The sequence below is a fragment of the Oryctolagus cuniculus genome, chromosome 19 (assembly GCF_051225735.1).
Source record: "Oryctolagus cuniculus isolate XC-2025 breed Fujian yellow rabbit chromosome 19, ASM5122573v1, whole genome shotgun sequence".
NCBI classification, from domain to species: domain Eukaryota; kingdom Metazoa; phylum Chordata; class Mammalia; order Lagomorpha; family Leporidae; genus Oryctolagus; species Oryctolagus cuniculus.
In genome coordinates this window covers 9085958-9209929 of record NC_142885.1, presented here as the reverse complement: position 1 = coordinate 9209929, position 123972 = coordinate 9085958, and the positions used below count along the sequence as shown (strand labels likewise).

At 42.5% G+C, this 123972-nt stretch overlaps 4 protein-coding genes across 9 annotated transcripts; 3 read left to right on the top strand and 1 right to left on the bottom strand.

Moving 5' to 3' along the window:
* The first annotated feature begins 11339 nt into the window (after positions 1-11339).
* LOC100349542 (gap junction gamma-3 protein) lies at positions 11340-20967 on the top strand. Of its 3 annotated transcripts, XM_017337863.4 has the most exons (4): positions 11340-11536; positions 12312-12593; positions 19612-20396; positions 20665-20967. In XM_017337863.4, exons 3-4 carry the CDS (start codon positions 19613-19615, stop codon positions 20670-20672), a joined length of 792 nt encoding a protein of 263 aa, XP_017193352.1. In that variant the 5' UTR covers positions 11340-11536; positions 12312-12593; position 19612; the 3' UTR covers positions 20673-20967. The 3 variants fall into 3 exon arrangements, with proteins under 3 accessions (XP_017193352.1, XP_089177079.1, XP_089177078.1); XM_089320953.1 differs by lacking the exons at positions 11340-11536; positions 12312-12593 and adding an exon at positions 18731-18847; XM_089320952.1 differs by lacking the exons at positions 11340-11536; positions 12312-12593 and adding an exon at positions 18906-19048.
* Positions 20968-23764: 2797 nt separating this feature from the next.
* Positions 23765-78793, top strand: TRIM4 (tripartite motif containing 4). 4 transcript variants are annotated; one of them, XM_089320951.1, is made up of 6 exons: positions 23765-24336; positions 28590-28685; positions 29344-29574; positions 31298-31320; positions 31590-31690; positions 78744-78793. In XM_089320951.1, the coding sequence occupies exons 1-6, from the start codon at positions 23944-23946 to the stop codon at positions 78776-78778; spliced, it is 879 nt and encodes a 292-aa protein (XP_089177077.1). In that variant the 5' UTR covers positions 23765-23943; the 3' UTR covers positions 78779-78793. The 4 variants fall into 4 exon arrangements, with proteins under 4 accessions (XP_089177077.1, XP_002721922.1, XP_051703895.1 ...); XM_002721876.6 differs by lacking the exon at positions 78744-78793 and adding an exon at positions 37329-39307; XM_051847935.3 differs by lacking the exon at positions 78744-78793 and adding an exon at positions 37169-39307.
* OR2AE1 (olfactory receptor family 2 subfamily AE member 1) lies at positions 54058-55044 on the top strand. Its single transcript, XM_002721877.5, has one exon. The coding sequence runs from the start codon at positions 54106-54108 to the stop codon at positions 55042-55044; it is 939 nt and encodes a 312-aa protein (XP_002721923.2). The 5' UTR covers positions 54058-54105.
* An 836-nt stretch (positions 78794-79629) lies between the features above and the next one.
* On the bottom strand, positions 79630-82820 carry LOC100350298 (olfactory receptor 2AE1-like). The gene has a single exon (XM_089321954.1). It carries the CDS (start codon positions 80554-80556, stop codon positions 79630-79632), a length of 927 nt encoding a protein of 308 aa, XP_089178080.1. The 5' UTR covers positions 80557-82820.
* Between the last annotated feature and the right edge of the window lie 41152 nt (positions 82821-123972).

Below are 123972 nucleotides of genomic sequence, written 5' to 3'. Positions count from 1 at the left end.
AAGATTTCTGCCTGTTTCTCTCTCTCTCTCTCTCTCTCTGTAACTCTGCCTTTCAAATAAAATAGCTATTTTTAAAAAGTTTATTTGAATGTCAGAGTGACAGAGACAGAGATCTTCCATCTGCTGGTTCACTCCCCAAATGGCTGAAATGGTTAGAGTTGGGCCAGACTAAAGCCAGGAGCCAGGAACTCCATCTGGGTCTCCCACATGGGTGGCAAGGGGTCCAAGCACTTGGGCCATCTTCTGCTGCATTCCCAGGCACATTAGCAGAGAGCTAGATTGGAAGTGGATCAGCTAGGACTCAAAACGGCACTCAGATATGGGAGGCTGGCATTGCAGGCAGCAGCTTAACCTTCTGAGCTACCGGGCCAACCCTGGGAGTGTGATTTTTGACAGCATCTCCTGCCTAATTCAGAGCATGGGTTCTCCAGGCTCTCTGTGGACTCTGCAGATAACTAATAATTAGCTACTAACTAATCATTAACTTTATTTTCTACTTAAAGTCAGAATTGGATTCTGTTTCTAGCGATGAAGAATGATACTGACTGACACAGAAATTGGTCCAAGGATCATTTCCAGATGATAGATGTTCAGGGGAATGGAAGGATGGGAACCTGAGATTGTTTCTGGGGCCGGAATCCAGTGCAAACACAATGGTCTTTGGGAATCCATGCAGGCCTGGTATGCAGGAGTGGGTAGAACAGTGACTGGTTATCTCTTGTGGACGTCTGGAAGGAGTGCTGTTGAAGGGAACATTTCTAGTCCCAAGTGGCTGATCCCACAGGGGAGTGTGAGGGATATGAGGGATTCAAGGACCAAGGACCAGAAGTCTGAGTCCAAGAGTGGCAGAAAGCTTAAAGCTAAAGAGAATAAACTCAAACACAGAAGTGATTGGCCCAAAGCACAGTCTGAAAATCAGGCATCTTCTATGATAGTGCAGTTGCAAGGATGAAACAGACAAAATCCTAATAATGCCTAATTGTTAAAACCTAACAATGAAAAAGTAGGTTTTATGCCCGGCACCGCGGCTCAATAGGCTAATCCTCTGCCTGCAGTGCTGGCACCCCAGGTTCTAGTCCCGGTTGGGGCGCCGGATTCTGTCCCGGGTGCTCCTCTTCCAGTCCAGCTCTCTGCTGTGGCCCAGAAGTGCAATGGAGGATGGCCCAAGTGCTTGGGCCCTGCACCGCATGGGAAACCAGGATAAGCACCTGGCTCCTGGCTTCGGATCTGCGTGGTGCACCGGCCGCAGCGCACCAGCCGCAGCGGCCATTGGAGGGTGAACCAACGGTAAAGGAAGACCTTTCTCTCTGTCTCTACCTCTCTCACTGTCCACTCTGCCTGTCCAAAAAAAAAAAAATAGGTTTTATATCTTAATTACTCAAAACTAGTATTTTTAATAACAAAATATGATCCAGGCATTCCTTCCAATTTTACAAGGTTGATACCGATGGGCAGTACTAATAAGAGCATCATTGGAGAGAAACTCAGGAAGGTAGCTGTTGGGTGTGAACACAACACTGGTCACGGGTAGAATTTCTGTTGACAGAGACGGGGCAAATTTCATAAGGATGGGGTGGTGTCTATCATGTTCTTTTGTCTGTCACTAGTGCTTAGCCCAGTGATTGACAAAAGACAGACAATAAGCACTTATAAAAATAGGCCAACAGGGGCTGGCGTTGTGGAGCAGTGGGTTAAGCTGCAGCTTATAATGCCTGCATCCTGTATCAGAGTCCCGGCTGCTCCACTTCTGATCCAGCTCTCTGCTAATGCACCTGGGAAAGAAGCAGGTGATGGCCCAAGTTCTTAGGTCCTTGCCACCCATGTGGGAGACATAGATGGAGTTCTAAGCTCCTGGCTTGGGCCTGGCTCAGTCCTGGCTGTTGTGACCATTTGGGGAGTGAACCAGTGGATGAAAGATATACCTCTCTCTCTCTCTCTCTCTCTCTGTTCCCACCTCTTTATCTCTGTCACTCTGCCTTTCAAATAAAATAAATATAAATAAATCCTTTTAAAAAAGGCCAACAGATATAGGAACAAAGACAAAGAGAATGAACACCTCAGGGTTATCAAGACCAATCTGGTGGGGACAGAATTCATGAAGATGATTGAGGAGTTGGATTGTCTGGGATGGTTAAGTGCAAAAGTGAGGTTGGAATCAGATTTCGGAGAGACCCAATCAAAGACATGATGCATCTGACGTCTTCCAATGAGTGAGGAGCTCCATGGTGTCTTCCCACACAGCCTGTGTTCTCTGGTCAGCAGTTTTCAAACTTTTTGTGCCATCTTCTCCTTTGCCAGTCGTTCTCAAGGTAATTTTTAGTGCATAAAATAAAAGTAAAGCTGTATGGGCAGGGTGTTAGGCTCTTCTGAAGTGACTGAAGAATTATTTAAGAAGGAAATAATGTGGTCGGCGCCGCGGCTCACTAGGCTAATCCTCTGCCTTGTGGCACCAGCACACCGGGTTCTAGTCCCGGTCAGGGCGCTGGATTCTGTCCCGGTCGCCCCTCTTCCAGGCCAGCTCTCTGCTGTGGCCCGGGAGTGCAGTGGAGGATGGCCCAAGTGCTTGGGCCCTGCACCCCATGGGAGACCAGGAGGAAGCACCTGGCTCCTGCCATCGGATCAGCGCCGTGCACCGACCACAGTGGCCATTGGAGGGTGAACCAATGGCAAAAGGAAAACCTTTCTCTTTGTCTCTCTCTCTCTCACTATCCACTCTGCCTGTCAAAAAAAAAAAAAAATGTGGCAATGAGACCCTCCTGGGGTTGGGCCTTCATGTGGTTTGTATTTAGTTCAACTGCCCTCCAAGGCTTCACGTGCTGAAATTTAATCTCCACAGTGAAATATGGGGCAGGCTGGAACTTAGCCCAAATGTGGGGTTTAGAGCTGGAGTCTTTGGGCCAAGACTAGGTTACATAAGGTCAGTGGAATGGAGCCACCAAATTGAATTCTGGTTTTATAAGAAGAGGGAGCAAGATCCGAAGACGTGCACATACACAGGTGCTCTCCCTGCCCCTGCCATGGGATGCCCTGCTCTCCCTCAGGACTCTACAAGAGTCCTGACCAAAGGCCTGACCATGGCCTTTGAACTCAGAGCTGTGAGCAAAAACCTCCTCTTTTCTTTGTATGCTTTTTATAAAAGATTTATTTATTTATTTGAGAGGTAGAGTTACAGAAGTGAGAGGAAGAGACAGAGAGAAAAGTCTTCCATCCGCTTGTTCACTCCCTAAATGGCTACAACAGCTGGAGCTGAGCTGATCTGAAGCCAGAAGCCAGGAGCTTCTTTCGGGTCTCCCACGCAGGTGCAGGGGCCCAAGGATTTGGGCCATCTACTACTGCTTTCCTAGGCCATAGCAGAGAGCTGGATCAGAAGTAGAGCAGCCAGGACTCGAACCGGAGCCCATATGGGATGCTGGCACTGCAGGCGGAGGGTTAACCTACTGTGCCACAGCACCAGCCCCTCTTTTCTTTGTAAAGTTTTTTTTTTTTTTTGACAGGAATAGTGGACAATGAGAGAGGTAGAGACAGAGAGAAAGGTCTTCATTTTTTTCCATTGGTTCACCCTCCAATGGCCGCTGCAGCTGGTGCGCTGCGGCCGGCGCACCGTGCTGATCCGAAGCCAGGAGCCAGGTGCTTCTCCTGGTCTCTCATGCAGGTGCAGGGCCCAAGGACTTGGGCCATCCTCCATTGCACTCCCGGGCCACAGCAGAGAGCTGGACTGGAAGAGGAGAAACCAGGACAGAATCCGGCACCCTAACCTGGACTAGAACCTGGTGTGCTGGCGCCACAGGCAGAGGATTAGCCTATTGAGCCGTGGTGCTGGCCTTTGTAAAGTTTCAGATATTTCATTGCAGTAATGAAAAAATAGACTAATATGGCCCTCCTCAGTTGGCACTTGACGTTGTCCCACCTACAGGAGAATCTGTTGGTGTTCTTTGCTGGGTAGGCAGGAGCTGATTGGAGACCACTGTTTCCTCCCTGGTTTGCTCCATTGATGCTTAACACTCACTCCTAGGTTACCTGTCTTGTTGGGCCTGTGTGAGCTTCTGGTCTCAACCATTTTACACCCAACTGATTAGGAACAACCTTTTGACCTCTTCTTGGCAAGCTGTCGTAAGCCTCCTGAAATCAGACTCCCTGCAGGTGTCTTGGTAGCTTTGGGGCCCTATCTTCCTGCTGTACACCTGACTGGGACTTGGGTCTCTTGGGTCTTCTAGATTTCCTCTTTTACCCACCTGTCCTGCCATAGGTGGGGCCAGATCTCACATTCCAAACGGCCTTGGCCCTGCCCTGTTCATGTGAACTTTGCTTTGGTTTCCTCATTGGTTTAACATGTTTATTCTGTCATGCTATTTTTCATTTGTTCAAAGTATCAGAAGCTGGTTTGAAATATCATCAGCTGGGTTGTTCCTTCTGAGTTGTTGGGGCTTTCTTCCTTGACTAAATTGAATAGACATGTCAAGGACAGCATTTCCGCGTATTGTCCATCCAGTACTGTGTAAGAAAAAAACCACTCATGTGTAAGAGAAATACAGACCAGGGGCCCATCCACGCCAATTTCTCCCTGAAAGAGTTTGAGATAAGGCACAGTCAGGACTCTGCAGGTCTCAGGAGTGGGCAAACAGTGCCCTTCCTCATCACCGTCCCTGCCTGAATCTGGAGCTTTTGAGAGTACTTTTAGTGGGTTAAGTGGGATTCTGAGGAAAACCACTATGAGTCCCTAAGTCTACCTGTTTGCCTCCCATTGGGTCATCTATCCTCTTATGTCCCCCTCCTCAAGGTTCCTTGGTCCTTGTCTTCCTCCCCACTGATGAGCAGACACAGATATCAGCTTTTCCTTCAGCATCATTTAAGATACTCCTCTTCCAGGCAGGCCTCCGCCCACTTCTCTTTGTTTCTCACTTCTTCTTGGGGTCCAAGGTTTTGGATCCAAAGGGACTCAGGCTGGGACTCCTTCCTTGAATTCAGTGAAGTCCCATCCACCATAGGCATCCCTCCAGAATGCTACCTTGCCTTGTGCTTCCACTCCCAAGCTCCCAAGCCAGCACCCTAAGGCCAGGAGACCTGAAGCCTCTTGAACCCTACATTCAGCCAGTTTGCTTAGCTTCACAGCACGCCTCACTCATGGCATTGATTCCATCTCAGTTCAAAATTCTCTGTCAGCATCTCGCTTTATTTATTTATTTATTTGTATTTAATTTTATTTATTTTAAAAATTTATTTTATTTAAATATTTGAAAGAGTTACAGAGAAAAGTGGAGACAGAGAGAGAAGTCTTCCATCTGCTGGTTCACTCCCCAGATGGCCACAACGGCCGGAGCTGCGCCGATCTGAAGCCAGGAGCCAGGAGCCAGGAGCTTCTTCTGGTCTCCCACGTGGGTGCTGGGGCCCAAGGATTTGGGACGTCTTCTATTGCTTTCCCAGGCCATAGCAGAGAGCTGGGTCGGAAGAGAAGCAGCCAGGACTAGAACTGGTGCCCACATGGGATGCTGGCACTTCAGTTCAGGGCTTTAATCCACTGCACCACAGTGCCAGCCCCATAATTATTTATTTTATCCTATAAAACCTTTAAAATGGTTGAGGTTTGACTGAAACTTCTGTGTTCAATTCATTTCTACATTATTCCATGTTTTTGCAATTTTTCTCCTTTTTCATTCCCCACCTCTTCTTCCTCTCCTTTGTCAATGATTTCCTGGTGAAAAGCCTTTTCCTAACACAACAAATGAGGGTGCTGACCATGGTCACGTTCATTCCCAAGCCCAAGCTGGGGTGGGGCTGGCATTGTGGTGCAGTGGGTTAAACTGACACCTGTGATACCAGCATCCCATGTCCAAGTGCTGGTTCAAGTCCCAACTTCTCTACTTCTTCTTTTTTTTTTTTTTTTGACAGGCAGAGTGGACAGTGAGAGAGAGAGACAGAGAGAAAGGTCTTCCTTTTGCCGTTGGTTCACCCTCCAATGGCCGCCGCGGCTGGCGCGCCGCGGCCAGCGCACCGCGCTGATCCGATGGCAGGAGCCAGGAGCCAGGTGCTTTTCCTGGTCTCCCATGGGGTGCAGGGCCCAAGCACCTGGGCCATCCTCCACTGCACTCCCTGGCCACAGCAGAGAGCTGGCCTGGAAGAGGGGCAACCGGGACAGAATCCGGCGCCCCAACCGGGACTAGAACCCGGTGTGCCGGCGCCGCTAGGCGGAGGATTAGCCTAGTGAGCCACGGCGCCAGCCCCCAACTTCTCTACTTCTGATCCACCTCCCAGATAACTGGCTGGGAAAGCAGCAGAAGACAGGCCAAGTACTTGGGCCTCTGCCACCCACCTGGGAGACCTGGATCAAATTCTGGGCTACGGGCTTCAGACTGGCCCAGTTCCAGCCATTGTGGCCATTTGGAGAGTGAGACAGCAGATGCAGACAGAATATAGCTCCCTTTCTCTCTGTTACTCTGCCTTTCAAAAAATTAAAGAAATCCTTTTAAAAAAAAGTCCAACTAGGGACTTAGGTAAGCTGCTTGTGAGTACAATAATTAAGTGACTTGTTCCCTGTCAAATAGTGATTGGCAGGCTACCATATGAAGATGTCTGACACCTACAAAGTAGGACTGAGGTGAGGTTTTGGTACAGTAGTTGAGATGCCAGTTTGGACACCTGCATCAGAGTGCTTGGGTTTGAGTTCTGGCTGTGCTCCCAATTCCAGCTTCCTAACAGTGCGGACCCTGGGAGGCAGCAGGTGATGGCTCAAGTAGTTGAGTCCCTGCTTCCCACATAGGAGGCCTAGATTGGGTTCCTGGCTCCCAGCTTTGACCTGGTCCAGTCCTGGCCATTAAGGTTATTTGGGGAGTGAATGAAAGGATGATGCTCTCTCTGTCTCTCCAATAAGTAATGAATGAAAAGTTGCAGCATACCCAGATAGATAAAGACATGGAGGAGAGAGGTCAGAAGTACCTTGAGGGGCCGGCGCCGTGGCTCACTTGGTTAATCCTCCACCTGAAGCACTGGCATCCCATGTGGGTGCTGGGTTCTAGTCCCGGTTGCTCCTCTTCCAGGCCAGCTCTCTGCTGTGGCCCAGGAGGGCAGTGGAGGATGGCCCAAGTGCTTGGGCCCTGCACTGGCATGGGAGAGCAGGAGAAGCACCTGGCTCCTGGCTTCAGATCAGTGCAGTGGCGGCCATTTGGGGAGTGAACCAACAGAAGGAAGGCCTTTCTCTCTGTCTCTCTCTCACACTGTCTGTAACTCTACCTGTCAAAAAAAAATACCTTGAGAAGAAATGACTCTGACCTCACTTCCTGTGTGAGCTGAGTCCCTGGAGTAAGGGTGGAGGAAGCAAGGGGGGAGGAGGAAGCAGGAGTTGGGGGGCCATGCAGATATGTCTGTGCATTTCTATTTTTGTTTTTTTCTTCCCCCTTCTTTAGGGCTCTGATCTTTCCTCCTGCTGACTTCCATTATCACAGCTGCCTGAGGGCTGTACCATGAGCCACAATCCTCTCAGTCCACTGGCCTTCTGTGTCCTTGGATCCCTTCCACCCATTCCAGCAATCTGGATTGAGTTCCCAGTGGGCATTTGGGGGGTGGGTGACCAGCAGACTGAAGCTCTGTCTGTCTCTGTCTCTTACACAAAAATAAGTTCACAGAAAAAACACTTTATACGAAAACTATGTGTGCATTTCAAAGGTTTTTTTTTTTTTTTTTTGCACCAAAACAAACTTATCTTGTAATTCCATTTTTTTCCCTGAACATTTTGCAGTCACCTTGTAGAGGAAGAAGGCTGATTTGTTGAGGTGACAGCGACCTGATATGCAAGGAGAATTTCACTGGACTTGGACAATCTGGTGTAGAGAAAGTCACAGAGTAAGGACTTCAAAAAAGTGTGAAAGTGGAGAGGACTTTGAGGCATGGGAGTCAGCTGTGGAATCGCACAGTAGGGCAGCAAGGGGTCAAGAAGTAAGACCTGGTCTTTGGGGTCAACAGCTGCCCATGCTCTTTCTTCTTGTCAGCCCCTAGCACTGCATTCTCACATGGGCAGAAAGACTTGCTATTGGATGGTAAAAAGTGGAGGAAGGAGAATTTACCAGAAAATTCAAGCAATGAGTCAGAAGAGATCCGCATGAAATCCAACTGGGACATTGCCTCTACATCACCGATTCTTTAAGTCTAACTAGTTGCTAAGCTGATGTCTTGCCATAGTGGTGAGAAATGCATTTGCTGACTATTCGAAAAGTTAACATATTTTAAACCTGCACAACCTTAAGTAAGAAGTCAGTGGAGGTGTAGTTTTGCTTTTTTTGGGTGTCTGTGTGATGATGAGTCGAGGACTAGTTGAGCTACTTTGTAGTTCAGTTGGTTTCCCAGGTCCAGCTCTGTCGGGAGAGATTTTCCTCCTAGTTCTGACTCTTTCCTTCTGCTGGTAACCTTTGCTGCTCGTGTTTCTTACTCTCTTCGAAACCAGCTAGTTACACTTGTCATTCTCAGGATGCAGAGATACTAGACTGTCACGCTTCTTTCTACTGCCGACTCCTGGGTGGTGCCTGCCGCCATGCTGTGCCAGGTCCTGGCACATGTCGTCCACATATGGCTGTGGGAGGAGGCTGGTCTCATCTGGTGGGAAGAGAAGAGACAAGGAGGGCATTGTTGATGGAATAAAGCAGCGGAATGAGAGCCCCATTTACCCTTGGGGGCTTCTTTTCTGGCACCAGTCCTCAGAAAAGTATTGTGAAAGAGAAGTTTGTCTTGATGCTTTAGGGTCCTGATAGAAGCTCAGACATAATTAAGCATATCCCCTCCCCCCAACCTCTTAGCATTAACCTTAGCCTCCTCCCCTAATACCCACACTAACCCGGGCTGTGAACATTTATAAATGGAGCCATTATGGAATCAGGAGAAATTTATGCAACTTTGAAAATGTTCTTATTCCCCAAGCTCTGTGCGTCTCCCCCCTTTCCACGCCCACTTCAGACGTTTAGACAAGGACTTTGGTCACTGTGACCGGACCATCTGTGTAGCCTTGAGTGGTGGGGTCACGGCTCTTGGTTCTCAAGAATATGATCACATGCCAGCAGCAAAAATGCGCTAAACTCACCTGACTCAGTGGCTCCACTTCCCACTGAGGTGAGCTAGCAAATGTGGAAAAGTCTGACTTCAGAACCATCCTTGGTGCCCGTTCTGCCTTTCCCACTCACTGCCTGAGCTACGACCTTTGCAAGTAATCTAACCTCTCCACACCTTCATTTCCTCACCCATCTAGAACACAAGGATACAATTACTGCCTACATCATAGGATTGTAATGAGGATGGAATGAGTTAGTATTAGATAAGGGTTGGCTCACAGTGAGTTCTGTGTATCTTACCTTCTTTTCCTTCCTGCCATAAACTGTTAATAACAGAGTAGACATTTCAAGTACTTAAAACTAGAAGGGGGCCGGTGCTGTGGTGCAGAGGGTTTAAGCCCTGGCCTGAAGCGTCGGCACCCCATATGGGTGCTGGTTCTAGTCCTGGCTGCTCCACTTCCGATCCAGCTCTCTGGTATGGCCTGGAAAAGCAGTAGAATATGGCCCAAGTCCTTGGGCCCCTGCACCTGCGTGGGAGACCTGGAAGAAGCTCCTGGCTCCTGGTTTCAGATCGGTGCAGCTCCAGCCGTTGCGGCTATCTGGGGAGTGAACCAGAGGATGGAAGCCCTCTCTCTGTCTATCTCTCTCTGTAACTCTGTCTTTCAAATAAATAAATAAATCTTTTTAAAAAAACTAGATGGAAATAGAATTCTCTCTCATGCAAATTTTTTAAAAGATTTTATTTATTTGAGAGGTAGTGTTACAGACAGTGAGAGGAAGAGACAAAGGTCTTCCTTCTATTGGTTCACTCCCCAAATGGCTGCAATGGCCTGAGCTGTGGCGATCTGGAGCCAGGAGCCAGGTGCTTCTTCCCAGTCTCCCACATGGGTGCAGGGGCCCAAGGACTTGGGTCATCTTCTACTGCTTTCCCAGGCCACAGCAGAGAGCTGGATTGGAAGTGGAGCAGCCGGGACTAGAACCGGCGCCATATGGGATGCCAGCGCTGCAGGCAGAGGATTAACCTACTGTGCCACAGAGCCGGCCCTCTCATGCAAATTAAGTTCAGAGGTAAGCAGTCCAGAGCTGGTGGACCATCCTGTTATCAGCAAGGCCCCAGAAACCTTCGATTGTGGCTTCCATCTTCAAGGCTCATGGTCTAAGATGTGTTTTCTGGAAGTTCTACTGAACAACTTTAGCTGACACCTAATTGGCCACCTCTAACTGCAGTGAATGTTGGGACATGTTTTCTTTTAACCAAGCACATTGAACAACATCAGGTTTTCCTTACTAAGGAAAAAGAGAGGAGTGGATGCTTGGTAGGCAGGTTGTGGTCTGGGACATGGCAGGTAACAGAAGTGTTTCATTGCCATGTTGCCGTGTCTTAGCCTGTTTCCTGTTGCTGTAACTGAACATCACAGGCTAGGTGACTTATTAAAGATAGGTGTTTATTTAGCCTACTGGTGTGGAGGCTGGGAAGGCCAAGAACATGGTGCTGACCTCTGCTCAGCATCTGGCAGGGGCCTTCCTGCTGGGCTGTGGCATGGTCCAGGACATCACATGGGGAGCCTGAGCGAGTGAGTCAGAGAGAGCTCACTTTTATAACCAAGCCACTCCCACAGTAGCCCATTCAATATTGATCTGTGAATGCACTGAGCCACTCAAGAGGCCGAGCCCATCCCTCCAAGAGGTCTCCCTGCTCAACACTGCTGCAAGGGAACCAAGTTCCCAAAACACGAAACCATAGCACACTGAATAGCTCTGATTCCTACTGCGCCTGGAAATGTACAGGCTCCGAATTTCCTGTTCTATGAGAGATCCTTTCACATCCTTGCCAAGTTTCTATATTGCTGCCCTTAGAGTCTTCTTAAAATGTGTTCTCTGTATAATTTTTTTAAAGATTTATTTATTTATTTGAAAGGCAGAGCTACAAAGAGGCAGATGCAGAAAGAGAGAGAGAGGTCCTTCATCTGCTGGTTCACTCCCCAGATGGCTACAATGGCTGGAGCTGCACTGATCTGAAACCAGGAGCCAGGAGCTTCTTCCAGGTCTCCCATGTGGGTGCAGGGACCCAAGAACTTGGGCCATCTTCTACTGCTTTCCCAGGCCATAGCAGAGAGCTGGACTGGAAGAGGAGCATCCAGGACTCCAACCGGTGCCCATACAGGATGCCAGCGCTGCAGACAGTGGCCTTACCAGCTACGCCATAGCACTGGCCCCTCTATGTATAATTTTAGCAAGATACTCTGATGTGATCTTGTGTGTGTGTGTGTGTGTGTGTGTGTGTGTTTTTTTTTACTTGGTTTCTTTTAGAATACCTGGCAGGCTGTTCTCTTCTGGATGTGAAAGGAGACACATACCGACCCCGGGGGCATGGACAGCCTTTAGGATGCTGGCTGGAAATTTTTCAAGATTGCATCCTTGAACCTCTGGAAAGCAGCAGAGAACTAACAGTTTATTTCCTGCAGAGAGCCATATGATCTATTGGCGGTAGCAGGGTCCTGGATGGGGTAAGGGGGAAGGGAGGCCATCAGGGAATAGGGTTGTGGGTGGGATGTCTGCCTCAGAAGGATGCTTTGTGCCCAAGAGGTGTCTGTGCTCGTGAACAGAGAGTTGTGCTGTGACGGAACATCTCGCCGGAGCCAGGCGCAGTATCGAGAACCCTGGTTTCCTCCAGCTCTGCTCCACGAAATGTCCAGGGCTGACCCCAGGAGTTGTCTTAGAGTAGACCCAACCCTCCCTCCTCAGCCTCAGGAGTTATGCTCCCAGCCCCACCCCAACCTGCACTCCTCCCCTGCTTAGCCCACCTTTCTCCTTCCCATTCTTGGCCATATCTCTGGAGGGGGTCCTGGCTGCAGCAGTGGGGGTGGGGTTGGAGATGGTGTGGAGGCAGGTATCCCAGGGCCCAAAGGGTCTGCTGGAGGGGGTGTGTGTCACAGAGCAGATTCCCATGGTGCTGTGAGGGGGAGTGGGCTGTGCAATTTCTTTTAGCCAAGAGAGGAGGAGGTCACCATGAGCCCTGGTTGAGGGCTGTCTGAGGAAATGACACACACACACACACACACACACACGCAGGCACTTAGGTGCTCACATGCGAACCCACACTGATATGTGCAAGCACACACCCCCACACTCTCTTGCTCTCTCCTGTTGGTCAACCTGTACTTTGGGTGTTCTGGGCAGGAGAGAGGGGTTTAGTAGGGATTCGGTCTTACGGATATGCTCTGTGTTGTTGCCTGTAAGCCCCCTATTGGTAACACACCTACGCCATTGCTTTCCCTTCAGATCTGAAAACCTCCCTCTGTTCACTTGGAATACATACGCCTCACCCTCCAAGACAGAGTTTTCTCCAGAGCCTGTTGTCCCTGCACAGCAGGGCTCCTGCTCCTGCAGCCGCAATTCCTTCACCCTCCAAGAAGGCTGCCAGGAATGACGAGGGGAGGGGGAAGCCGTGGGCGGTGGCAAAAGGCAGGGCCAGGGAAGAGCCCGGACCCTGCGGCTCCAGCCTGAGGACTCCTCTCTCTGCTCCTTCCCCCTGCTGTTGGTGCTGCTGCTCAAAGCTGCCAGGTGAGTGCAGGTGAATGTGTGGGTGGAGAGCAGCTGGGCTGCCTCAGGGTCTGGTTAAGTTGTGTGAGTGTGTGTGTGTGTGTGTGTGGGTACCCTGGGGTCTAGAGAGGCTTCTCCAGCTGTGATGCGCACACAAATCACCTGGGGATTTTATTACGATTCAGATGTGGTTTAGGAAGTGTGGAGTGTGGGCCTGAGATCCTGTATTCCTGGTGATGCCAGTGTTGCTGCTCCATGGCCATGTTTTCAGTAAAAGATTCTAGAATGTTTTCCAGCCCAGGTGGGGCAAGATAGGATTGATGAGCCTGGGTCTGCACTGCCAGGTCCCACCATCATCACTGGACATCACCTGCCTTATACCTGAACCCCCAGCCACCAAGGGAATCCTGAACATTGTATCCAAAAGAACTAGAGATGCTTAGAAAAACTCTTATCAAAAGCATGATGGAATTTCAAAACAATCTGTTTAGATATTTGAAAATCTACTCAAACTCTGCATTTTCCTTTTCTCTGACATCTCTTGAACTAATCAGTGTTGCTTCTCTGACTAAAATAATTTTTTTAAAGAAGATTTACTTCTTTAATTGAAAGGCATAGTGTCAAGGAAAGGGTGAGGGAAAGAAGGAGGTTGGGAGGCGGAAAGTGGAGGTAGGTAGATGTCGGGGGAGAGAGATAGATATCTTCCATCCCCTGGTTCTCTCCCCAAGTGGCTGCAATATCAGGGCTGGGCCAGGCAGAAGCCAGGAGCTTGGAACTCTATCCAGGTTCCCCACGTGGGTGGCAGGGCACCAAGTACTTGGGCCATCATCTGTTGCTTTTCCAGATGTATTAGCAGGGAGCTGGATGGAAAGCAGAGGAGCCAGGACTAGCACTGGTATCCTGAGATCCCTGCAGCAGCCTAACCCACTATGCCACAAGGCCTACCCCTGACCAAAATCTTTTTTTAAAAGATTTATTTATTTATCTGCAATTCAGAGTCACACACAGAGAGGAGAGGCAGAGAGAGAGAGAGAGAGGTCTTTCATCCACTGGTTCACTCCCCAGTTGGCGGCAATGGCGGAGCTGTGCCGATCTGAAGCCAGGGGCCAGGAGCTTTTTTGGGTCCCCCATGCGGGTGCAGGGACCCAAGGACTTGGGCCATCTTCTACTGTTTTCCCAGGCCACAGCAGAGAGCTGGATCAGAAGTGGAGCAGCTGGGACTAGAACTGGCGCCAATATGGGATGCCGGCACTGCAGGAGGAGGCTTTACCCACTACACCACAATGCCAGCTGCAGACTTATGATACATGTGGGCTGGGGACAGCTGGATCACATTGGGGGAGACTACAGGGTCCCAGGAAAGCAGGAGATGAGGGAGGAGGGAGGGCGGGAGTAAGGGAGACTCCCTTTGCTCTGTAGACTTTGGGAGATGGGGCATAATTTTGTTTGAACCCTCCAGGAGGTCCCCAATCTGTGTGGAAGACATGTGATTTTGGTGATAACAACCTCACCAGGAAGGACAAGGAAGGGTGTCTAGGGTTAGATATGGGGGCTCCAGCCCAAGGGAGTCTCAGGGAAATCTTATTCGCTTTTGTCCCCCTCCCCCTTCCAACCCCCAGAGCTCTGTGGGGAGCTCTGGAGACCTCAGCTGAGTTCTGAGAAGACATTTGGTGTGGGTGTCCAATAAAGGGACTGAATGTATAAGAGCTAGAGGAGGGGGGGGGGAGGGAGAGAGAGAGACAGAGAGTGACGCAAAAGACCCTGGAAACCACTTGAATTTCTGACACCTGGAATATGCCCTGCATTCAACTATTAAATTCCAGGCATGCAGGGAATGTGCTGGACATGTATTCTAGAGGGTGCTGGGCTTGCATTTTCAAATAAGATGAGGCTGGGAGCAAGACTTGAGAATTGACCCAATTGGTGTTTAGTCTGACAACTCTTCAACAGAGCCTGGGCAGAACCCTCAAATCCAGGGACCCAGGGCCTATTTCAGGAGGAGGGTGCAGGCACCCCATCAATGGGGCTGGTTGAGTCCCATCCTGGCAGCCAGCCAAGATGCTCTGGTACTCTCTTGCTTTACAGAGCTGGTGCCTGAGGCCAACAGTGGATAAACAATGAAGCAGTGCGTCTCAACCAGAGGTGATTTGCCCCAAGGACATTCAGCAACATCTGGAGATTTTTTTTTTGTTTGTTTTGTTATGAAGTGGGTGGGAAGGGAGAGGTGTGCTTCTGGCATTTAGTGGGAAGAGATCAGGAATGCTGCTCGATGTTCTACAAGGCACAGGACTTAAAGAATTGCCAGGCTCCCAATGTTGGTAGTGCCAAGGTTGAGACACTTAGTACTAGCACAGGGACACTGGAGACTTTGTTTTGGTCCTTTGTGGAGCTCAAATCAGCCCAAATAAAACTCAGAGTCAAACACGGTGCATGTGTTTAGTGCAGTGGTTAAGATACTGCTCAGGATGCCTGCATACCATATCAGACTGCCTGGATTGAAGTCTGGGCTCTGCTTCACCTTCCAGCTTCCTGCTAATGCACACCTGGGGAGACAGCCATGCTGCCTCAAGTACTTGAGTTTCTGCAGCCTGTGTGGGAGATCTGGGGTCCTGGCTTCAGCCTGGCCTACTCCCAGTTGTTGTAGGCATTTGAGAAGTGAACCAGCAGATGGGAGATTCTCTCTCTCTCTGTCTCTCTCATCTATCAATCATATCTGTCCATCATCTGACTTTTCAGATAAATAAAATGCAAACACTTATTGAGAAACCACTTTTTTCCCCCAGGTACTTCACTAGGTACTCTCCCCTCTAAGGAAGTGACAGGCCTAGTATCCCTGTCTGAAATGCTTGGGACAAGAAGTGTTTTTTGATTTTGGATACTTTTGGATTTTAGAATATTTGTACATACATGGTTAGATCTTGGGGATGAGATCCAATTCTAAACACAAAATTAATTTATGTCTCATGTATACCTATACACCTAGCTTGAAGGTAATTTTATTAACATTTTGATGCACCTGGGTTTTGACTGCCACCCAATCCATGAGGTCAGGCACAGGATTTTCCTCTTGTGGCAGCAGAGCAACACTCAGAAAGTTTTGGATTTTGGAGCATTCAGATTTTGAATTTTCAGCTCAGGGATGCTCAGCTGATAGTGATTTTGTTTTCTTCTTGTCTTGATTTTCAAATTAGGACACAAGCTTTGTTCCTGTATCTATCTAACTTTGTTTACTTTCAATCGTTCATTTCTTCCTCTCAATTCTAGAAGAGTATGTCCCAATTGTGTTTTTCAGTATCCCAATCAGGTTTTCTGCAGAATCTGTCCTACTGCCTTCAAGGTAACTGTCTTATTGGTGATCCTTTTCCTACTCTATTGGTAGTAAGCTGATATATTTGAAAATACATTTGTTCGGCCGGCGCCGCGGCTCACTAGGCTAATCCTCCGCCTTGCGGTGCCGGCACACCAGATTCTAGTCCCGGTTGGGGCGCTGGATTCTGTCCCGGTTGCCCCTCTTCCAGGCCAGCTCTCTGCTGTGGCCAGGGAGTGCAGTGGAGGATGGCCCAAGTGTTTGGGCCCTGCACCCCATGGGAGACCAGGAGAAGTACCTGGCTCCTGCCATCGGATCTGCGTGGTGTGCCGGCCACAGCGCGCCGGCCACAGCGGCCATTGGAGGGTGAACCAACGGCAAAGGAAGACCTTTCTGTCTCTCTCTCTCTCACTGTCCACTCTGCCTGGAAAAAAAAATTTTTTTTTGTTCTCATTTTTGAGAAGTCTGGGGAACAAGGGATAACTGTCATCTTTAGTCATGAGACCACTTTTGCATATTTCTAGGGATTAAATATTTATTGTTTTTAATTACTTTCAAAGATTTATTTCAAAGGCAAAGTGACAGAGAGAATGAGAAAAAGAGATAAGGAGATTTTTCCATTTGCTGGTTCACTCCCCAAATGGCCCTGATGGGACTGGGCCAGGCTGAAACCAGGAGCCAGGAACTCCATCCAGGTCTACATGTGGGAGCAGGGGTCATGGTACTTGGGCCATCTTCTACTCCCTTCCCCAGGACATTAGCAGGGAGCTAGATTGGAAGCAGAGCAGTTGGGACTCTAATGGTCCCTCTGATATGGGATGCCAGCAACGCAGGCAGTGGCTCAACCAATTGAGTCACAATGCTGGCTCCACTTCTAAAATATTTTTAACCTATTTTTGTAGAAAAGAATTTTCAATGGCCTCTGATACATGCACTGTATTCATGGTCTATGATGGAAGTAAAACAGTGGGGACAAGGGGCAGGCAGACATTCAAACTCTGGCTCCTAGAGGCTCAGAACAGTTTTCTCACAGTTGGTAGATGGCGACACACTTTTCTGGTCGGCTGAGACCCTTAGGTTGGTCCCTTGGAAGCATCTCACTCTGTCTCTTCTGACTGCATAAAGATGTCTGTTCTGCCTAATCTGTGGCATGTGCCTTGTTCTTATAGGGGTAAGAAAACAATCTGTAGAAATTTAAATCAGTTTATTTTGTTACAAAAATTATTTGAATTTCAAGCATAGTTTTTTGGTAATACGCATTTCCATGAAATTTTAAAGACCTCTCCTACATGTAGTTTATAAAATTTAATACCCACTTAAAATAGTTTTGTGCATACTCTTGAGTGTTATAAGCTGATATGAGACAGCTTAGGCATGTTTCCTATGCTGCCATGCTAACTTAGAGACACAGGTTATTGTTATATAAAGGGTGATGCCTAAGCAGATTCACTGTTGGGGAGGAAACAGGGTGCTCCGAGTTATGGGAAAAATAACATGAGGATCAAATCATTGAAGAAGCGGAAAAGGAGATATCATAGGACACAGATTTGGATGAGTAGCCTTGGACAGATGTAGGTGCATTTTGAATCTCTAAGATACTAGACAAGGAAGAAAACAGGAGGGTAAGAGACAGTAGTAGTTGTGCATTGTCACATGAAATAATCTCCATTCTCTTTTTTGGCATAAGAGGTTTGCACGATGCTTTGCTCTGTTTGGGTTGCTATAACAAGATATCTCCATCTGGGTAATTTATAAACAACAGAAACTTATGTTTTTCAGATCTGGAGGCCAAGAAGTCCAAGCTCAAGGCACCAGCAGATTCTATGGCTGGTGAAGGCCTGTTCTTCATAGATGGTGCACCCCTCACAGGGTGGAGGGGCCAGAGGGCTCTCACAAACCTTTTTTTTTTATTATTTATTTTGAAATTCAGAGTTACAGAGAGACATACATATATATATATATATTTAGAGTTACAGAGAGATGCATATATATACATACATACACACACATATATATATGAAGATAGAGAGAGAGAGAGAGAGAGAGTATCTTCCATCTGCTAGTTCACTCCCTAGATGGCCACAACAACTGAAGCCAGGAGCTTCAGCTAGGAGCTTCATTTGGGTCTCCCATGTGGGTGGCAGTTACCCACATACTTGGGGCCATCTTCTGCTTTTTCCAGACGCATTAGCAGGGAGCTGGATTGGAAATGGAGCAACTGGAACACAAAGCAGTGCCCATATGGGATGCTGGCATTGCAGGTGGCATCTTTACCTGCTATGCCACAATGCCAGCCCCTACAAACCTCTTTTATAAGGATACTAATCCCATTCAAGAGGGTTTACCTTTCATTATCTAAGGGCTGCTCCTCTTAATATTCTCACTTTGGGTATTAGGTCCCATCATACGCGTTTTGTGGAGCACACTAGCACTCAGACTATGGAACACGGTTTCTGAGAGTGAGGGTTTAGGGTAAATACGAATGATTGAGAACAGCTGCTTGGCACTGAGAAAGGCTGCTGATTAGGCCAAAGATAAAGATGGCAAACTCAGGCTTGTATCATGATGCTGTTTTGGCCAGGGAACTGAAGAATTTCTGAAACCTGTCCTTAACCATGGTTGCCTCTCGCCAAGAATGAGATAAACCTGAAGAACAACCAAGAAGGAGCCAAACTTTGAATTCTTTTCCCATAAGCTCTGCCTTTGCCCCCAAACCCTATGGCGTTTAACTCTGGTAAACTCTTCTGGGTTATCCTCAAAATATTTTCTTTGCTAAACTGGTAAGGTCTAAAGAGCATCAGACTAGAGGAAGCCTTGACATTTGCTTTGTTCATTGCATCTCATCTGTAAGCAGCTCTCTAACCTAATTGCATTTCAGTCGTACCATGTAATGGGAGCAGAGGCTGCCCAAACATACCTGTACACACCTGAGGGCATGGCAGCTGAGGAAGGTGGAGAACAAGAGAATGTAAGTTTGAAGCCAGTGTCAGCGCTGATTTAGTTAAGATGATGTGTTCATAGTATCAGACCTACCCGCCATCACCTGTGTAAGCAGCCATTTTCAAAGGGCAAGCAATCAAAACCACCACCCTGGTCTCTTACTTTTAGCCTTTGGGAAACAATGAATGAGGAAGAGAAAGACCGTAGGGCTGGCATTGTGGCGTAGCAGGTAAAGCCCCTGAAACAATGACATCCCATATGGGCGCTGGTTCAAGTCTCAGCTGCTCCACTTCTGATCCAGCTCCCTGCTAATGGCCTGAGAAAAGCAGCAGGAGATGGCCCAAATACTTGGGCCCCTGCCACCCACATGGGAAACCCAGATGAAGCTCCTGGCTTCAGCTTGGCCCAGCCCTGGCTGTTGCAGCCATCTTGGGGAGTGAACCAGCAGATGGAAGATCTTTCTATCTCTCCCTCTCTCTGTAACTCTGACTTTCAAATGAATTAAAAAAAAAATTTTTTTTTAAAAGACAGACTCTGGTTTCTCCCCACCCTGAGAGCTCCTCTCCATTCCAGCAGCACAGCAGGGGAGGGAAAAGAGAGAGAACAGCCACACACAATTATTTTACATAGGCCACTCAGTTAACTAATAAATAAGTACAACCAAATCCTTGGAGAACTAAAAGGCTTCCTAAAGCTATCCTTGGGTTAGGAGTGATGTAGTGGCCTGCAGCTCCCTCTAGTGGAGAGGGAGCAGTACACGCGCTCTGATCATTGTTCTCTGCCCTGTAACAGGATGTGTGGCCCATTCCTGAGGCGACTGTTACGTGAGGAGAGCCAGCACTCCACCCCTGTGGGGCGCCTCCTGCTTCCTGTGCTCCTGGGATTCCGCCTCGTGCTGTTGGCTGCCGGTGGGCCTGGTGTCTATGGCGATGAACAAAGTGAATTTGTGTGTCACACACAGCAGCCAGGCTGCAAGTCGGCCTGCTATGACGCCTTCCACCCCCTCTCTCCACTGCGCTTCTGGGCCTTCCATGTCACCTTAGTGACTGTACCCAGTGCCCTCTACATGGGTTTCATCCTGTATCATGTGATCTGGCATTGGGAAGAATCAGGAAAGCTGAAGAAGGAGGAGGAGGCCCTGGTCCCTGAAGGGGAGAGCAGTAAGGATGCCTCAGGGACTGGGAACTTGAGGCTCCTCTGGGCCTATGTGGCACAACTGGGGACTCGACTGGTCCTTGAAGGAGCAGCCCTTGGGGGGCAGTACCATCTATATGGGTTCAAAATGCCCAGTTCCTTTGCATGCCGTCGAGAGCCTTGCCTTGGTAGTATAACCTGTAATCTTTCCCGCCCCTCTGAGAAGACCATCTTCCTAAAGACCATGTTTGGGGTCAGTGGGGTCTGTCTCTTCTTTACTCTTTTGGAGCTTGTGCTTCTGGGATTGGGGAGATGGTGGAGGAGCCGGAAGCACCAATCCTCCTCTTCTAACTACTTCCCAACTTCAGAGAGCACTAGAAGTCACAAAGAACCAACCAATACCTTCCCAGTGATGGAAACAAAACAGCAGTTTCGGGAAGCAGGTGAGGAGGACACCAATGACCCTGTTTCTTCCTGCCCCAGTTGTCTGTCCTGATTATCTCCCCCCAGAGCAAAAGTTACAAAGTAGATATCCCAATTCCAGGCCGAGTGTTCTGACAATAGCTCCCAACCCATCTCCCAGTGCTCACTCTCATCAGTTGGATGATACCTTCCAGTGAGCCAGGGGAAGAGTTCTAGTCCATAGTAGCCCTTCCATGAAATCTCTTCCCTCTTAGGAAAAGTCTCACCTTCTCCTTAATTACTTTGCAGCATTATGAAGGCATCTGACTCACCTGAAGGAAACCCTATGATGGGATCTTCTCAATAGCCAGTGAGTGGGGATTCATGTTCATGACAAATTAGAGGCTGTTGAAGCATCTCTAAGGATAAAGGATCTAAGGATGAGCCATGCTGTCTAAAGCATTTCCCGGAAGAGTTCCTGCTTGTGCCTTCTCACCAGAATTCTCTGGGGTCAGCCCCAGAATTTTCAAAGAGTTGGTTCAAGAGTCAGCCAGAAGCCTCTATAAACTGTGCCTCTCCGCTGCCCAGCTCAATAAACGTTGATGACTGTTATGGGCATTCCTGTTGCTGGAGACAACACTCCTTCCTGATTCAGTGACTCCACTTAGCTCTCTTCTGTTCCGAATTCTCTACTACTCCCAACTCCAAAGTCCATGGCCCTAGCCTAGCAGCATATATTACAACCAGAAACTTTGACGTTTCAAACATATAAAACACAGTGTCCCTTAAGAGCTACTTGAGATTTATTCAAACACACAGCCACATCTTTTGGAAAAGTTACTGTAAATTAAGGAGCTTGTGTCCTTAGACCTATGATTGCTCTGATTTTTGCTTACTTTTTATTCTCCACTTCATGCATTGCAGCTGTTTCATGGCCTGTAGCATAGCTGCAACTCATGTGAGAACAAGTCTCCGTTTTTAAACTCAGCCTTCAAACCAGACAGCAAAGCAGTAGGGTTTCCCTGCCGACTCAGGAGTAATAGCAAAAGAGTTCTACATCACAGTGCGATTCAGTAGATAATTTAAACCTGAACATCAGGTGTCTTTGAGTCTCTCAGTCATTCTGTTGGAGAGTGTTTAACCTACCACTTTTTTTTTTTCTCACAAAGATAAGTTACCTGGTTTTGTTTTCTTTTTCAGAATCCAAGATATCCCAAAGCAAGTTAGGAAGGTTCATTTCTTTTTTTATTTGAAAGAGTTACAAAGAGAAGGAGAGGGAGGGGGAAGGGGGAGGGAGAGGAGGTGAGAGAGGGAGGAGGAATGGTGGGAGGTGGAGGAGGAGGGTGGGAGGTGGAGGAGGTGGGGGAAGGAGAGGGAGAAGGAGGAGGAGAGGGAGAGGGAGGGAGAGAGGGAGGAGGAAGGGGAGGGGGAGGGAGAGGGGAGGGGAAGGAGAGGGACAAACACTACATCTGGATCTCTCACATGGGCAGCAGGGACCCAAGTACTTGAGCCATCTTCTGCTGCCTTCCCAGGTGCATTAGCAGAAGCAGAGCAGCCAGGACGTGGACTGGCACTGTGATAAGAGATGCTGGCGTCACAAGTGGGGCTCAACTCACTATGCTACAATGCTGGCTCCCCTGTGTACCAGCTTTTTATGGATATGTTTACAATCCTTTTGGGAAATGTCTAGAAGGCTTATGGTAACTCTGTGCTTAGCTTTGGGAGAAACTGCCAAATTGATTTCCAAGGCAACTTTTATATTCCCACCAGCAATATGTAAGGGTTCCAATTTAGCTACATCCTCACCAACATTTGTTGTTCCATTAAAAAAAAAATTAGGGGCTAGCGCTGTGGCATAGTGGGTAAAACTGCTGCCTGCAGTGCTGGCATCCCATATAGGCCCCAGTTTGGGTCCTGGCTGCTCCACTTCTGATCCAGCTCTCTGCTATGGCCTGGGAAAGCAGTGGAAGATAGCCCAAGTCCTTGGGCTCCTGCACTTGTGTGGGAGACGTGGAAGAAGCTCCTGGCTCCTGGCTTCGGATTGGCGCAGCTCTGGCTATTGTGGGGAGTAAACCAACAGACGGAAGACCTGTCTCTTTAACTCTGCCTTTCAAGTAAAAATAAAATAAAATATTAAAAAAATTCTAGCAGTCCTAGTTGGTGTGAGGTGATATCTTATTATGTTTTTGATTTGCATTTCCCTAATGACTAATGAAGTTGAGCAGCTTACCGTGTTTATTGGCCACTTGTATATCTTCTTTGGAAAAATATCTATGCAAATTCTGCATCGATTTTAAAGTTGGCTTACTTGTATTTTTGTTGTTGCATTGTAAGAGCTCTTTACATATTCTGAATTTTAGATATTTATCATATATATGATTTGTAAATGTTTTCTCCCATTCTGTGGGCTTTCAACTTTCTGAGAGTATTCTTTGATGCACAAAAGATTTTCATTTTGATGAAGCCTACTTTACCCATTTTTCTTTTGAAACTTGTTATTGTGGTATCACATTTAAAGTCATTGCCTAATCCCCATGCTGTGAGAATTTACACCCATGTTTCTATCTATGAATTATATAGTTTTAGTTTTAACATTTATGTCTCTAATTGGTTTTGAGTTCATTTTTTTGTGGTGTGAAGTAAGGGTAAACTTCATTCTTCACCATGTAAATATATTGTTACCGCAGCACTATTTCTTGAAAGGTTATTTTTTTCCCTCCTTGAATGTTCTTGCCACCCTGGTTGAAAATCAATTGAAGAAATATGGAGTTATTTTTAAAGTCTCAATTCAATTCCATTGATTTATATGTTTTTCCTTACATGAGCTGAACCACCTGCAATACTAATGGGAAGTCTCTAATCTAGGGAAGACCACCGAAACCCACATTGGCTTTTCTTAAGCATTAGAACCTCTACCTGCACTGGGTGGGCGCGCCCCATGCTTTCTCTACCAGATGGCTGTCTCCTCTGCTGGGAAAGAAGGCAGTCAGGGGTGCAGGTGATCAGCTCCCAGCAGCTTGTGGGGCTAGACACTCCCATTCCTGCTCGCAGTCCTCAAACCCCAGCAGAGCTGGGCCTCGGTGGGAGCAACAGGAAATCCTTCCGTTCTAGAAACTCAACTAGATTGTCAAGACCGGGTTCCTCTTCCTGGAGAGTGAGGCTGAACCAAACAGGAGCGGCACAGGTGGCGGCTCGCAGACCCCTGCGGCCTTCTAGGCTCTGACAGCTCGGTCAGAACGCCCCTTTGGGCTGGCGGGCCTCCAGAATTCCAGGATTTAAACGGGTCCGAGCCGAGGACGGACGCAGAATTCACCCTCCAAAGTGATGTATCTAGGTTTCCCGCGGGAAATGCCTGCAGCTGTGCGGAGGACCCGCCCACAGTCCCGTCATGCTTCGCGCTCAGGCCCGCGACGTCTCGTGCGTCCTCCGGGCGCCGGAACCCGGAAGCCGCTGAGGCGACCGGGCTGGGCGGCGGCTTAGTTCGCCTCTCGCTGGGTCCCGGGCCTCTGAGGCGAGACTTAAACGTTTTCCGCTCGGGGTTGCGAGCGCGAGTGGCTCCTCCCGCCGTAACCGGCTGAGAGCAGCGACATGGAAGCCGAGGACTTCCAAGACGAGCTGACCTGCTCCATCTGCCTGGATTATTTTGAGGACCCAGTGTCCATCGAGTGCGGGCACAACTTCTGCCGCCGCTGCCTGAGCCGCAGCTGGACGCCGAGTGGCGGCTGCTTCCTCTGTCCCGAGTGCCGGCAGCCGTCAGCGCCCGGCGCGATGCGGCCAAACTGGGCCCTGGCCAGGATGACGGAAAAGAGGCGGCGCCGGCACCAGGGCCCAGCGCCTCAGAACCTGTGCAGCCGCCACCGGGAACCGCTGCGGCTCTTCTGCGAGGTCGACCAGCGGCCTGTGTGCTTGGTCTGCAGGGAGTCCCGGGAGCACCGGGCCCACGCCATGGCTCCCATCGACGAGGCCTTTCAGAACTACCGGGTGAGCCGGCTGTCGCAGTGACCGTTACGGGGCCGCCAGTATTGCCCACGAACGTTCACTTAAACAAACAAACAAACAAAAAAACCCCTCATGGAGTAGCTGTAATTCCCATTTCAGAATGAAAAGCCCCAAAACCCCAAAATGATACATGAGTCTCAGAGATGCGGTTAAAACTAGCATTGGGGGAGGGGCAGTGCAAGCTTCAGCCGTCATTGTATAGGTTTTTCAAGGCATGCCCCTGGGGACCCCTCCTTAAGCTGAAAACCTGCCAAGAGCCTGCGTACCAGTGCTGTCCGGTAGAAACAAGGTGAACCGCCTGTGTATCTTAGAACGCCTAGTAGTGCTAAGCCACAGGTGACGTTAACTTTACGTTATTTAACCCAATTATCCAAAATACTGTTAATTAACGTTTAGGTGAAACTTATCAGGTATTTTACACTTTTTTTCTACAGGTCTTTGAAATCCTTGTGCATTTTACACTTAAAGCATATATCAACTCTGCATTTCACGTGCTTGAATGGTTAATGGATGCTTTACTTGACAGGTCTATACCAATAGATGACATAGAAAACTCACTTAGGAAAAGCCTGACTTGGAGTGATAAGGCTGGTTTTTGTTACTAGTTTCCTTCATCGATTGGGGAAATTACTTAATATTTGGGAATTATCTATCCTTTCTATTTCTCCAGTTAAGAGACAAGTGGAATGTCAGTTGACCTTACTTTGCTCCAGCCACACTTTCTTGCTTTCATTTCAAGTCTGTTCTCTTTCTCTCCCCCTATCCTCAATTCTTCAGATCCTTTTAGCTTCTAGACTGAAGACCTTCCCTGATCATCCTTTCCAGAGTAGCCCTACCCCCTTCCATTACCACCAGTGTAACTCTAATGGTCTCCAACAGAATTGATACTCAGTAAGTACATGAACATACAGATTTAGTGATACAGTGAAAATGTTTTTGTAAAATGTTGTACAGTCTTATCAGCTGACTACAAACAAGAAACATGCAAAGCTGATCTTCGTTTAGTAACCTCTTTGATGCTTAGTATGTGCCAAGCATTGTTCCAGGATCTGGTGCTAAACGGATGAAAAAGACTTGAATTTTGTCTTGTAAGGGATGTAAGCACATAGACCATTAACTTAGGTGTGTGTGAGAGTGAAGGCCTGAGGTCAGACTCATTCTGGGAAGTCCTCCCAGAAAAGTAAACTTTTATCAGTTCTTGAAGGGTGAGTATAATAAAGCAGAGGAGAGAGTATTTCAGCAGATTCAGAATGTGCTGCCATAGAGTAGCATGTGAAATGTGAGAGGGTACTCAGTACTTCAGAGATGTGGAGTAGGAGTTGAGGTTGAAGAAAGGCAAAGGCCATGTCATCAAAGGTCTGTTCACTATACCAAAATGGCAGAGCTTTCTCTTTCTGGCAGTAGGAAGTCAAAAGATTTTAAAGCAGGAATGTTATGATTGTTTGTTTTAGAAAGATTACTTTGGAACCCACATGCATGGATAGAAAAAAAAGACCAATTGGGCTATGTTTGTATCATTTTAAGCAAGAGGTAATAAATAATTAGTGCAGGGCACGAGTGATGAAGAAGAGGCAGTGGATTAATTATGAGCTGGAATGACTTGGTGACCAATTAATTGGTCTTGATAGGTGAGAGAGAGGAAGTTAGGATAGTAGTCCAGATTTCTGGTTTAGGTGTCAAATAGATATTAGGGGTTAATGGTGCCAAAGTATGTAGGAAAAAGAGTGGGCTTTAGGACAGAAGATCCCATGCTCATTTTGGAACATATTAAGTGTAAAGTCACTGATGGGAAGTCTAACAAAGAGGGACAGAAGGTGGTGGGGATAGGAAAAGGGCTCTATGAAGCTAGGGACAGAATATTCTAGAATTGTCATCCTGTCTCTGTCATGGTAGAAGTAAGCAGAGTCTCCCAGGGGGCCACATAGAGAGTAAGATGGGTATGAAGAGAAGGGCCATTTTCTGCTTTCCCAGGCATTAGCAAGGAGCTGGATTGGAACTCAAATTGGCACCCATATGATGCAGGTGTTGCATGTATCAGCTTAACCCACTGTGCCACAATGCTGGCCCGCCCCATATTTCTTAATTTGGTAACTAACTTGCAGTCCGTCTAATTATTCAACCCAGAATCCATGGGCTAAGTCTGGACTCCCTTCTTCTAAAGCTGTTTGATCATCAATTCCTGTTGGTTTTCCGCTGCATGTTTCTCCAGCCTTTTTCTGTCTGAGGTCATGTCTGACATTTGTTAATGTTGATTAAGTTTTATTTCTTACTAGCACAGATGATAAAAATGGCATATATTTCTTGTAGAAATTCAAACAAAAGTTAATAAAAAATTTTTAGATTTCCTTTCCTCAAGCTTACAAGTTATTTTCTAGAAAAAGCGAATGTTAATATTTAGGTATATACCCTTTCAGATTTTGCTTCTATTTACATATAAATAAATGTACATAAACACACATGCGTACAAGTGCACATATATTTTCTTTTTTTTTTTTTTTTTTTTTTTATATTTTTGACAGGCAGAGTGGACAGAGAGAGACAGAGAGAGAAAGGTCTTCCTTTTGCCGTTGGTTCACCCTCCAATGGCCGCCGCTGCAGCCGGCGCACCGCGCTGATCCGATGGCAGGAGCCAGGATCCAGGTGCTTTTTCCTGGTCTCCCATGGGGTGCAGGGCCCAAGCACCTGGGCCATCCTCCACTGCACTCCCTGGCCATAGCAGAGAGCTGGCCTGGAAGAGGGGCAACCGGGACAGAATCCGGCACCCCGACCGGGACTAGAACCCGGTGTGCCGGCGCCGCAAGGTGGAGGATTAGCCTATTGAGCCACGGCGCCGGCTAACATATATTTTCAAAATAGAATTATACAAAGCCTATATTAATTTGGTTTTAACTTAATATAACATGTCAGCATATAGGGAGATACATGAAATTGATACAAAGTATTACTATACCATAAGTAATTTAATAATTTCCCATTAGTAGATTTTGAGTAATTTTTCAGTGAACAGTCTCTTCATATGATTATTTTTGCTAGTATTGGATAGATTATTAGAAGTGGGATTGGGGCCGGTGCTGTGGCATAGCAGATAAAGCTGCTGCCTGCAGTGCCGGCATCCCATATGGGCGCAGTTCGAGACCTGGCTGCTCCACTTTCAATCCAGCTCTCTGCTATGGCATGGGAAGGCACTGGAGGATGGCTCAAGTCCTTGGGCCCCTGCACCCACATGGGAGACCTGGAAGAAGCTCCTGGCTTCGAGTCGGCGCAGCTCCAGCTGTTGCGGCCAATTGGGGAGTAAACCTGTGTGTGGAAGACCATTCTCTCTCTCTCTGCCTCTCCTCTCTCTGTGTAATTCTGACTTTCAAATAAATAAATTTTTTTTAAAAAAGCTGGATTCTACACATCTTAAATTTGTTAAATCCTGCCAATTGCTCTTCGAAAAGGTGGCATCTTTTTAATCTTTATGCTGTCAGAGGTCTTCTCCCATTTCAATACTATATATTTTAATACAATTTAAGACCTTTTAAAATTTCTTTTTGAAAGAGTTGCAGAGAGAGGAGGAGAGATTGAGTGAGCAAGTGAGCTTCCATCAACTGGTTTACTCCCCAAATGGCTGCAGTGGCCAGGGCTGAGCCAGGCCAAAACCAGGAACCAGGAACTTCTTCCAGGTCTCCCATGGGTATGCAGGGATTCAAGCACTTGAGCCATCTTCTGTTTTCCCAGCATTAGCAGGGAGCTGAATGGGAAGTAGAGCAACTGGGTCTCTAACTGGCACCTATATGGGATGCTGGCATTGCAGGCAGAGGCTTAACCTACTAGGCCACAATGCTGGCCCATAGATTATTTTTTTTTGACAGAGTTATAGACAGACAGAAAGGTCTTCCTTCCATTGGTTCACCCCCAGATGGCTGCCACGGCCGGAGCTGCTCCAATCCAAAGCCAGGAGCCAGATGCTTCTTCCTCGACTCCTATGTGGGTGCAGGGGACCAAGCACTGCCCATAGCTATTTTTTAATTTTCTAACAAAAATTTTTAGTTTTTGCCACCTTGTTAGGCACTTTTTATGTAGTACTGTAATTTCAGACCAGAATAGTTTTTATGATAGTATGTGACTGTCTTCAATATTTTTTCGGTCTCATTCTCTATTTAGATTAAATGATTTTTATCTCCTAAGCAAGGAATATGCTTGGAGAGAGATGATTTTTTTTTTTTTTAACCTTTGTGTGTTTCTGCTGGCAGGAGAAACTTCGTAGTTCTGAATGTAGTCTTACAGTCAAGATGAAGACAATTGTGCGGTTACAGGAAACAGAACTGAAGAATGCTACAAAGTGGAAGGTAATAGAAGGATTTGCACATTTCTTGTTTCTGAAGCTCTTTCAATCTGGGGTTGTTCAGAGGGTTTTGAAGGGAAGAACTTGCAGAGTAATCATCAGTTGTGCACTGCTTGCAGGTAAGGTGATAGAACAGCAAGTGTCTGTCCCTGCTGGCCTGTGACTTTGGGCAGTGTGAACTCTACACACTTCATCCCCATATCTCTAATTTAATGTGTTCCCTGGGTTGGAGTTCGTTTGGGTGTTTGGTATTATGGAAAGAAACACAGGAATGAACTTTGCTTTTAGGGAAGCCAATGTGGTTGGACGGTATCATGTGCTGCATGGTCCTAAAGATTTAACAGAACCAAACAGCAGATTTTCTGAGGGCTAAACTAAATAATATATGTGAAAGTACATTTTAATTAGAAAAAGTATATCAGCAAGTCATCACTCTTACTGGTAGAGATTCAGATGTCACAAAGAATAAGTGAATACTATGATAACTACAGGGATATCAAGTGCAAATAAAAGTAATGGAAATTTGTAGGGGGTGAGCAGGAGATTTTCTGGAGCAGTTGATTAGGATTGAAAGGACTATGAGTTGTTGGGGGGTCATGTTCAAGAAATGAAGAGCAAGGGCCAGGCAAAACAAGCACTGAGCAAATCTCATGTGATCCTAGGAAAAGATAAAGAATCAGCAAATGAGAATCAGCACGGAATTTTCAAAGCTACACCACTTCCTGGCTGATGAAGAGCAACTGATTCTTCAGAGGCTGAGAGAAGAAGAAGAAGAAACACAGAAGAAAATGAATGAGAACATGTTAATGCTCAATCAAATGATCACTTCCATGAAGAAGCTCATCTTAGAAGTGGGAGAGAAAAGCCAGGCCTCCAGCCTGGAACTGCTCCAGGTGAGATGGATGTGGAAGGGGGAATCTCTATCTTTACATAGGTGTTAGTTAACATCACGAATGGAACACACTCTTGTCTGTAGAGCTGAATGTACTTCCTGGTGAATGGTTTAATAGACGACATGTCATATTTGTTAATTGTGTTCCTTCTATTATACAATTAAGAGTCAAACATTCACCATTCAGAGGAAATTAGTGTAAAATGTAGGTATGCCTGCTCAGGTAATGTGAGATTTATGAGATATTTATTTATGTGGTCTGGTAGTTTATATAGGATCTGAAGTACATCTAAGAAAAAGTCTTATTCATCTCATTTATACATTTATAATTCTTTTTTTTTAAAGATTTATTTATTTATTTGAAAATCAGAGATACACAGAGGAAAGGCAGAGAGAGAGAGAGAGAGAGGTCTTCCATCCGATGGTTCACTCCCCAGATGGCCACAATGGCTGGAGCTGCGCCGATCTGAAGCCAGGAGCCAGGAGCTTCTTCCAGGTCTCCCACATGGGTGCAGGGGCCCAAGGACTTGGGCCATCTTCTATTGCTATCCAAGGCTATAGCAGAGAGCTGGATTGGAAGTGGGGTAGCCAGGACTAGAATCGGCCCATATGGGATGCTGGCACTTCAGGCCAGGGTGTTAATCTGCTGCGCCACAGCCGGCCCCATACATTTATAATTCTTTATTAAAATAATAAAGCATTAAACCACAAACCACATAATTATATCAACAGTTAAGAGAAATTTATTTATTTTTAAAGATTTATTTATTTATTTATTTGAAAGTGAGTGAGAGAAGGAGAGGCAGAGAGGGGTCTTCAATCTACTGGGTCACTTCCCAGCTCACTGCAATGGCCAGATCTTTGCCAATCCAAAGCCAGGAGCCTCTTTCAGGTCTCCCATATGGGTGCAGAGGCCCAAGGACTTGGGCCATCTTCTACTGCTTTCCCAGGCTATAGCAGAGAGCTGGATTGGAAGTGGAGCAGCTGAGACTTGAACCGGCGTCCATATGGGATGCCGGCACTGCATGTGGCTGCTTTACCCGCTATGCCACAGTGTGGGCCCCAGAGAAATTTATATGTTTTTGCTGATTATTGATCATTACAATCACAGTTTGAGATAGCTTTGTTCTTGTCCTCAGATTTTTACTGACATATTCATTTAAGTATTTTCTAATATTCAGCAACTTTGGAAAGATAATTCTGACTCAGTACTTAAATTTGAGTCTTTAGCTCATTTGTTATCAAGACTCTTTCCTTTGAGTTTTTATTTTATTTTTTTAATTAATTTATTTATTTGAAAGGCAGGGTTACAGAGAGAGGTATAGGCAGAGAGAGAGGTCTTCCATCCACTGGTTCACTCCCCAGATAGCTGCAATGGCTTGAGCTGGGTTGATCTGGAGTCACAAGCTTCTTCTGGGTCTCCCATGCAGATGCAGGGGCCCAAGCATTCATGCCATCTTTACTGCTTTCCCAGACCATAGCAGAAAGCTGGATAGGAAGTGGAGCAGCTGGGACTCGAACTGGTACCCATACGGGATGCCAGCATTTTAGCAGCTTTACCCCCTACACCATAGTGCTGGACCCTGAGTTTATCTATATATCCTCTGAAGGTAAAATGTCCTTATGTCTTTAAGTTTTTAGATAAGGTCCTACATTTGTGACTATTCCTACTTTTTCTTTTGGCAGAAATAATTCATATTGGGTCTTCTTTCTTTTCTTTACAGAATCCAAAAGATGTGCTGATCAGGTATATGCTCTTACTCTTTTATGGGGGCCTGAATGGAATGCTAAAGGTATTGGATGAACAGAGCAGAAACAAGGTCTGGGGTCCATAGGTCAATCTGGGTATTCCCTGAAGGGTCTGTGGAGGAGGAATTGTGTTGTTCACTTTTGCAAGGAGTAGTAGGAGCGAAAATGATCTCAGCTTTGGGTTTGGAAACTTCTGATGGGAAGTGGGGATTTTGGCTGCTCTAGTTGTCTCGTAAGAGACAAGATAGCTTTCTGTACTTTTCTTAGGTGTGAAAACCAAGGAGATGTGAACTATTCCCCTGAAGTTCTAAATGTGAAGACTGTGTGCCAGATACCAATGATGAAGGAAATGCTCAAGAGATTCCAAGGTGAGCAGAATTTCTAGGACTTAGGGTTCTCTAGAAATCTTTCAAATAATAGAATAAACAGTGAGAGAAGTATGGAAAGGAAAGAGAAAGAATAAGAAGCTAAAAGGAGTGTTAGGAGAAATGTAGTGGTTACTTAGAAATAAATGGATATACTCTTCATTAAGCAATGTTTACTTAACACATACTGTATTACAGTTACAAAAAGAAAGAGACCTATTCTCACCTTTCTAAGAGTTAATAAGCCAATAGAAGAGACATATCATTTAATGTAATGTTGTAGGAGCCACTGTTTATCAATGGTAGAACAAAATTACAGAACAGAGGGAGGGGTCTGTTGGGAGTACATTGGGCAAGTTTTCAAAGCAGAAGTGAGTGACAGTTGTGTTTCCAAATGGAAAATGGAGGTGTACTTTTCCAAGCAGAATCAGCAGCATGAGCTAAGATATGGAAGAAGGGTATCCAATGTGACAAAATGATAGGGTGCATTGTTGGGAAAGGCAGCAGCTGAGGTTGAGAAGAAGAGGGTAGGATGGAGAGAAAATAACTTCATTGGATCTCCACATGTCATACAAGTCATGCAGTTAATTATCAGTCTCTGATTAAGGAACATATAGTGGATATTCACATCCAACCATATTGGAGTAACAAGGACTGAATTTACTCAACTGTATGAAGCAACTTAAAAAAGTCAAAAGACATGAAACAACAGTTTTCATAATACTGGATGTTAGGCAGTGAAGGACAGTAATCCCTAAAAAGTGTGAAACAAATGAGGTGAGTTGCTTGAGAGAAAATTGAAGTAGAGTCATGTGGACTGGTTGGGTTGAATAATGGAGGTGAGAGTCCAAGGAGAACTGCACAGTGAGAGTTTGCAAAGTTCTGGCAGACTGCAGAAAGGAGAGCTGCATTGAGAGAGGATCCATAGAGGGATTCTCTGAATATTCATTAGAGTATTGATCAGCACATGCCTGTAAAAAACTACCTAAAAGTGAAGAAGTGCTGGTGTTCACCAGTTCCTCAGCCAGATTGGAAAACTCTGAATTCATGAGACACTGAGCAGAGTAATCAGGAAAATGTTGCCTCATTAATAGAGAATATCTAGTCCTAGAGTAAGTACTATTTCATACCAGCCATATGAATCATGAAAGTAGGACCTAAAAAGAAGTTTCCAAGTAACTGCATCCCAGCACAAAGCTCAAGAAAATTGTGAACTCAACCTTGTGAATTCATAATGTCTGATATTTGGTTAGGCATTATCAGGTAAGTAAAATAGTAGGAAAGCAATGAGAGTATTCAATTGAAATTTACTCAAATGTATGCATAGGAGGACATTAAAACATTTATTTTAATGGTTCTGTAATGAATATATAAAGACATGGAAGATATAAAAAAGATTCAGGTTAAGTTTATAGAGATTAAAAACTATAGTGACTGAGGTGAAGAATACACTGGATGAGATTAATAGTTGGTTAGACATTGTAAAAGAAAAGATTAGTGAAATTAGAGCAATGGAAACTGCAGAATGAACAGAAAAAGAATGTAAAGAAAATAAGAGCATCAGTGACCCGTGGAACAACTTCATGCAGCCTTATCTATGGTGACTAGATTCCCTGAAGGAGAGGAGTGGAAAAGGGGCTGGGACAACAGAAATATCTGGAAAAGTATTTCACATTTGATGAAAACTCTTGAGTCTACAGGGCCAAGAAACTCAACAAACCTTAAGCACAGAAATATGAGGAAAAATACACCAAAGCGCATCATAAACATTATTTGCTGAAAATCAGCAATAGAAAGAAAATCTTAAATGCAGCCACAGCAAAAATACATGTTATTCACAGTGAAAAAGATGACTTTCCATTTATGTTTGGAAAGAATGCAAGTGAACAAAATACCAGGGTGTCCAAATGTTTTATTTAAAATTCCGGCATTTCTGTGAGGATATTTTTGGACAAAGTTAACATTTAAATCAGTAGACTTGAGTACAACAGATTGCCCTCCATAAATGTAGATGGGTTTTATCCAATCAAATGAAGGTCTGACTAGAATAGACAAAAGCAAAAGGGCTTTCTCCATAGACTACTTTGGACTTGATTCACATTTGCTCTTCTTGCATAATGGCCTTCAAATGAGAACGCTGACTCTGGGTCTCAAGTATACTGTTCCACATAGTAGATTTGGTCCAGTTACCATAATCACATGAATCAGTTCCTTATAATAAATCACACACATGTATACACACATGCGTATACATACAAGTACATATATATCCTATTGATTTTGTTTGTTTTGGAGAATCTTGACTAATACAGTAACTGACCAAACAGCAGAGTCTTATGAAGTTTGTAACATATTTATCAGTAAAATGCATGATAACAACAGCTTGAAGATTTGAAGGGGAGAAATGGGAGTATATTATATTTTTACATATAAAGTGTTACAGTATTATTGAAGGTAGGCTGATAAATTAAAAGTGTGTCTAGTAAACTTTAAAACAACCATTAAAAGTTATAGCCAATAAAGTGGAATCATAAAAAATACATAGTTAATCAAAAAGAACATAGAAAAAGAGGGAAAAACAGAAAACAAATAGCAAGATAATAGAAACCTAATGTATTAATAATATTTATTTTTTAAAGATTTATTTATCTGAAATGCGTAGTTGCAGAGGCAAAGGCAGAGAGAGAGAGAAGACTTCCACCTACTGGTTTACTCTCCAGTTGGCCGCAATGGCTGGAGCTAGGCCAATCCAGAGCCAGGAGCTTCTTCTGGGTCTCCCATGCAAGTGCAGGGGCCCAAGGACTTGAGCCATCTTCCACTGCTTTCCCAGGCCATTGCAGACAGCTGGATTGGAAGTGGTCCTGGGACCAGAACCAGCACCCATGTGGCATGTTGGCACTACAGGCCGTGGCCCCCAAAGATTTATTTTTTTGAAAGAGTTATAGAGAGGGAGAGAGAAAGACCTTCTACCTGCTGGTTCATTCCCCAGAGGGCCACAACAGCCAGGGTTGGGCCAGGGTGAAGCCAAACTTGGAGCCTGGAACTCCATCATGGTCTTCCACATGGGTGGCAGGGTCCCAAACATTTGTGCCATCATCTGCTGCTTTCCTGGGAGTATTAGGAAGTTGGATTGGAAGTGGAGTATCTGGGATTCAGACTGGCGCTCCTATGTGGGATGCCAGCATCAAATGTGGTGGCTTAACTTGCTGTACCACAATGCTGGCCCCAATAACCACATAAAATATAAATGATCTGATTAACCTAATCAAAAGGCAGAGGTTGGCTAGATTGGGTAAAAATAAAAGTAAGATCCAACTATATGCTGCAAGAAACAAGTTAACTCTAAAGATCCATTTATTTTTAAAAGAATGGGCAGATAGGTCCTTTTTTTTTTTTTTTTTTTTTTTTTTTTTTTTTTTTTTGACAGGCAGAGTGGACAGTGAGAGAGAGAGACAGAGAGAAAGGTCTTCCTTTTGCCGTTGGTTCACCCTCCAATGGCTGTGGCGGCCTGTCAAAAAATAAAAAATAAAAATAAAAAAAGAAAAAAAGAATACTAGTCAAAAGAAATCTGGTGGGGCCGGTGCTGTGGCACAGCGGGTTAACACCCTGGTCTGAAGTGCCAGCATCCCATAAGGGTGCCAGTTCTAGTCCTGGCTGCTCCACTTCTGATCCAGCTCTCTGCTATGGCCTGGGAAAGCAGGAGAAGATGGCCCAAGTCCTTGGGCCCCTGTACTCATGTGGGAGACTCAGAGAAAGCTCCTGGCTCCTGTCTTCGGATCAGCACAGCTCTGCCCGTTGCAGCCATTTGGGGAGTGAATCAGTGGATGGAAGACCTCTCTCTTTGTCTCGCCCTCTCTGTAACTCGGTCTTTCGAATAAATAAAAATCTTTAAAAAAAAATCTGGTGCAGCTAAGTTATTAACAGTAGGTTTTAGAGCAAAGAATAAAACCAGAGGTAAAGGAGGTTATCTCCCAATGATGAAGTGATCAATTTATCAAGAGTACATAATGCCTTTAGACATTTGTGTACCTAACAATGGTTTCAAAATACATTAGTTAAAAATTGATAGAAATGCAAGATGTAGGTAACTACAGTTATAGTTGGAGTTTTTCAATAATTTTTAAGAACAAATTAGAAAGGAGATATTAGACTTGAATAATGTCATTCAGCTTGACCTCATTTATAGAACCTTCCAACAAGAGCAGAATGCACATTATTTTTAAGTGTATGTGGAACGTTTTCTAAGATCAAGGTGGGCCATGGAACAAGTCTCAATAACTTAAAAAAGATTCAAGTCATACAAAGTATATTCTCTGACTAAAATGGAATTTTTAGAAATCAGTAGTGAAAAATATTCTAGGAAAATCCCCAAAAGTTAGGAAACTAAATAACACACTTCACAATAAACCATGAATTAAAGAAGTCAAAAGAGAAATTAGAAAGCACTTTGAACTGGATGAAAAGGAAAACACAACTTACCAGAATCTGTGGGATACAGCTAAAACAGTGCTTAATAGAAACTGGTAGCACTACAACGTATTTCAGAAGACAGTTCTCAAGTTAATGACTTTAGCTTCCACTTTAATATACTGGAAAAAGAACAAATAAGGCCAAATTGAACAGAAGAGAGTGGGAATAGAAGTTAGCAGAAATTGTTACAGTAGAACGGAGGAAAACAACAGGAAAAAATTGATGAAAAACTGGTGCTTTGAGACTGTTAATAAAATTGCTAAACCTTTCACCCAAATGAACAGAAAAAAGGACATACATTACTAACATCAGAAATGAGAGAGGTGACATCATTAAAGTCTTCAGATATTGAAAAGAGAATATGTGCAACTTTACACAGATAAATTCAACAACAGATGAAATGGACAAAGTCCAGTGTTAATATTTTATAAAATATTTTTGTTAAAAAACTTTTATCAATGCTTACAAAAAATACAAATTACCAAAACTGGCTCATGAAAAAATAGATAACTGAAACAGTTTTATATCTCTTAAAGAAATTGGTATTACAGTTAAAAACTTCCCTAAGTGGTTTCACTGGTGAATTCCCCCAAATATTTGAGAAAGAAATATCAGTTTTATATAAACTCTTAAAAAACTTGAAGAAGAGTGAATATTTCCCAATTCTTTTCATAAGGCCAACTTTACCATGATCCTAGTATCAAAGATATACCAAAGAATTAACAATGAGTTTCTTATTAATGTAGATCCAGAAATTTTAGAAAAAATTTTTAGCAAATTGAATTTTTCAACGTATTAAGGGATAATAATGTAATAATCATACCCAAGTAGACTTATCCCAGAAAAGCAGAACTGATCTAATTTAATATATTAATATCTCCAAATGTTATGTGGATTGTGAAGATTTGAAGCCATGAAGTAATGAGCTTCCCATTTTCTAGGTCGTAGTCTTTTATAGCAGAGAGGACATGAGGATTTCACATAGCTAAAAGTCTTACCATGGTCTGCTAGGCCCAGCTGAGAAGCAGTTGGGAGACTGTGAAGAGTGTCATCTCTAAGTACTCGTCAAGAGGAGAAAGATGAAATTGAAGCTGTAAAAGGTGGGCATTTTTGGAGGAGTGCTGGTGATCAGCTGTAGCATTATTTATCTCGGCTTCCATTTTCTCTGCAGTGGCTGTAAGCCTAGCTGAAGACACAGCTCATCCCAAACTTATCATCTCCCAGGAAGGGAGATATGTGAAAAATGGAGCACCAGCCAGTTATCGGCCAGTATTTTCTACAGCATGGAGCTACTTTACTGGATGGAGGACTCCTCAGAACAACACACAATTTGCGGAGAGATTTCAACACTTGCCTTGTGTTCTGGGAAAAAACGTTTTCACTTCAGGGAAACATTACTGGGAAGTGGAGAGTAAAGATAGCCTAGAGATAGCCGTGGGAGTGTGTCGGGAAGATGTCATGGGGATTACTGATAATTCAGAATTATCCCCCCATATGGGAATCTGGGTCATTTACTGGAATTCAGATGGCTATCGGCCTCTAACAAGCCTTCCTATCATTCCTGTCAAACAAGAATCATCTCTTCACCGGGTGGGAGTTTACCTAGATCATGGGGCTGGGAATGTTTCATTCTATAGTGCTGTGGATGGGGTGCACCTACACACTTTTTCTTTTCCTTTCGTTTCTCGCCTCCGGCCATTTTTTTGGTTGAGTCCATTAGCATCTTTAGTCATCCCAGTGACTGATGGGAAATAAGGCTGTCCTTTCCCTGCCAAAAAAGTCCCTCTTTATACCCCAGCATAGGGACACATATCCTTTAGCCCTCTCTTACTTCATATGTTTTCATATATCCTGGGTAGTCCATCAATAACATCCTTTCAGATTCTGACTTCATGTTCTGTTGGCCTTGTGCATACACCTGTGTGGCATATCTGATCAGTTGCCTTTCCAGTTTCCATTCCCCTAGTTCTTACCTTCTCTTCTGAGTCTAATTGAATTTTTTTTTGTATTTATCCTCCATGTGCTTCAGAGGAGACAATTCCATGTAAAGTAGTTGTAGCCAATGAGATGGAATGGGAAATTTTCCAAGGTGCTCCTGGGGAGTGTTTTTGTAGCTTTTAAAAAAGGTGTTTGGGGAAACAACAGTCCTGCTTCAACATTAGCAGCTGTATTGGAACTTAGGAGATCACAGGGCAGGCAGAAGAAATGTGGTCTTTGTGTTATTAGATTATTGAAATTTTCCTAATCCCACAATTCTTGTTAAATGAAATAATTATGCCTTTCTTATATAAGACAATTTTAGTTGCATTTGTTTTTTTGTAGCCCGAAGTACCATAACTTTTATTAAGGGCACATAGCATTATTAAGGGCACATAGCATGGCCATCCCATAGTCTTACCTCACTTTTTTGAAATTTGGAAAATTTGTGGAATCACCTTCTATCCAGTCATGCAATGCCTCTTTGCAGTCAGTACTGGTATCCCAACTTTTTGTATTAGGAAGTTAAGGGAATTTTCCTTTATTGTACCCATACTGCTTTTCCTGTTTTCCCAACCATGTCTCTGCCCTCAAATATTCACTATGCTGTGCATCTGTTCAAATTCACAGATTGAATATACAGTTATTAATGTCATAATCAAATGTTGAGAAACACGTATTATATTTACATTGTACTAGCATCTTTATAAAATAGGAAACTAAACTTCCATTTGCACAAATGAGAAAACAAACCTTTAGAGTCTTAGCTCATTGCTCAGCAGGCCAATGAGTGTTGGGATCAAAACCAAGGTTTGTCTGAGGTGAAAACTCACACTCTTTTTTCTACTCTGTAAGCATTTGTTGACTGCTGATTGTGGGCCACCATCATTTTTGTTTTGGGTTTCAATTTTGTTATGTGGTTTTATCCTGTATGTATTTTCTTCACTTTACCTTTATGCTTTAGATTGTACATAGTGATGATTGTAACATTTACTGGGTAGTTATTTTTAAAAATAATGTGTATTTCTCTTGGATTACCAAAGTTATAAGTATTTACTGTAGAAAATTTGAAACACAAAAAAGTGTAAAAAATAAAGTTCTCCATAATCGTACTACTACCAATATTTTAATGTATTTCCCTCCATACTTTCAATAAAAATTTTCTGGCAGTGATTGAATGAGGCTTCTCTAAAACTTTAAGCATTCTCCCAGGCTTCTCTTCCTCACCCTATGTCCCAGTCTGCCCCCCCCCCCTTTTTCTTCTCCCCTTCCCTCCCCTTTCCCCTCCCCTTTCCCTCTCCCCTCCCCCCCTTCCCTCCCCTCCCCTCTCCTCCCCTTCCCTCCCCCCTCTCCTCCCCTTCCCTCCCCCCTCTCCTCCCCTTCCCTCCCCCCTCTCCTCCTCTCCCCTTCCCTCCCTCCTCTCCCCTTCCCTCCCCCCTCCCCTCCCCTTCCCTCTCCTCTTCCCTTCCCTTCCCTCTCCTCTCCCCTTCCCTTCCCTCTCCCCTTCTTTCTCTCTTTCTTTCTCTCCTTCTCTCTTTCTTTCTCTCCTTTCTTTCTTTCTTTCTTTCTCTCCTTCTTTCTGTTTCCCAGGCCATAGCAGAGAGCTGTATCAGAAGAGGAGCAGCCGGGACATGCACTGGCGCCCATATGGGATGCCTGCACTGCAGGCAGCGGCTTTACCCGCTATGCCACAGCACCGGCCCCATTTTTTCTTTCTGTTCAGCCTTCATTATTCCTTTTATTTAACAGTTTCTGTTGAATTCCCCTTAACTTTCCAGGATACGCGCTGTTATGGTTTAACTGTGTTCTCCCCAAAGACATTGAAGTCTTACCTGTGACCTTATTTTGAGGTCATTTGAGTGGACCCTATTCTGTGTGTCTTTATGAGAGAAATGTGTACACACATATATACACACATGCTTTGTAAAGATGCAGAGAGTCAATGGCTATGGGAGATCTAGGAAGAACCAAGTTAAACTGCCATAAAGCCCAGGAACTCCTGTGGCTACCAGAAGCTGGGTGAAGCCAGGAAGAAGCCTCTCCAGAAGCTTTAGAGAGAGGGTGGTCTGTCAACAACTTTATTTCTGACATCTAGCCTGTGAAACTTAGACAAGACATTTCTGTTTAAGCCACTCAGATTGTGGTGCTTTGTCATGGCAGCCCTAGCAGACACATACACTTGACTTCTTCCAGTGCCTGCCTTGCTAATTTTCCATCTGGGAAGCTCATCAGTACCTTTACTCCACTCTTCCTTCTGTGTTCTTACAAGGTTGATTGCTTCTGCTACAAATTATTGCTCTTTGCAAGTGAGCTTGGTAAACTAATCTTTCATTCATCTCTTCAATCTTTAAATCTTTGGTGGAAATTCTTCCAAACCTTGTCCTCTTTTGGTAAACCTTCATGAGTTCCCATTCACAGTACTTACTTTTTTAAATTTTTTTTTAATTTTTTTGACAGGCAGAGTGGACCGTGAGAGAGACAGACAGAGAGGAAGGTCTTCCTTTGCCGTTGGTTCACCCTCCAATGGCCGCTGTGGCTGGTGCGCTGCGGCCAGCGCACCGCGCTGATCCGATGGCAGGAGCCAGGTACTTATCCTGGTCTCCCATGGGGTGCAGGGCCCAAGTACTTGGGCCATCCTCCACTGCACTCCCTGGCCACAGCAGAGAGCTGGCCTGGAAGAGGGGCAACTGGGACAGAATCCAGTGCCCCGACCGGGACTAGAACCTGGTGTGCCGGCGCCGCAAGGCAGAGGATTAGCCTAGTGAGCCGTGGCGCTGGCCAGTACTTACTCTTGAGAACTTGTATCTTCAGCTGAGAAATTTTTTTCTCTTCTCTTCACCTATCTTATTCTTTACACTTCTTCTGTATCTTGTCACCTTAGTTATGGGATAGGGCCCAAGTGTACAAAATTATTTTAAAAAAAAACCCCACACACAACTGTCTTCCATGCTTCTGATGTGCAAACAAGATTGAGGTTAAAACTATCAGCTTTCAGCTGGCGCCGTGGCTCACTAGGCTAATCCTCCGCCTTGCGGCACCAGCACACTGGGTTCTAGGCCCGGTCGGGACACCAGATTCTGTCCCGGTTGCCCCTTTTCCAGGCCAGCTCTCTGCTGTGGCCAGGGAGTGCAGTGGAGGATGGCCCAAGTGCTTGGGCCCTGCACCCCATGGGAGACCAGGAGAAGCACCTGGCTCCTGCCATCGGATCAGCGTGGTGCGCCGGCCGCAGCGCGCCAGCTGTGGCGGCCATTGGAGGGTGAACCAATGGCAAAAGGAAGACCTTTCTCTCTGTCTCTCTCTCTCACTGTCCACTCTGTCAAAAAAAAAAAAAAAAAGTATCAGCTTTCCATTTTACTTAGGGACTTCTCTGGGTCTTTTCTGTGCTAATGTTAGTTTGACTGCTTAGGAGGAGTAGTAAGCATTTTTCAATGTATTCAACCACAGGAGGTTTTATTCCAAGAATAATTAGGGCTGCCTAGAAGACATTCTATACTGTTGCAGGCTTGACCTTGGATTTCAACTCTTCATACCCAGATTATTGAGATTCAGACTCATGTCCCCGACCCTTGAGAGTTGATGGTGTCCTTGCATTGTCACTGACTCTGCTCTGAGCCTGGACTCCCCTTGGTTGCCCTCCATCATCTAACTTGTGGAAAGGGGATCTTTGGCTGGTGGGGATGAGGGCAGAGGGATGTAACTTGTGGCTAAAAAGGCAGATTGATCTGTTTTTTTGGCCCACTCTCAAAGGGCAGGCAAGGTAGGTTCCCAGGGCACCATTGACTCTGGAGACCTCTGGGAGTCCCAGAAAGGGAGATGGGAAGTGTCTGCCAGATGGATCCTGGAACTAGCTGAGACATGGGTGTGGGTAGTGAGTAACCTGGAGACTATGGCCTTTTCATGGTGATGTTAGTCTCCATTACTTGGTTAAGGGATTGTTAGCCACATTTCTTCTCTGTAGCTACTATTCCTCCTTGTATATTAAAAGCTGGTGACCAAGTACAGGCTACAATCAAGGGATTGGAGAAGAGGAAGGAGGATTAAACTCCACCTTTGGAGGTGGAGTAGTATGTACTATATCTTGGGATGTTTCTATGTGGAAGACTTTCCCCTTTTCTCCATTTGTTTATTCAATCATCTATATTGAACTGGGCTCATAGAAACGTATTTCATCATTTGGGATGTAATGCAATGCCATATCACTTGTTTTGTTGCTCAGATTACTCCAGCATTTGCCATTAGGGACTCTTTTTAAAAATTTTTCTATTTATTTTTCCTTGCCGCTCTGTCTTTTTTAAAAATTTTATTTAAAGTATATAAACTTCATGCATTTCATATATACAAATTTAGGAACATAGTGATTCTTCTCACCCTACCCTCCCTCCTGCCCACACTTCTACCCCTCTTCCTACTACTCCTCCTGTCCCCACTCTTAATTTTTCAAAGATCTATTTTCAGTTTCCTTTATACTCATCAGATTAACTGTACACTAAATAAAGAGTTCAACAGATAGTAGGAGGAAAAAAAACCCAGTATTCCTCAACAGTAGAAACAAGGGCTGTAAACAATCATTGAATATCAAATGTCAACTTCACTCCCGTACATTACATTTTAGATACTCTATTAGTTACCACAGATCAGAGCAAACATGGTATTTGTCTTTTTGGGACTAGCTAATTTCACTAAGTATAATGGTTTCCAGTTGCATCACTTTGTTGAAAAAGACAGGATTTAATTTTTTTAACTGCTAAGTAGTATTCCATAGTGTATGTATACCATAATTTCTTTATCCAGTTATCAGTTAATGTACATATGGGTTGATTACATGTCTTAGCTTTTGTGAATTGAGCTGCAATAAACATGGTGGTACAGATCACTATTCCTTATGCTGATTTCTTTTCATTTGGGTAAATTCCCAGGAGTGGGATGGCTGGTAGTAGATCTATTTTGAGATTTCTGAAGTATCTCCATATTATCTTCCACAGTGGCTGCACCAGTTTGCATTCCCACCAACAGTGGATTAGGGTATCTTTTCCCCCCACATCCTCACCAGCATTTGTTGTTTGTTGATTTCTATATGAGAGCCATTCTAACTTGGGTGAGGTGAAACCTCATTGTGGTTTTGATTTGCATTTCCTTGATGACTAGTGAGCCTGAGCATTTTTTCATGTGTCTGTTGGCCATTTGAACTTCACCTTTTGAAAAATGCTTGTTCAAGTTCTTTGCCCATATCTTAACTGGATTATTTTGTTGTTGAGGTTCTAGAGCTCTTTATACATTGTGGATATTAATTAATCCCTTATCAGTTTCATGGTTTGCAAATATTTTCTCCCATTCTGTCAGCTGCCTCTTCACTTTGATGAAAGTTTCTTTTGCAGTGCAGAAGCTTCTGAGCTTGATGTAATCCCATCTGTCAATTTTGGCTTTGATTGCCTATGCTTCTGGGGTCTTTTCCAAGACCAATGTCTTGTAGGGTTTCTCAGAGGTTCTCTAGTAATTTGATGGTATTGGGTTGTAGATTTAGGTCTTTGATCCATTTTGAGTGGATTTTGTGTAAGGTGTAATGTATGGGTCTTGCTTCATACTTATGCTTGTGGAGAACCAGTTTTCCCAGTACCATTTGTTGAAGAGACTCCTTGCTCCAGGGATTGATTTTAGTTCCTTTGTCAAAGAGATTGCTTTAGCTGTTTGAGTTCTCATGTTTCCATATGAATTTTGGCATCATTTTTCTAGATATGAAAGGGGTGCTGTTGTTATTTTGATTGGGATTGCATTGAATCTGTAAATTACTTTCGGTAGTATGAACATTTTGATATTCTTCTAATCCATGAACATGGAAGATTTTTCCATTTTTTTGTGTCTTCTATTTCTTATAATGTTTTGTAATTTTCGTCATAGAGATAGTTGACCTCCTTGGTTAAGTTTATTCTAAGATATTTAATTTTTTTTTGTAGATATTGTGAATGGAATTGATCTTAGAAGTTTTTTCTCAGCCTTGGCGTTGTCTGTATATACAAAGGCTATTGATTCTTGTGTTAATTTTATATCCTGTTCACTTTTCCGAATTCTTTTATGAGTTCCAATAATCTCTTAGTGGAGTCTTCTGGTTCCCTTATCTATAGAATCATGTCATCTGCAAATAGGAATAGTTTGACTCATTTCTTTCATATTTGTATCCCTTTGATTTCTTTTTCTTCCCTAATAGCTCTGGCTAAAACTTCCAGAACTATACTGAATATCAATGATGATAGCGGGCATCCTGTGTGGTTCCAGATCTTAGTGGGAATGTTTCCAATTTTTCCCCATTCAGTAAGATGCTGGTCACGTGTTTGTCATAAATTGCCTTGATTGTGTTAAGGAATGTTCCTTCTGTATCCAGTTTGCTTAAGTTTTCATCATGAAAGGATGTGTAAGATACATTTATAAAATGCTTTCTCTGCATCTATTGAGATGATAATGTGGTTTTTGTTCTTTAGTTTGTTAATGTGATGTCTCACATTTATTGATTTGTGAATGTTGAACCATCCCTGCATACCAGGGATAAATCCTACTTGGTCTGGGTGAATGATCTTTCTGATGTGTTAGATTTGATTATCTAGTATTTTGTTGAGGATTTTTGCATCTATGTTCATCAGGGATACTGGTCTATAGTTTTCTTTCTTTCTTGTGTCTTTTCTGGTTTAGAAATTAAGGTGATGCTGGCTTCTTAGATTTTGGGAGGATTCTTTCCCTTTCAATTGTTTTGAATAGCTTGAGAAGAATCAAAATTTGTTCTTCTTTAAATGTCTGATAGAATTCAGCAGTGAAGTCATCCAGTACTGGGCTTTTCTTTGGAAGGTGTTTATTACTGATTCAGTCTCCATCTTGGTTATTTGCCTGTTTAGATTTTCTGTCTTCATAACTTAATTTTATAGATTGTATGTGTCCAGGAATCTGCCATTTCTTCGAGATTTTCCAATTTGTTGGTGTATAGTTCTTTGTAGTAATTCCTGATTATTCATTTTATTTCTTTGATATCTGTTGTTAAATTTCCTTTTTCATCTCTGAGTCTAATGAATTGGGTCTTATCCCTCTTCTTTCTTTCTTTCTTTCTTTCTTTCTTTCTTTCTTTCTTTGGACAGGCAGAGTGAGAGAGAGAGAGAGAGAGAGAGGTCTTCCTTTTTCCATTAGCTCACCCCCTAAATGGCCGCTACGGCTGGTGCATAGTGCAATTCGAAGCCAGGAGCCAGGTGTTTCCTCCTGGTCTCCCATGCGGGTGCAGGGCCCAAGGACTTGGGCCATCCTCCACTGCCTTCCCGGGCCACAGCAGAGAGCTGGACTGGAAGAGGAGCAACCGGGACAGAATCCGGCGCCCCAACTGAGACTAGAACCCGGGGTGCTGGCGCCATAGGTGGAGGATTAGCCAAGTGAGCCATGGTGCTGGCCTATTTTTCCTTTGGGTTAGTTGGGCCAATGGTATGTCAGTTTTGTTTATTTTTTCAAAAAACCAGCTCTTCATTTCATTGATCTTTTGTATGTTTTTTGGTTTTAATTTTTATACAATATATAGTGTTTATTTTTATTATACTTGGTACTATTATAGTGTTTATATTTGGTACAATATATAGTGTTTATTTTTGTTATATTTGGTGCTATTACTGAACCATTATATTACAAAGAAAAATGCACAGTGTTTAAAGATGGATTTTTATTTTGTTTTATTTGCCTGTTATAGAATTAAAAAAGAGAAGGAATATTGTGTCACAAAGTTTCATGACAATTTTCATGGTTAGAAGAATTAGAAATTAAGAGAGAATGACTATCATGGGAATAAATATCTACCAACAGCAATTCTATTTTCATCTGAATTCAGAAAATAAAAATCTGCACTGAGAGAGAAGTAGCATGTCCAAATGGATCATCCAGCTGACTTGGCTGCTTGTGATTCTATTTTCTTTAAATCAACAAAAGAAAACAATACTACTATCTTGTTCTTAAATAAGAGGAAAGATCCCAGGGACTTAGGTCATTTTCTGTTGCTTTCCCAGGCACATCAACAGGGAGCTGGATTGGAAGTGGAGCAGCCGGGACTCTAGCTGGCACCCGTGAGATGCTGGCGCTACAGCGCTGGCCCCAGTTTCATGTCTTATATTTAGGTCTTTAATACATTTTGAGTTGATTTTGTGTGTGTGTGTATCAGATAGGGGTTTAGTTTCATTCTTCATATAGATACGTAATTTCCTAGTATTATTATTGAAAAGAATGTCCTTTCTCCAGTGTCCTTAGAGTGTCCTTAGCACCTTTGTTGAAAATCAGTTGGCCAGGGGCCAATGCTGTGGCATATTGCATAAAACAACTGTCTGTGGTGCTGGCATCCCATATGGGCCCTTGTTTGCGTTCTGGCTGCTCTACTTCCAATCCAGCTCCCAGCTAATGCACCTGGGAAAGCAACAGAAGCTGGCCCAAATCCTTGGGCCTCTACACCCAGGTGGGAGACCTGGATGAAGCTGCAGGCCATTTGGAGAGTGAACCAGCAGATAAAGTTTCTCTCTCTCTCTATCTCTATCTCTCTCTCTCCCCCCTTTTCCCTCGCTGTAACTTTGCCTTTCAAATAAATAAATAAACCTTTTTTAAAAAGGAGGAAAATCAGTTGGCCCTATGAGTGTGAGTTTCTAGGCTTACTAGTTAATTATTTATTTAATTTATTAATTAGTGTATGCATCTGATTTTATGCCACTATCATGCTGTTTCAATTCCTGTAGCTTTGTAGTGTATTTTGAAGTCAGGCAATGTAATGCCTTATGCTTTGTTCCCTTTACTAAAGATTTTTTTTTTTTTTTTGACAGGCAGAGTGGACAGTGAGAGAGAGAGAGACAGAGAGAAAGGTCTTCCTTTGCCGTTGGTTCACCCTCCAATGGCCGTTGTGCTGCGGCCGGCGCACCGCGCTGATCCGATGGCAGGAGCCAGGAGCCAGGTACTTTTCCTGGTCTCCCATGGGGTGCAGGGCCCAAGCACTTGGGCCATCCTCCTCTGCACTCCCTGGCCACAGCAGAGAGCTGGCCTGGAAGAGGGGCAACCGGGACAGAATCCGGCGCCCCGACCGGGACTAGAACCCGATGTGCCGGCACCGCTAGGCGGAGGATTAGCCTAGTGAGCCGCGGCGCCGGCCTTTACTAAAGATTTCTTTCAGAGTTTTCCTGGTTCTGTATGAACTTTAGAATTGTTTTTGTCTAGTTCTGTGAAGAATGTGTTGGTATTTTGATAGGAATTGCATTGAACCTGTATTTTGCTTTGGGTAGTAGGGATATTTTATCAATATTGATTGTTTCAGTCCATGAACATGGGAGACTTTTTCATTTCTTTTTGTTCTCTTCAATTTCTTTCATAAATGTTGGTAGTTTTCATTGTCAGGCTCTCCCACCTTTTTGGATTAATTTATTCACAGGTGTTCTTTCTTTGGTAGCTATTGGAAGTGGAATTGTCTTCTTGAATTATTGTCCAGATAATTTCTTATTGGTATATAGCAATAATGCTGATTTTTGTATATCAATTTTGTATTCTGCAACTTTGCTGAATTTGTTTATTCTAATAGTTTTTGCTGGAACCTTTTGGGTTTTCTGTATCCAAGATCATGTCATCTGCAAGCAGTTATAATTTGACTCTCTCCTTTCTAATTTGCATACCCTCTATTTCTTTGTCTTGCCTAGTTTCTCTGGCTAAGAATTCCAGTACTGTGTTGAATAAAATTAGTGAAAGTGGGCATCCTTGTGTTGTTCCAGATCTCAGAAAACCTTCAGCTTTCTCTCATTAAGTATGATGTCAATTATTGGCTTATATGTGGTCTTTATTATGTTGAAGTATGTTCCTCCTATAACTAATTTGTTCAAAGTTTCTATCCTGAAATAATGTTGAATTTTATCTAATGCCTTTAGGTTTCTGTGCTTCGTTCTGTTGATTTGGTATATGTTGACTTGAGGATGTTGAATCCTCTAGCATTCCTGGGATGAATCCCATTTGGCCAAGGTGATTGATAACCTGTTGGGCCACAGTGCCAGCATTGTCTGCAGTCTTTTGACCAGTTATATTCATGGGTCCTGTAAAATTGGTCAATGATAAACACTAGGACCTCAATTTTCTGCCTGCTTTTATGAATTCTTTTATATTATATGGTGTCTGGAAAACTCTTAAAAGGATCCTGTGGGCACAAAAGGCTGGATCTGGCTAAGACTGTCTCTCAGAAAGAGTAGATGGAAAGGGGCTTTAGAGATCAGAGCTCCAAAATGAAAAACAAGCAGAAACTCTAGGAATTATTACTCACTGTAGTTAATTGGCCCCTGGGGGAGAATATTTTCCCTGTTCTTTTCAGAGTGACACTCCCCAAAATATCTCACTCCCCTAACTTTTACAGACAACTCTGAGAAAGCCCTCAGGGGATGCTTATTTGCAATGCACATGGCACAGGCTAATTGGCATCTTAGGTAATAGTCTTCACAAGAAATCCAGGGTGTGTCCTGAGGGTGGGAGTCCCTTAAGCCATCTATTTGGGATCATCAGTTTGCTGTAGATGCCGTCATAAGGTCCTCTGTGCTAAGGAGATGTTTCATATCTCACAGGTGGTGCTCTTCCCTCATAATGGCTTATGCCAGTCCAAATGTGTTCTCTCTCTAACTCCTTTGATTACTATTGAGGTTACATTTATGCAGTCAAGAAGAGCTTCCTGAATGCAATAGCCAGATTTGTATTTTGTTAAGTAGGGAAGGAGGTATAAAGTTGGGAAGAGCATGCTATAGTATCTGAAACAGTAGAAAAATCCAAAAACATGTTTTCTTTTGACTCTGAATGCGTTGATGAGTAAGCTGTTTTTGCTGCTGTTGCTTCTTCTTAAATATTTATTTATTTGAAAGGTAGAGTTACAGGGAGAGAGAAGAAGTGGGGGCGAGGGGGAAAGAGAGAGAATCTTCCATTTGCTAGTTCATTCCCCAAATGGCCACAGTGGCCAGGTCTGGGCCAGGCTGAAGCCAGGAGCCAGAACTTCATCCGTGTCTTCCATGTGGGTGCAGGGGCCCGGGACTCGGCAGCATCTTCTGCTGCTTTCCCAGGCACATCAGCAGGGGGCTGGATTGGAATTGGAGTGACTGGAATTCAAACCTATGCCCATACGGGATGCTAGCACTTCAGGCAGTAGCTTAACTTGCTGTGCCATAGCACCGGCCCCTGTTTTACCTTCTTAATCAGATAACATTAATGACATTCCTATTGCCAAAGCTCTCATATTGGGTTGGAGAGGTGGATCAAATATTTATATTAAGAGCCAGAGGAAACATCTTCATAATTCAAAGGCCCAACTATCAGAAATTAAAGAAGTTCAGATACTTAATCTCTTAATGATATGCTGATGGAGCTCAAAATCTGAGCATAGACTATGAGTATTACAGAATCACATGTATTGTTGCTCCTGGTAATGTCCTGTCATCTGGAGTAATTATTGCAACTATGATTACTTTATTGGGGAAAATATTCTCTGAGTCATTCTACCAGTAAGTGCAGATTTTTAGGTTTAGAGAAGGAAGTCTGGGTGAGAGTCTCAGGAAAGACTATAAAGAGAGACTATAAAAGATCTATAGCCAATGTGTAGGTCATTGTGGACTATCCTGCCCTCTCCTTTTCACTTTATACTTGTGCTGCCCACAAGTCTCTGCAGAAAAAATTCCAGGTAAGATAATGTTGGATGGAGCTCAAGACATTCAGGAAACCTTTATTAGAAATTAGCATATTGTCAGCTTAGCCCTAAGTCTGCAGGTAGTATTTGCAGTCAATGAAGAAAGCTTCCTGAGACAGTGGAAAAAAATATCATGTGATAGACACAAATTAGAATAGGGAATTACTAGGAGAGTTGCCTGAGACAGGAAGAGAGACATGAGTCTGATTATGAAAATCTTGCACTGTGGTGATTTATCAAGAAATATGGACACTAATGAGGAAAGAGATGTATATGGGATATTTAAGTAAAAGAAGAGTGTATGGATTTGCTGACTGGATTGGAGTGATCAGGAGTATGGGGGAGGTTGGGTTCTTAGTCCATAGATGCTTTATCATGAAATAATAGTATGAGGTGACAGCCAGAAAGATGAGACCCTTGGCTGTTTTAATTGGCATCAATAATAAATGACCAATATAGTAACTTATTTATTTGCCTGTTGGTCCAGTTTTATGAGGATCTTGAAGATACAGGGTGATCACCTCAACTGTCTGTAAGTGGAATCATTGTTTTGTCATCCAGTGGAAGAATTTCTCCCTTTGGAAATAAGATCTCTAAACCATTGGAGCCTAAAACTGCAGGGACAGGAAGCCAAAATGTTGCTGGTGTATCATAGTTATTAGAAGTTATTGTGAGAGTACTCATTCCCATTTTTAGCCATGAAATACTCATTCTATGAGTCCTGGTCATGGGAGAAACAGCATCACAGATTGGATTCATTCAGAGCATATCCTCGGGGATACACCCCTTGCACTAAAAGAGAATTTCAACTAGCTGTTGTTTAACTTTGAGTCTTTAAAAAGCCATTCCTCTGTTCTATCAGACCAGTTTTTTCAGTATGAGAGTCATATAACAAGAATTTCATTATCATGATCTTATATACATACTTCATTTTCTGTGAAATGGTTCCTTGGTCAGGAATAAATCTTCATGGAACACTATTATGGTGAATAAAGCATTCTATGAGTCCATAGGTGGTAGGTTTGGCAGAAGCACTCCTGGCAAAGAAAGCAAAACCATATCCAGTGTTTATCACAGGAAGAACAAAGCCCCGTCCATTCCCTGTTGAAAGTGATTCAGGGCCGGCGCCGCAGCTCACTAGGCTAATCCTCTGCCTTGCGGTGCTGGCACACCGGGTTCTAGTCCCGGTCGGGGCGCTGGATTCTGTCCCAGTTGCCCCTCTTCCAGGCCAGCTCTCTGCTGTGGCCAGGGAGTGCAGTGGAGGATGGCCCAAGTGCTTGGGCCCTGCACCCCATGGGAGACCAGGATAAGTACCTGGCTCCTGCCATCGGATCAGCGCGGTGTGCCGGCCGCAGCACGCCGGCCGCGGCGGCCATTGGAGGGTGAACCAATGGCAAAGGAAGACCTTTCTCTCTGTCTCTCTCACTGTCTACTCTGCCTGTCAAAAAAAAAAAAAAAAAAAAAAAGTGATTCAGTATAATCAGCCTGTTACCCAAGTAGCTGACTGATAATCCTGGGTGATACTGGGGACTCATGTTGGTTTTGGCTTTGGGCAGATTGGGCTGTCATCAGTGGCTGCAACCAGGTTGGCTCTATTGAGTAATCAAGTCCGTGTTGCTGACCCCACATAATCTTTATCCCTGCCCTCATGTCTGCTTTGTTTATGGGCCCATTGGGCAATGACAGTGTAACTGAGGAAAAGGAAGCTGACATTCAAAAGTGGGGTAGCACTTTGATAGTGGTAATAGTATTTCTTGTTTTTATGTGATAATTTTGCATATATATTAACTGAATATTTGCCCAATATCCTACAATATAAAAAAGAGAGTATGAATCAGGAGAAAAATGATTATCACTCCAACACACAAGGAACTTTGTATTTTCTTGTGGGAAAGGGTTAACATGTGTTTTCCTTTTTAAAATTTTATTTATTTTTTGACAGGCTGAGTTAGACACACACAGAGAGACAGAGAGAAAGGTCTTCGTTTTTCCATTGGTTCACCCCCCAAGTGGCCGCTACGGTGGCGTGTTGTGACTGGCACGCTGCACCGATCCGAAGCCAGGAGCCAGGTGCTTCCTCCTGGTTTCCCATGCGGGTGCAGGGCCCAAGGATCTGGGCCATCCTCCACTGCACTCCTGGGCCACAGCAGAGAGCTGGACTGGAAGAGGAGCAACCGGGACAGAACCTGGGGTGCTGGTGCCGCAGGCGGAGGATTAGCCTAGTGAGCTGCAGCGCCGGCCAACATGTGTTTTCATGTATTCCTAATGACTGTATCATGTTCAGCAGATGATTGTGGTACTTTTTTGTAGATTAAGCATGACTTAAGGAGATGCATATGTGTGCTAATTTGACAGAAGATGGACTCTGGTAGCTTTGTGATATATCAAGTTGACTAGGATAAATAACATTTTCTAGATTCTCTGGTTAAGGTAGATCATAGAAGTGTTTCTTGGGAGATTTACATGGGAGAAGCGGGACAGCCAATGTGTAATTGACATTCATTACTGATAATCTTACTTATAGCATTGAAATGAAGCACTAGCTGGGCTCATACCCACTCTGTCTTCCTTCTGGGTTCTTCTTTAGCTTCTCTGACTTCCCTGTCTGGCTCCTTTAAGAAGCATCCTATCTTCTGCAAGATACCCACACGACAAATTCTAGATGCAGAAATAACTGATATGGGGTTTAATGTGCTCTTGTGTGGTTACAGCTCATGTTTGTGGATTCCAGCCTGCTCTTTATCTGCCACTCTTTTTTTTTTTTTTAAAGATTTATTTCTTTGAGAGGCAAAGTTGCAGAGAGAGAGAGAGAGAGAGAGAGAGAGAGAGAAACTGAGTGATCTTTCATCTGCTGGTTCACTCCTCAAATGGCTGCAATGGCCAGGGCTGGGCCAGGCCAAAGCCAGCAGCCAGAAGCTTAATCCAGTTCTCCCACATGGGTGCAGGGGCCCAAGCACTTGGGTCATTTTCTGTTTTCTCAGGCCATCAGCAAGGGGCAGGATCAGAGGTGGAGGATCTGGGATTCAAACTGGCACCCATATGGGATGCCAGTGCCTCAGACAGAGGCTTAACCTACTATGCCAGAGCACTGGCTCCTTGCATAGACTTTTTTTTTAAAAGAATTATTTTATGGGGCTGGTGCTGTGGTATAGCAGGTAAAACCACCATCTGTAGTGCTGGCATACCATATGGGTGCCAGTGCATGTCTCGGCTGCTCCACTTCCACTCCAGCTCTCTGCTGTGGCCTGGGAAAGCAGTGGAAGATGGCCCAAGTCCTTGGGCCCCTGTACCCACATGGGAGACCCAGAAGAAGCTCCTGGCTCCTGGCTTCAGATCGGCTCAGCTCTGGCCATTGTGGCCAATTGGAGAGTGAACCAGCAGATGAAAGACCTCTTTCTCTCTCTGCCTCTCCTCCTCTCTCCATGTGACTCTGACTTTCAAGTAAAAAAAGAATTATTTTATTTATTTGAAAATCAGAGTTACACAGAGAAGGAGAGGCAGAGAGAAGGAGAGGTCCTCCATTTCGCTGGTTCACTCCCCAAAATGACCTCAATGGCCAGAGCTGAGCTGATCAGAAGCCAGCAGCCAGGAACTTCTTCCAGGTCTCCCACGTGGGTGCAGGGGCCCAAGGAGTTGGGCCATCTTCTATTGCTTTCCCAGGCCATAGCAGAGAGCTGGATCGGAAGAAGAGCAGCCAGGACTTGAAATGGCACCCATATGGGTTGCCGGTGCTGCAGGCTGGGACTTTAACCCGCTGCACCACTCACCAGCCCTTTGCATAGACTTTTAAATCAGTTTGGGCAATTGTGTAAGGCCAGCATTCTGTCACAAAGTCCATTACATGTGTTTGTGTTTATAGAAATTTCTTAGTGGTTCAGCTTCTCTGGTTAAACTCAGGCTGATACCATAAGCAAGCAAATAAATAATCCCTTTAAGATCTAAATATAGATATCTATGCTGATCTCTTTCTGTCTGTATATCTCTATTACTGTCTAAATCAATTCTCTTAATGAGAAAAGGCTTTTCTTGAAGTTGTCAGTTAATGGGGTCTAGATATTTTGGAATTTCAGCGTGAGAATGTTTATGAATACAGCTTCTAACTTATCTATTTAAAAACTCACTTCAATTATTGGACCTGTTGAATAATTAGAAATAGAAATCTCTTCAAGCATTCTTCAATCAAAAGGTGATTTTCTTCAGGTATGCTGGATCCTAGTATTTCTGGTATCACACTTCATCTCCACTCCCTGTTTCCCCAGGGTTTGTGAAAGGGGACATGTGGCAGAGGAATCAGACCTCCCTGGCAGACTTCATCCTTGAAGGGCTCTTTGATGACTCCCTCACCCACTTTTTTCTTTTCTCCTTGACCATGGTGGTCTTCTTCATTGCAGTGAGTGGCAACACCCTAACCATTCTCCTCATCTGTGTGGATCCCCGGCTTCATACACCAATGTACTTCCTGCTCAGACAGCTCTCCCTCATGGACTTGATGCATGTTTCCACAACCATCCCCAAGATGGCTGCCAACTACCTATCTGGCAAGAAGTCCATCTCCTTTGTGGGCTGTGCAATCCAGCACTTCCTCTATTTGTCTCTAGGTGGTGCTGAATGTCTTCTCCTAGCTCTCATGTCCTATGACCGCTATGTTGCCATCTGTCACCCCCTACGTTATTCTGTGCTCATGAACAGAATGGTGGGACTGATGATGGCTGGCATATCATGGCTGGGGGCAAGCATAAACTCCCTAATCCACACAATGATTTTGATGTACTCCCCTTTCTGTGGGCCTCGGAAGATCCACCACTTCTACTGTGAGTTTCCAGCTGTTGTGAAGTTGGTCTGTGGTGACATCACTGTTTATGAGACCACAGTGTATATCAGCACCGTCCTGCTTCTCCTCCTCCCCATCATCCTGGTTTCCACATCTTACATCTTCATCCTCCACAGTGTCATTCAGATGCGTTCAGCTGCAAGTAAGAGAAATGCCTTTGCCACTTGTAGCTCTCACTTCACCGTGGTTTCCCTGTGGTTTGGGGCATGCATCTTTTCATACATGAGGCCCAGATCCCAGCGCACTCCACTGCAAGACAAAGTTGGATCTGTCTTCAGTAGTATCATCACTCCCACGCTGAATCCTCTGATTTATACTCTTCGGAATAAGGATGTAGCCAAGGCTCTGAGGAGAGTACTGAGGAGAGATGTTCCCACCCTCTAATTGTAATTGTAGTTGCCTTGAGTGCAGAGTGAATGGGATAAGCTCCATATGTTGATCTGGGTGAACCTCTAAGATTTTTCCTTGTGCTCTTTAACTACTGTGGGAATGGCACAGGACTCCACTATTCTAACTTGATATCATGCTTTCTAGCCCTGTGGAATACCTTTAGTAATGCTTTAGAGATGTAGGGAAAAATAAAAGAAACATTTTAAATTAAGACATATAGGGGCCACACTGTGGCATGGCAGGTAAAGCCGTTGCCTGCAATGCCAGCATCCCGTATGAGTACTGGTTCGAGTCCCAGCTGCTCCTCTTCTGATCCAGCTCTCAGCTATGGCCTGGGAAAGCAGTGGAAGATGGCCTAAGTCCTTGGGCCCCTGCACCCGCGTGGGAGACCAAGAAGAAGCTCCTGGCTTCAGATTGGCTCACCTCTGGCTGTTGTGGCCATTTGGGGAGTGAATCAGCGAATGGAAGGCATTCTCTCTCTGTCTCTCTCTCTCTCCTCTCCTCTCTTTCTCTCTGCCTTTCAAATAAATAAATCAATCTTAAAAAAAAAAGACAGTAAAGGCCAGTTCTTCTTCAAAAAGATAAGAGAAAGACATAAGAACTATTTCCCATTATTATTTCAACAAAATTATATGAAGTATACCACTAGGGATGGGTGTTTGACTCAGTGTTTAGATTTCTGGTTGGGATTCCTGCATAACATATTGCAATATCTGGGTTCCATTCCTAGTTTCTGTTCCCAGCTCCCTGCCAATACAGACTCTGAGAGACAGCAGCTTATGCCTCAAGTACATGGGTCTCTGCCACCTATGTGGAAGCCTTGGCTTGAGTTTCTGGCTCCTGGCTCTTTACTGACCTTGTCCTGATCATTTGGACATTTGGGGAGTGACAAATGAATGGGAGATGTGTCTGTCTTTCTGTCTCAAATTATAAAAAAAAAAAAACAAAAACCAAAACCTAGCACCAGAGTATTTCTAGAGCATAAATTTGGAGTGTGTTGCTTGATTTTCTAAGCATGGGAAGTAAGGGGTGTTTGAAGACTGCTTTGAAAGGAGGTATGGATGATACAAAGTTATATTTACATGAACCTTTACTATTCATTAAGACACAGAATTCAGAAGGGAAGGAATAATACATTTTGCATACATCCATAATTTTTACTCTTGTGAAATTTAGCATTCTTAAAGCATATACTTGGGATTTCTTTGGTCTTTGTTGGACCTGTCATATGAGATATGGATGTGAACTTTGAGTATATCACATTATGAAAATTATTTTCTACTTTTTTAGTGTTTCTAGCTTTGTGATTAAAAACCAGGATTTACATTAGAATCTCTCAGTTGCCAACCATGTGACCCATGGTGAATTACTTCACCTCTCCAGGCCTCAGTAATCTCATATGTTTAATGAGAAATGTAGGGTTATCAGCAATTCTGTGTTCATTGTGGAAGTTGGTTCTGAGCAACAGAATCAGATTCTGAGCGACATTACCAGAAAGTAATTTTATTGAATGGATTCAGGAAGATTTCAGAATCAGTTGGAACTCTAAAGAGCAGGACTTGGAGACCATGGTTCCCGTATATACTTCCTGCCAAATTGTCCTACAGAACAGGTCCAAGCAGAAGCCAAAAGAATTTATCTGGCAGGGATAAGGTCATTTGGGTTAACATTATGAAGAAAGGCTAACACAATCTATCATAACTAGTTTGTAAGGATCTCCCAATCTTTCCCACTTGTGCACTGAATCCTAAGGATCTTATTCTTGAAATTATTCCTTCTCTACCATGACTCATCAGTTTCTCCACGCATGATAAATCCCATCAGCCTACAGACATCATTTTATAGCTCTCAACTGAAAATGGAATCTTCCCTCAGCCTTTTGAAGTTTGAACAGTTTTTTTAATAGAAAACTTTTATTTAATAAATATAATTTTTGAAAAATACAACTTTTGGATTATAGTGTTTCTTCCCCCATAACCACTCTCGCACCTGCAAACCATCACATCTCCTACTCCCTCTCCCATCCCATTCTTCATTAAGATTCATTTTTAATTATCTTTATATACCGGAGGTCAACTCTATACTAATATTTCAGCAGTTGTACTCACACAGACACACAAAGTATAAAGTACTGTTTGAAGACTATTTTTACCATTAATTCTCACAGTACAACACATTAACGACAGAGGTTCTACATGGGGAGCAAGTGCACAGTGACTCCTATTGTTGATTTAACAATTGACACTCTTATTTTTTATGTCAGTGATCACCCGAGGCTCTTGTCATGAGCTCATATCCCATAATTTCTTTAGCCAGTCATCTTTTGATGGCATTTAGGTTGATTCCATGTCTTTGCTATTGTGAATTGAGATGCAATAAACATTGAGGTGCAGACAGCTCTTTTATTTGCCAATTTAATAATCCTTGGGTAAATGCCAAGCAGTGGGATGGCTGGGTCGTGTGGTAGGGCTATATTCAAATTTATGAGTTATCTCTAAACTGTCTTCCATAGTGGCTTTACTAGTTTGCATTCCCACCAACAGTGGGTTAATATGCCATTTTTCCTACATCCTCTCCAGCATCTGTTGTTAGTTGATTTCTGTATGTGAGCCATTCTATACGGGGTGAGGTGAAACCTCATTGTGGTTTTGATTTGCATTTCCCTTATGGCTAGTGATCCTGAACATCTTTTCATGTGTCTGTTGGCCATTTGGATTTCCTCTTTTGTAAACTGTCTATTTAGGTTCTTGGTCCATCTCTTAAGTGGGTTGTTTGTTTTGTTGTTGTGAAGTTTCTTGATCTCTTTGTATATTCTGGTTATTAATCCTATATCAGTTGCATAATTTGCAAATATTTTTTCCCATTCTGTCAGTTGCCTCTTCACTTTCCTGTTTCTTTTACAGTCCAGAAACTTCTCAATTTGATGCAATCCCAGTTGTTAATTTTGGCTTTGGCTGTCTGTGCCTCTGGGGTCTTTTCCAAGAAGTCTTTGCCTGTGCCTATATATTGCAGGGTTTCTCTGATGTTTCTAATAATTGATTGTGTTGGGTCATAGATTTAGATCTTTAATCCATTGCTGCTCGTCACGGGGCAGCAGGTCCGATAGAGCTCCTCAGGGCCAGCCTGGGGAGCTCAGGGGCCGAGTGGGACGATGAGTATTGGCAGCAAAGGAACCACACCAGAGCTGGGAGATCAGTCAATGCCCGGGGCGCAGCTGGGTTCTTGACTTTATTGGGAGGGGAAGAGCTTTTATAGACACAGAAACGGGGCTGTCCAGGGCACAAGGGAACCGAGCCAACCAGCTGATAGGTAAGGCAGGACACGAGCCGGGCACACCCTCAAGGGCCTATCACAGCCGAGGACACATACTGTTCATGAATACGAAAGTCTCCTGTCAGGCTAGGTACCTCCCCCAGGGGCCATCCTGGATTGTTGGAAACGCTGAGTCACTGGGATGCAGAAGTGCAGCAAACTCGAGCAAAGGCTTAGCAGCCTTGTTGAGCGAAGGCTTAGCAACTTTGTTTCCTTTTCGATTGGAGCCCCCTACATCTCCCCCTTTTATTTTGAGGATAACTGTGCCTGTCTTAGGTTGTCCCCCTGTCAGGAATCGGAAGTTGCCCGTCATCAGAGAAGCCAGGGTCGAGAGCCTGACCCTCCTGTCTTAGGTTGACCATTCCTGGAGGATCTTACCCGTCATTGGCCACCAGTCCATTATTTAGGAGATGAGGGGGTGAGCGGAGAGGTTTGGCTAGTAACCCAGGGGGGTATCCTGTTGACTAACAAGGGTCTGGTACCTAACTCCCACTGGTTGACATGGATTGAATGAAGCTGTTTTCTAACAAAGGAACCTAAGGCATTAACCACACAGGGACCTATGAGCAGAAGTGCAGTTATGGCAGTGATTGGACCAAACAACGGCAGGAGGTAGGGCAGCCACCCTCCCCACATCCTTCCCCAGCCATTATAAGAGTCCATTAGGCGTTGCTAGCGAATTTCAAGGCTGTCTTGGAGTTGTTTAATTGGATCCTGGATGACTCCAGATTGGTTAACAAAAAAGCAGCACTCCTCCTTGAGGAAGACACAAAGGCCTCCCTCCTTTACCGTTAGTGAATCCAGTCCTCTTCTATTTTGAAGGACTACTGAGGCCAGGGAGGAGATCTGTTCCTGTAAGACTCTAAGCAATTGCGTTACTTCTCGCAGGTCCCCGACAACCTGAGAATGTAATCGGTTGTTGAGATAAAAAGCGGAGGAGATCCCAGCTACACTGATACCCACCCCAGTGGAAACACCCAACCCTACAAGCAAGGGGATAAGGGCCGGTGCCCGGGCTATCCGGGCTCTTCCGGTGAGGGGAATCAGAAGGGGCTCAGTAGCCAAGGCAATTTCAACCTGTGGAAGCAACAAGACAGGGGAGCAGGTTTGATCACCTCTCATGGTCAGGTTAATAGATGCTGGCATAGGAAGGAAGCATTTCCGGGTGCGCAATAAGACTGATTAGGCAGTAGAGTTGTATTATCTATCTTTGAGATGTTTGTTGACGTGCCCCCTGCCCAAGGGACAGGGGATTTGTCAGGGGGGCATGGGACAAGAGAGCTAGCATGTAGCTCCATGCCAACGAGTATAATAGGGGGTCTCCTTTGGTGAGGTACACATAGCCAACAGCCTTGCTGGACAGGTAACGTGGAGGTGTTAAGCAGCTGGTATGTAAGGCTAAGTGTCTCTAGTAAGGTCAAAAGGTTATTGACTGATATGGGCTATTTTCCTTTTCCATGTTACTGATTGACTGGGATGTATTTTTCGCTTGTTGAAGCACTTCCTCGATGGGGGAGGAAGTAGGAGCGGGGATCCATACCTTTATTATTCTAATGAGGCCGTATGGGTCTCTTCCTTTCCTGTCCACTTGAATTCCTGCATCCTCTCCTGAGAGCCACTTAGGATCATCAGAATTTCTTATCTTATACTTTACTGGGTTGCAAGCTCATCTTTTACAGGAGCTCCCCTTTGGGCGGAGTAGCTCCAAAGGAGTCTTAAGCGACCCTGTGTGTGAATGTGGGCAGTTCCAGTAGGGGCAATACCCTTCCTGGCTATTCACACAGTTTCCCTTTTGTAGTGTTTTGCAGCATATGTATTTATGGTTAGTTGCATAAGTTTTTTCCCAATCTGCACAGGACTCCCACCCAGTGGTGGGTTGGCAAGCATCAAAGTAAAGCTCAACTTCCTTTGAGGTACATTTGGAAGTGTTGAGGACTACTGGAGGATCGAACCCGATAGCCAAGACCCGAAATTCCCGGTGTCCCCCGCCGGATGACGTCTCACCAGGGGACAGTTCCAATAGCAGGGCTGGGAGGACCGCCCCTGCAACAGGTAGCCACAGGTGTCTCATCATTCCTGTGAAAGAGAGAGAGACAAGGCCTCAAGAGGGTTGGGCTCTTGGGTTAAGGTCATTAAGGTCAGTGGGGGGAAGGTGTTTTGAGGTCTCTGGCCGGGACCCAGATGGGCTTGTCTTCATTTTGGAGGAAGACGCATCCAAAGCCTCTGCGTGCCGTTAGGAGGGGATCAGGGCCACTCCAGGCCCCCATGAGGGAGTCTCTCCATCGGACCTTAACAGTAGAGTACTTAAGAGTAGTTGTCCAGTGTCACTGCAAAGGAGTGAGGTTGTCAGTTTTTGAAAAATTTAAAATATTTAAAGTGCATAATGCCATCTTTAGCTGGTCATGAGGGGGTGCTGCTCCCCCTTTTTGTTTTAAAAGTTGGGCCTTTAATGTTTTGTTTTGTCTTTCAATGATTGCCTGGCCCAAAGGGTTATAGGGGATAACCAGTGACATGTTTAATTTCCCAATGCTTTAGAAAGGTAGCAAATGAGGCGCTGGTGAAACAAGGTCCATTATCAGTTTTAATTTGTTTAGGACTGTAAAGCATTGTGATAAATGATTGTTAGTGTGTTTAGCCTTTTCACCTGTGTAAGCTGTAGCCCAGCAGGCGTGAGAAAAGGTGTCAACAAGTTACAAAAATATACTTAAGCTTTCCAAAAGAAGTGAAATGGGTGACATCACTTTGCCAGAGATGGTTGGGTGCTAGTCCACGAGGGTTGACCCCCGGCTCCTGTAAGGGAGGTAGCTGTAAGAATGGTGAGCAGGACTTAGAAAAGTTCGGACGATTTTCTTTAATTTTTAATTGGGTCATGGGGGTATCGATGTTGTAACCCCCTCTAATTGACATGAGTAAGGTCATGAAAGGAGATAGCCTCATCTTGTGCAAGGTAGCACTGGGATGAATGAATGAATCGGTAATGGCATTACCTTGAGACAAAATGCCTGGGAGATGTTGATGTCCCCAGAGGTATTGTAAAAATATAAGCTTAGTCCTTGACTTTAGAAAGTTTCTGGTTTGAATCATTAAAGGAGTGATAGGGTTATCATCAAGTTTAATGTGTGACCAAGGGAGGTTGGGGAGCAGATTGGCCACATAAAGACTGTCAGAAAACAGGTTAAAGGGTCCCTGTATTGTTTTCAAGGCCAGGACAATGGCATAAAGTTCCTTGAATTGGGCCGACCCTTGAACATTATGAACTACAGTTTTTGGCACTTCTTGTCCCTGCATATGGGGCAGAAAGATGGCAATTGCTGCTCCTATTTTTCCCCCCGTCAGTGATTGTTTTCTAGATCTGAGAAGAATGTCTTTGGTATTTTTATGGGTTTCGCATTGAATCTGTAAACTGCTTTTGGAAGAATGGATATTTTGATGATATTGATTCTTCTAATCCATGAACATGGAAAATTTTTCCATTTTTTGGGTATCATTTTCTATTTTTTTCTTTTAGATTTTGTAATTCTTGGCCAGTTCCACGGCTCACTAGGCTAATCCTTCACCTGCGGCTCTGGCACCCCGGGTTCTAGTCCTGGTTGGGGTGCTAGTTTTGTTCCGGTTGCTCCTCTTCCAGTCCAGCTCTCTGCTGTGGCCGGGAGTGCAGTGGAGGATGGCCCAGGTCCTTGGACCCTGCACCGCATGGGAGACCAGGAGGAGGCACCTGGCTCCTGGCTTCGGATTTGCACAGCGCACCAGCCATGGCAGCCATTTGGGGGGTGAACCAACGGAAGGAAGACATTTCTCTCTGTCTCTCTCTCACTGTCTAACTCTGCCTGTCAAAAAAAAAAAAAAAAAAAGGTTTTGTAATTCTCATTGTAGAGATCTTTGACATCCTTGGTTAAGTTTATTCCAAGGTATTTGATTGTTTTTTAGCTCTTGTGAATGTGATTGATCTTAGAACTTCTTTCTCCGCCATGGCATTGTCTGTGTATACAAAGGCTGTTGTTTTTGTGTATTGATTTTATATCCTGCTACTTTACCAAACTCTTCTATACATTCCAATAGTCTCTAGTGGAGTCTTTGGATCCCCTAAATAAAGAATCATTTCTGTTAGCTTGTATTATCATTCTGTAGAAACGATTAATATGAATTGCACTACATTTGGAGGCAGTATGACCTCTATACTGCCAAATCCAATGGTCAATTTCAGTTCACCCAATGCCCTTGACAAAGTTATTATGCTTTCCTTTTGTAACACTTTCTTTGCTGAAATCTTTACTCAGTTTAACGCTACATTCACTGGCTCTTCATTTTCAATTTCCTTTGCTTAATCTATTGATCATTTTGACTTTTTAAAGATTTATTTATTTATTTGAAAGTCAGAGCTACACAGAGGGAGAAGGAGAGGCAGAGACAGAGAGAGAGAGAGGTCTTCCATCCACTGGTTCATTCCCCAATTGGCTGCAATGGCCAGAGCTGCGCTGATCCAAAGCCAGGAACTAGGAGCTTCTTCTGGATCTTCCATGCGGGTGCAGGGGCCCAAGGACTTGGGCCATCTTCTACTGCTTTCCCAGGCCACAACACAGAGCTGGATCGGAAGAAGAGCAGCCAGGACATAAAGATATATTTAAGCTTGCCAAGTGGTGCATAGTGTGTAACATCAGTTTGCCATAGTATGTTGGGCGTTAGTCCTCTAGGATATACTCCAGGTGTTTGGAGAGGTGGGACTTGTAACAGGGGAAGACATGATTTGCAGGTTTTTATAATCTGTTTCTTTAATGAGAACGGAAGGAACTCTATGATGTAACCCTCTCCAATGTAGATGTGTAAGGTAATGAAGACCTTGAGTGAGCTGTAAGTCAGGAATGGTTTGAATTGGGGCCATCAAGACCCCATGCGTAGCCAATTGATCTGCCATTTTATTGCCTTGTGACAAGAAACCTGGCTAATTTTGATGTCCTCTGAAATGTTGTACAAAGAGAGGTTGACTCTTTGTCTCAATAAGAACCTTACCTGGATCATTAATGGGGTGATGGGATTGTTATCTAACCTAATATGGGACAAAATTAGAGTGGGCAGGAGATTGACCACATAGAGACTATCCGAGAATAGATTTAGTGGCTCTCTAATATAGCACATAGCCATGGCTACAGCACACACAGTTCCTTAAATTGGGCAGATCCCTCCACAGACTCAAAATATAATTGAGGCAACTTTTATAGGGTACTTGATATAGGAGGGTAAACTACTAGTGCAGAACCAGCTTGTCCCCCATCCATAAACACATTGACGGCCTCCTTTAGGAGCTTTGTAGAGAAGAGGGTAGGAGGTATACATGGCAGGTGGGAAAAGGAAGTTACCCACCTAGTTGGACCATAATGGCAGTCAATTTTCCCTAGAAAACCCTCTAGAGCTAAAGACACCCTAGGATTGTTTCTCTGTATCCATTCAAAGTCTGAGAAGTGGTAGGGGACACCAAGAATCTCAAAATCTTTGCCATAATGTCTAACAGAGGTGTCCTTCCGTTTAGTGATGAGGTTTGCCAATTGGTCAAGATGTGAATGCACTCTAAGGGCTCCTGCAATGGAGGTGTGTATCCATTAGAGAGGATTTCCTTTTTGGGTGATTACAGCCATGAGCAGTTTGGCTCCTGAAAGGATCCAAAGGCTCCTGGGACACTTAGGGTTGTATCTAGCTAGTTGGACATTATCAAGGGCCGACTGGACCTATTTTGAGGTGTGTTTCATTTAAACTGATAGTCTCAGTAAGGTCCTTGTCTTTTAATAAGTCAAAGAGAGGGAGGAGATCCTCAGTAGAAATATGGAGCCAGGGCCTCAGCCAATTTAGCTCTCCCAGCAGTTTTTGTAGTTCCACTAACGAATAATTTGGGCTGTATTGATAGCTGAGGTTTAAGGGGGAGACAGTCCATATTGAGATGCGTCCCCAAGATTTTGAATGGGGGGATGGTCTGGACCTTATTGCTGGAAATATGGAGACCAGCTTGAGCTAGGAGTTTTTGTAACTGTCTGAAAGTGGACCCTAATTGTTCTGGGTTAGCAGATCCAATATAATGTCATCCATGTATCTATCTATACCTATATCTATATCTATATCTATATCTATCTATATCTATATATCTATATCTATATCTATATCTATATCTATATCTATATCTATATCTATATAAGTGTGATCCCTTCCTGTTGTAAGGGGTGCAAAACCCAGGAGACAAAATATTGGCAAAAGGCAGGACTATTGGCCATTCCTTGGGGAAGAACTACCCATTCATATCTTTCATCTAGACCCTGAAAGTTTGTGGAGGGTATGGAGAAGGCAAATTTTTCACAATCATTAGGATTTAAAGGTATAGAAAAGAAGCAATCTTTGATGTCTACTGCTGTAAGTGTCAAATTGGAGGGTATAGAAGGGATCCAAGGCAGCCGTCCAAGGGGAGTTCCCACCTGGGTTATGCGGTCATTGATCTTTCTAAGGTCTTGTAGCATTCTCCATTTTCCAGAAGCCTTTTGAATAACAAAACCAGGGCTATTCCATGGACTCATAGAGGGCCTATATATGTCCCAGTTGTAATTGTTCTGATATGATTTCTTTTAATATTGACAACTTGTTTCAAGGCAGCGGCCACTGTTCCACCCATATAGATGGCCCCGGGAGCCATTGAATTGCAGGGACCAATGGAACAGTGGCCTCTAGGATTGGGGGTGAGGTCTGACCTGGGGAGCTGGAACACCAGTCCAAGAAGCCCCGAAGAATGAAATTGTACAGTACTTATCTTTCTGTGCCTGGCTTATTTCACTTAATCCAGTGACTACAGATTTCATCCACATTGGTATGTATGTCACATTTTCTTTATACATTTATCACTTGATGGATATTTAGGTTATTTCCATTTCTTGGCTGTTATGAATAGTGTTTCAAGATCAGACGAGATCGGGCGCATTCAAGGTGGTATGGCTGTAAACATGAATAGTGTTGCAATACATATAGAAGTGCAGATGTCTCTATGACAGACTCACTTCATTTCCTTTGGATATTTTAGTAGTGGGGTTGCTGGATCATATGTTAATTCTATCTTTAGTTTCAAAGAAACTCCACGGTGTTTTCCATAATGGTTGTACTCAATTATACTTCTACGAACATAGTGTGAGAGTTCCCTTTTATCCACATCCTTGCCAACTCTTTTGCCTTCAAAAATTTTTTTATTTATATAAAAATAGCAAATTTCATGTATTTCATAGATACAGTTTTTTTTTTGACAGGCAGAGTTAGACAGTGAGAGAGAGAGAGAGAGAGAAATGTCTTCCTTTTTCTGTTGGTTCACCCCCCAATGGCCGCTGCGGCCAGAGCGTTGTGGCCAGAGCACCGCGCTGATCTGAAGCCAGGAGCCAGGTGCTTCTCCTGGTCTCCCATGTGGGTGCAGGGCCCAAGCACCTGGGCCATCCTCCACTGCACTCCCGGGCCACAGCAGAGAGCTGGACTGGAAGAGGAGCAACCAGGATAGAATCCAGTGCCCCGAAGGGGACTAGAACCCAGTGTGCCAGCGTTGCAGGCAGAGGATTAGCCTATTGAGCCATGGCGCCGGCCTCATAGATACAGTTTTAAGAGCCTAGTTATACTTCTTTCGTGCTCTCCTTCACACCCATCTTTTCTTTTTTTAGTTTCTTATTTTTCTTTTAATTTTTGCTGTGACATACTTTGAATTAACTTTATAACCACAAGCTTAACTCTCCATTAAATGAAGAATTCAACAAGTAAGTAGAAAAACCACTGTTCCTCAGGAGTATAGGCAAAGTCTATAAGCAGTAATTAAATCTCAAAATGTCAATTTCACTCATATATTTTTGTACTCTATGTTAACTACCATGAATCAGAAAAAGCATGATATTTATCTTTTTGGGACTGGCTTATTTCATTTATTTATTTATTTGACAGAGTTAGATAGTGAGAGAGAGAGACAGAGAGAAAGGTTTCCTTCTGTTGGTTCACCCTCCCAAATGGCTGCTACGGCTGGAGCTATGCCAATCCGAAGCCAGGAGCCAGGTGCTTCCGCTTGGTCTCCCATGTGGGTACAGGGGCCCAAGGACTTGGGCCATCCTGCACTGCCTTCCTGGGCCACAGCAGGGAGATGGAGTGGAAGAGGAGCAACTGGGCCTAGAACCCAGTGCCATGTGGGATGCCGGCACCACAGGTGGAGGATTAACCAAGTAAGCCACGACGCTGGCCCCTGGCTTATTTCATTTAAGCATAATTTTCTCCAATTGTATCTATTTTGTTGTAAAAGACAGGATTTCATTCTTTTTACCACTGAGTAGTATTCCATCCTGTGTATATACCAGTCATGCTAATTGGAGTGAAGTTATGTATCATTGTGGTTTTTGTTTGCATTTCTCTAGTTATTGGTGATGTTGAGCATATTTTTCATGTACCTGTTGACCTTTTGTATGTCTGTTTTTGAGATGTATCTCTTTAGATATACTGCCCATTTAAAAATTTGTGTATTTATTTATTTATTTTTGCTCTTGAGTTCCTTTGCATTCTGATTATTAGCTGCAGGTCAGATATAGAGTTGCCAAATATTTTTTTTGATTCTGGAGGTTGGCTCTTCACTGTTGATTGTCTCCTTTGGTGTTTAGATGCTTTTCAGTTGAATGAAATCATGTTTGTATGTCCTGCACTTTTGGAGTCATATCCAAAAAAATCTTTGCCCCTTACCAATTCCCATGTTCTAGAGCATTTCACCTCTGTTTTCTTCTAGGGGTTTCATAGTTTCAGGTTTTACATTTAGACCTTTAATCTCTTTTGAGTAGATCTTTGTATGTATATGATGAGATATACAGGTCTAGTTTCATTCTTTTTCACGTGGACATCTAATTTTGCAAGTACCACTATTGCAAATACTGTCCTTTCTCCAGTGTGTATCCTTAGCACTTTTGTTGAAGATAAGTAACCATCAGTAAGCATGCGCTTACTTCTAGGTTCACTATTCTGTTCAATTGGTCTCTGGTTCTGTTTTTATATCAGTATGGTGTCATTTCAATGACTAAAGCTTTGGGGGCTGGCACTGTGGCTTAGCGGGTAAAGCCACCACCTGTAGTGCTGGCATCCCATATAGGCGCCAGTTTGAGTTCTAGCTGTTCCACTTCTGATCCAGCTCCCTGCTATGGCCTGGAAAAGCAGTAGAAGGTGGCTCAAGTTGGCCTCTGCATCCACATGGGAGACCTGGAAGAAGCTCCAGGCTCCTGGCTTTGGATCGGCCCAGCTCCGGCCATTTGGGGAGTAAACCAGTGAATGGAAGACCTCTGTCTCTCTCTCTCTCTCTCTCTCTCTCTCTCTCTCTCTTGCTGCCGCCGCCGCCGCCACCTTTCTGTAACTTTGCCTTTCAAATAAATAAAATGAATCTTTAAAATAATCTTAAAAAATGTTACTATAGCTTTGTAGTATATTTCGAAGTCAGATAGTGGTATGTCTCATGCTTTGGTCCTTTTATCGACTATTTCTTTATTTATTTCCATGGCTGGCACCACAGCTCACTAGGCTAATCCTCTGCCTGCGGTGCTGGCACCCTGGGTTCTAGTCCCGGTCAGGGTGCCGGAGTCTGTCCTGGTTGCTCCTCTTCCAGTCCAGCTCTCTGCTGTGGCCTGGGAGTGCAGTGGAGGATGGGCCAGGTCCTTGGGCCCTGCACCCACATGGGAGACCAGGAGGAAGCACCTGGCTCCTGGCTTCGGATCGGCGCAGCACTGGCTGTGGCGGCCACTTGGGAGGTGAACCAATGGAAAAAGGAAGACCTTTCTCTCTCTCTCTCTCTCTCTCACTGTCTAACTCTGCCTGTCAAAACAAAATATCATTCTAACTACTGTGTAGAGGAAAACAGTAGGAAGAGTAGTAACAGGGTTTGTTGTACTAGTTCAGGAAAGATTTTATAGTTAAAATGTTTTGTATAGTCAATATCTTAGTTCAGGCTGCTAATCAAAAAGTAGCATAGACTATGGGCCAACACTGTGGTGTAGCGAGTAAAGCCACCACCAGCAGTGCCAGCATTCCATATGGGCACCAGTTCAAGTCCTGGCTGTTCCACTTCCAATCCAGCTCTCTGCTATGGCCTGGGAAAGCAGGGGCAGAAGTCCCAAATAATTGGGCCCTTGCACCCAAGTGGGAGATCTGGAGGAAGCTCTTGGCTCCTGGGTTCAGACTGACCTGAGCCCTGGCTGTTGCAGCCATTTGAGGAGTAAACCAGCAGATGGAATCTCTCTCTCCCTCCCTCCCTCCCTCCCTCCTTCCCTCCCTCCCTCTCTCTCTCTCCCTCTCTCTCCCTCAAATAAATAAATTTTTTTTTAAAAAATAGCATAGCCTTATGATTTAACCAACAAATATATATTTCCCACAGTTTCTGAGGCAGAAAAGCACAAGATCAAGGTGCTGGCAGATTTGGTGCCTGCTGGGGGCTGCTTTCTGGCTCTAGATGGCCATCTTCTCACCCTGAGTAAGAGAGCTCTAGCAGGAAGGAGCAAGAGATTGGAGACTTTTCTATAGGGGTGATAATCCCATATGAGGACTTCACTTCATGACCTTCACTTCTCAAAGGCCCCACCCCCTTATATCACAATGTTGGGGGTTAGAATTTCAACACTAATTTGGGAGGACACAAGCATAGCACTCATATTTGGAGTATATTTTGATAAAACCAACAGGATGTGGTAGGTGAGAGGAAAGAGTGCAAATTATATCAAGGTTTCTTGCTTAATAGATGGAACTATTTTGGCACCATTTACTTAAACGGGAAAGACTAGGAGGTATAAGCATGTGTAGTGGTGAGTTTTGGGTTTGATCTATTGAGTTTGATTTATTTATCAGATGGTCAAGTGGAAATGTGTTATAAATTTAATATATAAGAAATTTAGAGGAAAGGTAAAAATGGAAACATAAACTTAAATACACAAGATTATTTGGCAAATGAGTGAAAACAGTGAAGGAAGTCTTAGGACTAAGTATGAGGCAATCCAACATCAAAGAGGTCAAAATGACGAAAAGATTTAAGCAAAGAAAACTCTAAGTGAAGAGTCAAGGAATGTGGAGCTACACTGAGTGAAATGTTCAGTAAATAAAGTTTTTCCAAAGGGGAAACATAATGGTATAAAACTTTGTCCAAAGGTTTTGAATGAATTGAAAATTGACCATTGGGTATTGGAGTATGGAGCCTTTTGTAACATTCATATTAATGGTTTCAAAAGAATGATGACAATTCAAGCCAAGAGAAATGAGCTCAGGATAGAAGGATGAAAAAGTGGAAATATCCAAGAAAGAAAACAGTTTCAAGAGTTTTTTGTAAAACTGTAAAAGCAGGCTTTGAAGAGTTGACAGAAGATTCCTTTTTGTGTTAAGAGCTATAACATGATGTCTGATTGGATTTATCAGAAGTAGGGATACTGACAATGAGGGGAGAGAAGGAATAATTTCCAGAACAAGATCCTCAAGATCTGTGGTGGCGCTGTGGCAAAATGGGTAAAGCCACTATCTGTAGTGCCACATGCCATATGGGTGCAGTCGAGTCCCTGCTGCTCCACTTCTGAACCAGCTCTCTGCTATGGCCTGAGAAAGTAGAAGATGGCCCAAGTCCTTAGGCTCCTGCAGCCATGTGGGAGACCTGGAAAACACTCCTGGCTCCTGACTTCAGATCAGCGCAGCTGCAGCCATTTTGGCCAACTGGGGAGTGAACCAGCAGATGGAAGACCTCTCTCTGCCTCTCCTTCTCACTCTCTGTAACTCTTTCAAATAAATAAATAAATCTTTAAAAAAGAAAAAAAAGAAGTAAGTCCATAAGCATGTATGCAGAACTGTAGAGCTCTGTGTTATGGCCTGGGAAAGCAGAAGATGGCCCATGCCCTTGGGTCCCTGCACACATGAGGGAGACCAGGAAGAAACTCCTGGCTACTGGCTTCAGATCAATGCAACTCTGACCGTTGCAGTCATTTAGGGAGTGAAGCAGCGAATGGAAGACCTCTCTCTCGCTCTCTCTCTCGCTCTTTCTGCCTCTGCCTCTGTCTCTGTCTTTCTGTAAATCTACCTTTCAAATAAATAAATAAATCTTTAAAAGAAAAGATCCGTAAGATCTGGTGTACAAGTGAGAAAGATGGAGAGATCCCAGCAGATCAGAAGGTTATGACAGTGTTAGCCCTTCTTCAAGTCATTAACCCAAATAATCTTACCCCACTGCATAATTCTATTGATCTCTGCTTGGACCTGTTCTACAGGACAATTTGGCACAAAATAGATATGGGGATCATAGTCTCCTTCCTACTGATTCTGTCACCTTCCTTATATCCCTTCAATAACACACTTTCTGATTATGTCACTCAGAGTCTGATTATGATGCTCAGAACTATATATCCATGATGAACATGTAACTGCAGGTAAACCTACTCTTCTTATTAAACACATGGGATCACTGAGGCCTAGAGAGGTTAAGCAACTTACCAGAGGTCACACTGTTAGCAAGTGAGAGATTCTAATCAGATCATCCTGATTTCTAATCACAAAGCTAAAAACTCTCATAATCAAAATATTTTCATCCTGTGAAATACTGGTAGTTCACATCCCTACCTGCTATGGCAGGTTTAATATAGACAAAAGAAATCCCAACTGTATGCTTTAAGACTGGTCCATTTCACAAAGGTAGGCTATGAACTCTTAGCTTAGCCTAGATCATAGTAATATGTAACACATATTACAAGAATCACATTATATATATATATATATAATCATTATGAATGTATACAAAATGCATTATTTCTGTCCTTCTGAATTCTTACATACTATGACATAAGGAACTCTAAGGATCTATGAATACAACTTTTACATCATCCATCATTACTTTCAAAGCAGCTTTGAACCACCCTGTAATTCCTTATTTCCAAAAATAAACTCCAATTTTATAGTACAGAAATACTCTCCAGTGGTGTGGGTGTTTCTTTCTTTGTTTTAAAATTTTATTTTAGAGGTAGGCCAGTGCTGAGGCATAGTGAGTAAAGCCACCGGCTGCAGTGCCAGCATCCCATTTGGGTGCTGGTTCAAGTCCCAGCAGATCCACTTCTTTTTTTTTTTTTGCTAGCATATTCATTTTTTTTAACTTTTATTTAATGAATATAAATTTCCAAAGTACAGCTTATGGATTACAATGGCTTCCCCCTCATACCGTCCCTCCCACCCACAACCCTCCCCTTTCCCACTCCCTCTCCCCTTCCATTCACATCAAGATTCATTTTCGATTCTCTTAATATACAGAAGATAAGTTTAGCATACATTAAGTAAAGATTTCAACAGTTTGCTCCCACACAGAAACATAAAGTGAAAAATAATAGATGATTTTTTAAATGATGATTAAATCAGATCAGACCTATTGTCATGTTTAATCCTAGTGAGAGTCAAGTTGGGAATTGATAATTTCTTTTTTCTTTTTCTTTTCTTTTTTTTTTTTACAGAAGATCAGTTTAGTATACATTAAGTAAAGATTTCAACCGTTTGCACCCCCATAGAAACACAAAGTGAAATATACTGTTTGAGTACTCGTTATAGCATTAAGCCTCAATGTACAGCACATTAAGGACAGAGATCCTACATGAGGAGTAAGTGCACAGTGACTCCTGTTGTTGACTTTACAAATTGACACTCCTGTTTATGGCATCAGTAATCTCCCTATGCTCCAGTCATGAGTTTCCAAGGCTATGGAAGCCTTTTGAGTTCTCCGACTCTTATCTTGTTTAGACAAGGTCATAGTCAAAGTGGAGGTTCTCTCCTCCCTTCAGAGAAAGGTACCTCCTTCTTTGAAGACCTGTTCTTTCCACTGGGATCTCACTCGCAGAGATCTTTCATTTAAGTCTTTTTTTTTTTTTTGCCAGAGTGTCTTGGCTTTCCATGCCTGAAATACTCTCATGGGCTTTTCAGCCAGATCCGAATGCCTTTAGGGCTGATTCTGAGGCCAGAGTGCTGTTTAGGACATCTGCCATTCTATGAGTCTGCTGAGTATCTCGCTTCCCATGTTGGATCACTCTCCCCTTTATTTATTCTATCGGTTAGTATTAGCAGGTACTAGACTTGTTTATGTGCTCCCTTTGACTCTTAGTCCTTTCATTATAATCAATTGTGAACTGAAATTGATCACTTGGACTAGTGAGATGGCATTGGTACATGCCACATTTATGGGATTGAATTGGAATTCCCTGGTATGTTTCTAACTCTACCATTTGGGGCAAGTCAGCTTGAGCATGTCCCAAATTATACATCTCTTCCCTCTCTTATTCCCACTCTTATGTTTAACAGGGATCACATTTCAGTTAAATTTCAACACTTAAGAATAACTGTGTATTAATTACAGAATTAAACCAGTCATATTAAGTAGAGCAGACAAAAAAAACTACTAAGAGGGATAATGTATTAAGTTGTTCATTAAAAGTCAGGGCTATGCTGATCAAGTCACCGTTTCTCATAGTGTCCATTTCACTTCAGCAGGTTTCCTTTTTGGTGTTCAGTCAGTTGTCACCGATCAGGGAGAACATGTGGTATTTGTCCCTTTGGGACTGGCTTATTTCACTCAGCATGATGTGTTCCAGATTCCTCCATTTTGTTGCAAATGACTGGATTTCGTTGTTTCTTACTGCGGTATAGTATTCTGAAGAGTACATATCCCATAATTTCTTTATCCAGTCTACCGTTGATGGGCATTTAGGTTGATTCCAGGTCTTGGCTATTGTGAATTGTGCTGCAATAAACATTAGGGTGCAGACTGCTTTTTTGTTTGCCAATTTAAATTCCTTTGGGTAAATTCCAAGGAGTGGGATGGCTGGGTCGAATGGTAGGTTTATTTTCAGGTTTCTGAGGAATCTCCAGACTGACTTCCATAGTGGCTTCACCAGTTTGCATTCCCACCAACAGTGGGTTAGTGTCCCTTTTTCCCCACATCCTCGCCAGCATCTCTTGTTGGTAGATTTCTGTATGTGAGCCATTCTAACCAGGGTGAGGTGAAACCTCATTGTGGTTTTGATTTGCATTTCCCTGATTGCTAGTGACCTTGAACATTTTTTCATGTGCCTGTTGGCCATTTGGATTTCCTCTTTTGAAAAATGTCTATTGAGGTCCTTGGCCCATCACTTAAGTGGGTTGTTGGTTTTGTTGTTGTGGAGTTTCTTGATCTCTTTGTAGATTCTGGTTATCAACCCTTTATCAGTTGCATAGTTTGCAAATATATTTTCCCATTCTGTCGGTTGTCTCTTCACTTTCCTGACTGTTTCTTTTGCAGTACAGAAACTTCTCAATTTGATGCAATCCCAATAGTTGATTTTGGCTTTGACTGCCTGTGCCTCCCGGTCTTTTCCAGAAATTCATTGCCTGTGCCAATATATTGAAGGGTTTCTCCAATGTTCTCTAATAACTTGATGGTGTCAGGTCGTAGATTTAGGTCTTTAATCCATGTTGAGTGGATTTTTGTGTAAGGTGTAAGGTAGGGGTCTTGCTTCATGCTTCTGCACGTGGAAATCCAGTTTTCCCAGCACCATTTATTGAATAGACTGTCCTTGCTCCAGGAATTGGTTTTAGATCCTTGATCAAATATAAGTTGGCTGTAGATGTTTGGGTTGATTTCCGGTGTTTCAATTCTGTTCCATTGGTCTATCCATCTGTTTCTGTACCAGTACCATGCTGTTTTGATTACAACTGCCCTGTAGTATGTCCTGAAATCTGGTATTGTGATGCCTCCGGCTTTGTTTTTGTTGTACAAGATTGCTTTAGCTATTCGAGGTCTCTTGTGCCTCTTCAGCATCATTTTTTCTAGATCTGAGAAGAATGTCTTTGGTATCCTGATTGGAATTGCATTGAATCTATAAATTGCTTTTGGGAGAATGGACTTTTTGATGATGTTGATTCTTCCAATCCATGAGCATGGAAGATAATTCCATTTTTTGGTATCCTCTTCTATTTCTTTCTTTAAGATTTTGTAATTCTCATCGTAGAGATCTTTAACGTCCTTGGTTAAGTTTATTCCAAGGTATTTGATTGTTTTTGTAGCTATTGTGAATGGGATTGATCTTAGCAGTTCTTTCTCAGCCATGGCATTGCCTGTGTATACAAAGGCTGTTGATTTTTGTGCATTGATTTTATATCCTGCCACTTTGCCAAACTCCTCTATGAGTTCCAATAGTCTCTCAGTAGAGTTCTTTGGATCCTCTAAGTAAAGAATCATATCGTCTGCAAAGAGGGATAGTTTGACTTCTTCCTTCTCAATTTGTATTCCTTTAATTTCTTTTTCTTGTCTGATGGCTCTGGCTAAAAGTTCCAGAACTATGTTAAATAGCAGTGGTGAGAGTAGGCATCCCTGTCTGGTGCCAGATCTCAGTGGAAATGCTTCCAACTTTTCCCCATCCAATAGGGTGCTGGCCATGGGTTTTTCATAAATTGCTTTGATTATATTGAGGAATGTTCCTCCTATACCCAATTTGCTTAGAGTTTTCATCATGAAAGAGTGTTGAACTTTATCAAATGCTTTCTCTGCATCTATTGAGATAATCATATGGTTTTTCTTCTGCAGTCTGTTAATGTGGTGAATCACATTGATTGATTTGTGAATGGTGAACCATCCCTGCATACCAGGGATAAATCCCACTTGGTCTAGGTGGATGATTTTTCTGATGTGTTGTTGTATTCTATTGGCCAGAATTTTGAGGATTTTTGCATCTATGTTCATCAGGGATATTGGTCTGTAATTTTCTTTCAGTGTTGCATCTTTCTCTGGCTTAGGGATTAAGGTGATGTTGGCTTCATAGAAAGAATTTGGGAGGATTCCCTCTTTTTCGATTGTTCTGAATAGTTTGAGAAGAAATGGGATTAGTTCTTCTTTAAATGTCTGGTAGAATTCAGCAGTGAATCCATCTGGTCCTGAGCTTTTCTTTTTTGGGAGGGCCTTTATTACTGTTTCAATTTCTGTTTCAGTTACGGGTGTATTTAGGTTTTCTGTGTCTTCATGGTTCAATTTGGTAGATTACATGTTTCCAGGAATCTATCCATTTCTGATAGATTTTCCTGTTGCTGGCATACAGGTCCTTGTAGTAATTTCTGATGATTCTTTTTATTTCTGTGGTGTCTGTTGTTACGTTTCCTTTTTCATCTCTGATTTTATTGATTTGGGTCTTTTCTCTTCTTTTTTTAGTTAGTTGGGCCAATGGGGTGTCAATTTTGTTTATTTTTTCAAAAAACCAGCTTCTCGCTTGGCTGATTTTTTGTAGTTTTTTTTTTTTTTTGATTCAATCCTATTGATTTCTTCTCTGGTTTTAATTATTTCTCTTCTCCTACTAGATTTTGGTTTGGTTTGCTGCAGTTTTTCTAGGTCCTTGAGATGCGCTGAAAGCTAATTTATTTGGTGTCTTTCCAATTTCTTGATATAGGCACCTATTGCTATAAATTTGCCTCTCAATACTGCTTTTGCTGTATCCCGTAAGTTTTGATATGTTGTGTTGTTGTCTTCATTTACTTCCAGAAAGTTTTTGATTTCTCTTTTGATTTCTTGAATTACCCAGTGTCATTCAGGAGCATGTTGTTCAGTCTCCATGTGTTTGCATACTTTCTAGGGTTTCCTGAGTTGCTAATTTCCAGCTTCATTCCGCTGTGGTCTGTGAAGCTGCATGGTATGATTCTAACTCTTTTAAATTTGCTGAGACTTGCTTTATGACCTAGTATGTGATCAATCCTAGAGAAGGTTCCATGCACTGCTGAGAAGAATGTGAAGTCTGTAGATGTAGGGTTGAAAGTTCTGTAGATATCTGTCAGATCCATTTGGGCAATAGTGTCGATTAAATCTGCTGTTTCCTTGTTGATCTTCTGTCCGGATGATCTGTCTATTTCTGAGAGTGGAGAATTGAAGTCCCCCAGTACTATTGTATTGGAATCTAAATCTCCCTTTAAGTCCCTTAACATATCTTTTAAATAGACCGGTGCCCTGTAATTAGGTGCATATACATTTATAATAGTTACATCTTCCTGTTGAATTGAACCCTTAATCATTATATAGTGCCCCTCTTTGTCTCTTTTGACAGTTTTTGTGTTAAAGTTTATTTTGTCTGATATTAATATGGCTACACCTGCTTTTTTTTTTGGTTTCTGTTGGCATGGAATATCTTTTTCCAACCTTTCACTTTCAGTCTGCATGCCTCTTTGTTAGAGAGATGTGTTTTTTGTAGGCAACAAATAGTTGGGTTGTGTTCCTTGAGACAATCAGCCAATCGGTGTCTTTTAACTGAAGAGTTAGGACCATTAATGTTTAATGTGACTATTGATATGTAGTGACTTTGCCCTGCCATTTTCCCGGAGATATTTTCTAGTATATGCTTGGAGCTTCCCATGCTCTTTTACTGGTAGGTTTTCTTCATTTACCTTCTTTCATATTGATGGCCGTGTTTCTGTGTTTCTGAGTGTAGCACATCTTTAAGTATCTTTTGCAGGGCCGGACGAGTGGCCACAAAGTCTTTCAATTTCTGTTTGCTATGAAAGGTCTTTACTTCACCTTCATTCACAAATGATAGCTTAGCAGGATATAATATTCTGGGCTGGCAATTTTTCTCTCTTAGCACCTGTGCTATGTCTTGCCATTCCCTTCTAGCCTGTAGTGTTTCTGATGAGAAGTCAGCTGTGAGTCTGATTGGAGATCCTCTGAGAGTAATCTGACGTTTCTCTCTTGCACATTTTAGGATCTTTTCTTTATGTTTCACTGTGGTGCGTTTGATTACAACGTGCCGTGGTGAGGATCTCTTTTGGTCATGTTTATTGGGGGTTCTGTGAGCTTCCTGTACTAGGATTTCTCTGTCCTTCTCCAAGCCCGGAAAGTTCTCTGCTAGTATCTCACTAAAAAGGCTTTCTAATCCTTTCTGTCTCTCCATGCCTTCAGGAACTCCTAGAACTCGAATATTGTTTTTTTTTAATAGTATCCTGTAGATTCCCAACAATATTTTTTAGATTTCTAAATTCCTCTTCTTTTCTTTGGTTTAAGTGTATGTTTTCCTGTGCTCTATCTTCTAAGTCCGATATTCTCTCTTCTGCTTCACCCATTCTGTTTTTAAGGCTTTCTAATGTGTTTGTCATTTGATCTATTGAGCTCTTCATTTCATTTTGATTTCTCTTCACTATCACACTTTCCTGTTCTACTAGTTTCTGCGTTTCATTTTGATTCTTCCTTAAAATTTCATTTTCACAAGAGAGATTTTCAATCCTGTCCAATAAGGATTTCTGTAGTTCAAGGATTTGCTTTTGAAAACTTCTAAATGTTCTTATCATAAATTTTTTGAAATCCGTATCTTGCATTTCTTCTATCTCATCATCTTCATAATCTTGGCTTGGGGTGTTTTGTTTATTTGGAGGCATCATAGTGTCATTGTTGATCTTGTTCCCTCGATTTCTGTGTTTGTTGCTTGGCATAGTTAATTCTTCTTTTGTCACTGTGCGTTTTTTAAAAAAATTTTTTTTATTTTATACTATGTCTGTGTTAAGTGGACTGCCTGCTGTTGGAGGAGCCTTGGAGGCTTGAGATGGGTGTGGCCTGAGAGCTCTGCTTGGTTCTTCCGGGTTATGGGTGTGCAAAGGTGCCACCCTCAGGTTATGCGTGGTAAATCTCTATTTATTTATTTATTCAGGGGGTAAGAAATACCACAAGGCACGGCTGTGCAGAATTGATGGTGTTTAGCTTCCGATCTCTGGCTTCTACCCAAAGAGTCTGTGCTGGCTCTGTTTCTCCTCCGGACTCCCACTGGGTTGCCTAGGCTACTGAATTGTAGTGACTCAGTTCCTTAGCTCTCCCCTGTTGTTATGTAAATCCAGAGAGGGGGCCTGCTCTTTGTCTCTTGCAAACGCTTGCAAACTCTTGCAAGCCTTGCAGCCTTGCAACCTTTGCAAGGTTGTCGGAGAGAGAAACCCCCCACCTTTTTTTCCTTCTCTCCGGTAGTGAGTCTGGTGCACTTTCCGGCTCCCCTCTAGATTCTGACCGCCGTTTCCCCGCCAATGTCTCGGGTTATTGAGCTCACCTCCCCTTCCAGCGCTGATGTGTGGACTTGGAGCGCTGGGTGTCCCAACTCTCCCCGCTGGTGTCTGTGTGAATGCACTCCCCTTCCTGCACTGGCGTGCAGACCCTGCGGCTCCCACGGCTCGGCTTCCGCGTGGTGGGCGACCTTGTTCTCCTAGTAGGTCCTCCGATTCACAGCCACTAGATCCAGAAGAGTTCCTCTGCAATTTTTTCCTGGTCCTTTTTCTGAGGCTACCGTAACTCCACTTTCATTAAACTAAATTTTCCTGGACTATTGGTGCGTGCCCTCACTATTCCGCCATCTTGGCTCCGCCCCCAGATCCACTTCTGATCCAGCTCTCTGCTAAGGCCTAGGAAAGAAGAAGATGGACCAAGTCCTCGAGCCTCTGCATCTGCCTGGGAGACTCTGAAGAAACTCCTGGCTCCTGGCTTTGGATCAGCTCAACTGCAGATATCACAGCCATTTGGGAAGTGAACCAATGGATGGAAGACGTCTCTCTCTCTCTCTTTCACTCTCTCTCTCTCTCTTTCTCTCTCTCTCTCTAACATCTCCCCCCCAGCCTCTCTGTAACTCTGCCTTTCAAATAAATAAATAATCTTTAAAAATTTTACTTGAGAGGAAGAAAGATAGGGTGGGTATTTAGGGCTCCAATCTGCTGGCTCACTATCCAAAAATCTCAGAATGGCCAGGACTAGGACAGGCTTAAACCGGGAGTCATTAACACAGTCCAGAACTTCCATGTGGGTGGCAGCGACCTGACTACTTCAGCCATCATCTGGTGGTTCACAGGGTCTACATCAGAAAGAAGATGGAATTAGGAGCTGGAACACCAAACCTCATGCCAGCTCCAAGTGGCATAATTTACACATCTTTTAGTAAACTCAAATAATAATGGGTAATAGCTTTTATATCTTAATCATACTATTTTTCTAGAGAGCCATTAGTCATATTACATCTTCTTTCAAAAGAATATTTTTTTAAAAAATTTTTCCCATTGTCTCTAAAGGATTCCAGAAAAGTGCTCTATGGTGCTTGGGTACCTGACACCAAGTTAGGATAGTGGAATTCTGTGTCAACTACATCATTCTCACGTACTCAGAGACTGAGAGCATCAGATCTGGGTACTTGGAAACTATCAATGATTTAGCTAGAACAGTTTAAGAAGCTTATTCCATCCACTCTGTCGTTGGGGAGATCATTGTGGTCACTGAGTGCTAACAACTCTCCTCAGAGCGTTGGCTACATCCTTATTCCGAAGAGTATAAATCAGAGGATTCAGCGTGGGAGTGATGATGCTATAGAACACAGATCCAACTTTGTCTTGCAGTGGAGTGCGCTGGGATCTGGGCCTCATGTATGAAAAGATGCAGGCCCCAAACCACAGGGAAACCACGGTGAAGTGAGAGCTACAAGTGGCAAAGGCATTTCTCTTACTTCCAGCTGAACGCATCTGAATGACACTGTAGAGGATGAAGATGTAAGATGTAGAAACCAGGATGATGGGGAGGAGGAGAAGTAGGACGGTGCTGATATACGCTGTGGTCTCATAAACAGTGATGTCACCACAGACCAACTTCACAACAGCTGGAAACTCACAGTAGAAGTGGTGGATCTTCCGAGGCCCACAGAAAGGGGAGTACATCAAAATCATTGTGTGGATTAGGGAGTTTATGCTTGCCCCCAGCCATGATATGCCAGCCATCATCAGTCCCACCATTCTGTTCATGAGCACAGAATAACGTAGGGGGTGACAGATGGCAACATAGCGGTCATAGGACATGAGAGCTAGGAGAAGACATTCAGCACCACCTAGAGACAAATAGAGGAAGTGCTGGATTGCACAGCCCACAAAGGAGATGGACTTCTTGCCAGATAGGTAGTTGGCAGCCATCTTGGGGATGGTTGTGAAGACATGCATCAAGTCCATGAGGGAGAGCTGACTGAGCAGGAAGTACATTGGTGTATGAAGCCGGGGATCCACACAGATGAGGAGAATGGTTAGGGTGTTGCCACTTACTGCAATGAAGAAGACCACCATGGTCAAGGAGAAAAGAAAAAAGTGGGTGAGGGAGTCATCAAAGAGCCCTTCAAGGATGAAGTCTGCCAGGGAGGTCTGATTCCTCTGCCACATGTCCCCTTTCACAAACCCTGGGGAAACAGGGAGTGGAGATGAAGTGTGATACCAGAAATAGTAGGGTCTAGAATGTCCGAAGAAAAGTACCTTTTCATGGAAGAAAGAATTCCTGGAGAATTTTTTCTCTATTTCTAAGGATTCAACAACTCTAATAATTAAAAGAAACTTTTTAAAATAGAGTCAGTGATCATTTAAAAGTTTTGTTCATAAATATGATCACTCTGCAATTTCAGAATATCTGGACTCTTTTCAGTACCACCTTCCAGACAAGGGTCTCTTCTCATCATCCAAAGTAAATAATTTACATAGAAAGACAGATACACAGAGATCAGCACAACAGATGTGTTTACTGGCTTGCTTATGCTATCACCCTGAGTTTTAGCAGGGATGCTAAGCACTAAGAAATTTCTACACATACAAACACATGTAACAGATTTTATAACAGGACTTTGACCTTACACAATTGTGCAAGCTGATAAAATAATCTATGTAAAGCTGTCACCTCTGTGTCTGATGTTACAAAAGAAGATGGTTTGATGCAAAAATCCTCAACCAAATGCTAGCTAATCAAATCCAACTCATCAAAAAGATCATCCACCTAAAACAAGGGGAAATTTATCCCAGGGATACAAGGTTAGTTTGGCACATAAAAATCAATAGACAATACATCACACTAACAAAAGGAATAAAATTCATATGATTATCTCAATAGATGCATAGAAAGCATTTGATAAAACACAACACCCTTTCATGATGAAAAAACATTGAAAAATTAGGTATGGAAGGAACATACCTCAACACAATCAAAGAAATATACGACAAACCACAGCTAGCATCATATTGAAAGAGGAAAATAGGGAAGGATTTTCACTAAGATCCAGACAAGCATATCACTTTAACCAATGTAAATGAGTTGTATATTGTCTCTTAAAAAAAGCTAGAAGATGGGGTTTTTAATGCTTTTACGAAAAGAAATGTTAAATGTTGTAGGAGATAGGTATATTTACCATGACTGTACATTAAGCAATATACATTGTATATTTGTATCAAAATATCACATGACACCCTTTTAATACATCCAATTTTTATGTCTGTTTAAGAGATTCTTAATAAAAAACTAGCATACCTCAAAAAGGAAGATTGACATAAAGAGTGGAAGATCAGGGGAAGGCTGGAATCCACAAGCATGAGCTCATTAGCAGAAGAATATTTGTTCCTGTTACATCTGGAATTGCTGCTGTGAGTCTCTTGCAGAATCTGGGACCCATCTTATGGAGCTGGACACACAAATGGCCCAGAAGTCAGAGAAGCTAAAGGAGAAACCCGAGGAAAACAAGTAGGCGTGGGCCCAGTTACTGCTTCACACCAGTGAGGCAAATAAGATTAACAACAACCTGTGTAAACCACACACGACTGCTTTCCTTCAACCCAGTAGCTCTCCCAAGGTTCTCCTCTATGACCCACATTAATCACAAACAAAAATAAAGATTCTGGGGACCAGCATTGAGGCCTGGCAGGTAAAGTCCCTGCCGGGAACAAAACCATCCCATATGAGCTCTGGTAGGAGTCCCAGCTGCTCCATTTCCACTCTAGCTCCATTCTAATGCACCTGGTAAAGCAGCAGAGGATGGCCCAAGTGCTTGGTCCAATGGACCCCCATGGGAGAGCCAGGAGAAGCTCCTGTCTTCTGGCTTTGATATATCCAGATCCAGCCATTGCAGCCACTTATGGAGTGAACCATCAGATGGAAGACCTCTCTCTCCCTGTCTCTGCCTGCCTCTCTCTCTCTCTCTCTGACTGTGTCACCTTTCAAATAGACAAAAATATTTTGTTAAAAAACAGAGATTCTGTAAAACATAAACAGCTGACACATCATAAAAGCACCAAAGTCCATCTTCTGGCAATCTGGCACATATACACATCTCCTTAACTCTTGCTTAATCTCCAAATAATACAACAATCAACTGCTGAATATGATCCAACCATCATGTATACAAGAAACACAAGCTAACCCTTTCCACACAAGAAAATACAAAGTTCTTGTGTGTTGGGGGACATTCCCCTAACACATTCATATGTTCCCTTTTATATCCTGTAATTTAAAAACAAAAAACTTTGGTAAATATACATGACAAATAGTCTAAAAACAAAAAGACTCATTACTATTACCCACAGAATGCACCATCCTATCCAAGTGCTAATCTGTTTTGGAGGTCAATCTCGTTTTCCAAGTCACACTTGTCACTGCCCCCTGAGAAAAGAAGAAATAGGGTGTGGATAATCATTATGTGAGGGCTCAGCAGAGTCCATCCAGCTACAGCCACCTTGAGAACTCCTGGTTTGAATTGGCATAGCTCTGGCCTTTGCAGTCCGTTGGGGAATAAACCAGTGGATGAAAGATCTCTCTCTCTCTCTGCCTATCCTTCTCTGTGTAACGCTGACTTTCAAATAAAATAAATCTTTTTTTAAAAAAGGTAATGGCCCAAAACTTTAAAAAAATTATCATTATAACTAAAGAGCCCAAGGTCTCATCTTGGAGGCTGTCACCTCACACTGTTATTTCAGGTTCAGCATCTACAGACTAAGAACTCAACTTCCCCCATGCTCCTCCTGATCACCACATGCTGTCAAGACACCCACATCCTGTCCTTCTATACAACTATCCATTGCTTTACGTATTTTTCCTCATTACCATCCATCTTTCTCCATAAATCTTACAGTCCAAGTTATGTATCTCTTTCCACGTTGGGGAACTTTCCTAGTAACTTCCCATTCTAATTTGTGGCACTTGAGTGACAGGATTTTCTCCACTTTCTCAGGAAGCATTTGCTATTAGCTGATCAAAAATCATCCTCCAAATGAAGGGATAAGCTGACCATACCTGGTTTCTGTCAAAGTTTCCTGGATACCTTTACTCCCAACATTATCTTACCTGGAACTTCCTCAGCAGAGGCTTGTGGGCAGAACAAGTGCAGCAGTGAAACAGAGGGGAGGACAGCACACAATGGCCCAAACCTTAATTACTGACCATCCTACTAAGCCTTTCTCTGATTCTCTCATCAGACTTCCTTCTCCAACCCTGAAAATCTACACTTACAGGAGGAATATTTCCCCCAATAAAGTCACCATGGTTTGCAGTAATTATTCAAGATGAGAGGAGCACTGAGACATGTGATTCTGTAACTCTCTCACAATCTGTACTCAGATGTTGATCTCCATCTGCATACAGTAGGAGAAATTAAGTGAACTTATTTAACCCCAACAGTTGGACCTTCGAACCATGAAGATGTTTCCTCTGGCTCTAAATATATATATTTGAGCCATCTCTGCATTCCAATATGAGAGAACTTGGAAAACAGAAATTTCCACTAATACTGCCTGATTAAGAAGCTAAAGCAGCTTATTCATCATTCTGTCCAGTGTCAAAAGAAAATCTGTTTGGGATTTTCTATTATTTTGGATCTCACAAGAAAAACATCTCTTCAGAGCTTTACAACTGCTTCTCTACTCGATAAAAATTTGTGTTATGCATTCAGAAAATCCCCTTCCTAATTGCATCAATGTTTCCTCAATAGTAATCACAGAGGTTAGAAGGACAACATGCGTGGCTTGAAATTAGACAATTAGAAGAGAAGAAGAGTATCATCTGTGAGACATGAAACATCCCCTTAGCCCAGAGGGACCCTGTGATGTCAGCTGAAGCAAACCCAGGACATTAAATAAAAGACCTAAGGGAATCTCACTCAGAGGACATATCTTGGATCTTTCCTGGAGACTATTACCTAAGAAGTCAATTAGTCTGTGCCACCTGCATTGGGATAAGCATCTCCTAAGGGGGTTCTTAAAGTTGTTTGTAAAAGTTAGGGGAGTGAGATATTTTGAGGAGTGTCACTCTGAAGAAAACAGGAAAAGTATCCTCCCAGGGGCCAATTAAGTATGCTGAGTACTAATTCCTAGAGTTCCAGGTTGTTTTTCATGGTGGAGCTTAGATCTCTCTAGCCCCTTTCCATCTGACCCTTTTGAGAAGACAGTGTGAGAAAGATCTAGCCTTTCTTGCCCACTAGCCCCTTTTGAGAGTCTTTCAGGCACTCTATCATTATATCCTGTTTAAAAAGTAAATACACAAAGACAGGCAATCCCTGCCCTAGTGTGTGTCATAATCCAAGTTTATACACCACGTGAACGTAACATGTCAAGAGACTGTAGACAAAGAAGTAAAAGAATATGGATATTCTCATATCTACTATCATCCTCATAGCCTGCTCACCCTCTCTAGTATAATGACATGTTGAGCTATTTTTTCTGTACCTCAACTCAGATACTGAAGTGTTTTGGCTTCACTGAGCTTACCTTAGTTCTATATTGTTGCTTATTATTTCAGTATATTTAAGGTACCATCACTTTCTTCAAAACCCATTGCCAGCTTTTACCTGGGTTCTCCTTTACAACAGATTATACTATCTCTCTAGGTAAGAGAGATACATCTCTATGGCACTTATCTCAGTCATTCATTTATTTGATGAGCACTTGCTATGTTCCAAGTCCTATGTTAGGTAACATGTGTACTGGGATTAATAAGGAAGCACAGTCCTTTTACAATAGGACATACCACAATACAAAAAAAGTGTACCAAGTTGTTAAGGTTTCTGTTAATCAATATTCTTCAATGCAAGTGACTTGAAACAAACATTATATTATCTTAAGGGATGGGGAGGGGTCCAGAATCACAGCAATGAGTGAGGGTAGAGCTGATTTCAGAATATTTAGACCAAAGAATGTCAAATGTGAATACATTCTTTCTCCATTGTTCATCTCGACTTGTATCTCCACATTGACCTTTTTCTCTCAGACATCTATACCCTGAAAGTTCATATGGCGTCCAGAAACTCCTATTCCACTCTTATGACTCAAAATTCAATACTTTGGGGCCAGTGCTGTGGTGTAGTGGGTAAAGCCACCACCTGTAATGCTGGCCTCCTATATGGGAGCTGGTTTGTGTCTCAGCTACTCCTCTTTTCAACAAGGCTTTATCTGGGTGGCCAAACCTGAGCAATCACCGTGTCACCACTGTATTAGCCTGGGTCATAGAGAAATTTCTTTATGCAGCATCTGAAGGGAAGAACAAGATGTCACCTAGTAAGACTCCAGTGGTTATCTCCCCACAGACACACCAACATGGACAGCTTTTCACATACCAAACAACTCTCACAAACACGAAGGAATCCAGGAGAGAGAATACAGTACATGGTATTAATACAGCAAGGAGAAAAGATATGAAGAAACCATGAGGGAGTTGACATAACACCCCTTTCCCAGGCATAAGTGATGTAGCATGGAGAGACAGGCTTCTCTTTAGTAGAAGACGAAGGGAATAAATCCAGACCTTGACATGAAACACAGTACCACACCTGCCAGAGTGAAACACAAGGCCCAAGTGGGTCCCAGAGCCCCTTCCTCCAGGCCAGTACTGAGAACCTGGACCGTCTTAGCCAGGAAACCAAAGGGCTTCCTCTACCACCCCATTCCCAAACAGAGGCAGTCAGCAGAGCGACACTCCAGTTGCTCAGGAATAGGCCAGGGAGGTAAGCAAAGGATTGTGAGTTGGAGCTCAGTTCTGAACCCACTGCAATGAGATTCAGCACCAGATATCAACCAAAGTCTTCCATCCACAGGTCACTGCTCACTATTGGAGCCTCTACACCTAAACTGTCATCAGAAAGAGAACTGGTGGGATTGATTCATGTTTTCACCACCAGCCAAATGTGAACCTGGTATACACCACCAAAACGGTGCTGGGTCCTGAACATGTGCCCTGACTACCACATTCACAAGGAGACTGCAACTGAACTCTCTCTGGACCATAGACACACACCAAAGTAAACCCTTATTCATCTCAAACCAGTTTTATCCCTACAAACTGCAGCAGACTAGTCCACTGTGTCACTTATACACACAGCTGACAATGATCAAGACAAAACAAATCACTCAGAGACTACACTCTGGGGATCACCCAGAACCAAAGCCAAAGCACAGGCCAAGTGATACCCTGCATTCCAGCTAAACCATAAACTCCTTTACAGTAAAACTATCCTATAAAGAAGAAGGGACAAATACGCCAGATGGGCAGACGTCAGCGTAGATACAGCAGACATGAAGAAGCAAGGTAGCATGAAACCTCTGAAGAGCCCAATACTCTTCCAGAATCAGATCCTGAACTGAAGGAAAACATATGAAATGACAGATAAAGAATTTAAAATAATGATGGTGAGGAAACTCAATGATATGCAAGAGAACACAGTATGCAGATTGAAGAGAAAAGGAAATCAATGAGTAACATGAATGAAAAAAACTACTAAGGTGATACAAGTCATTGAGAAGACCCAAATAGAAATTTTGGGGTGAAATCTTCAGTGAAATTAAAAATATGATTGATGGCTTTAATGCCAAAATAGACCAAGTGAAGGAAAGAATTCTAATTTCAGGGACATGAATTTTGAAATTGTGCAATCCAACAAAAATCGAGAAAAAAATGAAAAAGAATAAACAAAATCTATATAAATATGGGAAAGCATCAAATGACCAAATATGTATTACAGGCACTTCTGAAGGAAAAGAAATGGAAAAAGGCATTGAGAACCTGCTAAATGAGATAATAAGTGAAAATTTCCCATGTCTCAAAGGAGGACATATAGATACAAGAAGCTCAAAGAATCCCAAGCAGAGTCATCCAAAAAAGGTAATCTCCAAGGCATAGTGTTGTCAAATTGTCAGAAGTTAAAGACAAGGTGAGAATCCTAAAGACAGTAAGAGAAAGTGTCAAGTTACATTTAAAGGAAAACCAATTAGATTAACATCAGGAAAAGTGCTTCTGGGGGGAGCTCCAAGATGGCGGAATAGGGAGGGAGCACACTGATAGTCCTGATAAAGACTGTTTAATAAAAATGGAGATACTGTAGGTTCAGGGAAGAGTTAGGGGAAAAACAGCAAAGGAAACTCTTCTGGAACTAATGGGAAACGGTGGACATATGTGGAGGGCACGGGTGCCTACAGCTCGGGACCCCAGCTGCCGAATCTGCACCAGCGCTGAAAAGGGAGGTGAGGCAAAACCTAACTAGCCTGAGACACTGGTGAGAAAGCAGAAGGAAGAGCCTAGAGGGAACAAGGCTTGAAGCCCCATGTGTGAAAGTTCACCAGGCTAACTAGAGGAGAGAAAAAAATAAAATACTAAAAAAAAAAAAAGGAACTGGTACAGACACAATTCTCTCTCTCCATTCACCTTAAAAAGGTGAGCAAGACAAAGAGCAGGCACCATTTTGTACATACATAAAAGCTGTGCCCGCCATCAGCCAAGCAGAATAATCTGACTCTGGTGGGGAGAAATAACAGGAGGTTAGGACCTAGTGAATGTATGGAGCTAATGAACTGAGACAGTGGAAAAAAAAAAAAAACAGGGTGTGTGAGAGAACTCATGGAGTACCCAAGACGTGAGTACTATCGGGAGATGCTACAAACTCGGTAACCTTGGCAACCCGGTGGGAGATTGTAGGGGAATTTGAGCTTAAACTGAGGACTGCACAGATCCTCCATGTGGTCCTTGGGACAGAGCAGACGAATGTTATAACCACAGGGGCCAGAGCTCAGACACTGACTGCCTTCAATACTGCTCAGCTGTGCGGAATTACCTCCCTTCTGAATAAGAGAGAGAGAGAGAGAGAGAGAGAGAGAGAGAAAGAAAGAAAGAAAAGATTTACCATGCCTAACCTGGGTGTATCACCTTTGGCACACCCTTAACACTGAAGAACCAAACAGAGCTCTTTGCCCACACCCATCTCAAGCCTCTAAGGCTCCATCAAAAGCAGACAGTCCAATTAATACACTCATAGTATAACAAGAAAAAAAAACACCACAGTGAGGGGAGAAGAATCCATAATGCCAAGCAACAAACGCAGAAACCGAGGAAACAAGAACAAGGAAGACATTATGATGCCCCCAAATGAACAAGAGACCCCAAGCCAAGATTATGAAGATGATGAGATGGAAGAAATGCAAGATATGGATTTAAAAAATTTATAAGAACATTTAGAAGTTTTCAAAAACAAATGCTTGAGCTACATAAATCCTTACTGGATAGGATAGAAAATCTCTCTCCTGAAAATGAAATCTTAAGGAGGAATCAAAATGAAATGCAGAAACTAGTAGAACAGGAAAGTGTGATAGTGAAGAGAAATCAAAATGAAATGAAGAACTCAATAGATCAAATGACAAACACATTAGAGAGCCTTAAACACAGAGTCAGTGAAACAGAAGAGAGAATATAAGACTTAGAAGACAGAGCCCAGGAAAGTATACAGTCAAACCAAGAAAAGAAGAGGGAATTAGAAATCTAAAAAATATTGTTGGGAATCTACAGGATACTATTAAAAACCCAACATTTGAGTTCTAGGAGTTCCTGAAGGCATGGAGAGGGAGAAAGGATTAGAAGGCCTTTTTAGTGAGATAATAGCAGAAAATTTCCGGGTTTGGAGAAGGACAGAGACATCCTAGTACAGGAAGCTCACAGAACCCCTAATAAACTTGACCAAAAGAGATCCTCACCACGGCACGTTGTAATCAAACGCACCACAGTGAAACATAAAGAAAAGATCCTAAAATGTGCAAGAGAGAAACGTCAGATTACTCTCAGAGCATCTCCAATTAGACTGACAGCAGACTTCTCATCAGAAACCCTACAAGCTAGAAGGGAATGGCGAGATGTAGCCCAGGTACTAAGAGAGAAAAATTGCCAGCCCAGAATATTATATCCTGCCAAGCTCTCATTTGTGAATGAAGGTGAAATAAAGACCTTTCATAGCAAACAGAAATTGAAAAAATTTGTCGCCACTCGTACAGCCCTGCAAAAGATGCTTAAAGCTGTGTTACACACAGAAACACGATCATCCATATTAAAGAAGGTGAAGGAAGGAAACCTCACAGCAAAATATCACAGGAAGTTCAAAGCATATATTAGAACTTATCATTGGCAAATGGCAGGGCAAAGTTACTATTTATCAATAGTCACATTGAATGCTAATGGCCTCAACTCTCTAGTTAAAAGACACAGATTGACTGAATGGGATAAGGAACAAAACCCATCTATTTGCTGATTATAAGAAACACATCTTTCCAACAAAGATGCATGCAGACTGAAAGTGAAAGGTTGGAAAAAGATATTACATGCCAACAGAAACAAAAAAAGGGGGCATAGCCATCTTGGTATCAGACATCATAAACTTTAACACAAAAACTGTTAAGAGAGACAAAGAGGGGCACTATATAATGATTAAGGGATCAATTCAACAGGAAGATGTAATGATTATCAATGTATATGCGCCTAATTACAGGGCACCGGTTTATTTGTTAAGGGACTTAAAGGGAGACTTAGACTCCAATACAATAGTACTGGGGGACTTCAGTACTCCACTCTCAGAAATAGACAGATCAACCGGACAGAAGATCAACAAGGAGACAGTAGATTTAAATGACACTATAGCCCAAATGGATCTAACATATCTACAGAACGTTTCATCCTACACATAAAGAATTTACATTCTTCTCTGCAGTACATGGAACCTTCTCTAGGATTAACCACATAATAGGCCATAAAGCAAGTCTCAGCAAATTGAAAAGAATTAGAATCATACGATGCAGCTTCTCAGATCATAGGGGAATCAAGTTGGAAATTAGCAACTCAGGAATCCATAGAGCATATGCAAACACATGGGGATTGAAAAACATGCTCCTGAATGAACACTGGGTCTTAGAAGAAATCAAAAGAGAAATCAAAAACTTTCTGGAAGTAAATGAGGATAACAATACAGCATACCAAAACTTATGGGATATAGCAAAAGCAGTATTAAAAGGAAAGTTTATATCAATAGGTGCCTACATCAAGAAATTGGAAAGGCACTAAATAAATGAGCTTTCAATTCACCTCAAGGACCTAGAAAATCTGCAGCAAACCATACCCAAATCTAGTAGGAGAAGAGAAATAATTAAAATCAGAGAAGAAATCAATAGGATTGAATAAAAAAATTACAGAAAATCAGCCAAATGAGGAGCTGGTTTTTTGAAAAAATAAACAAAATTGACACCCCATTGGCCCAACTAACTAAAAAAAGAAAACCCAAATCAATAAAATCAGAGATGAAAAAGGAAACGTAACAACAGACACCACAGAAATAAAAAGAATCATCAGAAATTACTACAAGGACTTGTATGCCAGCAAACAGGGAAACCTATCAGAAATGGATAGATTCCTGGACACATGCAACCTACCTAAATTGACCAGGAAGACATAGAAAACCTAAACAGACCCATAACTGAGACAGAAATTGAAACAGTAATAAAGGCCCTCCCAACAAAGAAAAGCCCAGGACCAGATGGATTCACTGCTGAATTCTACCAGACATTTAAAGAAGAACTGACTCCAATTCTCCTCAAACTATTCAGAACAATCAAAAAAGAGGGAATCCTCCCAAATTCTTTTTATGAAGCCAGCATCACCTTAATCCCTAAGCCAGAGAAAGACGCAGCATTGAAAGAAAATTACAGACCAATATCCCTGATGAACATAGATGCAAAAATCCTCAATAAAATTCTGGCCAATAGAATACAACAACACATCAGAAAAATCATCCACTTAGACCAAGTGGGATTTATCCCTGGTATGCAGGGATGGTTCAGTGTTTGCAAATCAATAAATGTGATACACCACATTAACAGACTGCAGAAGAAAAACCATATGATTATCTCAATAGATGCAGAGAAAGCATTTGCTAAAATTCAACACCCTTTCATGATGAAAACTCTAAGCAAACTGGGTATAGAAGGAACATTCCTCAATATAATCAAAGCAATATATGAAAAACCCATGGCCAGCATCCTATTGAATGGGGAAAAGTTAGAAGCATTTCCACTGAGATCTGGCACCAGACAGGGATGCCCAGTCTCACCACTGCTATTTAACATAGTTCTGGAAGTCTTAGCCAGAGCTATTAGGCAAGAAAAAGAAATTAAAGGGATACAAACTGGGAAGGAAGAACTTAAACTATCCCTCTTTGCAGATGATATGAATCTTTAGGGAATCCAAAGAACTCTACTAAGAGACTATTGGAACTCATAGAAGAGTAGCAGGTTATAAAAAGTAGCAGGATATAAAATCAATGCACAAAAATCAACAGCCTTTGTATACACAGGCAATGCCACAGCTGAGAAAGAACTGCTAAGATCAATCCCATTCACAATAGCTACAAAAACAATCAAATACCTTGGAATAAACTTAACCAAGGATGTTAAAGATCTCTACGATGAGAATTACAAAATCTTAAAGAAAGAAATAGAAGAGGATACCAAAAAATGGAAAAATCTTCCATGCTCTTGGTTGGAAGAATCAACATCATCAAAATGTCCATTCTCCCAAAAGCAATTTATAGATTCAATGCAATACCAATCAAGATACCAAAGACATTCTTCACAGATCTCGAAAAAATGATGCTGAAATTCATATGGAGACGCAAGAGACCTCGAATAGGTAAAACAATGTTGTACAACAAAAACAAAGCTGGAGGCATCACAATACCAGATTTCAGGACATACTACAGGGCAGTTGTAATCAAAACAGCATGGTACTGGTACAGAAACAGATGGATAGACCAATGGAACAGAATTGAAACACCAGAAGTCAACCCAAACATCTACAGCCAACTTATATTTGATCAAGAATCTAAAACCAATTCCTGGAGCAAGGACAGTCTATTCAATAAATGGTGCTGGGAAAACTGGATTTCCATGTGCAGAAGCATGAAGCAAGACCCCTACCTTTCACCTTACACAAAAATTCACTCAACATGAATTAAAGACCTAAATCTATGACCCAACACCATCAAATTATTAGAGAACATTGGAGAAACCCTGCAAGATATTGGCACCGGCAAAGACTTCTTGGAAAAGACCCTAGAGGCACAGGCAGTGAAAGCCAAAATTAACATTAGGGATTGCATCAAATTGAGAAGTTTCTGTACTGCAAAAGAAACAGTCAGGAAAGTGAAGAGACAACTGACAGAATGGGAAAATATATTTGCAAACTATGCAACTGATAAAGGGTTGATAACCAGAATCTACAAAGAGATCAAGAAACTCCACAACATCAAAACAAACAACCCACTTGAGAGATGGGCCAAGGACCTCAATAGACATTTTTCAAAAGAGGAAATCCAAATGGCCTACAGTCACATGAAAAAATGTTCAAGATCACTAGCAATCAGGGAAATGCAAATCAAAACCACAATGAGGTTTCACTTCACCCCAGTTAGAATAGCTCACATACAGAAATCTACCAACAAGAGATGCTGGCGAGGATGTGGGGAAAAAGGGACACTAACCCACTGTTGGTGGGAATGCAAACTGGTGAAGCCACTATGGAAGTCAGACTGGAGATTCCTCAGAAACCTGAATATTACCCTACCATACAAACCAGCCATCCCACTCCTTGGAATTTACCCAAAGGAAATTAAATTGGCAAATGAAAGAGCTGTCTGCACCTTAATGTTTATTGCAGCTCAATTCACAATAGCTAAGACCTGAAATCAACCTAAATACCCATCAACAGTAGACTGGATAAAGAAATTATGGGACATGTACTCTATAGAATACTATACTGCAGTAAAAAACAATGAAATCTGGTCATTTGCAACAAAATGGAGGAATCTGGAAAACATCATGCTGAGTGAATTAAGCCAGTCCCAAAGGGACAAATATCATATGTTCTCCCTGATTGGTGACAACTAACCAACCACTAAAAAGGAAACCTGTTGAAGTGAAAGGGACACTATGAGAAACAGTGACTTGATCAGCCCCTGTCCTGACTGTTGATGTACAATTTAATCATTTTCCTTTTTAGTATTTTTTGTTCTAGTTAATACTATTGGTTGAACTCTGTAATTAACAAACAGTTATTCTTAAGTGTTGAAATTTAACTGAAAAGTGACCCCTGTAAAATATAAGAGTGGGAATAAGAAAGGGAGGCGATGTACAAATTGGGACATGCTCAATCGGACTTGCCCCAAATGGTGGAGTTAGAAATGTGCCAGGGGATTCCAATTCAATCCCATCAAGGTGGCATGTACCAGTGCCATCTCACTAGTCCAAGGGATCAATTTCAGTTCACAATTGATCACACTGATAGGTCTCAGAGTCCAAGGGATCACACAAACAAGACTAGTGTCTGCTAATACTAACTGATAAAATAAAAAAGAGAGAGAACGATCCAATATGGGAAGTGGAATACACAGCAGACTCATAGAATGGCAGATGTCCTAAACAGCACTCTGGCCTCAGAATCAGCCCTGAAGGCATTTGGATCTGGCTGAAGAGCCCATGGGGGTATTTTAAGCATGGAAAGCCAAGACACTGTGGCAAAAAAAAACAAAACAAACAAAACAAAACAAAATAAAAAACCATAAATGAAAGATCTCTGTGAGTGAGATACCAGTAGAAAGAATGGGCCAATGGGCCATCAAAGGAGGAGGTACCTTTCTCTAAAGGGAGGAGAGAACTCCACTTTGACTATGACGTTGTCTAAAGAAGATCGAAGTCAGTGAATTCAAGAGGCTTCCATAGCCTTGGATACTCATGACTACAGCCTATGGAGATTTCTGTCACCATAAACAAGAGTGTCAAATAATTGTTAAGTCAACAACAGGAGTCACTTTGCACTTACTCTTCATGTAGGATCTCTGTCCTTAATGTGTTTCCAATGTGAATTAATGCTATAACTAGTACTTTAACAGTATTTTACACTTTGTGTTTCTGTGTGGGTGCAAACTGATGAAATCTTTACTTAATATATACTAAATAGATCTTCTGTATATATAGATAATTGAAAATGAATCTTGATGTGAATGGAATGGGAGAGGGAGCGGGAGATGGGAGGGGTGCAAGTGGGAGGGAAGTTATGGGGGGAAATAGGCATTGTAATACATAAACTGTACTTTGGAAAATTATATTTACTAAATAAAAGTTTAAAAAAAATGAATCTTGATGTGAATGGAATGGGAGAGGGAGTGGGAGATGGGAGGGGTGCAAGTGGGAGGGAAGTTATGGGAAGGAAGCCATTGTAATTCATAAATTGTACTTTGGAAATTTATATTTACTAAATAAATTGAAAAAAAGAGAATTAAATGAGAAAAAGTTCATACTGTGCTTAGAATAGTTTTGCACAGAATGAACATTGGCTGCTATAACTTCATTATCTTAAAAGGCAAATGTGATTTTAATCTCACTACACAAAGGTAATGAAAGAATATTTTGTTAATTTTGTTCACAGGCATAAATGCAAATCCTCAGATATTTTCCAACATAGAAAACAAAACAAGACACTCTGGTCTGTTGTTAAGACTTTCCACTGTATTTATATGGCATATTGAATTCATCATTTCTGTTATTTCAGATTGATTTTTCTTTGATATATCTATCTACTGGTAGAATTTTTCAACCAGGTCATATATGGTATTTATTCCTTTGGGACTGGCTTATTTACTAAGTATGATGTTTTCTAGTCTCATCCATTTTCTTGCAAGGGACCAGATTTCATTTTTTAAAAGATTTATTTGTTTATTTGAAAGAGTACAACAGAGATAGACAGCAACTGAGAAAGAGAGAGAAAGGATCCATCTTCCATCCACTGGTTCATTCTCCAGATGGCCGCAGCAGCCACAGCTGCGCTGATCTGAAGCCAGGAGCCAGGAGCTTCTTCCTCATCTCCCATGTGGGTACAGGGGCCTAAGGACTTGGGTCATCTTCTACTCCTTTCCCAGGCCATAGCTGAGAGGTGGATCAGAAGTGGGGCAGGCAGGTCTTGAACCGGTACCCATATGGGATGCTGGTGCTTCAGGCCAGGGTGGTAACCTGCTGTGCCACAGTGCCAGACCCCGGATTTCATTTTTTTTAGTCCTGTTTATCATTCCACAGAGTAAATATCCCATAATTTCTTTTTTGAAGGGTCTCCCACGTGGGTGCAGGGACCCAAGCACTTGGGCCATCTTCTACTGCTTTCTCAGGCCATAGCAGAGAGCTGGATTGGAACCGGATCAGCCAGGACTAGAATCAGCACCCATATGGCATACCAGCACTGCAGATGGTGGAATTTACCTGCTAAGCCGCAGGACTCTCTGCTCCCGTAATTTCTTTAACCAGTCTTCCATTGAGGGGGCATTTAGGTTGATTGCATCTCCTAGCTATTGTGAATTACCTTTACCCCAATATCCTGCCATCATTTGTTGATGTTGATATCTGTAGAGAAACTGTCCTAACCAGAGTGAGGGGAAACCTCATTGTGGTTTTGATTTGTATTTCCCTGATTGCTAGTGTTCCTGAACATTTTTTCATGTGTCTGTTGGCCATTGGGATTTCCTCTTTAGAAACATGTCTGTTTAAGTCCTTGGTCCATCTCCTAACTGGGTTGTTTGTATTGTTGTTGTGGAGTTTCTTATTCTCTAGATATTCTGGTTATTAATCTTTTATCAGTTGCATAGTTTGCAAATAATTTCTCCCATTCTGCTGGTTGCCTCTTCACTTTCCTGTTTCTTTTGCTTACAGAAGCTTCTCAGTTTGAAGTAATCACATTTGTTAATTTTGGCTTTGACTGCCTGTGCCTCTGTGTCTTTTCCAAGAAGTCTTTGCCTGTGTGAAGGTCTTGCAGGGTTCCTAAATGTTCTCTAATAATTTGATGTTCTCGGGTCAGAGATTGAGATCTTTAATCCATAATGAGTGGGTTTTTGTGTAAGGTGTAAGGTAGGGGTCTTGCTTCATACTTCTGCATGTGGAAATCTAGTTTTCCTAGCACCATTTATTGAAGAGACTGTCCTTGCTGTAGGAATTGAGTTTCTCTCCTTGACCAAATATAAGTTGGTTTTAGATGTTTGGATTAATTTCTGGTGTTTCTATTTTGTTCTGCTGGACTATCCATCAGTCCTTGTATCAGTACCAGGCTGTTTTGATTATGACTTCCCTGTAGTATGTCTTGAAAGTTGGTATTGTGATGCCTCTGGCTTTGTTTTTGTTGTGTAAGACTGATTTATCTATTAGAGTTCTTCTGTGCCTCCATATGAATTTCAGCATGATTTTTTCTAGATATGAGAAGATGTCTTTGGTATTTTGAGTGGTACTTCATTGAGTCTGCTAATTGCTTTTAGAAGAATGGATATTTTGATGATATTGATTCTTCTAATCCATGAACATGCAAGATTTCCCCATCATTTTCTATCTTTATTTTTCTTTATTGTTTTGCATTCTCATCATAGAGCTCTTTCACTTCCTTTTAAAATTATTTCGAGGTCTTTAATTCTTTTTTTAGCTCTTGTGAATGGGATGGATCTTAGAAGGTCTTTCACAGCCATGGCATTTTCTATGTATACAAAGGCTGTTGATTTCTGTGTATTGACTTACATCCTGCTACTTTACCAAACTCTTCCGTGAGTTCCAGTAGTCTCTTAATGTAGTTTTTCGCATCTCCTATATGTAGAATCAAGTCATCTGCAAGTTGAGAAAATTTGAGTTATTTCTTTTTTTAAAATTTATTTCACAGATAGAGTTAGACAGTGTGAGAGAGAGAGACAGAGAGAAAGGTCTTCCTTCCATTGGTTCACCCCCCAAATGGCCGCAACAGCCGGAGGTACGCCCATCCAAAGCCAGGAGCCAGGTGCATCATCCTGGTCTCCCATGTAGGTGCAGGAGCCCAAGCACTCAGGATATCCTCCACTGCCTTCCCGGGCCATAGCAGAGAGCTGGCCTAGAAGAAGAGCAACTGTGACCAGAATCTGGCGCCCATGTGGGATGCCTCTGCCACAGGTGGAGGATTAACCAAGTGAGCCACAGTAGTGGCCACTCTTTTGAAAGCTAGAGTTAGACAGAGAGAGAGAGAGAGAAAGACAGAGAGAAAGGTCTTCCTTCCTTAGTTCACTGTCCAAATGGCCGCTACAGCTGGAGGAACGCTGATCCGTAGCCAGGAGCCAGGATCTAGGATCTTCTTCCAGGTCTCCGATGTGGGTGCAGGCGCTCAAGCACCTGGCACATCCTCCACTGCCTTCCCAGGCCACAGCAGAGAGCTGTACTGGAAGAGGATCAACCAGGACTAGAATCCGGCACTCATATGGGATGCCAGCACCACAGGTGGAGGAATAAACAAGGGTGCCACAGCGCCAGCACCAGCCCCAGACAATTTGACTTTTTTTTTTTCTCAATTTGTATCCCTTTGATTTCTTTTTCTTACCTGATGGTTCTGGCTAAAACTCCCAGGACTATATTGAATAGCAATAGTGACAGTGGGCATCCCTGTCTGGTACCTGCTCTCATTGGAAATGCTTCCAAGCTTAACCCATTCAATACAAGGCTTGCTGTGGGTTTGTCATAAATTGCCTTGATTGTGTTGAGGAATGTACCTTCTATACCAGTTTGCTTAGAGTTTTTATCATGAAAGGCTGTTGCATTTTGTCAAATGCTTTCTCTGCATCTATTGAGATAATTATATGATTTCTGTTTGACAGTTTGTAATGTGGTGTATCACATTGATTTATTTGTGAATATTGAACCATCCCTGCATACCAGGAATAAATCCCACTTGTTCTGGGTTGATGATCTTTCTGATGCGTTGTTAGATCCTATTGGCTAGAATGTTGTTGAGGATTTTTGCATCTGTGTTCGTCAGGGAAATTGGTCTGTGATACTTTTTCTCTGTTGCATCTTTTTCAGGTTTAGGAATTAAGGTGATGCTGGCTTCATAGAAAGAATTTGTGAAGATTCCCTCCCTTTCAATTGTTTTGAGTAACTTGATAAGAATTGAGGTTAGTTCTTTTTTTTTTTTTTTGGCTTAGAAACATCATTTATTAGCTATGACAGGGAAGAGGAACAGTAACCATTGTGAAATAGGATGAAAACCATCTTCTTATTTAAAGGCTTAAATGTGAATCGTTTAAATATATTCATTAAAAGATAAAGATTGACAAAGTGAGTATAATAACAATATTCGGCTACCTCTTGTCTTTTGGACATTCACTAAATATACTGATTCAGACAAGTTCAAATAAAGCGATAGCAAAAGATATGTTAAAACTAATTGAAAGAAAGCTGGAGGTACTACACTAATTTCAGATAAATGGAATTCAGAACAAGGAAAATTATCAGAGACAAACAGGAAGATTACTTAATGATTAGGCAGCCATTGCTTTAAAACCTAGCAAATTTGTGTATACACCTAAATTCAGAACTGAAAAATATACTTCAAAAACCTACAGAATGAGGGTGGGCATTCTGGCAAAGCAGGGTACTCCACTGCTTGGGACACCTGTATTCCATTTTGGAGTGCTGTTTGGAATTCTAGATGCTCCCCTCTCAATCCATCTCTCTGTCTTTCTGCTGCATGGTTGACCAGGATGGAATTCCTGGCTTAAGCCTGCCCAGCTCCAGGTATTGCAGCCATTTCAAGTGTGAAACAGTGAATGGAAGATCTCTCTCTCTTTCTGTTTCTCTCTCTCTTTCTCTCTCTCTCTCTTGCGCGTGCGCATCTGCTCTCTCTGTCTCTCCCCACTCCTGCTCTACCCAGACACCCTAACTTTCAAATAAATAAATATTTTTTAAAAATTGACAAAATTTCAAGGAGAGAGAGAAAGTTCCACTATTATATTTGGGAACATCAATCTTCCATTAATTGGCTGTTCAAAAATGCAAAAAACCAGAAGCATAAATTTGGCTTTAATAACCTTATCAATTACTTTGGTCTAATAATATTTACAGAATTCTTTGTCCAACAAGATCAAGCTTCCATGGATGGACCACAGTCTGGACAACAAAATACACCTGAAACTGTGAATGTTCACAAAACACATGAAGAATGTTCCCAGATAATAAATTTTAAGAAACTGTAGCAAGAAGAACAATTGAAGCATGAAAAAGAAAAGGAATGAAAATTGAAGTATAAATGAATAATATTGAAAAATAGGAAAATAATATATGAAAATCAGCAAAACCAAAAGATACTTCAGTGAAATAACAAATTCATAAACCTCTCTCCATGCTCATTAAGAAAAGAGAAAGACAGAAATTACCAGTATCAGAAATCAAAGAGTGGCCATCATTGGAAATGAACATTAATGTTCCATGGAAACTTAAGGATAATAAGGGGCTACTAAAATCACTATGCACAAAAATTTGATAACTTAAATGAACAGAACAATTGCTTGAAACACAAATTGCCAATACTTACACAAAAAGAAATATAATCAGTCAAGGCCCATTTCCTTTAAAAGAATTGAATCAAAGATGCATACTTCTTCCCACCACCACCAAAAAAAAGGAATGAAAATATCAGGCAAGGGTAACTCATAGTTGAATTCTACCATACATTCCAAGTACAAAAAAGGACAACTCTCTACCATTTCCTCTTGAGGTCTGAAGTGTAGATAATAATTTATAACTCAATTGGTGAAATCAGCATTACCTTAATAAAAAACTTGTTAAACTTCTAAGAAAGGAAAACTATAGAAAAACATTTCACATGAACAAAGATGCAAAATAAAAATAGAAAGCAAAATAATAATAGGTAAAATCCAACAATTTTATGTAGTACAAGCAAGTGGTATTTATCCCACGTAAGCAAGGCTGTCAGCATTTTAAAAAATCAATAAATTGGACATACTACACAAACTGCAAAAATGTTAAATGATTACATCAACTTTTGTAGAAGATATTTGGCATAAAAAAACTGAGCAAACAAGGAACAGAAGAGAAATTCCTCATCTAGATAAAGTATATCTACCAAAACCAGCTTTAATAGTGAAATTGGACAGTTTTCCCTTAAGTTGGAGAAAGGGGAAAGTGTCTTTTTCTCACCACTACTTTTCAGTGTTATGGTGGAATTACTAGACAGTGCAGTAACACAAAGAAAGGATACAAAATGCATACATATTGGGAAGGAAGACATAAAACTGCTAGCAAATGTCATTATTGCATGTATAGAAAATTCAAAAGTACATCATAAGTACCCCTGGAACAATGTTAGTGTAGCAAAGTGGCGAATTACATGTACAATTCCATTGTTGTTCCATGTATGGGTAAGAGCTAGGATTTGAAATTTAAAAACAAAATTAAGCATCATTTAAAATTGCATCAGGTTAAGAAGCAAAACCCAATCGGTGTCTTTTAACTGGACAGTTCAGGCCATTAACGTTCAATGTGACTAATGAAAAGTGGTAACTTTGCCCTGCCATTTGCCAAAGATAAGTTCTAATATATGCTTTGAATTCCCTGTGATCTTTTGCTGTGAGGTTTCCTTCCTTTATCTTCTTTCATACTGATGATCGTGTTTCTGTGTTTCTGTGTGTAACACATCTTTAAGCATCTGTTGCAGGGCTGGACGAGTGGCGACAAATTCTTTCAATTTCTGTTTGTTATGAAAAGTCTTTATTTCACCTTCATTCACAAATGATAGCTTTGCAGGATATAATATTCTGGGCTGGCAGTTGTTCTCTCTTAGTACCTGGGCTATATCTCGCCATTCCCTCCTAGCTTGTAGAGTTTCTGATGAGAAGTCAGCAGTGAGTCTGATTGGCGATCCTCTGAGAGTAATCTGACGTTTCTCTCTTGCACATTTTAGGATCTTTTCTTTATGTTTCACTGTGGTGCGTTTGATTACAACGTGTCGTGGTGAGGATCTCTTTTGGTCGTGTTTATTAGGGGTTCTGTGAGCTTCCTGTACTAGGATTTCTCTGTCCTTCTCCAAACCTGGGAAATTTTCTGCTAATATCTCACTAAAAAGGCCTTCTAATCCTTTCTCCCTCTCCATGCCTTCAGGAACTCCTAGAACCCGAATGTTGGGTTTTTTAATAGTATCCTGAAGATTCCCGACAATATGTTTTAGATTTCTAATTTCCTCTTCTTTTCTTTGATCTGACTGTATCCTTTCCTGTTCTCTGTCTTCTAAGTCCGATATTCTCTCTTCTGCTTCACCCATTCTGTTTGTAAGGCTCTCTATTGTGTTTTTCATTTGATCTATTGAATTCTTCACTTCAGTCACTATCACAGTTTCCTGTTGTACTAATTGTTTCATTTCATTTTGATTTCTCCTTAATATTTCATTTTCACGAGATTTTCTATCTTGTCCATTAAGGCTTTATGTAGTTCAAGAATTTGTTTTTGAGAACTTCTTAATGTTCTTATCAATTTTTTGAGATCTGCTTCTTGCATTTCTTCTATGTCATCATCTTCATAATCTTGAATTGGGGTGTCTTTTTCATTTGAGGGCATCATGGTGACTTCCTTGTTTTTATTACCTCGGTTTTTGTGTTTGTTATTTGGCATATTGGAGATATTTGGTTTCTTCACTGTGGTGCTTTTTCTTGTTATACTATGACTCTAGATTAAGTGGACTATCTGTTTTTGATGGAGCCTTAGGGCTTGAGATGGGTGTGGCCTGAGAGCTCTGTTTGGTGTGCCAAAGGTGACACTCCCAGGTTAGGCATGGTAAATCTCTCTCTCTCTTTCTTTTTTTGATTCAAAAGGGAAGTAATTCTGCACAGCTGAACGAAGTTGGAGGTAGTTAGCAGGCAAATGATATACCCACAGGAGCCAGAGATCGGAAGCTCTTTCCCAAGGACCACACAGGGAATCTGTTCGGCCCTCGGAGTGGGCTCAAATTCTCCTTCAGTCTCCCACTGGGTTGCCAAAGTTACGGAATTGTAGCGTCTCTGGAGAGTACTCAGGTGAATTCCGTGAGTTCTCTCCCCCACCGTCTCTTTTTTCACAGTCTCAGTTCAGTAGCACCACAAATTTACTAGGTCCTAATCTCCTGTTAATTCTCCCCACCCAGAGTCAGGTTTTTCTGCTAGGCTCAGGGCCGGTGCAGACCTGAGGTCGCTCTGCTTATGACGTATGTCCAAGATGGCGCCTGCTCTTTGTCTTGCTCGCTCTTGAGAGGTGAGCGGAGAGAGAGAAACCCGTGTCCGTACCAGTCACCTTTTTTTTCCTCTCTCTCTTCCAGTTAGCCTGGTGAACTTTTTCCCCCCAGGGGTCGTTCCCTCTAGTCTCCTCTCTCTGCTTGCCTGCTGGTGTCTCGGGCTATTGAGGTTCAGCTCACCTCGCGTTCCAGCGCTGGTGTGTTGAGTCTGCCACTGGTGTCCCGAACTGTGGGCTCCCACGCTCTCCACGCAGGTCCGCTGTGAATCACGCGTTCCGGAAGAGTTTCTTCTGCTGTTTCCTCCCCTATTCTTCCTTGAACCTGCAGTATCTCCACTTTTATTAAACTATCTCTCCCCGGACTATCAGTGTGCTCCCTTCCTATTCCGCCATCTTGCCTCTCGAGGTTAGTTCTTTAAATGCGTGGTAGAATGCAGCAGTGAACCTTTCTGGTCCCGGGTTCTCTTTGTTTGAAAGGTCTTTATTACTGATTCAATTTTCATCTTTTTTTTTTATCTTTTATTTAATGAATATAAATTTCCAAAGTACGACTCATGGGTTACAATGGCTTCCCCCCCCATACCGTCCCTCCCACCCACAACCCTCCCCTTTCCCACTCCCTCTCCCCTTCCATTCACTGCTGAGAAGAATATGTGTTTTTTAAGTGCAGGATGAAAAGTTCTGTAGATATCTGCTAGGTCCATTTGGTCTATAGTGTCAATTAAATCTGCTGTTTCCTTGTTGATTTCCTGTCTGGTTGATCTGTCCATTGCTGAAAGTGGAGTATTGAAGTCCCTCAATATTACTGTATTGGAGTCTAAGTCTCCCCTTTAAGTCCCTTAACATAGCTTTTAAATCACCAGGTGCCTTGTAATTAGTTAACTATTTTAGAGTAATTACATCTTCCTGTTGAATTGGTCCCTTAATCATTATATAGTGCCCTTCTTTGTCTCTTTTAAGAAATTTTGTGTATATACTCTATTTGTCTGATATTAAGATGGCTATACCAGCTCTTTTTGTTTTCTGTTGGCGTGGAATATCCTTTTCATTCCTTTCACTTTCAGTCTTTGTGCATCTTAGTTGGTAAAATGTGTTATTTATATACTGCAAATAGAACAGCTTTGTATTTAATGCATTCAGCCAGTCTGTGCCTTTTAACTTGGAAGTTGAGACCATTTACATCCAATGTTAGTGTTGATAAGTAATGTCTTTGCCCTGCCATTTTACCAAAGATATTCCTAATTTATACTTTGATCTTTTACTTAGGTATTTTCTTCCTTTGTCTTCTTTCATATTGATCACCATGTTTCTGTGTGTAACACATTGTTAAGCATCTTTTGCAAGGCTGGACAACTGGTGACAAATTCTTTCAATTTCTCTTAGTAATGGAAGGTCTTTATTTCACCTTCATTCAGAAATGAGAGCTTTGCAGGGTATAATATTCTGGGATGACAGTTTTTAATCTCTTAGGACTTGGGCTATATCACACCATTCTCTCCTAACCTTCAGGGTTTGTAATGAGAAGCCTGCTGTGAATCTAAGTAGAGATCCTTGAAAGTAACCTGGCATTTCTCTCAGCAGTATTTTAGAATCTGTTTTTTTTTAACTTTTATTTAATATAAATTTCCAAAGTACAACTTTTGGATTATAGTGGCCCCCCCAAAAAAAATCCCTCCCATCTGCAACCATCCCATCTCCCAACCCCTCTCCCATCCCATTCACATCAAGGTTCATTTTCTATTATCTTTATATTCAGAAGATCAATTTAGTATATACTAAGTAAAGATTTCAATAGTTTGCACCAACACAGAAACACAAAGTTTAAAGTACTGTTTGAGTACTAGTCATACCGTTAATTCACATAGTATAACACATTAAGGACAGAGATCCTACCTGGGGAGTAAGTGCACAATGACTTTTGCTGTTGATTTAACAATTGACACTCTTATGTATGACGTCTTTACGTTTCACTATGCTGAAGTTTGATTACAACGTGTTGTGGTAAGGATATTTCCTGGTCATGTCTATTGGGAATTCAGTGTGCTTCCTGTACTTGGACAACCCTTTCTTTCTCCAAACTTGGGAAGATTTATGCTATTATTTCAGTAAAAGAGCCTTCTATTACTTTCTGGGACTCATAGAACCTGTATGTGGACATTTAAAAAATTCATGAGAACAGTAAAGAATGTATAAAATGAACAGCGGATATAACTTAGGGTATAAAAATAAAGTCTGGTGCTCTCTCATCAGAGCCAAGCCCTCAGCCTTGCTGTGAGCATGTCTCCCATTCCTCTCCACGCTGATGCTTCTCAGACCTTTGGAAACCCCGGAACTTCTGGAGCTGGTGCCCATGTGTGATGCCTCTGCCACAGGTGGAGGATTAACCAAGTGAGCCACAGTAGCGGCCACTCTTTTTTTTGACAGCTAGAGTTAGACACAGAGAGAGACAGACAGAGAGAGAGAGAGGGAGACAGACAGAGAGAGAGAGAGGGAGACAGAGAGAAAGGTCTTCCTTCTGTTGGTTCACCCCCCAAATATCCGCTACAGCTGGAGGTATGCTGATCCATAATAGGAGCCAGGATCTAGGATCTTCTTCCAGGTCTCCGATGTGGGTGCAGGCGCTCAAGCACTTGGCACATCCTCCACTGCCTTCCTGGGCCACAGCAGAGAGCAAGAAAAAGAAATTAAAGGGATGCAAATTGGGAAGGAAGAAGTCAAACCATCCCTCTTTGCAGATGATATGATTCTTTACTTAGGGGATCCAAAGAACTCTACTAAGAGATTATTGGAACTCATAGAAGAGTTTGGCAAAGTAGCAGGATTTAAAATCAATGCACAAAAATCAACAGCCTTTGTTTACACAGGCAATTCCATGGCTGAGAAAGAACTTCTATTTGTTTTATTTAAAGTCATAGTTACACAAAGAGAGGAGAGGCGGAGAGAGAAAGAGAGAGAGAGAGAGAGAGAGAGAGAGAGAGAGAGAATCTTCCATCTGATGGTTTCTCTGCAATTGGCTGCAATGGCTAGAGCTGCGCTGACCTGAAGTCAGGAACCAGGAGCTTCTTCCAGGTCTCCCACGCAGTTGCAGGGGCCCAAGAATGTGGGTCATCTTTACTGCTTTCCCAGGCCATAGTAGAGAGCTGGATGGAAGTGGAGCTTCTGGGTCTCAAAACAGCACCCATATGGGATGCTGGCACAGTTTTTTTTTTAAATTTATTTGACAGGTAAAGTTATACACAGTGAGAGAGAGAGAGACAGAGAGAAAGGTCTTCCTTCCGTTGGTTCACTCCCCAAATGGCCGCCACGGCCAGCACTGTGTCGATCTGAAGCCAGGAGCCAGGTGCTACTCCCTGCTCTGCCATGTGGGTGCAGAGGCCCAAGCACTTGGGCCATCCTCCACTGCTTTCCCGGGCCACAGCAGAGAGCTAGACTGGAAGAGGAGCAACCGGGACTAGAACCTGTGCCCATAAGGGATGCCGGCACAGCAGTTGGAGGATTAACCAAGTGAGCTACAACGCCGGCTCCTGTAGATACAATTCTAAGAACATAATGAAATTCTCTTCCCTCCCACACCCTCCCCCCTCTTTTTTTTTTTTTAGTTTCAGAGATAGCGTGTTTTAAAATTACATTACAGAAAAAAGACTTAATACTTCACAAATAAGAGATTTAAGAAGTAAAAACCAAAAAGACCTTAGTTTAGTTTGGAGTATAGACAATTAGCATAAACAATAATTGAATGGGAAAAATCCATTCCACCCATATATAGTAAATTGTAAAATAAACACAGATAATTAAAACTATAGTAGTATATCTTTCTTTTTTTAAAGATTTATTTATTTATTTGAAAGACAGAGTTACAGAGAGAGGTTGAGACAGAGAAAGAGGTCTTCCATCCGCTGGTTCACTCCCCAGATATCTGCAATGGCCGGAGCTATGCCGATATGAGCCAGGAGCCAGGAGCTTCTTCCGGGCCTCCCACATCAGTTCAGGGGCCCAAGGGCTTGGGCCATCTTCTGCTTTCCCAGGCCATAGCAGAGAGTCGGATTGGAAGAGGAGCAGGCAGGACTCGAACCAGAGCTCTTATGGGATTCTGGCACTTCCAGCCAGGGCTTTATACTGCTGTGCCACGGCACTTGCCCCAGTATATCATTCTTAACCATTGGTTTGACAAAGTTATAAAACAAAGTTTTACAAAACTATATTTGGAGCAATATTGATACAAATATTTCTTTTCACTCTTGTTTGTTTTTAAAATTTTAGCTCACATATAAGGGAGAACATGTGATAATTATCTTTCTGCATCTGACTTATTTCACTCAACATAATAGCCTCCAGTTGTGTCCATTTTGCTGCAAATGGTAGAATTTCATTCTTGTTTTTATAGCTGAATAATATTCCATTGTGTGTGTGTGTGTGTATGTGTGTGTGTGTGTGTATATGCACATTTTTTTGATCCATTCTTCTGCTGAGGGACACCTTGATTGGCTCCACATTTTGCCTGTTCTGAACAGTGCTGCTATAAACATGGTGGTGCAAGTATCTCTTTGATACATTGTGTTGAAGTCTTTTGGGTGTATACCCAGTAGTGGCATTGCTGGATCATATAGAAAGTCTATTTCTAGTTTTTAAAGAAATCTCTATACTGTTTTCCATAGTGGCTGCACTAATTTATGGTCCCACCAACAGTGCATAAGAGTTCTCCCTTCTCCATCTCTCGCCAGCATTTGTTACTCTCTGTGTTTAGAATTTTAGCCATTCTGACAGAGGTGAGGTGATATCACATTGTGGTTTTGATTTGCATTTCCCTAGTGGCTACTGATGTTGAGATTTTTTCATATCTTTGGTGTGTTGTGGGGTGCACAGATTAAAAAGCAGTGAAATATTTATTAGCCAGCTGGTGACTGCCTTCTCACAGAGCAAGTCTGGAGAAAGCAGCCCCGAGTTGAAGTGGCAGGGGGTTTTTAAAGGCAAAACCTACTTTTTATCAGTCATTTAATTACACACGTGGCCTTGTACAAGCTGAAAGCTGGCATACAGAAGTGAGAACGATTAGCCAATCAGCCAGTTTCCTTTTAACTTTTTGAAAAATTTAACAATTCGATTATTAAATTGTTCCCTGTCAGGGTCAGGCATGGGATCATTGACCTTGGCACAACCTATGTTGTCCTGTGGCTGCAGCCAGAAGAAGACAGGAGAAACCACAGTCTGCTGGCCTTGACCATTATCAAGGAAGCAGAGGTACAGAAGCCAGAAATAGGCCAGTTACAAACCAACATTTATTTTTATGAAGAACAGTTCCTGCTTTTGAAACAACCAAGCAAAATAATCTATAGTCTATAACCATTCTGACCTGCTATACCTTGTAGACAATTTGAACTTTTGAGTCTCCTGTCACAGTGGCCATTTGTGTTTCTTCTTTTGAGAACTGTCTTTTGAGGTCCTTTGCCCAATTTTTTTTGACAGCCAGAGTGAACAGTGAGAGAGAGAGACAGAGAGAAAGGTCTTGCTTTGCCGTTGGTTCACCCTCCAATGGCTGCCACGGCCAGTGCGCTGTGGCCGGCGCACCGCGCCTATCCAAAAGCAGGAGCCAGGTGCTTCTCCTGGTCTCCCATGGGGTGCAGGGCCCAAGCACTTCGGCCATCCTCCACTGCCTTCCCGGGCCACAGTAGAGAGCTGGACAGGAAGAGGAGCAACCGGGACAGAATTTGGCGTCCCGACCGGGACTAGAACCCAGTGTGCTGGCGCCACAAGGTGGAGGATTAGCCTATTGAGCCACGGTGCCGGCCGCCCATTTTTTAAACTGGATTTTTTTCTGTTGTTTTGTTGTTAAAGATTTATTTACTTATTTGAAAGGCAGAGTTAAAGAGAGAGAGAGAGAGAGAGAGAGAAAGAGAGGAGATACAGATCTTCCATCCACTGCTTCACTCCCCAAATGGTTTCAACAGTGTGTGTGTGTGTCTGTTTGTCTGTCTCTGTGTGTATTATATCTTGTTATTTATGTGTTATATTTATTTACACACACATACATTCAGCTTTGCTGGTACAATTTGTTGAAGAGTTTATCCTTACTCCACTGTATGGTCTCAGCACTTTTGTCAAAAATCAGTTGGTTGTATATTTGTGTATTGATTTCTGGGCATTCTGTTCTGCTCTATTGATCTATGTATCAGTTTTTTTGTCTATATCATGCTATTTTGATTACTAAAGCTTTTTAATATGCTTTGAGATCAGGTATTGTGGTATTTCCAGCTTTTTGTTTGTTTGTTTTTCTTATGTTTTTTGTTCAGGATCACTTTGGCAATTCGGGATCTTTTGTGATTCCATATGAATTTCATGTTTGTTTTTTCTAACTCTAAAGAATGCCATTGGTTATATTTTGATAGGAATTGCATTGTATCTATAAATTACTCTGGGTAGTCTATACGTTTTGATGATATTGATTACTTCAATACATGAGCAAGGAATATGTTTTCATTTTTTGTGTATTTTATGATTTCTTTCATCAATGTTTGATTAATTTTCATTGTAGAGATCTTTGACTTCCTTGGTTAAATTTATTCCTAATTTTTTTATTATTGTGAATGGGATTTCTCTTTTTGTGAGTTCATCATTAGCATACCAAACAGCTGTTGTTTTTTGCATGTTTGTTTTGTAACCTGCAACTTTGCTGAATTGGTTTATCAATTCTGACAGCTTTGTGATGGATTTAGGTTTTTCTGTGTACAAGGTCATGTCATCTGCAAACATGGATAATTTGACTTCTGCTTTCCCAGTTTTGATGCCCTTTCTTTCTTCTCCCTAATCGCCCTTGCTAAAACATCAGTACTATATTGAATAAGAGTGGCAAAAGTGGACCTGCTTGTCTTGTTCCAGATCTGAGGGGAAGTGCTTTCAGGTTTCCCTTTTTTTTTGACAGACAGTGGACAGTGAGAGAGAGACAGAGAGAAAGGTCTTCCTTTGCCGTTGGTTCACCCTCCAATGGCGACTGCGGCCAGCGCGCTGCGGCTAGCGCACCGCGCTGATCCAATGCCAGGAGCCAGGTACTTATCTTGGTCTCCCATGGGGTGCAGGGCCCAAGCACTTGGGCCATCCTCCACTGCACTCCCTGGCCAGAGCAGAGAGCTGGCCTGGAAGAGGGGCAACCGGGACAGAATCTGGCGCCTTGACCGGGACTAGAACCCGGTGTGCCGGTGCCGCAAGGCGGAGGATTAGCCTAGTGAGCCGCGGCGCCGGCTTTAGGTTTCCTTATATTAGCAGTTGATCTGTGATATGTAACCTTTATAATTTTGACGAGTGGTCCTTCTGTACCTAATTTGTGAAGGGTTATTGAATCTTAACAGATGCTTTCTCTGCATCTCTTGGTTTTTGTTCTTCATTCTATTGATGTGATTTATGACATTTATTGATTGTGAACATTGAACCACCTTTGCATTTCTGGGATAAATCTCACATGATCGTCAAGTGTGATTTTTTTATGTGTTTTTGGATTTGATTTGCTAGTATGTTGTTGAGAATCTTTGTATCTGTGTTCATTAAGGATGCAGGTCTGTAGTTTTCTTCTTGTGTGTTTGTTTGGTTTTGGTATCAAAGTAATGCTGGGGGCCGGCACTGTGGCATAGCAGGTAAAGCTGCTTCCAGTAGTGCTGGCATCCCATATGGACGCCAGTTCGAGTCCCAGCTGCTCCACTTCTGATCCAGCTCTCTGCTATGACCTGGGAGCAGTAGAAGATGGCCCAAATGGTTGGGCCCCTGCCCCTGAGTGGGAGACCTGGAGGAAGCTCCTGGCTCCTGGCTTCGGATCATTGCAGCTGCGGCCGTGGCGGCCATTTGGGGAGTGAACCAGCAGATGGAAGACTTCTCTCTCTTTGCCTCTGCCTCTGGGTCTCTATAACTCTTTCTTTCAAATAAATAAATAAATCTTAAAAAAAAGAAAAAATAATGCTGGACTCATAAAAAGAGTTTGGAAGAATTTCATTCTTTTCAATATTTTGGAATAGTTTGAAGAGTATCCCCTGAATGTCTTGCAGAATTTAGTAGGCAAACCATCAGATCCTGTACTTTTCCTTGATGGAAGAATTTCGATTCCTGCTCCAATCTCATTGCTTGTTATGGGTCTGTTTGGGTTGTCTATATCTTCTTGATTTATTATTGGTAGGTTCTATGAATCTGGGAATTTATCAATTTCTTTGAGGTTTTCCAATTCATTAGCAAATAGTTCTTTATAGCAGTTGCTTATGAATCCTTTGCATTTCATAAAACTGGTGTCAGTTATAATGTCTTCTTTTTCATTTTAATTTTATTTATTTGATTTTTTTTCTCTTTGTTAATATAACTGGATGTTTATCTATTTGGTTTATCTTTTCTAAAAACTAATTTTTTGTTTTGTTGATCTACCTATCTATCTATCTATATATATTAGTTCCAGTTTCCTTTATTTCTGCTTTGATCCTTATCATTTCTTGCCTCCTGATGATTTCAGGTTTAGTATGTTCTTGTTTTTCTATGTCTTCAAGATTTATGATTAGATATTTAATTTGAGACATTTCTCTTTTTAAATTGTAAATACTTAATGCTAAAGAATTCCCTTTATTACTACATTTGCTGTATCCCACAGGTTTTCATATGTTGTGTTTTCATTTATTTCAAGAAAGTTTTTCTTTTTAATTTCTTCCATGACCCATGATCATTGAGTAGCATGTTATTTGATTTCCAGGTATTCATGAGTGTTTTATTGTTCTTCTTGTTGTTTTCTAGTTTTATTTGTTCATGGTCTGAGATGATAATGGTATGACTTCTATCTTTTAAAAAAAGCTTTACTTATTTGAAAGTCAGAATTAGAGAGAGAAGAGAGAGCAGAGACAATTGAGAGGTAGAGTCAGTGAGAGAGAGAGAGAAAGAGAGAGAAAGAGAGAGAAAGAGAGAGAGAGAGAAAGAGAGAGAAAGAGAGAGAGAGAGAGAGAGAGAGAGAGAGGTCTTCCATCCGCTAGTTCACTCCTCAAATGACTGCAATGGCCAGAGCTGATCTGATCTGAAGCCCGAAGCTGAGAGCTTTTTCCAGGTCTCCCACACGGGCTTAGGGGCCCAAGGACTTGGGCCATCTTCTACTGATTTCCCAGGTGATAAAAGAGAGCTGGATCAGAAGTGGAGCAGCCAGGACTTGTACTGGCTCCCATATGGGATGCTGGCGCTGCAGGCTGCAGTTTTAACCCACTGCACCACAGCGCCGGACCCAAAGTGTTTTCATATTATTTACTTTTAATGCAGATGACCTTCATACTTTCTTGTAAGGCTGGTCTGGTGGTGGTGACTTCTTTCATTTTTGCTTATTTGGAAAATACTTAATCTCTCTTTCATTTTCAAAGGATAGTTTTGATGGATACAGTATTCTTGGTTGGAAGTATTTTTTCTTTTTGAGACCTGGACTTATCATCCTACTCTCTTCTGGCCTGTGGGTTTCCACTGAGAGCTCTGATGTTAATCTACTTGGTTTTACTTTAGATGTAACTTGACACTTTTATCTTACTGTCTTTAGGATTCTCTTCTTGTCTTTAACTTCTGACAAGTTGACAACACTATGCCTTGGAGCCGACATTTTTAGATGAGTCTGCTTGAGATTTTTTGAGCTTCTTGAATCTAGATGTCCTCTTTCAAGACATGGGAGATTTTCACTTATTATCTCATTTAGCAGGTTCTCAATGCCTTTTTCCTTTCTTTTCTTTCAGGAATGCCTATAATACAAAAATTTGATCATTTGATGGTTTCCTTTATTTCATACAGATTTTGTTTATTTTTCATTTTTTCCTCTTGATTTTTGTTTAATTGGGCTATTTCTTTTTTTTCCTTCCTTTTTTAACAACTGTTATATTTCCAATTTTAAACCACAGGAATTATATAACCAATTATGTTTTTCTTTTTGTCTTATATACTTCTTAATAGAAATTATTTTGCTACTTCACATTTGCCTTTATTTTGTAATATTTCATTTTGAAAACATGTCGGACATAATTTATGTGAGTTAAGTCTTCAGTGAGCTCATCTTTTATGTCCTCATAAAATAAGCTACACATAAAATCACTATGAAAGTAATGCGTGCCTAAAAACTCACATCTTACTACACATAATTGGATTCAAATGGATAGTTAAAACAAACAAAAAAAAGGTCCATGCTAATGGTGAATCTAAACTGAAAACTGGCAAAGGAATATACTGTGGTCAAAAATACATGAAATCTTTTCAACTATTTTGATGCCAAAATCAGTTCTGACAGAGCAAAATGTTCTGTAAATTTTAACAGTAACAGTAATTTTAGGCACTGGTGATAACTAAAAATACATATTACGAACAGCCAGCCTCTCTTCTCCAAATCAATTTTTTTTTTTTAGAGAGCCTTTCAATATTACTGTGGTGGAGAAGGCCATGCCAAGATGGCTGCTGGAAATGGAAACTGCCTGGCAACAGGCTGTTATTGGATGGCTTTGGAAACCATACGATAACGGAGCCTGCCTGGCAACAGGCTCTTATTGGATGGCTTTGGAAACCGCATGGCAATGGAGTCTTCCTGGCAACAGGCTGTGATTGGATGATAAAAAAAATTGCCTGGCAACAGACTGTGATTGGTTAGGGCATAGACCGCCCCTTCACCAGACTGACTCCCTTGGCTATTTAAGCTGCTGTACCAACTGAAATAAATGAGTCTGCAGGCTGCTCACCTCTGGCCTACTTTCACCTGGCTCCTGGAGTCTGTATGGTGACTCTGTGCCTCTTGCCCCCACCACGCTTCTCCTCTCAGAACAAATTCACCTCAACATATTATGTCTCAAACCAAAATTGTTTTTGCAATAAGAACCCTAGTATTCTTGATTTTGAAAATAAAAATATATAAATGTCACTCTTTTCCACACTTCCAGTATTTATCACTGAAAGTGAGTAACAGGAAGGAGGGAGGGAAGGAGGAAGGAAAGTATTATATTCTTGGAATTGTATCTAGGAACTACATGGAATCTGTTCTCTTTGTATTAACATTAGAACTGAGGAAAAAAATAAAGTTTTATAAATAAAAAATAAAGTGAATAACAATGCCTCTACAAAAGCAGAAACCAATTAATTTAAGCAATCATTTTTAAGTCCCACTGTTTTAAAAGATGTATTTATTTATCCATTTGAAAGGCAGAGTTTTAGAAAGAGAGAGACAAAGAGAGATCTTCCATCCACTGGTTCACTCCCCAAACGGCCGCAATGAAGCCAGAGCCAGGAGCTTCATCTGAGTATCCCTCATGGGTACTTGGGACATCCTGCACTGCTTTTCCCAGACCATCAGCAGGGAGCTGAATTGGAAATGGAGTAGATGGGACTCGAACTGGCACCCACATAGGATGCCAGGTTTATAGGCAAGGCTTTACTCACTACACTGGCCCTCCATTTTGTTTTGTAAGTAAAGACATGAAAACAATTGATATGCTTATTGATGTTTCAGCTGGAATTAGAATGCAGATCTATTAACTCCTATGTTCTTTCTACCACATCATACTGTAATTTCATCACTAGTTGCAAACATTTTAATAAGAACATTATTAACAAGTAAAAGAAAATAGAAAAAACTAATCAATGAAATGAAGAAAAATCTATTTGGGTTAAAATTTAAGCTAGTAGAACTATTTGAAAATATTCCAAATCACTCCAAACTTAATAAATAACATGAATAAAGATACTTAAAAGAAGGCAGGCATTTAGCCTATCGTTGAGGATGATAGGCTTACATCCCATATCAGAGTACCTGGTTTGATAATCTGGCTCTGGTTTCCTACTAATGCAGACTATGGGAAGCAGCAGTGATGGCTAAATTAATTGTGTAAATGCCACCCACGTGGGAAATAGGGATTGCATTGTGGGCTCCTGGTTTTGCCCAACCCAGTCCTGGTCTTTGCAGGCAGTTGGGTGGGAACCCAGTAGATGGGAACAGGTTATCTGTCTCCTCCTGCCTCTCAAATGAATGTTTCTAAGCACATAAAAGGTTCAGGAAGGGGTCGGTGCTGTGGTGCAGAAGGTTAAAGCCCCGGCCTACAGTGCCAGCATTCCATCAGTGTGCCAGTTCAAGTCCTGGCTGCTCCACTTCCAATCCAGCCCCCCAAGAATGTACCCGGGAAAGCAGCAGAAGATGACCCAAGTCCTTCGGCCCCTGCAATGATTGGGCTATTTCAAAATTCTTGTCCTTGAAATAAGAAATTTTTTCTTCACTTGGTCTATTTTTGCATTAAAGCCATCAATCATATTTTTAATTTCACTGAAGATTTCATCTCCAAAATTTCTTTTTTTTTTTTTTTGACAGAGTGGATAGTGAGAGAGACAGACAGAAAGAAGGTCTTCCTTTGCCGTTGGTTCACCCTCCAATGGCCGCCGCAGCCTGCACACTGCGGCCGGTGCACCGCGCTGATCCAATGGCAGGGGCCAGGTACTTATCCTGGTCTCCCATGGGGCGCGGGGCCCAAGCACTTGGGCCATCCTCCACTGCACTCTCTGGCCACAGCAGAGAACTGGCCTGGAAGAGGGGCAACCAGGACAGAATCCGGCACCCCAACCGGGACTAGAACCCGGTGTGCTGGTGCCGCAAGGTGGAGGATTAGCCTAGTGAGCCGTGGCGCTGGCCCCTCCAAAATTTCTATTTGGGTCTTCTCAATGACTTGTATCACCTTAGTAATTTTTTCATTCATGTTACTCATTGATTTCCTTTTCTCTTCAATCTGCATACTGTATTCCCTTGCATATCATTGAGTTTCCTCACCATCATTATTTTGAATTCTTTATCTGTCATTTCATATGTTTTCTTTCAGTTCAGGATCTGATTCTGGAAGAGTATTGGGCTCTTCAGAGGTTTCATGCTACCTTGCTTCTTCATGTCTGCTGTATCTACGCTGACGTCTGCCCATCTGGCGTATTTGTCCCTTCTTCTTTATAGGATAGTTTTACTGTAAAGGAGTTTATGGTTTAGCTGGAATGCAGGGTATCACTTGGCCTGTGCTTTGGCTTTGGTTCTGGGTGATCCCCAGAGTGTAGTCTCTGAGTGATTTGTTTTGTCTTGATCATTGTCAGCTGTGTGTATAAGTGACACAGTGGACTAGTCTGCTGCAGTTTGTAGGGATAAAACTGGTTTGAGATGAATAAGGGTTTCCTTTGGTGCGTGCCTATGGTCCAGAGAGAGTTCAGTTGCAGTCTCCTTGTGAATGTGGTAGTCAGGGCACATGTTCAGGACCTAGCACCGTTTTGGTGGTGTATACCAGGTTCACATTTGGCTGGTGGTGAAAACATGAATCAATCCCACCAGTTCTCTTTCTGATGACAGTTTAGGTGTAGAGGCTCCAATAGTGAGCAGTGACCTGTGGATGGAAGACTTTGGTTGATATCTGGTGCTGAATCTCATTGCAGTGGGTTCAGAACTGAGCTCCAACTCACAATCCTTTGCTTACCTCCCTGGCCTATTCCTGAGCAACTGGAGTGTCGCTCTGCTGTCTGCCTCTGTTTGGGAATGGGGTGGTAGAGGAAGCCCTTTGGTTTCCTGCTAAAAGGGTCCAGGTTCTCAGTACTGGCCTGGAGGAAGGGGCCCTGGGGCCCACTTGGGCCTTGTGTTTCACTCTGGCAGGTGTGGTACTGTGTTTCATGTCAAGGTCTGGATTTATTCCCTTCATCTTCTACTAAAGAGAAGCCTGTCTCTCCATGCTACATCACTTATGCCTGGGAAAGGGGTGCTATGTCAACTCCCTCATGGTTTCTTCATTATATCTTTTCTCCTTGCTGTATTAATACCATGTACTGTATTCTCTCTCCTGGATTCCCTCGTGCTTGTGAGAGTTGTTTGGTATGTGAAAAGCTGTCCATGTTGGTGTGTCTGTGGGGAGATAACCACTGGAGTCTTACTAGGTGACAGCTTATTCTTCCCTTCAGATGCTGCATAAAGAAATTTCTCTATGACCCAGGCTAATACAGTGGTGACACAGTGATTGCTCAGGAGTGACCACCCAGATAAAGCCTTGTTGAATAGATTTCTGCCTTGGAGATTTGTTTCCTTTTAATCTTTATTTAATATTTATTTTATTTATTTGAAAGTGTTAGAGAGAGGTGGAGACGGAGCATGATAGAGAGGTCTTCCATCTGCTGGTTCACTCCCTAAATGACTGCAATGGCTGGAGTTGAGCTTGTCCAAAGCCAGGAGCCAGGAGCTTCTTCTGGGCCTCCCGTGAGGATGCAGGGCCCAAGCACTGGGGCCATCCTGCACTGCTTTCCCAGACCACAGCAGGGAGCTGGATAGGGCGTGGAGCAGCAGGGAATCAACCAGCGCCATCTGGGATGCCAGCACTGCGGGCCAAGTCTTTATGCCAGCGTGCCACAGTGCCAGCACTTGCCTTGGAGGTGTTTTTTTTTTTTTACAGATTTATTTATTTATTTGAAAGTCAGAGTTACACACAGAGAGAAGAGGCAGATGAGAGTCTTCCATCTGCTGGTTCACTCCCCAATTAGCTGCAACAGCCAGAGCTGCGCCCTTCTGAAGCCAGGAGCCAGGAGCTTCCTCCGGGTCTCCCACGCAGGTGCAGGGCCCAAGGACTTGGGCCATCTTCTACTGCTATCCCAGGCCACAGCAGAGAGCTGGATCAGAAGAGGAGCAGCCTGGACTAGAACCGGTGCACATATGGGATGCCGGTGCTTCAGGCCAGGGCTTTAACTTGCTGTGCCACAGCGCTGGCCCTGCCTTGGAGTTTCGTAAATTGGAAGTAGACAAGTACTGAATTTTTTAAGAGACAATTTCTTTATTTAAAAGTCAGAGTTACACAGAGAGAGAAGGAGAGACAGAGAGAGACAGAGGTCTTCCATCCTCTGCTTCACTCAAATTGGCCGCTATGGCCAGAGCTGCACTGATCCAAAGCCAAGAGCCAGGTTCTTCTTCTGAGTGTCCAACATGTGTTCAGGGGCCTAAGGATTTGGGCGATCTTTTCCTGCTTTCTCAGGCTATAGCAGAGGGCTGGATGGGAAGTGGGGTAGCCGAGATTCAAACCGGCTCCCAAGTGGGCTGCCAGCATTGCAGGTGGTGGCTTTACCCACTACACCACAGCACTGGCCCCAAAGTATTGAATTTTGAGTCATAAGAGTGGAATAGGAGTTTCTGGACACCATATGAACTTTCAGGGTATAGATGTCTGAGAGAAAAAGGTCAATGTGGAGATACAAGTCGAGATGAACAATGGAGAAAGAATGTATTCACATTTGACATTCTTTGGTCTAAATATTCTGAAATCAGCTCTACCCTCACTCATTGCTGTGATTCTGGACCCCTCCCCATCCCTTAAGATAATATAATGTTTGTTTCAAGTCACTTGCATTGAAGAATATTGATTAACAGAAACCTTAACAACTTGGTACACTTTTTTTGTATTGTGGTATGTCCTATTGTAAAAGGACTGTGCTTCCTTATTAATCCCAGTACACATGTTACCTAACATAGGACTTGGAACATAGCAAGTGCTCATCAAATAAATGAATGACTGAGATAAGTGCCATAGAGATGTATCTCTCTTACCTAGAGAGATAGTATAATCTGTTGTAAAGGAGAACCCAGGTAAAAGCTGGCAATGGGTTTTGAAGAAAGTGATGGTACCTTAAATATACTGAAATAATAAGCAACAATATAGAACTAAGGTAAGCTCAGTGAAGCCAAAACACTTCAGTATCTGAGTTGAGGTACAGAAAAAATAGCTCAACATGTCATTATACTAGAGAGGGTGAGCAGGCTATGAGGATGATAGTAGATATGAGAATATCCATATTCTTTTACTTCTTTGTCTACAGTCTCTTGACATGTTACGTTCACGTGGTGTATAAACTTGGATTATGACACACACTAGGGCAGGGATTGCATGCCTTTGTGTATTTACTTTTTAAACAGGATATAATGATAGAGTGCCTGAAAGACTCTCAAAAGGGGCTAGTGGGCAAGAAAGGCTAGATCTTTCTCACACTGTCTTCTCAAAAGGGTCAGATGGAAAGGGGCTAGAGAGATCTAAGCTCCACCATGAAAAACAACCTGGAACTCTAGGAATTAGTACTCAGCATACTTAATTGGCCCCTGGGAGGATACTTTTCCTGTTTTCTTCAGAGTGACACTCCTCAAAATATCTCACTCCCCTAACTTTTACAAACAACTTTAAGAACCCCCTTAGGAGATGCTTATCCCAATGCATGTGGCACAGACTAATTGACTTCTTAGGTAATAGTCTCCAGGAAAGATCCAAGATATGTCCTCTGAGTGAGATTCCCTTAGGTCTTTTATTTAATGTCCTGGGTTTGCTTCAGCTGACATCACAGGGTCCCTCTGGGCTAAGGGGATGTTTCATGTCTCACAGATGATGCTCTTCTTCTCTTCTAATTGTCTAATTTCAAGCCACGCATGTTGTCCTTCTAACCTCTGTGATTACTATTGAGGAAACATTGATGCAATTAGGAAGGGGATTTTCTGAATGCCTAACACAAATTTTTATCAAGTAGAGAAGCAGTTGTAAAGCTCTGAAGAGATGTTTTTCTTGTGAGATCCAAAATAATAGAAAATCCCAAACAGGTTTTCTTTTGACACTGGACAGAATGATGAGTAAGCTGCTTTAGCTTCTTAATCAGGCAGTATTAGTGGAAATTTCTGTTGCCCAAGTTCTCTCATATTAGAATGCAGAGGTGGCAGAGAGAGAGAGAGAGAGAGAGAGAGAGAGAGAGCGTGCACCAGCCAGCCAGAGGAAACATCTTCATGGTTAGAAGGCCCAACTGTTGGGGATAAATAAGTTCAGACACTTAATCTCTCCTACTGTATGCAGATGGAGATCAACATCTGAGCGCAGATTGCGAGAGAGTTACAGAATCACATGTCTCAGTGCTCCTCTCATCTTGAGTAATTACTGCAAATAACGGTGACTTTATTGGGGGAAATATTCCTCCTGTAAGTGTAGATTTTCAGGGTTGGAGAAGGAAGTCTGATGAGAGAATCAGAGAAAGGCTTAGTTGGATGGTCAGTAATTAAGGTTTGGGCCATTGTGTGCTGTCCTCCCCTCTGTTTCACTGCTGCACTTGTTCTGCCCACAAGCCTCTGCTGAGGAAGTTCCAGGTAAGATAATGTTGGGAGTAAAGGTATCCAGGAAACTTTGACAGAAACCAGGTATGGTCAGCTTATCCCTTCATTTGGAGGATGATTTTTGATCAGCTAATAGCAAATGCTTCCTGAGAAAGTGGAGAAAATCCTGTCACTCAAGTGCCACAAATTAGAATGGGAAGTTACTAGGAAAGTTCCCCAACGTGGAAAGAGATACATAACTTGGACTGTAAGATTTATGGAGAAAGATGGATGGTAATGAGGAAAGATATGTAAAGCAATGGATAGTTGTATAGAAGGACAGGATGTGGGTGTCTTGACAGCATGTGGTGATCAGGAGGAGCATGGGGGAAGTTGAGTTCTTAGTCTGTAGATGCTGAGCCTGAAATAACAGTGTGAGGTGACAGCCTCCAAGATGAGACCTTGGGCTCTTTAGTTACAATGATAATTTTTTTTAAAGTTTCGAGCCATTAGCTTATTTTTTTAAAAAAATGATTTAATTATTTTATTTGAAAGTTAGAGATCCACAGAGAAGGAGAGGCAGAGAAAGAGATAGAGGGTTTCCATCTTCTGGTTCACTCCCTAACTGTATGCAATTCAAAGCCAATTCAAAGCCAATTCAAAGCCAGGAGCCAGGAGCTTCTTCTGGGTCTCCCATGTGGTTGCAGGGGCCCAAGGACTTGGACCATCTTGTACTTCTTTCCCAGGCCACAGCAGAGAGCTGGATCAGAAGTGGAGCAGCTGGGATTGAGCTGGTGCCCATGTGGCACTGCATATACTGGCAGTGCATTTGGCAGCTTTACCTGCTATGCCACTGCGTTGGCCCAATAATATTTTAATGTAACAATAATAAATGACCAGTATAGTAACTTCATTTGCCTGTTGATTCAGTGATATGAGGGTACTTTAGTAACAAAGTGGCCATCTCAAGTATCAGTGGATGGAATCATTGTTGTGACACCCAGTGGAAGAATTTCTACATTTGGAAATAAGATTTTTAAACCATTAGAGCCTAAAAATGCAAGAGCAGGAAGCCACAATGTTGCCTGTATGTTATAGTTATAGAAGTTATGAGAATACTCATTCTCATTTCCAGTTCTTGAATTCTGGTCCCATGGATCCCTCAAATTCTAGATCCCACACAGCCTACATCACAAATTAGATGTAGATTTGGAACATATCCTGGGGGCATAGCCCCTGCAACGCAAGATGTTTCCAACCAGCTGAGTCTTCAAAAATCCCTTCCTTTGTTCTGTCAGGCCATCTGTTTCGAGATGATGAATCTATATCAAGAAATCCAATATCATGATCATATATACATTATTTCTATGAAATGAGTTCCTTGGGCAGGGGTAATGCTTGTGGAACTCAGTTAGGGAGAATCAAGCAAATTGTGAGTCCACAGGTAGTAGGTGTGGCAGGAGCACTCCTGGAAAGGAAGGCAAATCCGTATCCAGAGTAAGCATTTATTACAGGAAGAACAAAGCCCTGACCCTTCCATGTTTTAAGCAATCCAGTGTAATCAGTGTGCTACACAAGTAGCTGGTTAATCATCTCTGGGTATGGTGCCATATTGGAGAACTAGTATTGGTCTTGGCTGTGGACATATTGGGCTCTCGAGGTGGCTGTAGCTGAATGGACTCTGCTGAGCCCTCACATAATGTTCATCCATACCCTAATTTCTTCTTCTTCTTCTTCTTTTTTTTTACGGGGCAGTGACAAGTATGACTCTTTAAACGAGGTTGACCTCTAAAACAGATTAGCACTTGGATATGATGGTGCATTCTGTGGGTAATAGTAATGAGTCTTTTTGTTTTTATAAGACTATTGGCATATCTATTTACCAAAGTGTTTTGTTTTTAAATTATAGGATATAAAAGGGAACATATAAATGTGTTAGGGGAATGTCCCCCAACACACAAAGAACTTTGTATTTTCTTGTGTGGAAAGGGTTAGCTTGTGTTTCTTGTATACATGATGGTTGGATCATATTCAGCAGCTGATTGTTAAGTCTGAGTTAGGTGATGGGTATGTGTGCCAGATTGCCAGAAGATGGACTTTGGTGTTTTATGATGTGCTAGTTTGATTTCGGTTTACAGAATCTCTGTTTTTTAAAAAATATTTATTTTTAATTATTTGCAAGGTTGCACAGTTACAGAGAGAGAGAGAGAGAGATAAGGAGAGAGAGAGATATATAGAGAGAGACAGAAAGAGAGGCAGGCAGGCAGAGACAGGGAGAGAGGACTTCCATCTGATGGTTTACTCCATAAATGGCTGCAATGGCTGGGTCTGGGTAGATCAAAGCCAGAAGACAGGAACTTCTCCTGGCTCTCCCATGGGGGTACATTGGCCCAAGCACTTGGGCCATCCTCTGCTGCTTTACCAGGTGCATTAGAATGGAGCTAGAGTGGAAATGGAGCAGCCGGGACTCCAACTGGAGCTCATATGGGATGGTTTTGCTTCTGGCAGGGACTTTATCTGCCAGGCCTCAATGCTGGTCCCCAGAATCTTTATTTTTGTTTGTGATTAATGTGGGTCATAGAGGAGAACCCTGGGAGAGCTACTGGGTTGAAGGAAAGCAGTCGAGTGTAGTTTACACAGGTGGTTGTTAATCGTATTTGCCTCACTGGTGTGAAGCAGTAACTGGGCCCACGCCTACTTGTTTTCCTCGGGTTTCTCCTTTAGCTTCTCTGACTTCTGGGCCATTTGTGTGTCCAGCTCCATAAGATGGGTCCCAGATTCTGCAAGAGACTCACAGCAGCAATTCCAGATGTAACAGGAACAAATATTCTTCTGCTAATGAGCTCATGCTTGTGGATTCCAGCCTTCCCCTGATCTTCCACTCTTTATGTCAATCTTCCTTTTTGAGGTATGCTAGTTTTTTTATTAAACATCTTTTAAACAGACATAAAAATTGGATTTATTAATAGGGTGTCATGTGATAGTTTGATACATATATACATTGCTTAATGTACAGTCATGGTAAATATATCTATCTCCTACAACATTTAACATTTCTTTTGGTAAAAGCATTAAAAACCCCATCTTCTAGCTTTTTTTAAGAGACAATATACAACTCATTTACATTGGTTAAAGTAATATGCTTGTCTGGATCTTAGTGAAAATCCTTCCAGCTTTTCCTCTTTCAATATGATGCTAGCATGGAAACTCATGACTGGAGCATGGGGAGATTACTGAGGCCATAAACAAGAGTGTCATTTTGTAAAGTCAACAACAGGAGTCACTGTGCACTTACTCCTCATGTAGGATCTTTGTCCTTAATGTGCTGTACATTGAGACTTAATGCTATAACGAGTACTCAAACAGTATATTTCACTTTGTGTTTTTATGGGGGTGCAAACTGTTGAAAGCTTTACTTAATGTATACTACACTGATCTTCTGTGAAAAAAAAAGAAGAAATTATCAATTCCCAACTTGACTCTCACTGGGATTAAACATGACAATAGGTCTGATCTGATTTCATCATCATTTAAAAAATCATCTATTATTTTTCACTTTATGCTTCTGTGTGGGAGCAAACTGTTGAAATCTTTACTTAATGTATGCTAAACTGATCTTCTGTAGATAAAGAGAATCGAAAATGAATCTTGATGTGAATGGAAGGGGAGAGGGAGTGGGAGAGGGGAGGGTTGCGGGTGGGAGGGACGTTATGGGGGGGAAGCCATTGTAATCCATAAGCCGTACTTTGGAAATTTATATTCATTAAATAAAAGTTAAAAAAAAGTTAATTACCATTGTTAACAGTATTAACATATGCAAAAAATATGATGCTAGCTGTGGTTTGTTGTATATTTCTTTGATTGTGTTGAGGTATGTTCCTTCCATACCTAATTTTTCAATGTTTTTTCATCATGAAAGGGTGTTGTGTTTTTTTGTTTTTTTTGTTTTTTTTTTTTTTTTATTTATTTGATGAATATAAGTTTCCAAAGTACGAATAATGGATTACAATGGCTTCCCCCCCCCATAACGTCCCTCCCACCCACAACCCTCCCCTTTCCCACTCCCTCTCCCCTTCCATTCACATCAAGATTCATTTTCGATTATCTTAATATACAGAAGATCAGCTTAGTATACATTAAGTAAGGATTTCAACAGTTTGCTCCCACACAGAAACATAAAGTGAAAAATAATAGATGATTTTTTTTTAATGATGATGAAATCAGATCAGACCTATTGTCATGTTTAATCCCAGTGAGAGTCAAGTTGGGAGTTGATAGTTTCTTTTCTTTCTTTCTTTCTTTTTTTTTTTTTTTTTTAACAGAGGATCAGTTTAGTATGCATTAAGTAAAGATTT

What these genes read in the sequence shown, in the direction of transcription:
- LOC100349542 (XM_089320952.1), top strand. Translation starts at nt 19,005, where the DNA reads ATGAGGAAGAGAAAGACCGTAGGGCTGGCATTGTGGCGTAGCAG. An exon ending in CTGGCATTGTGGCGTAGCAG is followed by an intron (nt 19,049 to 19,611) that starts GTAAAGCCCCTG and finishes GCCCTGTAACAG; the next exon opens with GATGTGTGGCCCATTCCTGA.
- TRIM4 (XM_002721876.6), top strand. Translation starts at nt 23,944, where the DNA reads ATGGAAGCCGAGGACTTCCAAGACGAGCTGACCTGCTCCATCTGCCTG. An exon ending in CCAAAAGATGTGCTGATCAG is followed by an intron (nt 31,321 to 31,589) that starts GTATATGCTCTT and finishes TACTTTTCTTAG; the next exon opens with GTGTGAAAACCAAGGAGATG. An exon ending in AATGCTCAAGAGATTCCAAG is followed by an intron (nt 31,691 to 37,328) that starts GTGAGCAGAATT and finishes TTTTCTCTGCAG; the next exon opens with TGGCTGTAAGCCTAGCTGAA.
- OR2AE1 (XM_002721877.5), top strand. Translation starts at nt 54,106, where the DNA reads ATGTGGCAGAGGAATCAGACCTCCCTGGCAGACTTCATCCTTGAAGGG.
- LOC100350298 (XM_089321954.1), bottom strand. Translation starts at nt 80,556, where the DNA reads ATGTGGCAGAGGAATCAGACCTCCCTGGCAGACTTCATCCTTGAAGGG.